General features: G+C 39.1%; 3 protein-coding genes across 9 annotated transcripts; 1 reads left to right on the top strand and 2 right to left on the bottom strand.

Annotated features, from left to right (window-relative positions):
* Nucleotides 1–9,267: 9,267 nt before the first annotated feature.
* Nucleotides 9,268–65,671, top strand: CLOCK (clock circadian regulator). Of its 5 annotated transcripts, none has more exons than XM_018069278.2 (23): nucleotides 9,268–9,760; nucleotides 13,176–13,259; nucleotides 30,009–30,119; nucleotides 32,430–32,520; nucleotides 34,189–34,248; nucleotides 34,659–34,807; nucleotides 39,029–39,120; nucleotides 40,454–40,543; nucleotides 42,514–42,634; nucleotides 43,762–43,875; nucleotides 46,417–46,535; nucleotides 49,509–49,591; nucleotides 49,825–49,931; nucleotides 50,524–50,671; nucleotides 50,888–50,963; nucleotides 51,878–52,019; nucleotides 52,401–52,501; nucleotides 53,395–53,484; nucleotides 54,235–54,393; nucleotides 55,745–55,951; nucleotides 57,261–57,466; nucleotides 57,759–58,029; nucleotides 60,131–65,671. In XM_018069278.2, exons 4-23 carry the CDS (start codon nucleotides 32,474–32,476, stop codon nucleotides 60,305–60,307), a joined length of 2,559 nt encoding a protein of 852 aa, XP_017924767.1. In that variant the 5' UTR covers nucleotides 9,268–9,760; nucleotides 13,176–13,259; nucleotides 30,009–30,119; nucleotides 32,430–32,473; the 3' UTR covers nucleotides 60,308–65,671. The 5 variants fall into 5 exon arrangements, with proteins under 5 accessions (XP_017924767.1, XP_017924782.1, XP_017924758.1 ...); XM_018069293.2 differs by having other exon boundaries at nucleotides 13,173–13,259; nucleotides 54,247–54,393; XM_018069269.2 differs by having other exon boundaries at nucleotides 13,173–13,259.
* A 4,431-nt stretch (nucleotides 65,672–70,102) lies between these two features.
* Nucleotides 70,103–80,391, bottom strand: TMEM165 (transmembrane protein 165). Its single transcript, XM_029962814.1, has 6 exons — nucleotides 80,227–80,391; nucleotides 78,570–78,795; nucleotides 76,014–76,189; nucleotides 75,220–75,402; nucleotides 72,321–72,426; nucleotides 70,103–71,045 (listed from the first exon to the last, which is right to left on the bottom strand). The coding sequence occupies exons 1-6, from the start codon at nucleotides 80,389–80,391 to the stop codon at nucleotides 70,969–70,971; spliced, it is 933 nt and encodes a 310-aa protein (XP_029818674.1). The 3' UTR covers nucleotides 70,103–70,968.
* A 1,332-nt stretch (nucleotides 80,392–81,723) lies between these two features.
* Nucleotides 81,724–88,785, bottom strand: SRD5A3 (steroid 5 alpha-reductase 3). Of its 3 annotated transcripts, none has more exons than XM_029962887.1 (5): nucleotides 88,598–88,785; nucleotides 85,569–85,720; nucleotides 84,966–85,163; nucleotides 83,609–83,731; nucleotides 81,724–83,090 (listed from the first exon to the last, which is right to left on the bottom strand). In XM_029962887.1, exons 1-5 carry the CDS (start codon nucleotides 88,783–88,785, stop codon nucleotides 82,831–82,833), a joined length of 921 nt encoding a protein of 306 aa, XP_029818747.1. In that variant the 3' UTR covers nucleotides 81,724–82,830. The 3 variants fall into 3 exon arrangements, with proteins under 3 accessions (XP_029818747.1, XP_029818753.1, XP_029818749.1); XM_029962889.1 differs by having other exon boundaries at nucleotides 82,817–83,090; nucleotides 84,966–85,160; XM_029962893.1 differs by lacking the exon at nucleotides 83,609–83,731.
* Nucleotides 88,786–129,285: the final 40,500 nt, after the last annotated feature.

The raw sequence follows: 129,285 nt of genomic DNA, 5'->3' as shown, positions 1-129,285 counted from the left end.
AAGAGATTTGTCGTGAGATTTCTTGTTTACATGTGTCTGTTAAGGGCTGACCTACCAAGAGGCACAGGGAAAGTCAGATAAGGTTTTAGCTAGGATATGAAGTGGCATGTAGCGATGGAGTGGCTGGGCATAGATCCAGACTCTCTGAATCCTTAAAGTAAGTCTTTTTTTTAAATGACATAGTTTGACAAGCAGAGCTTTTGGTGGCAGTGTGGACTTGACCAGGCCTGCCTCTTCCTTGCTCCCCACTCTCCTCTTTGCTGCCCCCCCTCAGCTGCACCAGCACAACGGTTCGTGGAATTGTGTCCTGTAACTGGCTTGGGGAAATGATCCAGGTTAAAATTAACTACCTGGGTTGTTTTTCTTTTTTCTTTTTAATGTGGTTATATTTAACTTATATAATTTCCTTGGGTAACAAGTGTGCCAGGAGGCAAGAGGATTGTTTAAGCAAATGCTCTAGTGAAAGAAGTACTTGAGAAATAGATCTCAACTGTGGAAGTCCTGGCAAAGTTCAGTGCGAGCAGTTGCAGTTGTTTCTCACTGTTCTATCTAACAGGAATAAAGTTGACTTTGTTTATAAATATCAGTGGGGTTTGGGCCTGTTATTTGAAATTGGACAGCATTTGATTGTTGTAATAGAGGGAATTCTACTTGAGAAGTAACTCTACTTTTCTATTTTTTAAATGAACTATTAATTTTCATATGTATCTAACATACTTCTTCAAACATGTTACAGACACTACTTTCAGATTATCAAACATTATAAGTTTGGGTTAGGTCTTTTTTGTTAGAATATGGGTACTTCTCTGAGAATTTTGTTGGTAATGCAGGAGTTACTGCTTCTTGAGAAACAATTCAAACAGAAGAAAAAAACCCCAAACTTCCGGGTTGATATTTAATAGTTTAAGGTGCCATTCAGCCATACCTTGTTTTTTATTTCTTCTGCTGCATGTTCTTACATGGAGAAGTTTTAACGCATGTAGGTAAAATAAAAGAATGCGAGGAAAGCAATGTTTTCTTTACTAGTGCTCTAAGGACCCCATAAACTGCTATAGCTAATTTTACTCTCTTTGTACTAAGCAGTTTAAAAACTGAGTGGTAATTACTTTGAATTTAATTTGTAGTGTTGGTTAATTATCTTATTAGTATAGAATTTCACAGAAGTCATGAATCTTCATGGCTGGATTGGTCTTGCTGAGCAAACTGCTGCTTTCAAAAGCTTTGAGCTTTTGCTTTTTTTTTCCCTATTGTAAATTTCTGCAAGAAGTTGAAGATATAAACCAGTAGCAGAGAGATTGCCCCCCACCATCTTCACATGTTCTTTATATGAAATGTTTTTATCAACTCGTAAAGTTGTGAAATTTTTATTAAAAATGATAAATTTGTGTTGAAAACAGTTGAGAATCAAAAATGCAATTTTCTTCTGTAGGTCAGTTCACCATTTTCAAAACAGCTCTTCATTTAGCTATGTACTGCTTCAGGAGATATGGATAATTTGCTGTCAGAGCCTCATGGCTTCAGCCTAATTTTGTAGATGAAGACTGTGGATAGTTCTCCTCTTAGAATAGAAAATTAGTACCCTAATACACTTTTTAATACAAAACACGAAATATATATCAGAAGAAGTGAAGTTACAGCTAAGGTGCCTTTCTTTTCATCACATTATAATGAGATAGTTTTTCTTGAGGCAAAGACTTTGGTAGATCTTTGATGTAAAAAAAAGCGCATTTTAGTGTGTTAGCCTTTTTAAAGCACAAGTTTCCATATGAATGCTGGAAACTGTAAAGGCCAAATAATAAATCAGATGTAGAAATGTTTCTGAGGATAGGTGGTATTAGTATAGTTGCATAGCAAAGACAGTAGTGGTTGTTCCTGCTGTTCTTACCTTCTGTTTATTTACTTTGCAAAGTATTTCTAACCTTTCTATGTCAATGAGCTGGTTTGCCCTGTAGAGAAGGCTATAAAGACGCCACTGAAGGGGTGGCACAAGAACAGGAGTCTCCAGGCTCTGGGAGAACAGTAGCTGTTTTGCGGTAGCTTTATCTCTGGAGGGGAAAAGAAGTATCTGTGAGACTACAGAGAAGTAGTGGCCAAAGCATTCCACTGTATCTCTCATCTTCAACCAATACTGCATTATTATTATTATTATTATTATGTTTGTTATTATTATTGTTAGTAGTGGTATTATTATTTTGGATTTAATGGTGTTTCAGAATAAAAAGAGGCGTAGGAAGCACACCTTCAGTTCCGTAGCAGAATCTGAAATGAAAGATTCCAGTGTCTCTATGTAACTCTGGCACAAGCAAATATGGCTATATCCCTTGGGAAGGTACCTCATTGCCTTCTGTGGGTGGTCCACCTGGGGAAAGCAACTTACTAGTGTAGATGGTTATTTTGTTAACTCAGTTAATGTGAGGCTGTAATAATTTGAAACTGTTTGTCAGACATTACCCTGTTTATTTGTTGTAGGAGTTACAGATATGAAATGCAAAATCACAGAAGAGGAAGAAGTCTCATGGTTAATGCAGCTGTGTGCTGCCCTGAAGGATTGAATTCTCAATCCCTACTCCTGCCACAAAATTCCTTTTGTAATGTAAAAACCACTTCAATTTTGGCATACCTCATGCCTGAGTGTTTAATTTTATAGTCTTAATATTCTCTTACCATACTTTTTGTGTATAATATAAATTCTTAATTATAGCTGCTTTTGGAATATATAATCATATACATAAAAAGTTTTGGTGCTCTGTGGTTGTCATATATCCAGTATTCTGTGGAAGCAACAAGGCTTCTCAGATTCTTTCAGGAGTTTAGCATTGTACACTTTGGACTCTATCCAACTGTTACATTTTGTCATTAAAATCAGTGAATTAGTTTTCTTATTCTGTACTGATGTTCTGAGAAGCATTGCTGAGTATATTATAAAATCATCATTAGTAGTATTAATATTTTATTAAATATAGATCCTTAAATAGTCATGCACATGAGATTCAAGACTGGTAAATATTATATTTAGCGTGTGATGCTTATGAAGCTCAGTAAATACTATGGGCATTTCTCATCTTCATGATAAAAATGTATTCAAACCATAAATGTGGCTACTTAAATGCTTTGTCCTTAAAGCTGTGTGTTTAATTATTTTAGAGTATGTGAGAAAACTTCAGTTTTGAAGCTAATGTAATTTTACCCATAATGACAGCCTGGTACCACAAGATAAATGGTGCTAGACAATAAGGCTTATGTTAAAACAGAGGAAAACACTTGGAGTAAGACAGATCTAATTAAAGTGGAATTTTAAAATAAATACATGGCCTTGTAAACTGTAAATGGAATTCACAGTTCTGTTAAAAAGGTTGTTAGCAGGTATCTCTGAGAAAGATTTTGATGTATATTGTTTTGGTATATGGCCAGATCCATAAAATAATACAGAGGAGTCAAAACTGTGATTTAGGTGGATTTTGGGTCTCTAACCTCAAATAAAATCGTAGCCATGTGTTGCCTAAATTTTACAGGTTTCTAGGTTTTCCCTAGTAAAGTTTTGCAAATGCATTGAAGTTTTGTTCTCACTCAGGTCTTCCAGAATCTTGTCACAACTGAGCATCTTGGCATCTAAATTTGTTTATTATTCATAAATTAGGCAATCTGTAAATTAGGCCTTCACTTGTTCAAAGGCATGTTCAAACTACACCTGAGGCACACCTATGGGATTGGACTCGGGCCAAAACCCTGTGGTGACTCTCCCTTTTGTTCAGAAGCACAAAGAGGTGAGGAAGAAGTGGTTTTGTTGATGTCTCCTAAAAACAAACAAATAAACCCCAAAAAAACCAACAAATCAAAGAAACTCCAACCCCTAAAAAACCACTTTTCGTTGCATACAAGATGGTTAAAGTCTAATTGGGCCAAAGAGAGATACTAGGCCAGTTACTTTCTTGGAGAAAAAGGAGGTGAGTACCTATGTTCTGGCCTGTGTTCTGAAAACTATTTTGTCTTTTCTTCCATTTAAAATTTTAAATGCCTTTGGGAACTGGAAAGTAGGGCTTAGGTCTCTCATTTGGGTGCCCTTCTCCCTAGAGAGGCATGTACACTGCTGGTTGTGCTCTGTCCAGCAAAGCATTACTTTTTGCTTTCATATTCTGAAGATTGCCACTGAAATGGTAAGTTAGGATTTGATCCATCTTCCCAGTCTCATGTAGAGCTTGCTGAGTGATTATGGTTTGAACCCTTTCTGACAGAGTAGAGATTGGCTTTCAGATTTCTGTGTTCCAGGTTACTGTGCTGTAACCCTGTGCTGCTGGGCAAAATGAGAGCACATCTTTTTGCCCCTGCTGACATGTTAAAAGAATATATTACTCCTGTTTTGATGGGAAGAGCTTAGCTATGTGTCTGTCAAGGACAGGGACCAGGATTGTGTGCACTACCTATGTCCTAGGTCTTCAGAAATAGGTGAACGTGAAAGCATAATACTGTGGCCACTGGTTACTTTTATAGTTTGCATCTCTATTATCTTTTTCAAAAGCCTTGCTGAGTGATACATTTCTCCCTGGCTTTAGTACCTTAGGATTGTGGGTACTGTTGTATGGAATCCCCTTGTGCCCTTTTTTAGTAAAGACTATAGTGTAGGGTTGTATTGCCTGTTACAGCCAGAGCAGGAAGCAGAACTTAATTACTAACTCATTGTGTGGTAGTGGTGTTGCTGTGGGATGCTTAGAAGAGAAGGGAACGGGCTGATCATCCAGCATAAGGTCAGAATTTTAAGTGCTTTATTGTAGGGAATAGTATTACTAACAACATCATCTGCAAGAGTTTTTAGCTTGCAGATCCAGAGATTTGTGAGTATATCTCAATTGCTTAAAGAAGAATTGATCCCAGCTCCCATAAACGTGTCATTATCTGCAGAACTGGTAGATATCCAGAAAGTTCCGGCACTTTCTTCATCTAGCAAGTATTTGGGAACATAGAGGAGACAGGCTGGCCTTAAGTACGAAGTGGCTCTTCTAGGAGTGAGAGAAGTTAATATGTGAATTTCCTAATGTACATTAGAAATCTTGAGGAAATATATATATTTACAATTTAAATTATGATTTTAAAAGAACGAGAGTATGAGATACTAAGGTGGATAATAAAAAATACTTCAAAATATATATTTCAAATTCTGAGTGCTGCTGTTATAAATAAAACAAGTCTCCATTTTTATGTTTGAATCAAGTTTTTAATGATATAGCAAATAATAGTCTCTGGCATTTAAAGATGTTTGAAGTGTTTGGTGACTATTTCATTGCATGTTTGATGCAATGTCAGAGACTGCCTTTTGAGTTGTGGCTGTTACTGACATGTACCCTGACAGAATAATATTCCATGATTTTGGGTGGTTGCTGATGAGAAGATGGTTTTGAATAGAGAGAGGGTAAACTCCTGCTGGTGTTGAAAGGTAGAGGGTTTGTAATTTTTCAAGTTACTCTTGCTAGAGAAATGCCAGAGGTTTGGATTTTCATCCGTTATCCAAAAGCCTCAAGATATATTAGGGGAAAAAAACTCTCTTGTTACACAGAGTAACTTTCCCAGTCCTGAGTTCCCTAAAGCTTTATTTGAAACCTGTGATATTATAAAAAGAGAAATCAGAAAATATTTTGCCAAAATCTTATTTCTCTTGGCTCAGTAAACAACCAGGAAATTTTCTCCATTAAAAGCTGTAGGGAGTTGCCTTTTTTTAAGCCCGATTTCCTAAGAAAACGTGATTTGTGCTTTTTTCCTTGTTTTCTCTTATTCTTTCCTTAGATGTTTGCCAGTAGCTTTTGAAATTGTTGACCAGTTGGAGCCATGTTTGTAGGAGGAATAGAAATTGCAAACTAATGTTCCTACAGGTTTTGGGCAAGCTGGATAGAGGGAAATGTGTCACTACCCTCTCCTGAGGGAGAGACAAAGCAATGCAATTTTGGTACTGGCCTGTTTTTTTTTTCAGCATGCACTGGGTCTGTGTTGGATAGGGGAACAGGAGATGGTTGTATATGCCAGTGGGGCTTGGGGATTCAGGCAGAACATTGGGCTATTTTGGAAAGGGATGGGGACTGACAATACTGTGATGTGTCAGAAGGGTGACGGGAGGGGAAACTGGCTTCTCATGTTGGGGGAGAGGAGAGTGGGGCCACCAGAACGGTGCTTTATTCCCCACTGAAAACCTTCCTTAATGATATGCTGGTAAAAGTTATTTTGGCTGTCAGCCAGGGAATTATTGACCTGATCAGAATTAGATGATACTGTTTCACTGACTGCAGGGCTACCTGACTCTTAGTTTGGTTTAATATGTAAAATAAATATTTCTGTAATTAGAAGAATAGCATTAAGCTGTGATTAAGTGAATATTTTTGGGAAAAAAATGGTTCTGATGTATATCTTTGAAAAGACCAGAACTTTAGATATTGCCTTTGGTAGTAAAAAAGGAAAGAAAGTGCAACTTGAGCCTAAAAAATAGGATTTTTCCATGTAAAGACCATAGTGAATAAGGTCTTTTAATAGTGGAGAGATGAAACTGGAAAGGGTTCTGTCTAAAGATTTTTGTTTATATCAGTTACTGAATGAAATATATTCATTATAGCAAAATAATAATATTTTTCTCTCAGCATTAGAACAAAAGACATTACCTCCCAAATTGGATTTCCAGTAAACTCACTTCTCTGTCTGTAACATGGAGTTACTAGTTTAAAAGCAGGAACTCAGCTTCTGTCTAGAATGACATTTCTCTGATTCTTTTCTGTGTGGCCTATATTTGCAATATCTATTTATCATGATAAACAGTAGATTGAAATCTACCTCATTATGTTCAACTTGAAGATTTTTATCAAGTCTCAGTGGAGAATTGTAGTATGTCCTGCTAATAGGTTTAGAGAAACTTCTCATGGTGAAAGTGAAGAAAACTTTGTTAGCTTGTGCTACTTTTGTTTATAGAAAATTCTTGCTCTGTAATATCATATATACTTTTCAGGCCTTCTGTAACCAACATAATCTTCACAAATGTCATGGTATTCACAAATAATTCATTAATTTTAAGTATTAAAATAGTTCATTTTTAAAATATCATAAAGGACTGCAAAATAGTTAGGTGATTCTGACTTGTGCTTATTTTAAAGTAGTTTTCATAGTAACAACAAATATTCGAAAGGAAACTGGGTTTTCCTCTGACTGTGAGTAGAAAAGCAAGTAGCAGAATGAATCACAGCTTCCAAGAACTGCTGGAATAGGAATGCAGATTCTCTCTCTCACACACACACACGCACTTTCCTCTCTGTCAGTTTTAATGTAGTAATGTGATTTAATAAAGTTTTTCTTACCATCCACAGCAGCAACACTCATTATATGTAATCAAGCTACTACTAGCAGTTGAGTGTTTGAGAATGAAGCTACAGTTTGTAACTAGTATGGTAATTCCAGTGATAACTCTCTTACATCTCAGCAATTTTACATGCAAGATATTTTTCCAGAGATGTTTTTGTTGTTAAAATGTTTTATTTCATTTTTATCATATAGGTTTTTTTCCATTTCAGAAGCTTTAGTTAGACATTTTCTGCTGTGCTAAAGCTTTGCATGATGTTTCATAGATAATAAGATCAGTTCCAACCTTGAAGAGCTTGTGATCTGAATTTCATTGACATAGAAAATGAGAAGAATGACCTCAGAAAGGGGGACAAGGATTCAAATTAATAATTGAGTCATAGTGAGTGAATAAACAAGTTGTCATTTCTAAGAACACAATAAGGTAGATCAGCAATGAGGAAGAGGAAAACATAGAAGAAAAAGACAGCATAAAGCAAGTCCAAATAGTATAAGGATTTGAAGGAAAAGAAGCAAAATGCTTTATTTTGTAGGACCTGGAAAGTGTAATGAAATCAGAAAGGTAGTCTGAATCATGAGGAAGGATAACTAGAAGGTTTTAGGAAATGGGGCAGGAAAAAGATATGTAGAAACTTACAAAGTATGTTGATGGATTTGGCTCTTATGATGAAAAAAACGAGAGAGGAAAAGGATTTGAGAATGTGCTGATTTAATCAGTTTGGCAGGGAAGTCAGACCACAAATTATAGTACTAAGATTTATTTTTTTAACCCTTTAAGAAATGTAGCTATCAATTGAACTTGGCTTTTAAAGTGAGTGGTAAGACAACAGGTAGCTGTGCTTGAAAAGTCGATCTCGAGATCTGTTGCTGCTTCTTTTTACACGCAGTTCTTCTGTAAACTGGAGGCCTTTGTATGAACTTCAGGACAACTGAGGTGAAACTATAGTTTTTAACATCAAAGGTAATTGAGGTGTTACTGCTTTCTCTAAGTCAAAAGGATCACAACCTTTTTTCATTAAAATAACTGAAATTGCTTTTCAAAAGTATTTTAGTTAAATTGTTACTACCTTTATATGGACAATTAAATTTATGGGTGATTTATATTGAGTTATGTTAAACTTTGTTACCGGCATAAGAAATGAAAAATAGTGTTTCATAAACTGGTGCAGATTTTTTTAAATGCACCTAAATGCTTTTCCTGCCCTATAGAATATAGTTTGACATTTCTTATCTGTATACTGGTATTGGATTCAAACCATTGATTTCTAACATTAGAATATTTCATTTTACTGCATAGAAAAATAGATATGCTGTTGATAATGATCTGCCTGTCATATCCCATTAGACTTGGCAGTAGATCTTCCTCAAACACTGGCATTCTTCTTCCCCACCTTGACAACTTCTTCTTTCTGTGTTATATGTATTGGGAGACACAGTGGTAAAGAACAGGGGTTTTGAAGTTACTTTGGTTTGGTTATTTTATGTCAAAGGAAACCTACCTGTCCTTGCATACAGTGGAAGGGAATAGATTTATGTATGCCTTAAAGGATATACTTTGCCACAGGGGAATGGTGAATAGAAAGTATCAATAGTGGTAACCAGCAGTAAGATATTTCCAAGGTGGTGCATGTGTGTTTAAAACACAGCACTGTATATAGGAATACAGAATTTGTGATCTGTAATAGATGGGGAGCTATTTCTTTGAATAAGTAGTGTTTGTGTGTAGAAATCTCTACTGTATAGTTAGCTTTTGCTCAGCACAACTTACTGAAATTAGTTTTTCATCAGTGAGGGGAGTTTGAGTCTTTCTTGTGCTGTTGTGTTCCATGCTCTTTGAGAGTTTCAAGCTGTGTTCTGAGGTGGTTCACGTGTCCTGTTTGAACCATAGTACACACAGTTAAAATTGTATTGATGCATTTTCTTTCCAGAAATTTGCATGGTATTTTACTGATGTTCTGCAAGGTCACAATATAACCCAAAGCAATTGCAGTGCACTAGTTGTAATATTAATGTTTTGTAGGCAGCATTAGAATTGTAAATTTCATGTTACCACTGGACTATTGCATTTGTCTTACAGATTTGGATTTCAGACAGTGCCAAAGCTACATAAAAGGTGATATGGAATGCTGAAGTTATCCTTCATGGGTATTTACTTCATTATGTTGACTGGAGGAATTGGAAAGTGAAATTGTGGACAGTTAAGGGATGCAAATAAAGCAACAAAAATGGCAGGAGAGAAAACAGAAAGAAATAATCAAGACCTCACCTCTGAAAGTTGTTTTGAATGGATTAATTTTTATAGAACTGTGGGGTTTTTCTTGTTGTTTTTCAGAAGACTGTGCCAAAGAAGGCTTTCACTCAGATGACATCACATTTGGACTACTAATGCTACCCACCCACTCTACAAGGCACAATGCATTTCTGGGTAATTTAAGTAAGTATGTAGATTTTATTGCTACTAGAACAGTAATGCTTTAAGCAGAAACGTCTCTTTTTAAACCTCAGGCAAGGTAGACATTCCACTTCAATTTCAGATTCAAATTAATGGGGCGTGTGGGCAAGAATAAACTTCAAATAAGCTTTTAATAAGCTTTTATCCTTTACACTGGAGCATGGAATGAAACAACTGAACTGTACCTGAGCTGCCTTGGAAAGTAGAAGAAAAAAAAACCAACCACCAAACCTCATAATGGCACTGTCCCCAGCAATGAAGTGAGCTAATATGGCCCTGTGATTTCTAGAAACTAAATTAATCTCCCTTCCAGGGATGTGTTGCAGTGAATGGGCGTGTGCACTGCCATGCTCACTGCTTTTCTGATTGGGTTTTGGTTTGTTTGGTTTTTTTTCAGATGGTCTTGTTAAATTTGAGATGGGCTTAATACCCCATTCGTGTGTATAGAAAGCAAAAGAATGCATCTTAATAGGTTCAGGTAGCAATATCTCAGTTCACATGTCATCTTATTTGTGAAAGGGGTTGTGTCTCCCCGCTTACTTGACTGGATGCTGTGTACTGCCCAACTGAGAATGGGCCAGGAGGTGCAGATTTTCATCTTTGCAAGATTTGTCAATGTGTTACTCACAGTAAGGTTACTTATTGCTTTGTGCATCACATGAAGAGAAACGCAGAACAGATGGGGCAGTTTGTTTGTGTTTCATCTTAGGAGCAACAAAGGGGTTTTGATTCAATGTATCATGAGGATCACGGGCGTAGCCCTCTGTAACCCTCACCTATGTATTTACATGCTTCTTCTAAGTAGGTATTGTTTTTTAGATGTTCTGTTGGTTTTTTTGACAGGGTCAAAAAAAACCCAAGAAACTGATCAATATATGCTGATCAGACATTATGCCAATCTTGCTGAAGCAGGAGTATTTTGTCTTGCTGGCAGAAAGCTTTTCTATATCCTTCATGGCTTATAATGTACTGGAGGTGTTTGGTCGTGCATGAAGTTTGGTCATGAATGGAATTACAGGTAGCAGTGCTTGCAGTTAATGATGCTTAACACTTTCTGTTCTAAGGCCCTGGTTTAAGTTGCTTATAATTTGGTAACACTTGAATCACTGAGCAGTATTCTTTGAGTTATATATCCGCTTCAGCTAAAATTTTAACTGATGTCAGTTTGTGTCCGAGAATGAGTTGGGGGAGAAGAAATACTGTTTTCTTGATTCAAAATGCAATGAAAACCTTGCCACTGGAAAAATAGAGCACCTGCATATGTTAAAGCAAGCAGTCAAGGTTTTAGGAGAAACCAAACCGTTATGCTGCAGTATCAGACTATTTTTTGTACCATCCCAAACTCTTGCATTAGTCTGCACGATAGATTTCTGAAAATGTTTTGTACCAGTTCAATGATTTGCCTAAATCCATTTCATCTGTTCAAATCAGATGAGGTAGATATGTTCCAAATCCTTTTAGTCATAACCAGACAGATCTACTGAGCATGTTCTAGCTGGACTGTGAGAAGTAAACAGGACTAATCTCCTCAACTCCATTGTAATGTCAGGTACAAACACTGAGTAAGAAGATTTTCTTCTGTACTCCTTGTGCTTTTCCTTAACCCCATCGCCCATCTACTGGTGATTTTGTCCTTTAAATGCTGTTTCAGCAGTATATTTACATAACTGTCATGCATTTTTTTCATTCAACTTTTCTATATTCTTTGATTTTTATTTTTTTTTAATTACTGCTCTTGTATTCAGAACAGATCGTAATAGAATTGATAGTTTTGAACAATGTGTGTGGTTAAAAGTTATTAAATACTTCTTTTTGAGTATCCTGAAAACTTCTGCATGATGTGCATATTTGGTTTTGCTTTTCAAGTAACATTTTTAGACTGTGAGGACCTGCTTGGTTTTATTAAGAATTTGTGTTTTCCAGGGCATATTTTAGCTTTATTTACTGCTTGTGTCTCCTTGGGCTGTTTACCTCCATCTTTACATTTTCAGTAGTCCTTTTAATTGTGTTTCTTCCTCAGAACATTTTTTTAACTTGTGCTGAAAATCCTCAGTTTAAAACTGTCCTTACATTACAGAACTTTTGTACTTACTTATATAAAGACATATTTTTATACATTTTTTCTTAGTGGTTTTTCATAGACACATGAAAAGCAAATAACTAAATAGAGAGAAAATACTTTAGACACTGATTTGTAGAAATAAGAAAGATTTGAAAGTTGTAGTCACTCGTGCACGTGTAAGTGCTTTCAAAAGTGCCTCTGTGCTTCTCTGGAAATTTGCCTATGTCACTACAGGGGAACGGTGAAATCAAACCACCTTCTTATTCAGATTTGTTCTTACACAGCTGCTGTAGAAGTGCAGTGAATAAGAGGTGGCAGCAGCGCAATCTGAGCCCATCCACAAAGAATGGAAGAAGTAGCATTGTAGGGCAATTGGTTATCTTGGTTGTAATCACTGGGGCTGCTCTACCTTTCACAGTAAGAAAAATTGCCACTCATAAAATCAAAATTTGTCTCCTAGGGTATGGGGAGCTAATGATCTGAAAATGGTCTCTTGGTTCCTAACTGAGATTTAAAGGAAAAAAGATTGTTTCTGAGCAAGCTAAGAGATTATCTGAGGTTTTACATTTCAATCAGGGGAGTTGACTTGAATTAATAAAATACAGTATTGAAGTTGCTGGCCAAAGCAAAAGTATGCCCTCGACCAGGCAGAGAGATGAGAGAGGTGCTGTGTGGTAGAAATCATCATCCTTTGTCTCAAGATTTGAATTATGAAACAGAGGAAAACTGTCTTACAAGAACAGGCTGGAGACTTCTAGTTCTACTTTCTTTTGCTGAAACTAGAATTTATAGTGTAGAAGATGATTTCAATGTTTCCACCCCTTCCTTTTGCTTATTGCAGGATGGTACTGAACTTCCTTTTTTAATCTTTTGTGGTTTTTGTATTGAAGTGATGCAGGAACATCTGTTGTTCATGAGTACAGGAACACGGAATCTGCGTTCGGTGTAGGAGTACATGGAATGATTTATTGCATCTTAAATTTTTATGTATTAATAGGAATTCAATACTACATTTTTAAAATTCTGTGATTACTTCATAGGGTTTAAAAAACCCAATGGAATAAGTCGTGTTTAATGATGAATATTTCTGATTTTAACTGATTTTTTTGTTATTAAAACCAGAATTACTTATAAGCTCTGGGTTTTGCTTTGGAGCCCAGGTCCACACAGAAGGAGGCTTCTGAAATGGACTGTCAGTATACTTAAAATTTTCAATTTATGTTTGTATGAACACATGTATAGTGTTGTTTTGTGGTGGTTTTTCTTAAAAGACAGTTTTTCTTTAGGAATTCCTTTAAAGAGGTCTGATTTTTTTTTTCCATCTAAATTTAGCAGATGTAAAGGGAAACCCATTCGTTCATTTGCAAAATCTTCTGGAAATTTATTTGGATGTTGTATACTGAATGTCACTGAAAGTAGGTGAGTCTCTGAATATTTTGGTTATTTTAAGCAACTGAGTTAATTGTATGTGACGAAATCCTGTTTGTCACTTGGATTGCTAAGAGCGACTTTGTCATTTAACCTAAATCTAGAAGATTAAATTATTAGATAAACAAATGACAAAGCTCAGGAAAAAGAGCAGCCAAACTCTTAAGCAATATATTCCTGGCTTTACTCCAAAGGTAAAATCCTGTGTATACACCAAATATATTTTATCTAGTGTTTCTGTTATGAAGTTCTTCCATTCCATAAGTTGCTTAATTAGCTTCCCTTAGTATTTCTGTGTTCCTGTGGCTGTTCTCTGAGATGAGGTTTAGAACCAGGCTAATTTCAGTCTTAAAATAGACTAATATTCCTGTGTCATTAATCTTATTTTTCTCAATTCACGTAGTTGCTTAGCACTGGATTTAGAGATCAGTTTGAATGATTGCAGTAAATACATGATCATCTTTATTCTTTTTAAATTTTGTTTGAGTTAGGGCATGTTAAATCACGGTGCTAGTGCTTACATGCCTGTCTCAGTCTACACTATCTAAATTTCCAGATAAAAAACCAATACAAACACCTCTGTCTGAAAGTTCAGATATGTGAAAATATTTTCTCTTACTGTGTTTAATAGCACATGAAATAGGAGGAAATAAATGAGAAAAGTCTGAAAAAAATATGGGAGAAACAAGAAGTAAAATATTTTAAATGAAAAATCCCAGGATGTAAAAGATGAAGTAAATAAACAAAGAAAATGAAATGAAGCCTAAGCAATAGGGATATCCAGATTAATGTCTTCTGCTGAATTCTGGATTAGGGGAAATGAATTATTCTTGTGGAAGCCAGTAGATTGTCTTTTATGATGATCCTTCATTGCCTTCAAGTATTCTGAGCTGACACCTGTGTTTGTTAGTGTGGCTTGAAAAGGTAGGATATAACTGTATGCATTGCCACTGTGATTTGGAACATTAAAACTGCTTTGGACAAAATCTACCTGTCTCCCCTTACCACTTAGTTGCTCAGGGTGTTGGAACTACACTCCGTTCTCAGAAAAATAGTCTGTAAGTTCTGCTGCAAGTGCAAAGTGCTCTTCTGTCTATACTGGGTAAAGTTTACATCAGTCATGAAATTCCTGGAAAAAGGTGAATGGTCCATGTGATGGTTATATTTCCTTCTGGAGACCACATGAAATCTAATCCAAATAAACCCTCTTGAACAGCTAGCATAGAGTGTCAGCACCAGCTGCTTTGATCTGCTGATCCATTTCTACTGTTTCAGATTACTTTGTAATGGACAGATAGCCAAAATTGTTCACTTTGGTTGTAGGTCAGTAGATGAGGGCAGTGAACACCTATGATATGTATTTATGCTACAAATCCAAGTATAAGTTTCGAAATTAATATTGACAGGATTTTGTTTTTGCAATTTTGTGAATACAAACTGTCAGTGAAACAAATAAATATTGCAAGTTGCAGTGAATCAAATGACTAAATCGTAACTGTCTTTTGAAATTCTGATCATTTACCTTTTCTTCCATGCTTATATTTTAATATTGTTAAAAACAGAAGTATTCTGATTTCTTTCCTAATTTTTATATAGAATTCTAAAATTTGTATGCTTCCCACTCCACATGTTTTGCTCAAGCTACTCATTTGCCTTGAAAAAAACAACACAGTGAGACCAGTGCTTTATTGCACTCATAAAGTAGGAGCAAGACAAAAAAGAAAAAGAGATGGTCTTCACAGATGTTTGCCATTATTACCATTTTTTGTGCCTTGAGCTCTCATAAGTCATGACTTTTTTTTTTTTTTGCTAGAATGTTTGAGATTGTAGATGGCAATTGGTAAGGTTTTGAAAATCTAAGTAATATTTAGTTGCCAGTGTTAATTCATTTTATCTTGAAGTTACAGTTGAAAGAGTTCTCTCCATCTACCCTGTGTAATTTTAAGTTCAGAGGTTCCCAGGAATTTTGCATGCTTAACATTAGTGTAATATCCCACATGTCTAAGCCAATTATTAGGACTAAACTAAGTTATATTTCTTGTTTATTACATCCTTGCAGATTTTAGGCCTTGTCTTTCAGCATTTTTTTCCTAGAAAATTTCCAAGATTCAAGTAAGATTTCTGTCAATAGGAACATTTAAACAAACAGCCTTTTAATATAATCATTAAAAAAAACCCCTACAACCTGATAAGGTTGTAGTAGCACAAGTATCAGCAGTATTTGGGAAAACTTTGTTTGAAAAAAATCACTGGCTTGAATACAAAAAATAAAGTTATTTGCAGTCTTATTTAATTTGTTCAATTGATTCCCTCATGTTGTAATTAGTATAAACATATTGTAAAAGTTAGCATATTTTATTCTCTTAGCTTAAGCATCTCTCCCTTCAATTTGTATACTCATTCCTGAAATAGTGATTATTACAGGCACAATTGCATTTGGCACTTGAGCCCAGGGAAGTGGTGGAGTCCCCATCCATGGAGGTCTTTAAAATTTGTGTAGATGTGACACTGAGGGAACATGCTTTAGTGGTGGACTTAGCACTGCTCGGTTAATGGTTGGACTCAATGATTTTAAAGGTGTTTTCAAACCTGAACAACTTAAATCTATTCTGGAAAAGCAATGCATTAAGTAAAAATCAAAGTTTAGTACTCAGCTGCTTCGTGTGGCAGCTTAGAGAGTAGAACTCATTGAGGCAGGTACAAGCCTCAGTTTAACATGAAGTAAAATATTGAGAGTCAAAACATGAGAGCTGTAAGCCAGTAAGTTACAAAGAGTCCTCATTATTTTAAGTAATCTTGTCTTATGAATATTGCACTGTTATGTTGAAGTGCTCTATCTGCAGATTTTTTAATGAGTTTCTCATAAATAAACTGTTTCAAGCATTAAGGGGCTTAAATACAATACAGCTCTTTTCATTAGCCTGTTAGCATGTGACCTCAACATGTATTTCATGTTAGTTTCAGGATTTCCTGTGAATATTGATAGCTTTTGATATCCTCTTTCTCAATACCAGTGTTAAATAACCCACTAACAAGATCCTAGGTCTTTGAAACCATACTCACAATGTGCTGAGCAGAAGAGAGTTAAATAAAATCTGATTGTAGTTTTGGTTTTTGGTAACTGATATATTAATTTTAAATTGAAATAGCTATAATGCCTTTATAAATATTTCTTAATGTTACTTTTTGGAACTTAAGTGCTGGATAATCTAAGTCAGGTTCTATTAATAAAGTGGGAAAACAGCCTGTAAGAGGTGGAGCTGCCTGCTGCAAAGGAGCCTTGGTCCCAGCAGTGAAAGTCTCTGACAGTGGCCCTGACTGCCGGAGTGGCTCCTGGATTGTCAGACAGGAAAGGTTCCTTAACCTTGAGAACTTGAGAGCGCAGAAAAAACTTTGAGGGGCAAAAGGAAGCATTCTGAGACATGCATTTTTGTAGATATGTGGTCTGATCATTCTGTGAAAGAGAACTTGAGAAATGGTAAAAGAGAAACAGAAGCAGCTGAGAAAGAGAGTTTAAAGTCATGCAGATGCAGTGAGTATGGTCCCAAGTAGCTGATATGATTTGTGTTGAATATTATAGATGGTAAAAAGGACTGATGGATGAATATTACAGGGGATAAAAAGGACTAACTCATGCAAATAACTTTGAGGACTCATCTGAAACTTTGTAAGGTTTACAGGGGGTATCAGGACAGAATCTGAATTTCCAAAAATGCAGAAAGGAACTAAATTTGTGACCTTTTTCCCCCCCATAACCTAATCTTGAAAATTCTTATCTTACATATTGTAGCAGCAAAGCTTAAAAAAAGTTTGGCATAGAATTTCCTCATTTATGTTTTGTCTTTCAGTTAACATCATGATCTTAAAATATTTTTGAAACAATGGGAGATAGTTGACAGAGTTTTTGCTAGGAGCATTGAATTAACCTTCAAGGCACTGGAAGCCTTCATTATAAAAAGTCCCAATATCTGAAGATTAATATTGTCATCATAATTAATCAACTTAAATTACAATTAAATTGACTGGACTCAACATATTGAAGATGATACTGTTTTATGGGAACAAAGAATTTGTTTTTTGTCTTTTGCTGCTTCTCTGGTGACCCTCAGAAGGTGATTTCAGTAGGTTTTCTGGACACATTTAGCACAAACTCAGAAAGTTTCTGCTCATGTTAGTAGCAAGCCACAAAGGGACAAGGAAAGTGAACTTTTTCTACCTTGGTTTTGTCCATTCTTTAGCCAAGACAACAGTTGAGACATTTCCTCTCTGTTCCAATTGCAAAATGTTGTTGTTTTTTTTTTTTTTTTCTTTTTAGCTTTTCCTGTTAAGGCACTTCTTGCCTTTGTAATATGAAGTATTTGTCCTGTACTTCAGGTTTTGCAGTCACTGTAATTCCTGTTGAACCTGGACTGTTATGTTGAAAGTTCTGACAAAAGAATAACTCTAGTGTTTTGTTAAATAAAATTAAGGAGTAGTGCAGTGTAGGGGTTTGGAATTCTGTAACTATGGTATTGTTTTTTCAATAAAAGGTAGTTGTATTGAGAGAAAAGCTGAAGGATCTGGCAGACACTAGAATTCTAGAAAATTAAGTCTTCTGTTAAATCTTGTTAATCTTACAAACATAACAGTAAGCATGCTAATACAAAACTTGTTTTGTCACTTTTTTGGATAGAGTCATAGAAAGGCTTGGGTTGGAAGAAACTTTAAATATCATCCAGTTCCAACCCCCCACCATGAGTAGGGAATGCCATTCACTAGATCAGGTTGCTCAGGGTCACATCCAACCTGGCCTTGAACACTTCCAGGAATGGGTCATCCACAACTTCCCTGGGAAACCTGTTCCAGTGCCTTACCACCCTGTGAGTAAAAGAATTTGTTCCTAACATCTAATCTAAATCTCTGCTCTTTCGGTTTTAAACCATTCCCCTTTGTCCTATAATTATCTGCCCATGTAAAAAAAAGTTATTCTCTCTCTTCTTTGTAAGCTCCCTTCAAGTACTGTAAGGCCTCAGTGAGATCTTGAAGCCTTCTCCAGGCTGAACAACCCCAGTTGTCTCAGCCTGTCTTTGCAGGAGAGGTGCTCCATCTGTCTGATATCTTCGTGGCCTCCTCTGGACCCACTCTAACAGGTCCACACCTTTCTTGTGCTGAGGACCCCAGACTTGGATGCAGCACTCTAGGTGGGGTTTCACCAGAGCAGAGTAGGGGGGAATCACCTCCCTCAACCTGCTGATCACTTCTCTTTTGGTGCAGCCCAGGATACAATTGGCTTACTGGGCTGCAGACACATACTGTAGGCTCATGTGCAACTTTTTACCCACCAGCACCCCGAGACTTTTTTGGCAGGACTGCTGTCGATCTGCTCATTCCGCAGCCTGTACTGATGCTGGTGTTTGCCTCGACCCAGGTGCAGCACCTTGCACTTGTCCTTGTTGAACTTCACGAGGTTCACATGGGTGCACTTCACAAGTTTGTCCAGGTCCCCCTGAATGGCATCCTTTCCTTCTGTTGTGTCACCTGCACTGCTTACTTCACATTGCCTGCAAACTTGCTGAGGGTGCACTGGATCTCACTTCTGTGTCATTGGTAAAGAGCACTGGTGCCAAGACAGAGCCATGAGGGACAGCACTCGTCACTGGCCTCCACCTGGACATAGAGCCATGGACCATAACTCTCCGGCTGCATCCATCCAGCCAGTTCCTTATCCATCTAATTAATAGTTCACCATTCAGACCTATGTCTCCAGTTTGGAGAAAAGGATGTTGTGTGGGACCATGTAAAAAGATAGTGACATTGATCGATCTTACCTTGTCAGCTGTTGCTGTCAGTCCATCATAGAAGGCCACCAGATTGGTCAGGCACGATATACCCTTAGTATGGCTGTGCTGGCTGTCTCTGATCACCTGCTTGTGTTGTATATGCCTTAAAATTACTTCCATGATCTTCCCCGGGCACAGAGGTGAGGCTCCGTGGCCTGTGGTTCCCTGGATCTTCCTTTCTTCTTTTTTTAAAAATAGGAGCTGTGTTTCTGTTTTCCCAGTCCACCAGGTTTTCACCTGACCACCGTGACTTTTCAGATATGATGGACAGGGCAACAACATCAGCCAGTCCCCTCAGGACCTTGGAATGTATCTCATCACATCCCACAGACTTGTGGCTATTCAGTTGCATCAAGTGATCCTGAACCTGCTCTTTTAGAATGGGAATACACTGAAATTACCATTCCCTAGTGTTTCCCTTGTTTTGTTTTGTTCTTTTTTCAGCTACCTCATTCTTTTTTTCTTTTGTTATTACTTTGTGGCTTCCAAAATGATGTGCAGGATTTCTGGCGAAAGTGATGAGTGGAGGTAGGGAGGAAGAGCTGCTTGTTTGGTAATTTTTTTACTTGGACTGCACTTCAGTGTTGCAGCTTAAAATTTTCCTACTCTCTCATTTTATGGAAATGTGAAGAAGTCTCACTTCTTTCTTTTTGAAGACACTTTCAGTGAAGTGCACTGCCTACTCCATTCTTCAGACACACAAACAGTCCACTCTTCATAAAAGCCTTACAGAATAATTTAGTTGTGCATGAGTCACCCATGCTGGGAAATTGAGGCATCAGAAGCACTTCCACAGCTGCACAAATCAAGAATTGTGCAATCAACTTGGAGAAAATAAAAAGATGACTAGCATTTAGTATTTTAAAAGTGTTTTATTTACATATATGCATTTCTACATGAGAGATAATTTTCAGATCAAATATTAAGTTTTTGAAACACCTGTCACTTGTTTTTGGGTGTTGCTGTTGGCAAGTATCCTAATTTTTTTAAAAATATGTCCATTTGGTACACCTGTACAATTCTAAATGTTACAAATAGCTGCTGCTGGTATAAATCATTCATCTAATTTTCTTATTTTCATATTATTAATTTAAGTGAATACCTAAATTACCTAGTATCTGTACTGAGTATCATCCTAAAACAGTCCCAGTTCCTGCTAATTAACAAGCTGTTTGGTAGATAAGTTGATAACTGAGCAACACATCAGTTACATATACTCCTACGCTCTACATTTTGCTTGAGATTCCCATTGACTCTTAAGACTGAGTTCTGGATTTGTTTTCATTTCCAGAGGCTGATCCATGAGTCTGGATTGGTGTCTAAAAATAAGCCCCATTATGTCCAGAATTTTAATTTGTCATGGATTGCCGCATGAGATGCAGCGGTGCATAGGAGAGTAAAGATGTTTCATTTAAGTATGAAGCAGACTTCTCAAGTAGTAGCTACAATGCTCATTTCTTTGAGCACAAATTTGAATCTCACTTTTCCTAATTTTCTTTGCTGGTGGTAATTTGACACATAGTATAGGTCAGCATGAAATGGCAGTGTTGCCAAAAGATATCTAACCTGGTGATTCACTGCTTCCCCTTCCCCTGTGCCAAAACAGCTTTTGAGCAGCCATATAGTGAAACAAATGTAGTTGATTTAGCTGAATGAAACAACATTTGAGTTAGTTTTGGACTGGATCAATTTTAGGCTGTGTTGGCTGGTCACAGATACTAATGCTAGAAGAAGAGGAGGAATTTAATATGGATGTGAAAATGAGCGGTCAGAGTAATGATCAAAGGCTAACATTACAAAAACTTTCAGCTTGACCAAGGAGTTTGTTAAAAGTGCTTACAAATATAAGTAACTTTTAGGACATGAAGTGCCTGGTATCTTGTAGCCATGTAGTTCCTGTGTGGTCTTTGTATGTACTGCTCTTGCTATCTTTCATGTGGTAATTCTTCATCTGCGGACTAATTCAGAGGAAGAACTTAGTCTATTTCTCCCATATTCTAGGTAAGTACCCTGACCATGAGTTAGGAATAAGTCTTTGTCTCCTATTATAAACCAAACAAACAACCCCCCCCCCCTCCTTGAGTTCATTTCATTGAGTTGTCTGTCACGGTGTGCCACTTTCCCTCTGACCCCTCTTGCATTTTCCCGTTGACCCCTCCACCATGACGGCATAACTGAGAAGTGGTAAGATGTTTCTGGATGTGCTAGATAATGGTATCTTAAAGGAATAAGTTGATGATATAAAATAATTGGTTGTTCCTTGAAAGGTAAGGTGAATTATAAATCAAGAAAAATTGATTTAAATCTCATAAACTATATCCTATATAGGCTGTAAAGGGCGAGGACAAAGTAAGGCAGCAAGTAGGATTACAACTATGGACTTCAGGAAAGCTAACTTTTGCCTCTTCAGGGATCTTCTTGAAAGAATCCTGTGAGAACAGGGGTCCAAGAGAGCTTGTTGATGTTTAAGCATGACTTCCTCAAGTCTCAAGAATGATGCATCCCAATGAGCAAGATATTGGGCAAAGGGAGCAAGAGACCTGCATGAATGAAAAAAGAACTCCTGTCATTATTCAAGTATAAGCTGGAAATACACAGGAGATGGAAGCAGGGTCAGACCACTTGGAGTTAATCTAGAGAGGCTGTCAAAGTAGAAATGAGACAAAGAAGGCCAAGGGTCAACTGGAATTAAATCTGATCAAGGATATCAAGGACAACAAGAAGGGCTTCTTTAAATACATCAGTAGCAAAAGAAGAACGTAGGATAATGAGTGTCCATTATTAAATGGAAAGGGGACCCTGGTAACAGAGGATGCAGAGAAGGTGGAGACTATGAATGCCTTCTTTGCATTAGTCTTTGCTGACAAGACCAGCCCGCTGAAATCTCTGATTCAGGAGACCAGGATATAGGAATGTTGGAAGGAAAACTTTCCCTTGGTCAAGGAGAATTGAGTTAGAGAACTCCTAGGTAAACCTGACATCCACAAGTCCAAGGGTCCTGATGGGATGCATCCACGAGTGCTGAGAGAGCTGGAGGACACCATAGCTGACGCTGTTTATGATCATCTTTGAGAGGTCAGAGTGATCAGGAGGGGTGCCTGAGGACTGGAAGAAAGCAAATGTCACCCTGGTCTTCAAAAAGGGCAAGAAGGAGGAGCTGGGGAACTACTGGCCAGTTGAACCTCACCACAATCCCTAGAAAGGTACTGGAGCATCTCATTCTGGAGGCCATCTCTATTCACATGGATGACAAGAAGGTGATGAGGAGCGTGGGTGCTAAAGGTAAATCATGCTTGACCAACCTGATTGCTTTTTAAGTTCAAACAGCTACCGATATGGATAAGGGGAGAGCAGTGGATATTGTCTCCCTTGACTTCAGCAAGGCTTTCGGCACTGTCTCTCAGGAAGTGTGGACTGGATGAGTGGACAGTGAGGTGGATTGAGAACTGGCCGAATGGCAGATCCCAGAGAGTCAGTGACACAGGGTCTAGCTGGAGACCTGTTCACAAGTGGTGTCCCCCAAGGTTCCATACTGGGCCCATCCATCAATGACTTGGATGAAGAGGCAGATGCCTTCTCAGCAAATTTGCTGATGACACAAAACTGGGAGGAGTGACCAATACCCCAAAGGGCTGTGCAGCCCTTCAGAAGGACCTCGACAAGTTGGAGAGATGGGCAGAAAACCGTCTGTCAGCAAAGGCAAATGCAGGGTCTTGCACTTAGGGAAGGATAACCCTATGCACCAGTACAGGCTGGGGGCTGACCTGCTGGAAAGCAGCTCTGTGGAGACGACCTGGGGGTCCTGGTGGACAACAACATGTTCATGAGCCAGCAGTGGCCCTGATGGCCAAGGCCAATGCTATCAAATGGGGTACATTACGAAGAGCATTGCCAGCAGGTTGAGGGAGGTGATCCTGCCCCTCTACTCAGCCCTGGTGAGGTCATATCTGGAGTGTTATGTCCAGTTCTGGGCTCCTCAGGACAATAGAGACATGGAGCTCCTGGAGCAGGTCCAGCAGAAGGCAACAAAGATGATTAGGGGGCTAGAGCATCCCTCATCTCTTCCTCTTACATGGAAAGGCTGACACAGCTGGGCCTATTCAGCCTAGAGAAAAGATGACTGAGAAGGACCTCAGTGTTTTTTTCTGGTCTAGGATAGAATTTTGGAAAGACTCATTTGTGTGAATTTCAAAACCTGCTTTTTACCTACCTTTCTCACTTCACAAGATACCTATGCATACTGAAGGTCTGGCAGTTGAAGTGCTCACCTAACATGTAGGTTCATGTTTTTCTGCAAGATTAATTGAGATAGGTAGCTGAGTGTTATTGCAGTAATAATAATTGTAAAGTCTCATTTTCTAAATTTAAATATGCATTTATATCAGCACCAAACAGAAATTTTACGTGGAATGGAAGAAGAATTTCCTTGGTGCTATCTTGCTTTGAATGTGTAATAATTATGTCTGTTGAATTTGATGAAGGATTTTCTCCAGGACAGTTTTCAAAAATTAGTTTACTTTCTGTATCTAGTCATTCTTTCCTCTTATCATTGGGGCAGAGGAAAAACAATGCTTAACTCTTTGATCTGTCTCATTTTTTCATGAATTTTTGTGTATATTTTCAGTGTAGTAATAAAGGGTTTAATAAATTTTTCCTCTCTGATTGGATTTATTAGTATTTTTGGTAATATTTATGCTCTGATGAAAATGTGACAAACTACTGTAGAAAAATTGTTGTTTAAACTACCATCTGTATCTGAGACAAAACACCTAAAATTGCTAATGCTTAATTTCATAAATATGCACATTTTAATTGGATGAATAATTTAAAAAGTGGTGTTAAGTCCAGGATAGATATCTTGGTACCCTATTTTGAAGGTTTTTCTTTAAATTTCAGTTAATATTGAGAAATCGTTAAGTGAAGATATTTTTTCTTATTGTCTGGTAACTTTATTCTGTAGAAAATAAGTGATTCGTGTGTAGTAGATAATTTTATGGGATAATTATAATATTCAGTGGGAATTTAAACTTTTGAGTCTGTGTGTATGTGGTATTTTTTCTCCTTTTGAATTTCAGAAAAAAACTTGTCAACTGTCTACCTTCTCAGTTCCATTTAAGAGGCTGGAATGAGGAAGCTGGGGTTTTATTTGTTCATTGTAAAATGTACCAAGTTTAGATGTCTCCTATGAGAGAGAATAGCAGACTCTGCAGATTCTACACTGTCTATTGCACTTCTTTCCTGAGCACAGTGAGCATTAATTTAGGATCTGCTCTTGAGCTGGCTGACTGCAGGTTGCGTCTTCCCAGAATGTCATTAAAGAAAATGGAGATTTACAGAGGTGAAGGTTTTCAGTTTTGAATTGTAACACTAAGAGGTTAGCGATTAGCTTTTCTTGACCTAAACACCTGTTGTGAAGTACTTGTTTTGCGTTGAGCACCATTTAAAGAGGCAGTAGGTGTATTTTTAAGCCAGACTTGATTGTGAGCTACATATTGTATTTTAGATGTGCAAACACAATGCTTATTCTTAAATCTAAACCATGGTTCCCTGTTACAGATCCAGCAGTGGCAGATGTAGTTAAGAGGTTCCTGCTCCTCTTTGTACAAGGGTACTGTTCCTTCCTTAGCTTTTCAAAGGTCCATGGAGTCACACTTTTTAAATACAATCTTTATTATTTTGTTCTTATTAAAACTGTGTGATATGTGGGCTCTTTTAAACATATCGTTTCAGAAATCTGCTTCAGTATGTGGCCAGAGCCGATGGGGTCTTGTTTACTGGGAGGGGTACACCTTCTTTGGCCTTCCTTTTCTGGTTAATACACCTGTAGATGTTCTTGTTATTCTTTGCTTCACTTGCCAAGTGCTCCAACTTTGCCGTGGCCTTCCTCACCCCATCCCTACATAATCAGACTGTGTCCCTATACTCTTCTCAGGATACATCTTTGTTTCCTCTGCTTGTGCATGTGTGTCTTGCCCTTTAGTTTGACCAGCAGTTCCTTACTCAGCCATGCTGGTCTCTTGCCTTCCTTGTCTGATTTCTTGTGCCTAGGGACCGCTATCTCTTGTGCTCTATGGAGACCCGTACAGATCTGCCAGCTCTGTTCCACTCCCTTGTTCGTGAAGGCAGTTTCCAAGGGGGTCATAGTGACTAGCTTCTTGAAGAGTTTGAAGTTTGCTTTCCTAAAGTTCAGAGGCCTAACTTTACTCCTTGCCTGACTTGTATGCCTCAGGACTGCAAACTCTACCAGTGTGTCATCACGGTAGCCCCGGTGAAGATTCTGAGGCTTCTTACAGCTTTCTTGCATGAATCTTCACTGCAGTCTGAACCGAGAGAGCTGCACTGTATCAGGGGAACTGTGGGCCCATCTCTGTGGTGAGCAAGGGGAAGGAGATGTGCACTCCAGAGAAGGGTGGAAGAGTGGCAACAGAACAATTGGTAAAGCAGAGATCAGCCCAAATGATCTGGAACAGAGGCGTGGTAGGCAGGGATGTTTTCTTTAACTGGGAGATAGATGAAAGTTGCAAGCTGTGTTCAGTCCCAAGTCACAGAGTAAAACTTTCTTCTGGTGGTAGGACAGTCTAATACATGAAGCATACAGGACAGGATTGCTTTTTCCTATAATCCTCATAATCCATGTTTCTATGAAGATATTATTTGCAGTGACTTTTGACCAGGCTTGTCTGAGCAGCTTGCTTAGGTCTGTTACCTTTGCAGGGAGTAGACAAGGATACATTTTTGTGACCATTTCTAAGAACATCTTTTTACCTCTGTGATTTCTACATTTTCTGCCACTCACAGTGATCTGTAGGCTTTTCTAGCTGCTATTTGGACTGTGTACAAATAGGTCTGTGGGCAAATAGTATGCACTCTTTCCAATGTCATTTACTCAAGTAAATCTGTGATATCTCTGACTACTACTGCAACAGCCTCTTAACAGGTTTTTCATTCTTGTCAGGAACAGACTTGAGACTGGATCAGTTATTCTCGTAATGGTAACCTACACCACCAGTCTTTTGTCTTACTGACCTTTCTTCATTGCATTGCACACAGGTGTGTCCTTGTCTACTCCCTACAGAGGTGATGAACCTAAGCAAGCTGTTATGCCAGAGCAAACTACTCATGGCCACTCACAAATTTTCCTATTAAAAACCATCTGGGATCCATCTGGGGTGGAAGCAGCTCTGTCCTCTGTTTTCCTGTGAAGCAGCAGCAGATGTACACCTGCTGTTATAGTGTGTTTATCTATAGAAAATGACCGTTTCTGGGATTTGTCACCTGCAGCACAAATACTGACCAAAAACTCATTTGTTGACGTGGTAGAGATTGCAATATATGACTATTCCCAGCTGCTAGAATAACCCGTTCAGCTGCAAAGTTTGAAGAAATTCCTGAATTCTTGAAATTCCTTTCAACCCTATCTTCTGATATTTTTCTTTCATTTACCTTTTTTTTTAGGTAAAAAAGGAGACATGTAAATTTTAAAAACATAATATTTTCACAGATAGCCTTTGATTAGCAAGAAAGGATTAATCAGTCATTACCCTAATTTGCTTTCTGTTGGTGTATATGCCATTGCAAGCAAAGGAGCAAGTATCTTGAAACCTGCTAGCTTGTTATATTAGACCAAACTATATATGATTAGAGAGCAGGTTATGGTTTACCTGTCTAAAGATCTCTTGCTCTCTACAAAAGTCTGTGGTTACTGAAAAGGAACTAAACCAGAGCAGATTCTTCCCCTTCTCCTCCCCTCTATCCCACCTCCAAGAAAGAAAAAACTGAAGGGAAAAATGTCTGGGCTGGAGATAAACCAGTGAAGGAAAGAGCAAAATGGAAAATATGAGGGACAGTGATGTACTATTCTGGGTATGAGATAACAGCTGCGTCTGTGCTTGCCCTAATTATGGTATAATGTCCTAGTAGAGTAAAACCCCAGAAGTTCATAATCCAAATTATCAGAAGCTCGTGGAAAGGAGTATTAAGAAGGTTTATAATTATCTTCAGAATCTCTATAATGAGCAGGACTTTTGGTGCTGTGTTTACATCGTGAGTCAGGCTTTGGCTCAGCTGTTTGATCAGTGTGATGTTTCTGCTTTTGGTCTTTCTTATCCTGGTATGTTACTACTGTTAGAGCTCTGCGGGGCATCAGGTGCTGTGGAAGCATAGACTGATATGCTGTGATTTTGATTCTTTAAACAAGATCTTCTCTAAAGCTAATCCTCAATGATTATAATAACTAATTTGTTCCCCTGACAAAATAGGATTATGGCACAGAGATCAGGTTATATTAAAGAAGTTGATCTATTTCTGTTTGAAGAAACTGTAGTGTTGGAAAACTGTTGTTTCATATATTTTTTCTGGGATATTCGCTGTGTGAAATTATTTGTCTTAATAATACAAGCTATCTTGCATTAATTCTGAGGGCTGTAATCTGCAAAGTCATGTAAGTATTACTTATATAAGTCTTGATATAAATCTTCGTGTAAATCAAGACTTTTGTGTACAAATATTTTTTACACTATAAGACAATACTGATTCTTCCTCAAAAATGTTTAGCAGTGTTACATTGAGGTGAAGTGCTGGTGACATAGGGGTTTCAGTTGCTGGCTGTATACAAAATTAAGTATAGGAAATGCATGGATCATTGTCCCATCCATTTTTCAGTCCAGTCCTAACAGGACATCTGTCATGAGCAAGACTGTACTGTAATTTCATGGTTTGTTCAATCTTTTAATTTCTTTCCAAGATTAAATTTCAGCAAGGCACATGTCAGTATTGACAATAAAATTAGACAGAAGATACTGGAATTTTTCTATTGGATGCTGCGAACTTTTCACTGTTACCTTAGGTTGGATTATGACTTTTTACCCTATAACTTACTCAGAACCTTTTTTCTTTGGCCAAGCAATGGCTTGGCACCCAGTAACTTATTGCCTCTCTGTGAGTGATAAGTCAGCATAGTGCAGAAGTTGCAGTATTGCTATTTTTTGTGATTTTGCTAGAGATTAAGCAATGTTCTGTAGTAATAGTTTGAATATCCATGGCAGCAGCTAAGATTTTTGACTGAGGACCTCAGTTTCCTTTAAGATAGTAAGTTTCTAGCCTTCTTGGTTTCAGAAAAGTTTGAAAACATGCACTGAATGTGTACAAAAGACACAGTATCAAGAGACAAATACACATAAATAATTTTTTTAAAAAAACCTTATGGGTTGTGGAGACAGAACTGTGACCTTTGAACACTTGTGACTGCCAATGCTGGCGTGTCTTAACCTTTCTGCTGGCTTTCACACACATGCCATTTCTACTGAGTTAGAGATCTGTCTGGTTTTGGCTACAGAAGCTTTTCCACTGTGATTAGCTTCTCTTTTGGTCTGGTTTAAGTTTGCTTATGTTCATTTATGACATAAACATATTCCTTTTCTCCTCATCTTAAAATCCCTTTTTGAAATATCTGTAAAAGCTTCCTTTTTTAGACATTATCAAATATGGATCTATGCTTAAGTTCTGTGGTATTTATATTAAATGTTTAATTTTGATTTTAAAAAAATACACCTCTACATACTGCAGAGACAAGATCTAAAATTTTCCATATTAAAACTCTATTAGGAGCTGGGTGAGAGTTGTCAGAGTTGTTCTACTCCAAGCAGTTTAAAAACACGGGTTTCATGTTGCAGACTCCCATGGGACTCTTTGTCATATTAATGTTTGCACTTGTCAAACGGAGCAAAACAGAATAGGAGAGGAGGCTGTAAGCACCTAAAAAAGTAGGTCAATGGGCCAGCAGGTTATTTGGCCAGACAAGAACGGGTGGCTTCATTGAATCATGCTGTAATTGTTTTTCTCCTGTTGGCAGATTGTTCTGCTGTGCTTTTGACTTCCTATGTTAATACTTCCATCTGTATTTTAACCTCTTAAGAGCCTCTGTTAGGTGCAGGAGAAGAAGAAATTTAACTTTTCAAATCAAATAAGTGGTAATTCTGTTTTCCATCAAAGTCATCAATGAATTTAAGAGTAGCATAACCTTGGTTTTTAGATCCTAGTTTCCTTTTTAGGAATTTAGCAGAATTTAGAATTAAATATACTTTAAAATAAAATTTTTCAGAAGTGGAAACAAGTACATTGTATAGTGAATTTGTTTTATTTTAAGACGACTAAGCAAGGCAGATAGAAACAGGATAAAGATGAGAGGAAAAAAACCCCTGATTTCATGTAGCTTAAAGATGTGAGAAGTAGCGTGATTCGAGGGAAGTAACTATAAATGAAATGTAGTGGTATAAAGAGACTGGAAGTAGGCGATGGTTTATGTTGGTGCTGAGTTTTTGTGTGGAAGAAGTGTATTTGTGAAGTAAGTTTGGGATACATTCTTGGAATTGATTTTGGAGTGGGTTTGGAAAACAAAAGAGTTAATGTCTGTGTTTGAGGGAGTAGCAATAATGCAGCTGAGCAACTTTGCTAGTTGTCAGCAGCATTCTACAGATTCTGGAGTCCTGAGAGTGACAATTTTGGAGACATGGAGAGGAGAAGATGTAGCTGAGAAAGCCAGAAGAGGCCCTAATAAGAGCTTCAGCAAAAAGGTGTTTAAATCATGGTATAAAGATATACTTTGAAGGTAGCAAGTGGAAGTGAAGATGTAGATGGTATGGGTGATACCAAGTTCAGAAGTGAAAAGGACATCAAGACTAAAATTAGGCATAAAGTGATGGCTTAAAGCTGAGATGAAACTGTGTCAGAATATCCTGCTTATCCGGGAGTACTTTAAAGCAAGGTCAATTCAGATGATGAAATACTTGAGATACTTTTAATAAACAGAATATCACATTTATAGATTGATCTTATTAAAACAATTACTTGTCTTTTTTAAAAATGAAAAAGTGATAATTTTAAAACATTGATTTTGAAGCTCTCCTTTGTTATTTTTCAACAGTTCAGAATTTAATTTCTGCAGAAGAGGATACATCGAACTCCACATTGTTCTTCATAGGAACCAGGTTTCATCCCTAAACCTCACACTTTAACAAGTCCCAAAGTGTAAAAGGTAAAATTGTGGGTTTATAATTGGTAAGGTTCCTGTGGCTTTCAGTTATCCACACTGAAGGACTGAGTAGCAATGTTTTGTTCTCCAGAACTCAACTTAATTTGAACTTTAGAAGTAGATACGGCCTTTTATCGACTGTTTACTTTCAGCTTGACTGGTTTTTTTTGAATTATCTCTGCATACTTATACATCAACACGTATAAGCACTGAGACTGTTCAGGCTCTTGCAAATTTCAGTGCAAAGACAGAAGGTCAGACCTTGAAAAATGAGAAACAAATGTGCTACAGGTGCATTTCCTGTAGTCTTTCAGTACTTTTAACTGTTTGTCTTGGATACCTGATCTAAGTTGCCCATTCTGACATAGGATCCATCTACTGTAACAAATGAATGATTTTGTCAAATTCTAGAAATTGAGTGCTCTGTTAAAGGGAAAACGCTGACTTTTAAATTCTAACTCTGCATAATGAAGATGTCATGTTATAGATGAAAGTTTTCTGTATTTAGCTGTACTGGTACTTTTCTTAGGCAGATTAAGGAAAGTATATAATTTGTCCTACAGAATTTTGTATTACTCTTGATTTCTATAATTTTAGGTACCAGTTTTGTATAAAAAGTAACACAGGGCTGAAAGTGTAATTAGTGCATAACTGTAATAGTGTTTACTATGTAAGCTAAAAGAAAACAAGTTCATAGTTTTTATCTTAATTTTAAACTTAATTTTCTGCCAGTCATGGTAGTTGGTTTTTACTGCTGAGCAACCTGTCATTGTATGCTTCTGATGAAAATTCAAACACTTCGTAATTTACTTTCCTAGTGCCATTTCTGTCTGGTTTTCAAATGATGCAACTCCATTACTTGGTCAACTAATTGGGGAATTAGATTTGTCTGTATGGCTGATGCAGTTGTTATTTTGAAGAATTGGAGTGAAGAAATGCTTTGCTGTCAGTGTGTCTTCACAGCACTGGATTTTGGAGAGTAAAGGCAAGACAAAGTTGGACCTACTAATTGTAGAAGTGGTGTATTTGGGCAAAAACGCCAGCACACCGTGCAATGTGCCTTGAAGGGGATTGTGCTGCAGCACAGCTCTCCCATTTACTTTCCTGGTGCACTCAGTTTTGAAACTTTGTGGGGAAAAATACTAGTCTTGTGAAACAAATCTGCACAGCATGTGGCTGTTGTAGACACGGAGACAGTTTGGTTGAATCATAAGCTTTCTTCCTCAGTTTCCCTATCATGCAGTTGCTGCCATATTTTTTGTGATATTAGCACTGCAAGTTCCACTGGGTTTGGTACTCTCAGAAACAAACATATCCTTTCTTCTCAGAAGCCATGAGTGACTTAAGGAACTAAAATCATCTCCTTTGAAATAAATACAGTGCCTTTTTACTAGTAAGTTTGTAGCCTACTAAAAATTCCTGAAAATCCACAAGTTCAGCTCATATAAAACTTGTTGCACACAGTTGTTCCCTAATCATTGCTAATGTTATAATCTTTCTGCTCTATTTGAGCAGCCTCTGACAACTGACTTTTCCATATGAAAGAAAAAGGTTTAATTCTATTGATTTGTCTTTGACTTTAACTTTTTCATAACCCACGCAATTTTGTAAATTTTGGGTACCTAAAAGTAGGAACTTGTTGAATTAAATACTTATTTTAATTTGGTATCCCTTCTCTTAATATTAATATTAATATTTCATTCACATTTTTTATTCAAAATCATATGTGCATCTGGAAAACCAAAAACTTCCTGCTTGAAACTCTGTAATGAATAAGATGCTTTAAGAAATGGTCTCACAGTATGGCGATCATATTCTAATCAATATCTTATTGTTATAATTTCACGTCTATTATAACAATGTATTCAAGAAAAAAATACAGTGAGAGATAAATTACAGCTCTAAAGTACTGTGTCCCAAATACTTTTCTGTTTGCACAGTTTCTAAATAGAATGTATTACTAAGTGTATTTCACATCAGTTCAGCCTTCAAAATTATGAGGGTCTTTTAGGTGAAGGTTAAAATAAAAATGTAAAGCTATATCTGAATTCAGAGTCATAAAAAGTTTTGCATTGGTTTAGTCCAAACATATTTATTGTGACACTTAATAATCTTCTCTTGAACACTGTCATGTAAGATGATGGTTATGATGGTAATGGAGACTGCATTAGAGAAGGTAGGAGGGCAGAGCAGAAGGCTGGAAGAAGGGAAGATTGAGAGCAGCTTATAGAGCAAATGAAGGCTTTGGTATACTGTAATGAAGAACATATTGGTTCCCCCAGTCACATATTGATATTTTTTCTTCTCTTATAGGCAGACGTACAAATGTCTACCACAAGACTAAAGTGTGATGTGTTATGTTTTTTACCATAAGCACCCATAAAATGAGCTCCATTGCAGACAGGTATGTTAATAGAGGCAGAGAGTTTTGGGAGAATTACTGTTCAATGCTTTCTTTAATAGTCTTTTTCTTCTGGTAAATATATTAAAATGCTAATTTATGAAAAAATGAAAGAGTGAGGTTTTGGCTATTTTTGACAAAGTTAGTTTGGTAGTTGTTAGAATTGGAAATAGTGCTTTCAATTGTTTGAGGTTAATCTTAAAATGCTTTACTTATTTTCAACCATGGAACAACATCTCTGCAAGTTGAGCTGATTTTTAATGTTTACTTGAATTTTTAATTTTTTTAGTACTTCAGAATTTGATTAAGGAGAGCAAATACATTTAAATGATTAGCGTTGCTGTAGATGATAGTAAAATGACCTGCTAACCTATTTCAAGGGAAAAGTAATAGATGAGGCATGTTTTCTACTTGACTCCTTGAGCTAGACTTTCTTAGCAGCTCAGGTGAACAACTGTCCTTAATATTCTCTTAATATTACCATTTTCGAGACTTCAGGAAATGAAACTTGCATCAAATTTATGGCAGGTTAAACATGATTAAAATGAAGAAAAATAAAAGCAAAGGGTAAAAGTTTTAAAATGCTTCTTTTAATGAAATTTTGTGCCATCTCACTGGAACTTCAGCATTTTGAAAACATGAATTGCTTTTAAAAGCTTGATGTTTATGCAGTAGCATACAAAATAACTAACTACTTCCTAACATCACTGCTTGTCATAATGTACAGTACAATTGGCTGATGATTTATCAATTGGAGAGATGAGGTAAGCTTTCTAGAAAGAAGTTTACTTGCCTTAAGGGAAGGAAACATTAGGATGAGAAATTTAAGGATGGACACACAGAGGTCAGTGTGGACAGCACTAAATAGACTGAAAGCAGGCAGAGGAAGTTAGAGAAATAAACTGTGGAAGTCCATTACACAGCAGTTTTGGAAAACAGAGAGCTTTCAAACTTTTGCTTGACTTTCAAAGCAAAAAGAAATGAAGCAAAGGTGTTGGATGAAGGCTACTGAGGCATCTTCAAGGAAAAACACCTTAGCTTGATATTTTAACACCTCTTTAGCAGTAGGTGGACAGTTATCAAGCTCAGGAAAAGTTATGTGATGCTTGGTTTGAGGAAGCAAATATAATTAATAACTATTCTTTAACATTGGTATCAATTGTATATTTATGGAATTACATATGTGGACGAAGTATAGTACATTCCTTAGCTCTCTTCCACAATAATACTTCAGAATTTAAGAAAAATATACCTTCTTGCTATAAATATTTTCAATAATTAGAATAGAAGTTGCCAATAAGTAAAAATAAATTATATATGTCCTCACCCATGTTTTCAAAAGAGTAAGGTAATGCAAATAACCAAGAAAATAAAAAAATAAAATTAAGCTGTGTTCAATTAAGTGTTTGCATGGGGCTGTAAGTTCTCATTAGAATTAGTCTGAAAATCTTTTGGGTTGTGTCAGAAATTCAAGGTCCTGCAAGCAGGACATAGCAGATTTAGCTTCAGGTTATTGATCGTTGTGAGACATCACAGTAAAACAGTGCCTTGGTTTCTTGAAGTAGTGGAGATAATGAATAATGTACTCTTCCCCTTCCCGCCTTCATTGTGATTGGACTTCAAAGGGGGAGAATTTTCACTCCAACATGCGTTTCTTTTTGTTTCTTTCAGAAATGATGGAAGCATTTTTGATGGGCTGGTGGAAGAAGATGACAAAGATAAAGCAAAAAGGTAAGTTTTTAAGTTATTTAAAGCTAAGAAATGTCCTATACTTGTACGTTTTAACCTACCAGCCTGATTTCTAAATAATAAAATTGTGATTATTTTATAAATAACCATATTACTCAGCAGCATTTCTTTTACTGTTATTTTTCAGATACATTGTGTATTTCTAACCGTGGTTCAATTATTTCTGTTTTGTGAAAGGGTGCTTTATTCTAAAAGCTTTGCTGCACCCCTCCATGAGCAGAAAGCCATTCTTCAACAATGGTGTCTGAGATACAGAGTAGGTGTTTTTGTGATAGTTCTCACAGCAGATATCCTTAAGTGGCTGTTTGCATCAGGAACCTGGCAATAGTATGCAGCTCTTATATAAGAAAGTTTCGTAGTTGTTATAAAACATTTTCTGTTTTGTTTTTCAGAGTGTCTAGAAACAAGTCTGAAAAGAAACGTCGAGATCAGTTTAATGTACTTATCAAAGAGCTGGGTTCCATGCTTCCAGGTAATGCTCGGAAAATGGATAAGTCCACTGTGCTGCAGAAGAGCATTGACTTTCTACGGAAGCACAAAGGTAATTATTTGTAACAGTAAAAAATATTTGTAAATTCTTAAATTTTTAAATGATTAGTACATAAAATATTAATAATTTTGCAGTTCCTTTAAGGAATTTGTCAAAAAAATGTGGAGAGTTCCTGAAGAAAGATATTCTTAAGATCACAATTTAGGTAGTAGAGATGTAACTGTGTTTTTGCTAATACTTTGCAAAAGCCACTACTGTTGTTTTTTCCCGATAATTGTCAAAGAAATCATTTCATAAAGAGAAGCATTTATTTTTGAAATTAAATTACCTCAGAGTTTTTTGTTGTGGACAGACACTGGTGCCAGTGTCAAAGTTTTGCTTCGCAGGAAAACTGATCATCCATTTCTCTGGAAGTACCTGTTGGAAATACTTATTTTGATATTTAGATAAGCCTGGTTTGAACGGTTGGTTTGTCTCTCTAAATTCTACATAAAGAAGATAAATCACTGAAAAAGCTAGTCTAAGAGAAATTAATGCTCCCCCTCTTCATGTCAGGTGCCTGCACAACTGGCTACTTAAACAAAGATGGTAAGGCAATAGGGCATTGTGGTCTCCAGCAAGTGTTCCTGAGTAGGTTGTTTGATGAGAGAAAGTGAAATGTGGTGGGTGTACAGACCAGAAGCGTTACCTTTTTTTCCTTTTATCTGGGAAAAAAACCCCAGAAAATCTATAAATACTTACAGCTTTTTATTTGAAACTGTAAATTTCAAGACATACCCATTGATGTATAAGCTAGTGAGTGTATGTGTGTTGTTCTTTAAAGGTCTTGTGAAATGTCAAAATGATCAATATTTTTGAACATCCTTGCTATGTTTTGTTGCTCTGGTTGTTTGCATCAGTTGATGGTCGGATATACTCAGATATATTGCACCGAAGTTTGTTGCAGGTCATTATTTTTGTCACAAAAAAAATTCTTCCACCAAGCATACACTTATTTATGGCTGTTAGATATTATGTGTATAAAAAAAGTCCTGTTCCTGCTCCTACACTTGTTCTTAATATGGCACCTCGTGGTTCACACTGCCAAAAACAAGATTAAAAATTGAAGAAAATGAACTCTTTTGCTAGTTAACCAATTTCCTTGGGTAATTTCTGAGCATGCATGCTAACTAGAAAGCAGTAGAAAGAAGTCAAAAGAAGTAACTATAACATTATAAAATAAGTAAAGCTATTAAGTGGATGAATAGTTATGCATTTATCTACAGTATATGTGTCAATTTAAGATATGAGAAATGTTTTTGCATGCTCTAGCATCTCTTCCATTAGTGTTATGGTTCCTCTAGCACCAGATGTGTACTGAATATTGCCATTAAAATTGTAAACATAACCATTTAAATAAAAAGGGAGGGGAGTATAAATTTTTGTGAGAACTATAGGTTTGGGGATTTTTTGCCAATTAAATATTGATTATATTGTTTTAATTTTCTGAGACAAATTTGTCTTGTAACAAAAAGAAAAGCAGCATGAAGGCTCCTTTTCTGTAAAAGTCAGTTCTTTAGGTTCTAAGGCCTTTGTGACAATTGGTTATTTCAAAATCACTTTGTTTTGTGTTGATGATTCCTGAGATTAAACTATAGAATTCAGACTGAACACATGTGTCAGGCAGCCAGGAGCACCAGTCATACTTTTTTCTTCAAAGTACTTTCTTAGATTGTTTTTTTCATTATTATTTTTTATTTTTTTGGATAAAGAGGCAAAAAGCAGCTCTGGAGATGGATGCCTGTTAAGGCATGGCACTTTTGTCCTTCACTTGGTGTGACAGAGTGCAACCCTGTGTGATAGCACATACCACATTAAGGTCACTAAGGCTCTGCCTGCCAGTGCTTACTGGCATTGCTCTGCACTGGTTTACATTAAAATGTTTTGGACAAAATGCTGGCAAAGTTCAGAATAATATTTTGCCTCCTGAGGTGCTTAGATATGTTACAATAAAGTAGAGTGACCTAGCAATAAATGAATTGTTCAGCACTGAGTAGCTGCTTTACTGTTGAAATCCTCCTGTGTTTAGCCACCAGGTTTTGATTAACTGCATTGCTTCTGGTTCTTTCTGGACCATTTCCACATCAGCCAAGCTTAGTACTCCGGCCATAGTTCCAGATGAACTATCTCAGCTGGTTATTGGCCAGTGTGGATTCTGTTTCTCACTGGGAAAATACAGCAGGCTAAGCACACTGAAATTATATTACTGGGAGCTTCTTCTTGGTGAATGCTGCCAATGATCTTTCTCTGAATTTGTAAACAAGAAATTTTTGAAAATTGGTAAATACCAAAGAATTTAACTGCTTTTAATTGCAAGTGGTAGACTGATATTCCTATAACCCATTGATAAATGGTACACATCTAGGCCCAGCTGGAAATCTGTTTTGAGAGTTTGCAGTGCTGATGCAAAGTTACTTCAGATACAGGACTTGGAAGACTGGAGTTCAATGTGCAAGTTTGGTTATGCTTCTATCTGATATCTAGCTCAGGAATGTGATCTTACTGCCATTTATCTTTGAGTGCAACGTTCTGCCAGAATTTTTAAGCATTTCCCTGAAGTTAACAAGTGAAACAAGTTCTTTCTGTGTTACTTTGGCTCTGTTTTCCAGTATCAGACTTGTTCTAATTATGGAAATGTAAAAGAACACCTGTACTTGTGATAGGATATTTCAGAATGATTTGTTAAAGGCACGAACTTCAACTTTTATTTAGCATAGATCTGTTCTACTGTAGAAGACCGAATGACTTTTTTCTTCTTTTTTCCATTTCTTTTGATTCTGAAATAGGATAGTTATAAGGGCCAGAATGAGCCAATGAATCAGACTTTTCCAGTTCTAAAGTGAAGATTATCTATGTCCTGTCGACTGAATGCATTAAGTTCCTTGAATTTTGCCTGTACTTTGGTGGCAGAGCTTTTCATTTCCATGTCCTTTGACTTGCCCCTAGGTATTATATGACAAATTAGATTTGGGATTATACTTAGGTTTTTTTTATTTTCCAGCCCACTTTTCCTGCTTTGTGATACCATTTCAAAACAGATAGCAAAAGCCTGATCAATTTATAACTTTTGTGAGATCTGATAATTGCCAAGTCTTATTTGTTGATACTTTTTTAACCTCTTCTTGCAACTTTCCTCTTTTAGCCAATTTCTTGTATGATGTTGCTGTTGTTTACTGTTCTTTTAGTTAAGTCTCAAGCTCTTTTGTAAAGTTTTCTCCCTTTGGTGTGGGAAACAAAATTATGAACTGTTCCAGCCCTTTGCATATTTATCTCAGTTCTAGGTTTTCTGGCTCTTTGAGCCATCTGAACTAACACTCTAGCTTATGGTCTTTGTACTTGTCCTTTAGAAACCAAAAGCCTTAAAGACATAGTTTGGTTCTTTCAATTTGTCTGAATACTTGATTGCTTGTTCAAGATTGTGCTTGCAACCAGCCCTTCTGTGATGCCTTAGTTACTCATCTAGACTGAAGCACTGTGTGATCTTACTGCTTCTGGTTTCAGTTATCAGTCTATAAGGAAGCATCAGTTTCAGAACCTGATGTCAGATTTTGCTTAGCAGCCGTTGTTTCTCTTGCCTGTGTATGGAAAGTTAATTATATATTTCTCAACTCCTACAGGAATCTCTGCTCAAAAGTCACCTATGTCAAAATCCATCTATGTCTGTGTAACAGACGGAATTCTAGAGTGGAGTCTGTCATACAGCTCTAAACAATCTTTGTTGAAAACCTACTCTTTCCTAAATGTAACCAGAAAAGAGTAGGAAGAAGAGAAAGGACAGTGACAGTTCTTAGTGCAAGGGTTAGAATGACAAGGATTGGCCAAGATATTTGAAGTTTAGCCATTTTAATGGCCTGAACTGTTCAGGAATTTTGGCTTTCTAAATCTTTGTAAACAACATTCTTAATAAAATGTTTTATTGTAGTCTCAGAGGAAAGAGTATTTTTCCATTATCAAAAACCCATTACTTACTGTAATTAACATTGGTATTACCTTGAAGTCTGGCAAGACTGTAGCAGAAACTGGTTGAAGGAAAGAGAAGACAAATGAAATTACGACATGCTGGAGAAGACATTTATTTTCTTCTTAAGGAAAAACATCTATATGTAAAGAATGAACAACAGAGGAAACTGGAGAACTTTTTACTATTTCTTAACTGTGTATATGTAGCTTAGTGGGAAAAAATGGCTTTTGGAAGTATGAATCCTTATACTATATATATATGTTTGATTTTAGAAATTACTGCACAATCAGATGCCAGTGAAATTCGACAGGACTGGAAGCCAACATTCCTTAGTAATGAAGAGTTCACACAGTTAATGTTAGAGGTATATTTTTTCTGTTTTTCTGGGAGTAGAATAGTTCCTCCCTAGGAGTCATTACATTATGGAATTTTTCAGTTTGTTGACATATCTTTTTATTTTCATATTTTAATTGTCACAATCTGTTTTCATGAATATAAACAGTCAAAATTCCTATGTATGCAGTGTTTCAAAAAATCACAGTGTTTCAGAAAGTCAAATCAGATTTTCTTTTAACTGCATGTTCAATTACATAAAAACAGAGCAAGTCCATAAATGAACATGTTTACTGTCTAAGTGGATATTTTAAGTTATCAACATAAGGAAGGTACTAGATAAATAAAGAACTCTGATGCATAAATTAAAATCCTAATTATGAAAAAGACTCAACACATCCATGTAACTTGTGAGCAATAAATATTTAATTTCTTTACTTGTTACGCTTTCCAAAACTGGTGTGAAAGCATTACTTTGCTGAAGAAGATTACATGAATAGTTGCAAAAATACTAGAAATAAACTTTCAGTATAAGCTGTCATTTCCTTGGAAATGAACCTAAGTCATTTATATTTTGTTAGTAAAGCAATTATTAATAATAGTTAAATAAAAAGTATTATAAATGAACAAACACTTCTTTATTATCATTCCATAGTTAAACCTTTTCTTTGATGCACAGATATAAAAAGTTAAAGGTTCTGATTTTCTGTACTTAAATTTAAAAAAAAAATCCTCTAAGAAGTTTTTTTGAAGATGTGAGCTTTAAAATTTCCTGTCTAGAAATACAGTTCTGTCAAGCTTTTTTTGGTAGTGTTCAACTAAAATGTGTTGTGTTCAGAGGAAAGAAGTTCGAGTTTAGTAGAAGATACGGTAGTCAGAACTGTATCTCACAGGTTTCAAGTCTCAGTAAAATCTTACTACAAGCTTCTTTCATTGAGGTTGAGAGATACTGAGACTTTTAAATACCGAAATTCATTAATTTTGCCAGCTTTTACTTGTTCTTCTCTTAGTTTATCCACATCTTGCTTTTGTCTCTAGCTCATTTTTATGAGTTTTCTGAGGTTTAAAATGATGATGGAATTAAAAATAACAAACAGGCAGAGTGGGAGTGGGGGAAAACGGTGGCTAGCTATAGATGTACTTGCTTCTGAAATTACAGAATATTTAACGACAGAACAGTATTGGAATTGTAATGCTCATAGTGTAAAAGCAAGACTAAAAATTTTTAGAGGGGAAAGATATTGCCATTTCTATAATAGACTAAACTAAAATTGATCTACATGATTTTGTGTGTTGAATATAGCTTAATGTATTTAGTATGTTCTATTTCTTTTTATTTAACTGCCCGTTATGTTTAATTTCAGGCTCTTGATGGTTTTTTTTTAGCAATTATGACAGATGGAAATATAATATATGTGTCTGAAAGTATAACTCCCTTACTTGAACATTTGCCAGTAAGTACAAATTGCTTTCAGTAACATATCAGTTTGTCTATGATTGGTGTTCTGCGGTGAGTACTAATTAATCATTGGCTGGTTTGGCATTATAGTATAGATGTATGCTTTGTTTTAATGTTTCTGCTTTTATTTCAGCACAACTCCTTCTTACTGGTCTGTCTCCTGTATTAAACATTTTCTTTGGAAATGCGGAATGCAGTCGGCTCTCTGTTAGGCAGGATTATGATGCCAGACTAGCATCAGTTTATGTTCAGTGTAACTGAAGTAACACAGTTGACTGCAGGAGATCCTTTAGAGTTCACACCTAACACAGCCTCTACATGAATCAGAAGAATATTACTAAAGATCTGTATGATTGAAATTTTTTAAAACTACTTTTTTACTTCTTTCTTGACAAAGCACTCTGATAAGAAATACATTGCTGCTGGTTCTGTTTTTTAAGTTAGGTATATACTTTGGGGTTTACCCCATTCACTCATTTTAGTCTCAGTAGCATTGCTCACTGGTAAATTTAACATTCTAGAAACTTACCTTTGAATAATGTTATTCTGAAGTGAGACAAATTAGTTCTTAAAAGTGCAAAGAATTGATGAGTGAAACTGAGTTATTTTCGAGATAAGAAATACAATATATTGTTAAAGGATAGTTGTCCTTCTGTGATAAGAGATTAAATAATTTCCTCTAAGGTAGGTATGATAACAGTCTGACAATGTTTAAAAATGTGCAGGTAATTGTGATATTTTTGGCTTTTCTGGTAGAATTTGCCAAGTTCTCAGAGGCACATTTGTTCTTTGCTTTTAGGTGTGATTTATATACTCTAAACATACATTTTATGATCCCTCTTTTTTGGATACTTACCAAATGCTCTTATGCATATAATCAGCTGTTCAGTTTTGCTGCATTCATCTCTGTTGTTCCCAGTTTTGAGTACATAGTTGTGGAACTGATTAGAAAATGTGGTAACTTGCAACTCATCCCTGCACAGGGGGAGGCAGTTGGAGGGTAAAAGTGAGAAAACTTGTGGATTGAGATAAAGACAGTTTTATGGGTAAAGCAAAAGCCATGAATGCAAGCAAAACAAAACAAGGAATTCATTCACCACTCCCCAGGGAGCAGGCAGATGTTCAGCCATCCCCAGAAGAGTAGGATCCATCATGCATAATGGTGACTTGGGACGACAAACACTGTCATTCTGAATGTTCTCCCCCTTCCTTCTTTTCCACCAGCTTTACATGCTGGGCATGATGCCATATGGTATGGAATATCCCTCTGCTTAGTTTGTGTCACCTGTCCTGGCTGTATCCCCTCCCAGCTCCTTGTGCTCCCCCAGCCTCCTTGTGGGTGGGGTGGGGTTAAGAGCAGAAAAGACCTCGGCTCTCTGTAAGTGCTGCTCAGAAATAACTAAAACACCCCTGAATTATCAGAACTGCTTCCAGCTCAGGTCCAAAACATAGCCCCATACCAGCTGCTATGCAGAAAATTAACTCTATTCCAGCCAAAACTAGCACAAATGTATTCATGAAATCAATTGCAATTGGATATAGTTATTGGTTACATAATAGTATGTGTAAAGTATGGAGGATATTCTTTTGTTCCAAGGTATCATTTCAGTATACTGGATGCCACCAATATGTTAGAGTGCCCTGGAACAACACCCTATAATTTCTACTTTAAATGCTCCTTTACTTGAACTTGTTGCATCCCAGGGAGGTTAATACAAGCTCCGTTGCTCTTTAACAAGTATGTATATCTGCTGTGTTCACGGTAGTTTTCAGCAAATGGTTTGCAGTGTCAAACTTAAGGCAAAACAGAGTGAGATTTTTCTTGCAAAATATTCATGTGTATTCCAGCAGGTGGCTTTGTTGAGTCAGTAATAAACTGTGGAATTGTTTTGCATTAAAATAGTAGGCTTTGTGACATTGTATGTCTTGCATTAGTTTAATGCTTATTAAATCTTTTTCTTTTAGTCTGATCTTGTGGATCAGAGTGTATTTAATTTTATCCCAGAGGGGGAACATTCAGAAATTTATAAAATATTGTCTTCTCATCTGCTGGAAAGTGATTCATTGACACCGGAATACTTAAAATGTAAGTAGTTATTTCAGGTTAACCCCTGTAGGCAGCTCAGCCACACACAGCCGTTTGCTCACTCCTCCCAGTGGGGTGTGCAAAGGGTAAAAGTGAGCAAACTTGTGGGTTGACATAAAGACAGATTAACAGGTTAAGGCAAAACTGTGTGCACAAGCAAAGCAAAATAAGGAATTGATTTGCTACTTCATGTCATTAGGCAGTTCAGCCATCTTCAGGAAAGCAGGGCTCCATCATGTGTAATGGGTAATTTGGAAGACAAATGCCATACGTACAAATGCCTCCATCTTCTTCCTTTCCCTGGCTCTTATTGCTGAGCATTGTGTCTTATAGTATGGGATATCCTTTAGGTCAGCTCTCCTGGATGTGTCCCTTCCCAGCTTCTTGTGCACCGCCGGCCTCCACACCTCACTAGCAGGGCGATGTGAGAAAGAGAAAGCCTTTGCACTAAGTGCTGCTCAGCAATAACTGAAACATCTCTATGTTATCAGTACTACTTTAGTCACAAATCCAAAACACAGAACCATGTAAACTGCTATGCAGAAAACCCTATCCCGATGAAACCAGCATAGTAGTTGCGTTAAAAATTATCTACTTTGTGTCATATGTTTTTCCAGTGTTAATTAAGCAGAAGCATATTCTTCAGAGCCCTGAAGAACAGAAGCACTATTTTGTGTCCTCTCCCTAAGACTAGAATTTTCAGCATTGCAGTTCACTCTGTGGCTTTCCCGTGTATTAGAAATGTTCATCTTGTTTATAGAGCTTCTATAAAGACAATTGTAGCAGTTGGCAAGAATAAAAACATAGCAGCCTAATGGGGTTTGGAAGCACATGCTTAAAGTGAACTAAAGTTTAGGGCATCTTCATCTTTAATATAGCTCTAGTTCTGAGAGGTTTTTTATGTCATTAACATTCAGGCCCTACATGTACAAATTCTAAAGAAGTTATCCTTTTATTTTGGTTAGTTAATGTCATGCTGGTTAAAGGCAGAGGCTGTAGCCAGTTGTAATCACAGCACTTACAGTATCGCAGTATGTATGCTGCTTAATTATTCCTGGTTTTCACTACATGTTGGCCATGTGCTTCATCAAACATGTAGCCTAATGATTTGTTTATTTTTTTCTCAGCAAAAAATCAACTAGAATTCTGTTGCCATATGCTGCGAGGAACAATAGATCCAAAAGAGCAACCTACATATGAATATGTAAAATTTATAGGAAATTTCAAATGTTTGAATCATGGTAAGTAATTTCAGCAATTAGAGTGGAATTCTTAGGCAGCTCCACAGCTAAACCACGTTAGGACCATTGTGCAGAACATAATGATGAACTAAAATCAGTCTTTCAAAAGAAGAGCTTGAAGCTGAGTTATATGACTTCTATATTGATTTAATGAAAAAGAAGAAAAACTGGTATTAGCATTTTTATCTATCGGGTATTACAGGTCTGTGAGTTTGGATGCAAAATGTAGTAATTCTGCTTAATGCTTTCAGTTAAAGAATACTAGTATCTCATAAAACTTTCTTTAAAAGAATGTCAGAGAAATTTAAGCAAATGCTTTAAAATAGAGTCTGAATTTAGTTAGGCGTAATCCCTATTCAAGCAGGTGGCAAACTTGGAGATCAGTGGTGTTGAGTACCTGCAGTTCTCATTACACAGACAACTGGGAAGCAAAATGTAGGTTTCCCCACCATTTCATTTCTGTGCTTTCACTCGGTAGAAGTTACCACTCAGATGAGTGGATGGGCCAGGACAGTTTTCTGCTCTGAGTTCCTACTCCCTTACGTTGAAATTATTTTTATTAGTTATATACTAATATGTTTCCTCTATACTGTATTTATAATCTGTTTGGCCAGGCTGTGCTGACTGTTTACTTGAGAGGCATGTTTATTGTCCCAGACAAATGGATTGGGCAGTGTAGTCAGTAGTAGATCTTGATAAAGATCACCACCAAAAACATTATTAAAACCAGTATTTTGTAAATAAATCTGTGGGGGTTTTATGTGATACTGGTGTTTTTCTCACAAAATGGGAAGAGATTGAGTCTTAGTGCCAAATGCAGTTATGTAATATTATAGGAAAGACATGAAACAGTCCTGAAAAAGCCAAATACAGTGCTAGTCTTGGAATGAAGAATTGGGAGAGTGCAGACCTATCAGTTGCAATTCAATATTGGGAAATATTCCAGAACAAATAATTAAACTATATATGCATTTCAGGAAGCTAGCAAAGAATGGCAGACATTTTCAGGGTGGATTTTTCAGGTAGAAATAGCATCAAATCAATTCAACTTCTTCTACCAAAGAGTAACACACTGTGTGAATAAGAGAATAAAACACAAGTAAGTGATTTTTAAATATGTTTATGTCAGTTATCGTATTCTCTTCTCACAAAGATGAAAGCAGATATTAATTGAAATTACTGGAGAGCAGCTGCAAAAACTGGTTGGAAAGGTTACCAATGTTCACTGTCAAAATGGAGTTTTAATGCACGACTTCTGGATTTGATCAGTATAGTGGAATGTAGCTTGCAGTCATGAAATGATTCAAGAACGGTAAAAACCAAGATAAAATTCAGCCCCAAATTTAGAAAATTTTGGGCTAAAAACTCAGAAAAATTGCCTAAGAACAAATGCAAGTTACTTCATTTAGGAATATCAATCTATATGAATGGGGATGGTTACAGTCAGCTAGATAGCAGTCCTTTAGGAAGAGGAGTTACTGTGGAATGTAAACTGAACATGACTAAATCACCACGACCAATCATCAAATTGTGAAATTGTAAAAGCCTTTCTAAAATATAGTTTAAACTACATGAAATAATCCCACTGCACTTCTTAGCACTCATATGTTCTCATCCAGTTTTTGACACTTTTTTGTCAGAATACAGCAGGCAAGGAGAGTTCAGAGTACAGCAATGAAAGCAAGCAGTTTAAAAATCTAACTTATGAGGCAAGATAAACTCTGAAAAATAAAGGACAAGGGCTAAGATAAAGAGGAAGGAAATTACCTCCTTTCTAATGGAAAGAGCAAGGATATGTAAGCTTACATTGCATGAAGAAAGTTCAGTAGGGGTTCTAATCTAGAGCTGAATTAAAACCAGTCAGGCTTTGAAAAGTCTGATAGTGTTTTGAAGTCACCATCATTAGAGCTTAGTGAACATGAACAAAATTAATAATTGCTGGAAATTAAAGATAAGGTTAACCCGTTTTGTGGTCTAGACCATCCTTTGCCTCCTTATGATTCCATCTCAATGATTCAGTAAGTGGAATTTGTGCTGAGCTCAGTGTCTTAAGATCCTTATTCTTTCACATACATTATTGTGCCTTCAGTTGTTCAGTATGTCTTCAGCATGTGTTGCTTAAATGTAATAAAAGTCTAGAAAATAAATATCTCAGAGTTCAAAAGGAAAAGTTAGCAAAACCTGATACAAAAGATAAATTTTAAAAACATTTTTGAAGAAAATGTAATCCAGTCATTTTTAGTAGTTACCAAGGATTAGAACTGTTATTAGTTTCTTAAAAATGCTGTCAGATAATACCATAATAACTGTAATTTTAGTTCTTCAGGAAAGTTACTTGATGGTTGTATTCCCACTACTACTCTATAACTACTATTCTGTGCATATAGGTATAGATATGTAGCATTTTTCTTTATACATGTTAAGTTACAAGCAAACCACATTAGGTAAATATTGGGCCATTTGTCTCGTGATATTACTGCCATTTTCCTCTGTGCTTATATTGTCTTCTTTGTTGCCCTCTTCTCCTCTGTCTTCCCTCAGTTTCCAACTCAGCGCACAATGGTTTTGAAGGAACTATTCAGAGATCACACCGGCCTTCATATGAAGAGAAAGTTTGCTTTGTAGCCACTGTTAGACTAGCTACACCTCAATTTATCAAGGTATGTACAAATGAAATCACCTTTATATAATTTTTTAATGGACTTCAGATGGAAAAACTTCAGAGAGAATGCACATGACATTTAAAATATTAATGAAAATCATAAGGAATTTTATTATATGAAACTGAGAGTGTCTGTTTCTTCAAACAGGCTGTTATGCAAAGTATCAAAAAAAGTTATGGTGAATGCTAATTCTAAGTAGTCATATAAAATAGTAATATGCAGGAAATAAATTTGGAAGAAGTCCACAGGAATTGTTTAAGATTAACTTAAAATGAAAGATTTCATCGAGATCCCACTTCCACTGGAGAAATTATTAATTTTAGTTGAAACTTGGACATGAATTTTGTGTTACTGATGGTCTTGCTGCAGTTTGACACAGAAGTAAATCTGGGAGGGCTTAATGAAAGCTTGCATTACTTGTCAGTAAAGAGTTGGGTATGAGGTAGTAGAAGTCCTTTGTTTTGTTTCAATTTATTCAGTAACTCAGTTGTTAGAACATTTTGTTTATCTGCTAATGTGCAATGTGAAGGTATCTTTCCAAGTTCAGAATTGGATGTGTATGAAATTTGTAGATCACTAAGTATTATCTCCTTCCTCAACAAAATCAGTAAAAATAAATACTCAGGGTACAGTACAGTATAGCCTATGATTGTGATTCAGATTACATGTTTTATGCAAATATATGATTCAAGCTACAGAATAGTCTGCTATCTAACATTTGTTCTTGGAATTCAGTAGTAAAGTAATGCCATGAAATGTATGTGACCCATTGCTGGGCCCAGCTGTTTTCTGTAATACAAGAACTCTGAACACTTAAAGATTCTGCCTCTGAGTTTAGAGCACTGATGTCTTAAGCTGAAGACTGTTTGTGGTAGCTTCTGAAGACATACTTTGCACTTCATAAGTATAGTAGGAGCCTATGGAGAAATCATATAAACTTCTTCAGGTCTGTCAGGCTGAATAGGAATTGTGTATCTCCAGATACTATGCCAGAGAAAGTTTGTTTTTTATTTTTCCTGAAGCTGTGGAAATCTTTCATCTAAGACTTTCCTTTCCATGCAGGTCTAAGTAGTGTTCTTCTGTTATGCCTACAGTTGGTAGAGATGTTAAATGTGGGATTTTTGCTTCACGAAATACTCAGGGAAAAAAGACCAACCAACATTTGCAAATACTTTTATCTTTTAAAGTCTGATGGTTTATAGTAAAACTTCTCTGTTTCCTACTTCTGAAAGTTGAGGAACATCCATTTATGATCTTCAGGTCTCTCAGTCTCCTGTGGGCTGAAACCTTACAGATTATATACTCTGGTCAAAGTTTCATTCCTGTGCCTGAACCTCTGAGCCCTTAGTGCCCAAGGAAGTTTTCAACGCTGTTCACCTGGGAAATCTTCTTGTGAAGAAGACTAATGTTAGAGTGAAGCCTTAATCTGACAATACCTGTTTATACTCTTCTGATACCTTCTGTTATTATTGAGACTAGTGTTGACTAGACTCTAGCAAATAAGTGTAAGGAACTTTAACATCCCCATAACTTCATGCATGATGCAGCCAGTAATGAGATGTGTATTTTAGTGGTTGATTGCCTTATTTAAGGTAGAACCTTCCTGGTCATCTGTCAGTTATTATCTTTATTTTGGATGGTATATGGTTCTGGATTATTTTTTTTCCCTAGAATATAATTTCTCAAGGATATACAGTGCTTTTTTCACCTTTAAAGTTCACATTTTTAGGTTATGCATATGACCCCATCACTTTTGTAACAAATTATGCCACAGATTTTGCTCCCCAGTGAAGGCATTTGGTTCTATACATTTTTTAAAACATTGAGGCAGGATCAGTAATCCTGCCTATCAATAAGGCAGGATTAATCCAGGCAAAAGGATTCTTTCTACTAGAATACTTTTTGTTACAAATGAAAGTCCTTTCTTCACTAGATGCCTTGTTGACAAGGCAGTGTGCTCATCTGCTCACACCTGTCATGAATATTATGTCAGTTCAGCAGCAGCTTCCATATTGCACTTTTTGGAAGAGTCTTGTAGTATCTGATCATCAGTAGATTCTAATGTGTTCCTGGCACTGGGAATACCATTTCAAGCTCCTAAAAATGACAAACGTGTGCATGTATCCAAAAAAAAAAAGATTTACTGATCTTTAATTTTATTGTAACTTCTTTGCGGGGTGTATTTGTAGGTATGCATGTATTCCATCATCCATCTTCCTTTCCGGAAGGTATTACCAGAGGAGTTTGCAAAAGAATTGACTGGCTTGGGATATGTGGTCTTGTTAGTGTCTCTGCATGAGGCACAGTACTTGGTGGGGCATCTTTACCTCCTGGAAGAGGACAGTAGAAATAGAGTGACATGCGTTTGTACATTTAAGTGGAATACATTTAGAACAACGTGCAGAGTACCTTGAGGTTTTGTTGTAATAGTGGCAATACAATCATTCTCTTACTTGTTATGAGTTCTAAACATAAGAATAGCGTGTTATTTATAGTATGTGTCTGTGCCCTCAAAGAGATTTAGAGTACTCTGTATTCACTAAAAAGGGAAGAATCCTGTTCCTAAACTCAGAATAATGTGACCATTTTACTAATGTTTTTATCTATTTTAAACATAGACTGTAATCAGAGTGTCTGATGGGAGTGTTTCATCTCTTCTTTAGCCTGTTACAATTTGAAACTGTAACTGCAGGAACTGTTGATTTCTGCTTGTACTACTATGTAGATACTGAGCTTGAGTTTAATCTCATGCCATGGTTAGTCCATTTAAATCAACCAAGTGTCAGCCTGGCACAACTGAGATTAGATTCTGTCTCAGTACTGTGCATCTAAACAAGCAAAAACAATGAAGCTGTTTAAAATAATATAACTAATGTTATCTACTAACTTTAGGTACGTCTGAATTTTCAAAGAGCTTATGAAATAGAATAGAGCAGTTTTGAGAGAGATTTTTATTTTTTTACTTTTTAGGAAATGTGCACTGTTGAAGAACCCAACGAAGAGTTCACATCTAGACATAGCTTAGAATGGAAGTTCCTATTCTTGGATCACAGGTGCAATTCCTTCTATGTTTAGCAGCAATAGTAGCTGAATCACAGTGGTGGCTGTAATATTTAGAGTTCACTAATCAGCATTAACTACTCATAGCTTGTGTTGGGTTTAATTTTTAATTTTTTTCAGAGCACATACTATAAACAAGAAAGCTTATATAATTAAATAATTTTGGTTTGGGTTGGGTTTTTTGTGTGTGCATGAAAATAAAATGACTATTTTTTTTATTAATTAGGGCACCTCCCATAATAGGTTATCTTCCATTTGAAGTTTTGGGAACATCAGGCTATGATTATTATCATGTGGATGATCTAGATAATCTGGCAAAATGTCACGAGCATTGTAAGTACAACTAAATCACTAAAATGAGCAAGTTTGTTAAATTGTACAACTGTTCTGGTGAAAATCTGTGATATATTTGAGTGGTCTTTTCTCCCATTCAGTTGATGTTTTTGTACAGCTGATCTTTATCGATATTTTGTCTTTTGATATAGAACTATAAAACTTTATCTTGTCACTCCAGGGTTTCATTGTGGTAAATTGGAGTGCACAGCTCTATGACTAACACTTCTTCAGTTCTACCAATAGTATTTAAAAGGCTCTATAATGTTTAATAAGTGCAAACGTGTAATAGCATAAGCTTTTTGTTCAGCTGTGTTTTATTTCATAAAGCTGTATTTAAATTCTTTGCACATAAATTTTTCACAAATGTAAAAAGCCCCACAAAAATGGAAGTGTGAATTCTGCAGTTATTTGAAAAATGCAGCTTACATTTTTTTTTGGTAGAAAATTTTAAATCAGTTCTTAGTCATTGTGATTATACTGAATTTAGACGTGGTTTTGGGCCAGATGAACCTGGGAAGTAATGTTTTTTTATGTAGCTGGAATATTTACAGCCTGGAAAGACAGTGACCTTTGTTCTTCATTTTTATAGTAATGCAATATGGGAAAGGGAAGTCATGTTACTACAGATTCCTTACAAAGGGACAACAGTGGATTTGGCTGCAAACACATTACTATATCACGTATCACCAGTGGAATTCCAGGCCAGAGTTTATTGTCTGTACGCACACTGTTGTAAGGTAGGTTATTTTTTAAAAAATCTATTTTAGAGAAATTGTACTGGCATGCGAGCTGTATTGCTGGTATTTTTGGAGGTAGAGAAATCATAGCAGTTTAAAGAACCATTGGAAAATTTCCTGAGATATAAGCAAGGTAGATTTGTGGAGTTTGTTTTTTGAGGTATATTTTTTAAACCATCCAACAACATAGTAGTCATACTTGGTTTGTTCTTCTAGTTACGCAGAAGTTAGAGCAGAAAGACGACGAGAACTTGGTATTGAAGAGTCTCTTCCAGAGATAACAGCAGATAAAGTGAGTATTTTATATAATTTTATTTTACTTAATTCATACAAAAAATAGTAACTAAACAAATATACAGCAGCAAAAAGTGTTTTATCCCATTTGTCCCCAAATATAGTAATTATTCGATCTCTAAATAATATGACTATTTAAAATGATTAAAGAATTCTAGAAAGAGTGTTTGTTTACTCTGTCTGTAACACTTACCTTCCTCTTTTCAGGAGTTAATGTGCATGTAGTTATAACATGGCAGCACCCATAGGTTCTTATTAAAATCTGATTTCTGTAGAGTTAGATTAATAAGTAAATGTTCTTCCTTACTGGAAGTACCCATAATCTGAAAAACTGAGGTCAACATACAAAGATGGCTTAAAGGAATTCACAAGAGGAAAGCAGGAACTGTTCCATTGTGTAACTCTGTCCCAATTCTTAGAAGTATACAAAATTCATTTTGAATTAATGTCCTGGAAGCTCAGTGAACCTTAGATAAGCCATCTTGTGCAGATGCTCTGTCATGTTTTACTCTGACAGTTCAGAAATGTTTTCCCTTGGCAGTTTATTAAGTTTCATATGTTGGTGCTCCTTCCAGTGGAACAAACTCATCCTTTCTCAAAAGAATAAGCAGTTCACTCATAACACTGTTGCTCAGAGTGAACTGAGTTGCTAGAGAAGGAGGACAGCTCAGTAGTTAGTTTGTGGCCTATGTCTGCATGCATTTAGGTTTCTAGGCTTATATGGCTTTGGTTTCTAAGGATAAAAGCTACAAATGGAAAGTAAGCTTACAGCCATCAAACAGGCCACTACTTCTGCATGGTCACCTGTGTAAGGGGGTTGACTCAAACAGCATGGTCTTAGATATTTTCCAGCAAAACACGTATTGTGTGCCAAATCAGATAAATAATTGTTGTTTGTGTGTGTCTCTTCAGAGTCAGGACTCTGGGTCTGACAATCACATAAACACAGTGAGTCTCAAAGAAGCACTGGAAAGGTTTGACACCAGCCCCACACCTTCTGCTTCCTCCAGGAGTTCAAGAAAATCTTCACATACTGCAGTATCGGATCATTCATGTAAGCACCAACTGTTGAAAATAGAATTGCATTCCTAGCGAAGGCTTTCTCTACTCAATGTAGTTAAATAAATAACTAGCAGTTAATAATCATTTTATGAGAAGTGTGCAAGTGAAAATGTCCTTTTTGATGGTTCAGAGATCTGCAGACTACTCTGAAAAAGACTTCTACATCTAGAAGTACCATATCAGACACTAGAACACCCTATTCCAGTCCTTCAGATCGCACTACTGTTGGATAGTCAGGGTAAAAAAAAAAAGGCCAAGCCTTAAGGTTGTTTTTTTTTTAATTATTCATGAAATATGTAATTTGATTATTGCATTACAGAATTGAGATTACTATAAACATGTCTCTTTCTATTCTAACTCTCGACATTGTCAGCAACACCAACTAAAATGACAGTGGACACTAGCACTCCTCCAAGGCAAAGCTTATCTGGTCATGAAAAGACTGCACAAAGAAGATCATCTCTGAGCAGTCAGGTAACTTCAGAGGAAAATTTTGTACTTAAACAGTAGAGTTCACCTTTAAAAGCTATAACCTTTATTTTATTTCTTCTGAAAGCATGTATTTTAAACTGTAAGAGTTTCGCTTGGAATATGTGACTCTCTGGATTGCATTATCAATATGCAACTTTGGTATACTAGATTTAAGGGAGTACAATAATTAAGCATAAACGTATGTAGTTTTTGGCATTTGTGTTTGCAAGATTGTGTATGAATCTTTGCTTTCACTCACACATAACCACTTTCTATAATTCTGTGTTTTTAATATACATACACACACACACATATATATATATATATATAAAATTTCCAACATAGTGCTGTGTGTGTCCCTATAGAGAATTCATACAAATTTATGACTCTTAAGAATATTAGTACTTTCATATACTTTCTGAAATCTTAGTAGTGTGAAAAAATGTCATACTTAATGTACTTGGTGCTTGTTTTCACGTTGAACTAATACATTCACTTCAAAAATAGAATGCTTATTAAAACATGTATTTGTTAATGTAAGAATAAGTCAAAGATGTCAACTTCCAAACATGTTGAAGAAGTTTCTCCCTTACCGCAATTAAGACTTTGAAAACATTTGTAATTGTAATTTTTGTTTTATGCCTATGGCTTTTATATGCTTCTAGCAGTGGAAACATTATATATATATGTATATATATAAAATTTAGATAATCAATTGCTCTTGTTTTCTTAATTCTCGAATAATTAAGGTTAGATATTCAGGAAAAAATTTACTAGTTTTTATGAGATGTTCATATGGTGCTGTTTTGGATTTGACACTTCATATAAAGAAATACTTTGCATCAAGTATGAAGTTCATTCTCTTATGATTATGGAATAATTTTTTTTAATCCTAGTCTTTAAGCTCACAGTCTCTTGGACAACCAGTAGCACAGCCAGTGATATCTCAGCCTGCAACTTTACAGCTCCAGTCTGGCATGACCCAGGTATGGATTAACTTAGTTTATTGTTTATTATTTTTTAAATAGTCTTGTTTTCCTAAAGAACAGTATTCTCCTGGAGAAACTGGCTGCCTGTGGCTTGAATGCATGCACTGTTCAGTGGGTAAAAAATGGGCTGGGTGGCCAGGCCCAGAGTGCTGACAAATGGAGTTAAATCCAGCTGGCAGCCAGTCACCAGTGCTCAGTACTGAGGCCTGTCCTGTTTAACATCTTTACTGATGATCTGGATGAGGGGATCGAGGGCACTGTGAGTGAGTTTGCAGATGACACCAAGTTGTGCAGGAGTGCAGGAAGGCTACAGAGGGCCTGAGGGCAGGAATGCTCTGCAGAGGGATCTGGACAGGCTGGATCAATAGGCCAGTTGTACGAGGTTCAACAAGGCCAAGTTCTGGGCCCTGCACTTGGATCACAGCAACTCCATGCAGCGCTACAGGCTTCCAGAAGAGTGGCTGGAAAGCTGCCCAGCAGAAAAGGACCTGGAGGTGCTGGCTGACAGCAGCTGAACATGAGCCAGCAGTGTGCCCAGGTGGACAAGAAGGCCAATGATATCCTGGCTTGTATTAGAAATAGTGTGGCCAGCAGGACCAGGGCAGTGATCATCCCCCTGTACTAAGCACTGGTGAGGCCGCACCCCGAATGCTGTGTTCAGTTCTGGGCCCCTCACTGAAAGAAAGACATTGAGGTGCTAGAGCATGTCATTTTTGCTCAGCTTTTAATTTATTCATTGCACTACAGCCTGTGTTTCAGTTTTCAGCACAATTAGGAGCTATGCAACATCTAAAGGACCAGCTAGAGCAAAGAACACGCATGATAGAGGCAAATATTCATCGGCAGCAGGAAGAGTTGCGTAAGATTCAAGAGCAGCTTCAAATAGTTCATGGTCAAGGACTCCAGGTGAGTTAGTCTAATGCTTACATGTTTCATCTGTAGAGAATTTAGGCATCTGAAATGAGACTTGGGCACTTAATTCCAGAATGTGATCCTCCATATCTCCTGTCAGCTGCCATCAGGCCTAATATGCCTAAAATCCATGGTATCTGAAGCTACTGTTCCAGAGGTAGCAGACATTTTACTTCTGAATATATCTGGAAGTGCCCCAGTATATCTGTTCACTGTTGAGCATCTCAAGCCTAGCTTATGCCTTAACCTAAAGGTAAAAGGGTGCAGTAGTTGTTAATTCTTGCAGAGTTTTGAAGCCATTAAAATATTAATAAAAAATCTGCAAGATAAGCATCTCTTTCCTCTTTTAGCTTGAGGGTGTCAAATTCATGCCTTTTGTCTCTTAAATTGTCCTAACTATCAGGCTGAATGGTTCTACTTTGCATGGTAAACTTAAAGTAGTTACTGAGCCAGAAAAACAAGAAGTCTAGAGGATTCATTACTTAGTCTAGCAGCTGACTACCTGATTTCTGATTTATTTATTTTTTTTAATCAGTATGTATTTTTCTAATTTTGTCATTCTCTTTTCAGCAGCTATGTTTGGAAGAAAAGAATGACCCAATTGGGTTTTTCTAGTTGAAAGAAAACCCAAACCAAAAAATGATCACCCCAAACTAAGACACATTTTAAGGAAATAATCTAAATATTTTCAGTGTGGATTATGACTTAAGAGTAGAAAAAAATACTTCCTGGAAGTACTGAATATGTTGCTTAAATTCTGTTGGAAGAGTAGGAGTTTCTGGCATGTGTCATTTTCAGTGTTCTCTGATGTCTAGCATAAGTGTGCCAGCAGCGAACTGCCTTACTGATGTCTCAGAAGGAGAGATTCACAGCTCTCTTCCTGTGCAGTGTGGAGGGACCTTGCTCAGGAATGTGGAAACTAGAGAAAATACTTAAGTCTTGTGCATTGTCTTGTTGTAGTTGTGGGCCTAACCTTTTATAAAGAAACAAATATTTTTGTGCTGAATTCCGTTTATTACAACTATGTTGGAAAGTTCAGTATAATCATTATGATTCCCTGATTGTCCAGAAGACTGTGTGCTTGGTGCTATGCCTGGATCTATTGATTTGGAGATTTTCTTTATTTGAATTAGTGTCATAGCTGAAGGTCCTACAAATAGAAATGTAATCTCAAGGATGTTTTGTCTTTAGATAGTTGTAGAATACATTACCAGGTAGTTTCTAAATAGTACTTTTTCTTGAAGAACAAATATTGAACCTTAATGCTAGAAGTCAGGATTCTGAGTCTTATCATTTAGAGCAGAGTCTCTGAATACTGACCCTATAACTTGTGGAATTTTTTAAGATGTTCTTGCAGCAGTCAGCTTCTGGACTCAACTTTGGTTCTGTGCAGCTTCCTTCTGGAAATTCTTCAACTGTTCAGCAGCTTACGCCAATAAACATGCAAGGTCAAGTTGTTCAGACTAATCAGACTCAAAGTGGGATGAACACAGGCCATATAAGTACTCCACACATGATACAGCAGCAGCCTTTGCAGAGTACTGCAACACAGGTAAAATTCCCATTATTGATTTTGCTGGATAGAGTATATGCTCAAACCCACAGCTGAAACACAACCCTGACATTCCCCTCTCAAATTTCTTTTGAACAATGTCCATTGAGTCATTGATTTCTTCATGTTCTAAGCTTTGCAATTGAAATGTATTTATGTTCTTGATAATGCAATTTCAGATCTTGTTTTTATTTCAAGACTTAGGCATGTAAATAATTGATAACAAGTAGCTTTTTGGAAAGACCAGTATCAAGGAAACTTTTAGCTTGCCTTTTTTTGAATGTCTATGAATTTTTTTGTGACAGAACACATAACATGAGATTTGTGAATTTAAAACCCAGTGTTGTGACAGAAAATAACTAGAAAAGCATAGGAACGGGACTAGTGGATGTTGGTGCTTCTGGAGTTGCATGTTCTGCTTTTCAGCACTTTCCATCAGATGTGATAGGTGTATGACATCTATAATATAATAGCCTTTTTCTTCTGTGAGTTCATTCAGTTTTTTTCAATTCCATGTAAACTTTTGAAATTGCAGTATCTTGTAGTGAGTTCTACAGCTTTACTTTTTATGAAATGTGATAATGTTTGCTTTTTTAAACATGTCACCCATTTCATATCCTGGGAAACATATTGAGCAGCTCATCACTTTTCATCTCAGTCATACGTGATTTTCCTCTGTCAGAGGTATCCCCATAGAAGCCTGTTCCTCATCTTGAACACTTGTAATGGGTTTGACCATTATGTGTATGGAGGCTCCTTATACATTTGATCTCAGTGGTTGCCTTCCTCTGGACCCTTATCCACATTCCATACTTCTTTCTTTTTGAGATTTGTAAGGAGGCAGACTAGCGGTGGGCAGTATTACAATCTCAACAGTAAGCTAGTTCCAAACATTTGAAGTAAGAAATCGATTGACATGATGTGCACATTTTAGTCTTAAGTTGGGCACAGAGATGATAAAGGAGTGAAAAGATCATCTTGATAGTCCTATGCAGGGCCAGGAGTTGGACTTGGTGATCCTTGTGGGTCCCTTCCAACTCAGCATGTTCTGTGAATAAAAAGTATGCAAGTACCCGAAAAATCTAGGAAAAAACCCAAACCTGAACAGGAGAACAGGTTAATGTAAAAGACTCAGATGATCCAGTCCCACTTCCAAATCCTCAGTCAGAGGATACCTGTGTACTTTAAATTAAGAATTAATTTGAATAGAAAAAAACACTGGCAGTTGTGAAGTATGGCCAATGACAATGAAGAGGACAGCTGTAGTACTTGGCTATTTTCAACTTACTATCCCAAAATTTCTTTCCAGCATAGTCAACAAAACGTACTTAGTGGACACAATCAACAGTCTTCTGTTGCCAGTCAGTCACAGAACACAGTCTCAGCACCTTTGTATAACACTATGGTGATTTCTCAGCCAACAACGGGAAATGTGGTCCAGGTTCCTTCTAGCTTACCACAGAACAACCAGAACGCTGCTGCAGTAGCCACTTTTACACAGGACAGACAAATCAGGTAAATCTTCAAGACCAGTATTCAAGATGACTTGTCATCATGGTATGCTTATGTAACTGTATCATATACAAAAGGAACTAAAGTAGCATTAAAAAATAAAGTGATTTGTATTTTAACTATATAGATACAACTCTGAAACTAAACTTTGCCCAAAATAATGTTTGCAGCTTATCAAAATCCATGTTGTTACAGCAAAGTGTGACTTTGAGAAATCTGCCTTTCTCAAGTGTATGTGATGCTTCATATATTTTTTTCCCCTAAAAGGACTCCAAATGTCTTTTTCTATTAACAGATTTTCTCAAGGTCAGCAACTTGTAACAAAACTTGTCACAGCCCCAGTGGCATGTGGAGCAGTAATGGTACCAAGTACTATGTTTATGGGACAGGTGGTGACAGCTTATCCCACTTTTGCTGCCCAACAGCAGCAGACACAGACTTTGTCAATAACACAACAACAGCAGCAGCAGCAGCAGCAAAGTCAGCAAGACCATCAGCAGCAGCTCACCACAGTTCAACCACCAGCTCAGTCACAGCTGACCCAGCACCCCCAGCAGTTCCTACAGGTAATGAATGCAGAGTTCCCTACAAATTTTTCCAAATCGTGACACTTTCAGCATTGCTAGGTTATCCTAGAGGCACTTTACCCGAAAACTGAGCACTTAAAATAAGTTTATTCTGTAGCTGTTCTCAAAGATCTTGTTACTTAAAGAAGAAGTGGTCTTTCCTGCAGTTTCACTCCATATGTTGTCCTGTGTTATATCTTTTCCCCTTTGAGTTGCTGCTCTTAATTGAGCATGGCATGAAAAAAACAGGTGTTTCCCTTTAAAACAACTTACATTTTCTTTGCATTCACGTATTGATGCAATAAGGTATGAGGGATGATGGTCTGGAAAGCAGCACACAGCCCAAAGCAAGACATGTCCCAGTAACATGAGGCATGAACATCTGTTGAGGCTACAGGGGAGGCTGAGCAGTATGGAACCTTCTAAGCAAGAGAGTAGAGAACTGTGTTTTAGTGGAGAAAGAAGATTGGATCAAAAGAGAAGGAAGGCAAACCCCAAAGTCTAGAAATAGGAAATATTGAAAAGAAACAGAAGGTAGAAGGAATTGATGGGGAAGTCTGCTGCCATTTGTTGATTCCAGTTGATTGCTGGCAAATAGCTCACCCAGTAGCTGGTGTTGGTGGGGGAGATGTAGTGGTGACTAAAGCACTAGAGGAGAAGTGCGTCCAAGAAGACGTGGGTTCAAAAATCTTAATTTTTCTTCTGATGTTGCCTTCTCCAAAGAAAGGTAAAGTCTATGTAAATGTAGCTTGTACACCTTAACATTCTTTTAACTGCTCTGGAAAGGTCAAATTATTTGTGTTTTTTTGTTTTGTTTTTTTTTTTTACTCTTAAAGAGTATATGTAATTAAAAAATCTTACTTTTGCAAGTATTCCTTACTATGTGTGGTCTCCCATTTGCAGTAAATTTGGGATCCTGTGCATAGGTGGAATAGATACAGATGCAGTAAGTAATTGGAGGCTTAACCTACATTTATATGCACAAGGAATGAATACATTCTGATTAGGACTGAGTACAATTTCCTTTCACTAGGTCACTGACAGAAAATATTGACTTGTTGAAAGAAGTTTTTCATGGGAACATACCAATTTCAGTCATGCATCAGGCAAATGCTTTTCAGCTGCAAGCTGACTCTCAACAAGAGATCTGAAGCATACGTAGTGATTTCAGCTTCAGCACTCACTCATTTATGTAGAGGGAGACTCAAACTGAATCAAACCAGAGTGCAGATTGGAATGCGTTCTCTGACAAATCAGATAAATATTTTAGCAACAGTGCTGTTTAGCAGGTTGGTTGCTGTATCTCTGTTTCGAAATTCAAAAGTTTGCACAACTTTAACTTAATCCTGGTGAAACAGATTTGTGAAAAAAGATCTCCAAAAGTCTGTTCCTACCCTAGAAATTCTTTCTAGGCAAAAGTTTAGTATTTTTAATAAAAACTATTAAAGTGCTAGAATTTGAAGTGCAGCAAATGCTTCTGCTCGCTGTGGCTTCTTACAGTCTGATTCTGTAGGTGGAGCAGTTGTAGTTTAGCTTCTGCTGCAGAATGTTTCAGGATTGAGATGTCATAGTGCATTTGTACCCCTCCTTCATTGCTTTTCTTCAGTAAATCATTTTTTTGTTCTAAGAAGAGTAATAGTAAAACTAAGTACCATTTTCAGTAGTAATAAATCTCCTTCAAAGGGGATGTTTGGGTCTGCAAATGTGGCATTTTTTTTTGACTGTGTATTTTGTCTGTGGGGAATAAATGTGATCTATGCTAAGTCATGCACCATTTTTTCATTTGACTGCAATGAGATATCTATTCAAATAGATTCCTTAAGCCCTGCTATGCTCTTGTGGTTTGAAATGGAGACATTGCCACACATTCCTACCCATCATCACAGGAAATTACAATGACAGCTTACAGCTACTTTATAAATTTAATCAGAGCATCTGACCAATTTATCAGTATGAACTAATCTTTGCATTGTTTGCTTACCTTAACTAACCAAATCTGAAGTTTATTTTGATCGAACACTTACAAAAAGTTAAAAAGCAGTTAGGCCTGTATTTTTCTGTGTGGCAGGAAAAATAATCTTTTTCTATTTCCATGTTTTAGACATCCAGGTTACTTCATGGAAATCAGTCAGCTCAGCTTATCCTCTCTGCTGCTTTCCCACTACAACAAAGCACTTTCACTCAGTCCCACCACCAGCAGCATCAGTCTCAACAGCAGCAACTGTCACGACACAGAACTGACAAGATGAGTGACCCTTCTAAAGTTCAGCCACAGTAGTGTGGAGCTCTGCCTCTTTTTGAAGCAAACTGCCAGGAGGGGCTGCTCCCCAAACAGTTGCACTGAAGCTACAGACGTAGCAGTTCGAAGGCTTTCTGTCACCTAATTGAGATCTACTTCTGACTTCAGGAATCTGTTAAGCCACAAGATAATGATGGGGACATGGCCAACTTTGAGAGTTGCCCCAGTTTCTGTGTTCTAAAGGATTTGCTGCCATGTTTTAATTTGTCCAGGTGAAATCTCCAAATGTGACTGAAATGAGAGTGATGCTGAAAATATCGGTATTTTTATCAATCCTATACATTTTTAAAGTATTAAAATGGACATGGAGCAATTGTTTGAATTAGCAGAAAAAAATGCCAGGAATATAGTCCAAAAACCATCTAATTTTTTTTCAGATGATTATGGGACAGTAAATATTTTGAAAATGTTGTGTGAAATCCAGTTCTCTGTTGTACAGATGCTGTAAAATATTGTGTATATGTCTGCATAAAAGGAGAAAGAGCAAAATATTTTATATGATGCATGAAAATGTAATCTGTTATTTGTAGGTTTGAATATGTTTCCCTAAATTCTCACACCATACTCAGACTAATGTTTTCCTCTGTTCTACCCTTTTGTTTACAACATGATGCATCATTATTTTCACCCTTAATGTGGGCACAAGTCTCTTGTTTGTGCTTTGTCTGTGATGTCAGGGTTTGTTCGGTGAGGTATAGTGTGTTGGTTAGTTGACTTCTTGAAGTTAAATTATTGATGAAGCTGTTTGAACTGGTGATCATGCATCAGGGTTCAGGACATTCAGATTCATGAATATCATCCATAATTTCATAATGAATTCATAGTTTTATTTGAAAAATAGGAATTTGCACTGCTTTCTTGCAGATGGTTTGGAATTTTATTCCCCAAAGCTATCTTTTGATATAGTTCATAGTTGGAAATATTTATGTAAAAGGTTTAAAAAAAATGACAGTAATTTTCAAGAATGTTTCAGTTATAGGAGTAATTTGCACAAAAATATATTTACATTTAATAACCTTTTGGGCACTTTTTAACCACTTTCTCTGTGGTGAGAATTGTAACTTGTTAAAACATGTTGGAATCTTTTTATTCTCCTTCAAAAATTAGTCAGAACTAATTCAGGGTCATTTTAACAACAACAAAACCCATAGTGCCTTGATTTTAATTCAGGTGATAATGTTGAACATCTTGAATTACAATGTCTTGAATCTGTAACCATTTTCAATTTTGAAGTCTTAGCACATTGTCAACCAAACTTGTGTATCTACTTCATAGATATTTCTGTATTGTGTTTATTTTAACAATGGAGTGAGTTGAGACCATGAATATTTTTGACTGGTACTCCCCCTCAGATAGTAGCCAGAAATAGAGGAGTCCCAAAAATCTCAGACCTTTAAGGTAATACTCTTAAAAATAATTTAAAAAAACCCCAAACAAACTAAAAGTACAGGACTCCTTTTGCAGGAGGAGGAATAATAAGCTGATTTTTTTTTTTTTAGTAATTTTTGAAGCATTCAAAGTATGCTTTGGGGGAGATTGTGATTGCATTTAACACTAGCAGGCTATTGATTTGAGATACCACTGAACTAAGACTTCAGAAGGCAACTTCACTTTATAAAGAAAATAAAAAGTTCCAACAGATACGATGTGCTATTTAACTAAATGTTGGTAGGTTTTTATGGTACTAGTTTGTGGAAACCAGAACTTCAGAGGAAAAGGAATAAATGCTGATAAGATCTGATAATTAAAAACAAACAAAAAAACCCAACAGTAAAAGCAGTTAAAATTAGTACTAGCGAGAGAAAGCTGGATTAATCTTGAATACTGAAGAGGAGTTGAATGAATGTAACCAAATGGTGATGGTCCATTTTGTACTGTGGAACAGTTTGATTGTATTACTGGATGAACCAAACCCGCAGGAGGTTATACGAGTTTAGCCAAGCCTTTGATGCATTTGGTTACATTTTGGGGCTAGCCTCTGCCTCTGCACGTGTCCCAGCATTAGATCTTTGTTATTCCCCAGTCATAAAGCAAATATTTGGCACCAAAAAGCCAAGCAGTGAACAAGAGAGTGTGAGAAACACAGTACCAAAGAGAATCAGATTGCTCTCTGCTCCAAGAAGCCTACTGCAACCTGGAGCAAGGAACAGATGCCAATACCAAACCGCAAGAAACACTTCCCCTACTTTAAAGGGATTTCTGGCATTCTCCAGACTGGGATAATTGTCAGAGACCTGTTTCTGTAAAGTTCTAGGTAAAGAAATCCTGCCTTGCTCTGCTATCCCTACCACTCCATCCCACCTGTTTCTATATGAAGCTGCGTTGACTAGAGGTCTGTGCTATCAGTTCTTTGCCTAATGAAAAATAGGTTAGATACAAATTTTTTAAACCAATTACAATGAAAATATAGCACTAAAAAAGAAAAGTGGGAGAGCTTTAATAGTACTGTTAGAACTACTGAATAATGGTAAAATAGGTGTATTAAACTATTATACTGAGAATTACAGAAATTAGAGATACCAGCCAGACAGTTAATGATGCAGCTTTTTATATAAAGCTTTGTTTAAACTTCTCTTCCCGTTTTCCCCTTCCCAAATACTCTGGTGTGCTGCTATAGGTCTGTTGGTAAAAAGGCTAAACTAGAAGAGAGAGAAATTAGATGATATGATAGTGTGGCTGCTGAAAGAGAACTATAAAAATGTATGCTTTGACCAAGAAACTTTTTGTAACCTCAGAGAGAGGTCATTCAATTACAGAACTACCAGCTAGTAGAGAAAGGATAGAAGATGGGGAAATTCAAAGAAACTGGAAAAACATGGCACACATTTGGAAAATTCCTGACACTAATCAGGCAAGCATTTTACGAAAGCAAGCATGTAGAATTTGGTCCAGATTGTGTGCAAGTATGCAGATGTGTTGTTTCACAGGTAGTGACTAAAAAGTGTATATTTATTTAATGGGTCTGCAGCTTTCCCTGTTGCTGAATCAGTTGCTGAATTGTCCTTGAATTTTAGTAAGAAGAGGACCAGCCTATTACCTCTTTCTTAATCAGCCTTTTGCTTCTGCCCAGCTCATTTACTACAGTCATAGATTTATTTTCAACATCCTGATAAGTAGCATGATAATGATGCTGTGATACTGCAGCAGGTTCTGGAGCGGAAATGTTACAGAACAACTCTGACAGAAGGGAAGGAGTCTGTTAAGGGCAGGATTGTATTTATGAAGAAATGGGCTGGTGATACATAATGGAGTGAAAAAGATGGCGTAGTTGCACAGAGTTTAGGAGACAGACATGGTTTACCTGCAATGGGTGAGGATTTGAAGAAAAGCATCTAGGATAACTTCAGAGAAAAAAGACTATAGCTATTTTTATATTATATTTAATATATATTATATTTGTATATAAATATGAAAGGATTCTAGTAGGAGCTCTCCATATGCCTTCCACTTCATCTAGAAGGTTTACCTTCTGCACTACAGTTCCAGTGTATCACCACCTTCTGTGGGCATCTTGCCTACTGCCAAACACCAAAATTAGTAACCCATTATCCTTACAAGAAATAGGTTTCATTTCAGCTTTATGTAAAAATGAATAAAGATATATCAGGCAGTTTTTCACAGGAAAAAGAAATTCTCTTAAGACTCAAATATTGCACTTTCTCTTTTTTTTTTTTTGAGTAATAACAAGCACTTTACTGAAAAGACTATTTGAAAAACAGTTTATTTCTTTAGTCAGTGAAACTGTTAAAAATGGGGGGGCATTGAGGAATAATGCATAGAACTGTCAAGAGAGACATTTCTGGAAAATGTTTCTTTAATAGGGTGATCCTTTGAGGCTTAAAGTGCAGGATTTACAAAGGCTTCTAAAGCCAGTTGCCTTTATGTTTTATATGGCCAGGGGAAGGGATTAGAGATGATAGCTTCCTTGAAAGGAGGCTTTTTAAATTGCACAGTTGCCTATGAGAGAGAATCATCTGGAGGCTCATTTGCCTGCTCAATAATTCTAAGTGTCCCTTAGGATTATAATTTGTGAAAATGTTCTGAAGGTTTAAAGTTGTGGCCTTTTTCAGATGTTAAAGTCTATTCAAGAACCATTCATATTTTCAGAGATTTAACCCAGGTATTGTTATGAGTGTTTTAAATGTCACGGCATCGGGAGATGTCAAACATGTCAGATTCATAAGCTTCTCTATTTGAAAAAATTATTAAAATTAGATATACAGTCAGAGGGCTGGAAAATGGTTATTTTGATTAAAAGGGAAAAGAGACTAGTTTTAATAATTAACCTTTTATTTTTTTACTTATCCCTGGTGGAAAAAGTTAAAGAGAATTAAATTAATTTGGATTAAAAAAAGGACATTTGAACAAATCATAGTAGATGAGACAGCTGTGAGAGAACATTTGAAATTGTCCATGAGACTGGATAGTTGCTTTTTCACTATGATGATTTTTAACACTACATTCCTTGTCTTTTTTTTTTTTCCTTTTTCTAAGCAGGTGATTTTAAGCTCTGCTACACTTCATGCTATGCCATCCGCATGAATTTTGCCAGCATGATATGCTATATTCAAAGAAAGTATACCTAAATAAAAAGGAAGGGGGAGAAACAAAACACTGTGTCTGAAAAAAATACTGTATGGCCTAATACAGAGACCCCAGCTATGACTGAGAGATGCTGCATTAATAGACAATCAATCATGGGTAATTATTTATGAAACACTTTTGGGAATGGTCTTAAAGGTGTAACTGCTTTGAAAGCAGTTGGTGAGTTGTCTTTTTCTAACGAGAAAGGTAAAAAATATTTATTTTCAAATATATCAGATTGAATTTTGAGTTTTTAAGCAGTGTTGATTTCACAGTGTCTTGGGTTTCAGTTTTGTTTTGTATTTTTTTAACTGGCATTAGATTTGTATACGTAAAAGAAACAGAAAAACCCTAGTGCCGTTCATATTGACGTCAGGAAATGTAGATACAGTTCCCTGGTGTTCATGTGACCATTACTAACTGTCAATTTTTTAACTGAATAAATGTAACTCATTTGAAATTTTGCTTTCTGTAGCTTCTAAGGTTCTAGAAGTTTTTTTTTCCTGAGTTGCTTGATGTCAGTTTTATCCAAGTTTCACAGTGGAGCGCTCTTATACCCTTCCCACGACTGTACCAAAGGCACTCTCTCTCCCCCACTCACAGAACTGACTTGTGAGAAGTTGCTTAATGTCACTTTTATCTTCTCTCCCCTACCCAGACAAATGACTTGTGAGATTTCAGTAAAAACGCATACTGTATTTTTTCCTTGTCTTCTCTCTGTATCTCTTTATAAACTGATGCCCCACTCTAAAGGCTAGAGACCTCTGATTTGTATGTTTACATTACTGCCTTGGAATTTACTCACACAGCACTTGTTTGAACATGCACAACTTAAAACTACTTTTGTACCTTCATGTGTACAGTCCCTGTTGTTGCTGAAGGATGGAGCAGCACTGCACAGTGTCTGGATGGGCATAGCCCTTCCCTCACTTCATGTCATGGAAAACACCCTTCTCTTTAAATTTCGTTTACCAGAAGAAGAAATACCCAGGGAGGGCAGTGAAAGTGTTAAAGAATAGTATTTTTAAAGGAGTAGAGATGGGCTGAAACATTGGCTGTGCCACCAAACAAGGAAGCAGAGACTTGCATTTAGGTGCGAGCAGAGCTTGTTGAGAGCATGAAGCTCTTGCCTGGAAATGCTGTGTGGTAACATGTAACCTCTCAGGGTGGTCTAACCTTCTTTCACTGATCAAAGTGTAAACATTAATAATCTCAAATCAATTAAATGTTCAAGGAAAGGTGGGAGGGAAGGAAATCTGTAATTGAAGCTGAATGCCTGGAGAAAACTATAAATAACAATTAGCCATTTTTACAGTCTGCAGTTCCTTTTTTTCTGTAATATCACACTGGATGCCCAGATGAAGATGCTGATCTTTTGCCTTCAGGAATTAAATACTTGCATAAGTTGTATATTACTTCTATATGCCACAAAGCCCCTGTGCCCCAGGAGAGAAACAAAATCAACAGTAGAAGTGCTGTAGCTGTAGTTAAGAACTGACTGTCAGCACCCACCAGCAGTAACACCAAGAGCGTGGTAGCAAGCAAGATTATCAGTTTTCTTAAAACTGAACTTTGGAAATATCAATATATTTTTCCATAAACTTAGCATGAAGAAGAGTGGTAATTACAACTCCTGCCACACCTGATGCAATGCCATTCAATGGCATTTTGCTGTTGTGCAAACTTGAAAACAAAGCTCATGTTTATATGAGAATGAAGCTGTTAAGTACTTGTAAAGATTAGCAATCCAAAGGTTAGTTGCACTTCTGAGTCTCAGGCATTAGTGATAGAAATTCCAGAAGATTTCAGCTATTCAAGGGTAGCAATATCAACACAGTCTTACTAGCTGTTCTTTCTAGCACACGGTCTCTGTCACTGTCAGACCCTCTGGCAACTATATTTTCACTGGGGAAGTAAATTTAAGTAATCCCAAAGAAATGCACAGCTATAGTACATGCCACATGCCTGTGGGAAATGTTACAGCTTAAATGTAACCTGTAACAGAAGGTTATGTTAGCAGAAGCCTGTAGCCATAACCTGCCAAGGGTGCTAACTTAGGGCCATATGAGGTAACCTCTGGAAAAATGCCACATCAGTACAGCAAGTGCCATTACACCTTTATTTCCATGTCTCTGGAAATTAAGGATAACTCAGGTTTTATTAGGATGAAACAATCTGATCCTCTTAATTCAAGATTTTTTTTAAACATACGGTATCTGGGACAAACACATAGAGAGACTAAACTACCAACCTTTTTCTAGAAATACACTGTAAAACTGCTCACTGAATCTCATGGCAGCGTTCCGGGCACTGTGCAGCCAGCCTGAGCTGGAGAAGCAGCTGAGGTGAGGGAGAGGCTGGAGGGCAGCAGGCTGCCTCTTATCTCTTGGGAAGTACAGCCCCTCCCTCACTTCAGGTTTCCTGACTTAGTGTCTTACTCATAGATCTCAAAACAGCAAGCATCAGCTCAGCAGACACACACGTGGTGGCAGTGCCCTGGGAAGAGCAGGCTTGCTTGTGATCTGGTTCTGTACTTTGGTTCAACAAGTTTCCTTTGAAAAACTTTGTCCTGGCAGGATCGAAGATTAGAAGTTTACCTTCATCTTTCCTAATTGCACTTTGCCATATACAGAGTATAGGCACCTTTGAAAACGGCAAGAACAAGCTTTTCTCATTTTAAACATCTCAGTTGATGTGAGGTGTTTTCCACCCCCATAGACCTGACCATTTTGTTTCTGTTGCCTGGAAATGAGGAGCTGGAGGCAGTGTGCACTTGCATCTCAACATACAGAGATGTAAATTCCTGCTTTAGATGCTGCCTCTGAGGTTCCATTGGCAGCAACTGAAAGTGGCTGCATCTCACCCCAGCAGGGAGAGCTGCAGGATGGATGGGAAACACATGTTGCAGATGCAACGGTTTGCAGAGCCTTCCTTCAACACTTGAGCTCTCACTCACCATATTTCACATTCTCCAGCCACAAAAAAACAAGAAATTGCATAGGACTGTGGCAACAAAACTTCAGCTGGTTACCTTAAGTGTTTCTTTCATATTCAGAAATGCAAGGCAACCCTTACCTCCCTTTAAAAGCAAAAGAGCACTATTATTTAGACTTTTTCTCTATTTTCTTCCCCCTAAACCCAGGCATTTGCTGTCATATGCCAACCAGCTCCTTCTCCAAAAGTACCACCATCTAGGAAGTGCTTATCCGTAATCATAGAATCATTACAGTTGGAAAAGACCTCTAAGATCATTGAGTCCAAACATTTAACCCAGCACTCTCCTGTTCACCACTAAACCATATGCTCCATTGCCACATCCACACGTGGGGTTTTTTTCCCCCACTTCAGGGATGGTGATTCCCCTGCTTTGCTGGGCAGCCTGTTCCAATGCCTAACACCCTTTTAGTGAGAAAAAGCCACGTGGGACATGTTACCTCACCAGAACAGCATCAATCCTGCTGTCTTGAACCTTGAGATCTTACAGTTCCCACTCCTGTGAACAGCTCTTCAGCTGACTAGGAGCCTTTTATGTATATACATATATGTGTATATATATATATATATAAAAATATAAATATATATGCACATACGCACTTTGTAAGATATTGCCTGTTTCTCGAGTATCCAGGTATTTTGAGATAGAACATCACCACACCTCCCCGATGGCAATATACTAGAAAGACCAGAAGTATGATGAAAGTTGCTAAAATCCCAGCCCCCAACCCAGCCAACAGGCAAGACATGGCCAGGCTGCAAGTGCTTTGAGACATAGTGGAGGGACAAGGCCACTGTCCAGTCTGTGCTGGAAACTGCACAGCAGACACAGCACAACTGAGAACATGTCAGCAGATCACCTGCAACAGGCTTCCATTGCACCCCAACTAAATTCTTTAAATTGTGGAAAATTCCATCATGCACTTGACCACATTAAATCACTGTAACTAGTAGCAACTACTAAAGCAACTTTCAAAGCTTTTACTAAGATTTCATGAGCTAATTTTATGCTAGATTTCCAATAACTCAATGTTTGTGCTTTAAAAAAAAAAAAAACCCCAAACCAGAATGTAAGACCACTATTCAAGCTAACTCCTACCTGCCTAGCTGGCCTTAGAGAGCAGCCAAATACATTGCTATGACTGGGCAAAAGTAGTACTTGTCATCTCAGTAAGTTTTTAAAATAAAAATGTGGAAGTTGCACAGGTTTGTTCTGCAATTTCACACTTGCCTCTGTAACCAACCTGTTAAAGAGCTTGATTTTTCTGATGATCCTGTTTTTATATCAAGATAGCATTAAAAGAAGTGCATATAAAGTTTGGGGAGCTTCTACAATTAGAGTATGGCAAACTGGTTTGGCTTTTTGGATTTTGAGCAAGAATTTTCAGCAGGATGACTGGTGGCACCACAGTTACTGTACCTGGGACACACCTGTATGAATGTCCCATAAACAGCTAAAAGTTTAGGCTCTTCCATTTCTGCCCCATTTTTACATGACCTCAGTTAGAAATGCACTCCACATAGGAGTTGAAATTCATCATGGACAGAGTGTCTCTTCTCAGGCTGTGGGAAAGAAGAGGCTACAGGTTTTGGCTGACTGGTTCAAAAATAAAAAAAAAAAAAAAAAAAAAAAAAAAAAAAAACAACCCAAAAAATCCCACCACCAAACCAATGCAGTTCCTTCAGACTAAGACATGAACATTTAGACCCAGAGCCTGGAATGGCAGCCTGTTTTCACCCCACTGTACATACCTGGTGTTGCACTTCTACAGTCTTAGAGAAAAGTGGCATTAAGGGGTTTTCTGGGTAGAGAAACTGAAGAGAAGGATTAGGGGCTGGTCTGTTTGTCATCTACAAATAGCGTGGTTAAATCTGTAATGCTTCAGCTTCAATAAAAGGCAGATTCATAACATTAGAAACCATGTCTTCTATTTTACAAGACTGCTACAGGGTAGATCTTAGTGGGTTATATAAGGCATTAGGCTCAGAATCCAACTCATCACTGAAGAGCAGAGATAAGCATGTATTTCTGCAACCCATGCATTTTCAGCACTCAACATTTTCCAAGTCTTTATAACACAGGCATTTGTCAGTATCCAAAATAAATTTAATAAACTTTCCTCACCTTAAGCATATCATCACCAGGTAAACCTTTGTGGTGGGAATTACAAGAGCCATCAAAAACAATACTGAAAATAACACAAATGGAGACACTATGTTTTATTAATACTCTTCCAGATTACATGTCTATTCCTAAAAAGAAAAAAAACAGGAACACATCTAAACCTAAGAATTCCATTACTATTCAATCCTGGGAATGGAACATTGTTAAGTTGGACCGCTTTTATTACTTTATTATTTTCCATATACATTAATATTTCAAAATTAAAAAGTCAAATCATACTAGCTCCAGCCAGATTGCATATTGAACACAGTAGGTTGTTAATCACCACACATCAATTTCCTGATAAAAATCCCTGATTAAGAAGTTTTCTCTCTAAATTAAGTTTATAAAATTCTGTGTTGGTTGGCTCAGCCATTGAATGGTATAGGAACTGCTCCCAAGTTTCTTGTTGCTTAGATTATCCAGCCTCAGGCACACCGTGGAACCAGTATCTTTGGAGGTGGAAGCCTGCAGTTTTCTCCTCAACACCTTCCAAGCAACATGGAATAAGGACAGTCTGCTTCGAGAGGCCTTAAGAATCAACTCTTGAAGAAACAGGAAAGGTGGTTGTGTGTAACAGAGGAAGAAAAGAGGAATTCTCAATATTTAGGAGAGTAGATCGCCAAACTCAGCTGAGCCAGGTCCAGCAAGCGAGAAAACCACTCAAATCCCATCACGGGAGCAGGCACCACAGCATAAACAAACCAGACAATAAGCAGATCTCCACTGCAGAAGCTGTCTGTAAATGCGTCAGTCCCATGAATCATCCGCTATAAAAAAATTCAGTGTCTCATCTTCAGCTCTTGTTTAACTAGACTTCTTTACATTATATACAAAAATGCACAAGGATAACTGCTTGATGCTTCCAATCCTTGTTCTTTTACAACAATGAAAAAATTTAAAAACCAGAGTCTGGACTTATAAATAGTGCAGAAAATGCAAATGCTAAGAAGACAATGCCTCCTATGATTGTCACTGAAAAGAAAACAGAAGCCAAGAAGAAATTAGATACCAAAAAGTAATTAACTTCTATGACATATTACAGATTTTTTTAAAAATAAATAAGGTTAATAAAATTAATAAGGTTATTTTTCCAAATAACCTTATTTTAAAATTTATGCTGCAAACAGTAGATGTTGTTTCTAGCTCAGTGTCAGGATGCCCATGTGCCAACCCACTGTCTAACTGCATCTCCAAGAATATATTCTGTCCCTTAAAAGGACAGAATTATTACTTGAGTTAGGATAAAACTGAGGTTAACACAAACTGTTGAGTATTTGGCTGTATGGCAGAAAGTAGGATACAATATTCCTATGCTGGAGCAAGCCATCACTTCAGAAACATAATTAGCATTTTTTTGCACAGTTTAGGTAACTACACTGAAAGAAAGAGTACCAAGACCATTAACTGCTTCCAATGGCCACGATCTGCTAGAGGCTGGGACAGTATTCTAGGAAAGCACCACTGTGCATGTTCTCCTACTCTTCTCTAAACAAACTAACAGGCTAAAAAGATACTTGTTTTAACCTAAGGCTATTCCTGCAGCTAAAGACCCACATTGTGCTTGGAGCATATTAAACCATTGTTAGATTAGCATTTTGTCACCAATTTCCTTGGCAAACAAACACAACAGAATGCACATTTCACTTTTAGCAGTGAAGTTGGCTTTTTACCACCGGTGCAACTACAGAACAATTATTCTGAATGAACATTTATATGAAGCAGCTTCACAGAATTATTCCTGGGAGCAAGAAATCTCACCACATCACAGGACTGACAGGGGAAGCAAACTGCAACCTAAGCTAAGGAAAAACAAACAACCCAATGTAACCGTACTGGTCCTGCCTGTTGCAGTTAGCAGGTACAATTAAAAAACATTTATGTCACACACAGAATAGCTTTTAAGGTTTGTATATGGCTAGTATAACTTGTAAGTATGCAGTTCTCTTCCTCATCTGAAGGTCTGGACTCAGAATTGCAACAGAATTTCTATTATCCACTGTCAAAAAATAAATACCAACTATTTAAAATAATGTATTTCCTTCCTCTGGTCTCCTACAAGCTAGCTAATAGTGAAGCAAAACAAGGTGGGATGGAAGGCAGACCCAAAAAGCCAACCCAAAACCCACACCAGTTTTTATGGATTTTCCAAGAGTTTTGAGAAACTCTGTTCCCAAACATGTAGTTATTTACACCACAAACATTACCAGCATTAACACATTTCTTCAGTTGGAGTGAGTTTTCACTTACCAGTCCTAACAGAAATTTTTTGTGCTATCATTCTCCCTCCAATAACTGCTAAACCAGTGCATAGACAATGTCCCACTGTTCCTCCTACTGCCACACCATAGGGGTCCTGAGGGGAAAAAAAACATCAAGGGGTAAATCAGCACTGTTGAAAACCCGCTGGTCCTATGACAACCTCCTGCCATGGAGGAGCAATGCTTGGATTCCCTGGTTGCACACTGCCAAGCAAGGAGGATATTCTCCGGTGATTCCTCTGCTCTGCTATCCAGCACTGCCTTAAAGACCAGTAACTGTACATCAGCTAGCGAGGCAGACTTAAATCTAAACCTGACTAAGATAGGGGCATATAGAATATTTCAACAAAGCAGCATCTTCAAGTCATTAAATACAGATCCAGTAATCACTCAGCTGTAGTTAAACAATCAAGCAACCTCTAGAGTGAAGGTGGTAGCTGTTGAGAAACACAATATGCATCAGCTTGAAGAACACCAACCTAATTATAAAGAAAGAGAAAAATAAATCCTTGAACTGCAAATGAAGGCTTTCAGCAGCTAAAACATCACAGGTCCTTTGCCAAGCTTCATACACTTGTGCTCCACACTCTGCCCCCTTCCATCCTCCAAAGTGCAAAGCATGAAATATTTTAAGTCCAGGGGATAAAAGCTGTCTTCAAAGTTTAATGTCCACAACAGCTTTTCGCCTCCCTGCACAACAAGCAGCTACTCAATATGTGAACACCTGCACTACATAAAGAGGTTTCTCAGATCGCCTTAGAAATCACACAGTTAAGGACAGTATATGCATTGAACACCTCAGAAATAGAAAACAATCTTCTAATGACCATGAAGGCAAGAAAGGAGCATAACTTTCTGCTACACAATAATGAATGAGGGAAAGTGGAGCTGAGTTCTCTGCTCATCTCTAAGTGACACTTCTAGCTCCAAGAGGAAAAAAAAGCTACTGCCATAACCTGAGGAATGCATGGAATCTCAAACAGACAAACGGCAAAACTGTCTAAGAAATTATATGGTTTGAAGAAAAGACAACACTGACTGCACAAAAGAACCAAAACCACAAGCCAGTGAGAAGAGGTGGCAAGCAGCAAGCAGACAGGTAAGAAACGAAAAAGAAGTACAGGTCAGAAGGAGAACTGTGCCAGCAGAACACACTTGCCTCTGGGTCAGGACCCAAAATTCCTGGAAATCCCTGTTTCCCTGCAGTCAGCAATTATCTATATAGCTTTCACTGGCAGAAGGTGGATTTCACCTGCCATTCCATTCCCTACAAGGTAACAAGTCACAATGGCTTCCCTCAGCATAGTGTCTCCAGGAGCAGGACTCAGACGCAGCAGCTGAAGCAAACCCATTCTAGTAGGACAGAGTTTTCTTTTCAGTTTCCTTAAACAAATGAACAATTCTTATACAGTAAGCTATTAAGGTGCAAAATCTAGTTCTCAGAGACTGTTGTCAGGACTAGGTTCATGAAGGCAGACTGAAGTCATTCCCTTCGTGTATGCACTAAACCAAATTATCACTTTTTTTCCCCTTCCAAATGAACCCTGTTTGTTTGATGTGGCAGGATGGACACTACTCAATGAACACTTACACGGTATTTTGTTTTCTTTTCACTGCAGAACGTATGGGCACAGCTGACTTATCACACTGCTCAAATCTCTATATTAAGATAATTTATTTCCTCATAAGCATTTCTGTAATGCTCCTGCTATATATCTTAGTACTTCACAGACAAGGACTTATCTGAATATATTATGAAACAAATGGGTATAAAACATTCCCACAGATAAAATGGAAAAGATCCAGATCATAATCATTCACTGATTTTGAAAGCCAATATCAAGATATTGTCAATTCATTTTTTGCAGTATTTGATTTGGTAGCACTCCTGTGAACACGTCATATTCTACAGGTACAACAGTCTGCAATGCTCAGCACTTCATAAACCAGATCAAAGAGTCTGACAGACACTTCCTAAGGGGACACTTCCTAATTGGACACTGAGAAAATGCAAACCAGAAGTCTACGACCCCTTGTGGAAAGATGGGCTTAAGCGACTTGCCCGGCAAACTGGGCAGAGGTGTAGTGGTTCTCTTTTTCCAAGATGGCATATAACTGCCTGACATCCTCACCTGCTGTTAGCTCTAAACACCTTCCCTTCACTGTACCAGAGACAAGAAGTTCCTACAGCTTACAGTCTCCTTCATTACACAGCCCTGATTTATCCCTAGGGAGTGTCTGAAAGTGCACGTGAAAGAAGCGTGAGTCCTAGGGAAAAAATGTAAATTATCTCAATGTATGAAAGGGCACAGACAAGCTACTTATGTTTATTAAAAGGCTGACTGTAAGCTTTCATTCCTCTGAATATAATACAGTTATATACACTCTGATCATCATGATGAGTAAAATTTAATTTACAGTATTACGCACAGCAACTTAAGAGTTTATGTTCCTTCTATACACTGTACCATATTAATTCAGATTTTTAACAAGACGTATCTTTCTAGCAGCTTTAAGTTTGATGGAATGAAAGTATCTTTTTTTTTTTAAGTTACTGAGTGAAAACCATAGGACCACAGAGCAAAGAAACATCTGTTCTGTAACATCTCTTAACACTGTAACAAAAACCAATTGATTTCAGCTGCATGATATAAAGCAACTATTTTCCGAGATGTGTGCGCAGTCCCAATCACGTAACAATAGTTTTAATACTACACAGAGCTTCAGTGCATTTATTTTCAGGTCTTGGCACAGCTGTAACACCAAGTAAAGCACAGCAAGGCAGCAGGTGCAAATCTGGCACCTCCTGCAAGAGTATTTTGTCTTTCCCACCTCTGTATGGGTAACCCAAAGAGGGCAAAAACCAGCAGACGTTCTGCAACACTCACCTCTCTGGCAGCCAAGACTATTGTTGTTAATTGGGAACGATCACCCCATTCTGCTAAAAATGTTAAAGTAAAAGCTTGAACAAAGATTGGAGAAATAAAATGTAGCCACTTCTTCTGAGGTATAGTGGTGCCTGGCCCTGATTCCACATCTCCTGGCCCATTTAATAGTTTAGTTCTCTGAAGCTGCAGGAGACACAAGGAAAAAAAAAACCAAAAAGAAATAACCATAAGACTAGAAACATCATCTAAACAACCCAAATGAAACACTTAACAGTAAAGCTAGACCTTTAGTTTCTAGAATGTTATTAGCCACTGACTGCTGCATTATCAATGTATTAGTTATATAAAGTCACCATTAAAAAAAAAGCTATTTATATGCACAGACGTGTGTGTAAATACACACACATATATATAGTTGTAATCAGCTCTGACCTCCTGGTTATTGTGCATCTTGGACTACTTGCAAATAAAGAGCCTGACCACAAAAAGAAATAAAAGTAGAGCCAAGAGTAAGCTGTTGATGTCCCCTCCACTAGTAATGCATTAAAAACACCCAAAACCCACCCACTCTATGTATATAAAGTTCCTTCTCTCCTAAGAAGCCAGGCTTGCCACAGAACTGGAATCACCTGCTGAAAGAGCCTCCAGTGGCCACTTCTGCCCGACTTACCACACATTTTCTGTGTCAGACTATCAAGACACACCTGAACACTCCAAACATGATAGTGCTGTTCTGCAGCTTCACAGCTGTAACTATTCCACCAGCTGTAATTTACAGAAAGTTTCTGACTTACTTCTTCATCTTTTTTTTTAATTTCTGCTTGAACTTCCTCCAGCTCTTCTTGACCCTCATCTGGACTCATTTTCAAGCCTTCCCGAAGCATTCGGATGCCAAAGATTGCAAACAGTGCCGTTGACACATAGTATGTGTACACACGAGGAATAACTGTGGTGGCATAGCCAAACAAAACTGAAAAGAAAACAAATACATCGTTTAAAAAAATAAACATGTGGATCATAACTGTTTTTCCCACATCTAAAAAATGTTTGCTGGCAAAGTCTGCAATCCAAATATCCACTGATAAATAAATATTGTGTCTTTTGTTAGTTTTGTATAATTTTCTAAATGTTTTTGCAAGATAACAACACTCCAGAAACTTTAACTGTTACTGGTCATGCCAGAGACCGAAGTCCACTAACACACAGACAATGCACACTAGCCAAAGTTGAGGTATTGCTATTCCCAAGAGCCAGTCCAAAAAACATTATCTTTCCCATCAAGGTCTATGGAAGTCCTCCCTTTCTCCAAGCATGCCATGAAACTACCATCTGTAACCACATAAGTTTAGTCACAGTGTATACCAGTTAATTCCATTTATGTGTTGAGTAGCATCTCTTTCCAATCTTTTATCAAATAAAGTTAGAATTACCATTTTCTACAAGTTAAATGTACCAGGCAAATCTACAAATCACCCAGCTGGATAAATCCAGGCCTCTCTTCGTTTGCCAAGTGCAAATACCTGCACATTACTATTCCCGTTTCCCACACTCCCCACAGACCTGCAATGTGACCAACTTTGTTCTTTCTTTATTTCAATGACATTGATCCTACCTGCAGACCAAAAAGTGACCTCCATGGCACATCTCTTATGGGTATTGAAGGTGATCAACTTAAGACAAAACTAAGTTCTTAAACAAGAAGACACATGTATCCAGGATGAAGTATTTGCTTTTTCACAACGTAACATCATTTAGCATGTTTTTGACAAAAAAAGGACTGCATAACTGAGAAGAAATCAAAACTCAACTTATAACATTCACGGTTGCTTGGACCATGCAGTCACAACTGTTTCTGTTGCTTTAATCCACATGCAATTAGCTAAAAGGAAACTTACTACCATGTATGCTTTCTTGCACACACTTTCTTAGTTGAAAAACATACCCAGAAATTACTACATGATCTGGAAACTAATCTGCACTGCCACTACCAAAAGTAAGAATATAAAACAAAATTAATCAGGCTTCTTACTTGGACGCACAGCACATACATACACGAGTAGCAGTATTAGTTGCACAGCTAAATAAACCAGAAGGAGTTAAACCAAACTTTTTTTAAATATTGAAAAAGTACTAGCATAAAGCAATACAAGAAACTATACAAAAACTGTCTTTTTTTAGCATTACTTACATATATAAGCACAAGCATAATGAAATAACCAGAACAATAAGCCAGCTTATTTTGTCAAGCACACTTTGAAAAAATATCCCAAGTAGTGATTACTTTGAGCTAGTGAGTTTAAGCAAGCATATCTTCATGAAATCAAGGTGTGCAAACTCCCCAGGAGTTTCCAAACTCAGTTTGTACAAAACAAGGGCACTGGAGAGAGGGGAGAAGGAAGGGGGTGGGGGAAGGAGAAGTCAGGCTCCTTTCTGAAAAGAAAGAAATAGTTGGGAACCTTTAAACTGGGGAATGGAACAAGAAAATAAAGCTTTTATGAAAAAAGCATAAAGACAGATTTGAAGAAAAATTTAGTGTAGAAAAAGAGATAGCCATAATGGGTAGGAGAAATTACATACAGTGTAAATGGAAACTGCTCTAAGACTGCAATAATTGCAGCAGTGTACAAAGCAATAGCTACGCACACAAAAATCATTCACAGAAACAGTTGCCAAGCAGCCTGAAGCCAGTGAATTGGCTGTTTCCAGTGTGTATAAACCAACCAACAGCATTTCAAATGTTTCTGAAATGGGCATGGTTAAAATGAGCACACAGACAAACTTTATGCTGCATCTGACATACCTGAAGGCTGCTCCATTTTACAATCACAGCTACGTAAGTGCCCACAGCTACAGGTTCCTCAAGTGTCACCTGATATCTCACTTCCCGCCCCCCCCATCTTCCACTTATGCAGCTTCCAGCACAAACCCAGACAGCTACACACATAGGAATACAAGTCAGACAAGGCAAATCTGTCATCATATAAAGAATCTTTTGCCTTAGGACGAAAAACAGAAGTCACCCCCACATTCCCTTTAGGCACACAAATTTAACAGGAGCTAAAAATAAAAAGGAAACTAGTGGCCCAAAAATCAAAGGAAGTGCTTAGGCTCTCGATCCCATTCCTCTTCCTTAAACTCATATTGAGGCCCAGGGAGTGCAGAGACCTCATTAGAGCCAAGAGCCTAAATAGTCCATCTGAGCCACGATCCCCAGGAAAAGCTTGACACTCTCTTCAATATAAAAAAGTGAATACACGTACTACCTGCATTCCAATTTCAGTTACGATATTTTAGTAAATATGTACCCAGCACATTTTAAGAGATAAAACAAAAGAGAAAAGAGTGCTAACCTGATAAGCATGTCATCAGTCCCAAGGCAAGCATAGCACCAGCCAGTACTGTCAGACGGTTGTACCGCATTGCCATGATGGCTGCAATGAAGAAGGTCTTGTCCCCCAGTTCTGACACAATGATGACAGATATAGCAGCCACAAATGCATGAATAAAGCCCAGATTAGTCTTGTCAGCTGACTCTTCACTGACAATGTGAACTGGAGCAACTGGTGAGGACCCTTTCTGCAAGGAGAAGGAGGAGGAGAAAAAAAAAACAAACTCAAACACTAGTTAATTAGGCTTGAATAGTTAGTACACAGAAGTACTGTGCCCTGTATTTCTCCTGTCATACCATACTGTGTAGAGTGACATTTTAAGTATATACACCTCTCATGCTCATTAATGATTGTTAACTAGTTCCTGGTTGCCACCTACCTCAAATTGCCAGTTAGGTACTTAGTAAGAGGATCAGATCACATTCTGATTATTAAAACATTACTTCACCATTCACACTGTTACCAGAACATGAGAACCACCATTATAAGAAAACATGGGGAAAGCTGCTTTAGCTCAGAGATGATTTTTAAGGTCCCTTCCAATCAACCTGCCCTGAGCAAGAATACCTTTCACTAGATCAGGTTGCTCAGAGGACCATCCAACCTGGCCTTAAGCACTTCCAGGGATGGGGCAGCCACAATTTCTCTGGGCAACTTTTTCCAGTGCCTCACCACCCACCCGTACATGGAAGAATTTCTTCCTAATATCTAATTAGGTTTCCCCTCTTTCAGTTTATACTCAAGCCAAATTTTGTGCAAGTTTTCATCAACTTTTTCTGCACTTGCTCTATGTTTGTTGAAAACTAACTTGAAGACTTTCCAGTGGTGAAACCGGACCAACACACTCTGGTTGTTCCCACTCACTCACCGAAGTGTTTACTTGTACACAAAGTAAGATATCTATGATCACAAGCGAGGCCTAAGATCTGTAAGTTGATGTTCACATCCCTGCCCAGGAATGGCTGAAAAAGCGTGTTCCAGCACATCTACCAGCAGAGACAGACTGCAACGTGTTTTGACATGGCGGCTTCCCAGCATTCCACTTTCAGCAGTGCTCCAAGTTTTTCGATGTTGATATTTAGAAGCTCCCATACTCTGTGTGACACACTGACTTCCCAGAGCTCCTTCACCCTTTGCAGGGCTGTAACTTTTTAGTTCGGGTATGTGCCCCCTGCCGTGCTCGACGTGCTACACCAAACCGTATGTCAGTTTTTTCCATCCCCGTGGGATCAGCCGGCACCAGAATCCCCTCACCGAGAACACTGTTAAACAAGTTTTAACGCAAAGGAACTGATACTAAACGTTGAGGGGGAAAAACTGGCAGATTTGGAGTAGCAACAGAACCTGCTTTCAGCTGCTTCTGGAGGGGAAAGAGAGCACTGACGCCTTTTCCATGTCGGACCTAGATGTCCCTCTTTTAGCAGAAAAGGGGAAGAACGCGGTGGCCCTGCAGCCCTCCCTTTTCCTGCCGAAAGCGGGGGATTTCGGAGCCCGACGGCCCCCGGGACGGCAACTCGGCGCGCGGGCCCCGCCAACGCGCCTGCGGCGGGGGGCGCGGGCCCGCCGCCCCGGCGGGCTCAGCCCGGGGGGCACAGCGCGGCCCCGGTCCCCGCCTCACCTCAGCCCGCGGTTCCGCTCCTTCGCCGCCGGCAGTGGCGCGGCGGCGGCTCCTTCCTGCCAGGCTCTTCCTCGGGAGTGGCGCCGAGCGGCGCCGGGGCCGCCAGCAGCAGCGCGGCCGCCAGGCAGCAATTGCGGCGGCCCGCGGGCGGCGCGGGGACCCCATGTCGGCCGAGCGCGGAAGCGGGGGGGGCGCGGCGATGCCCCGGTAAAGGCCCGCGTCACCGCCCGCGCCGCGCGCCCCGCGGCCGCCCCCCCGCTTCCCCCGCCGACGGACGTCCGCCCCCCGCCCCGCCGCCGACAACGGCGGGGGGACCCACGGACACGCCGCCCTGTCCCGGGGGCACCGGGCGGCTCCGCAGCGGCTCGGGTCAGACCCGGGCGTGGGTTTCCACCCCTCCTCCGGCTCCCGGCGTCCGCGACGGAACGGCAAGGGCGGCTGCGCACGCTCCCCGGGGAGCGGGCGAGTCCGAGCGCGTTCCTCAGTCGTTCGGAGCTGCCTGCGGGCAGGGAAAGGGCGCTGCGGGACGGGAGGCAAAGAAGCGGCTGCGTAAGGTGGCTAAAAACTCGCCTAGAAACGGCCCGGGCGAGTCCCGGCTTCGTAAACGGCCAAGTGCACAGCAGCGCTTTGGGCATGTGTGACCCCAGCACCGCCACAAGCCCGGGGCACGGAATCACAGCACCGGTCAGGTTGGAAGGGACCACAGAGGGTCATCTGGTCCAGCCTCCCTGCTCAAGCACATTTGCACAGGATTGTGTCCAGACGGTTCTGGAGTATCTCCAGTGCAGGACACTCCACAACCTCTCTGGGCAATCTGTTCCAGTGCTCAGTCACCTGCACAGTAAAGTTCTTTCTCATATTCAGGTGGAACCTCCCGTGCACCAGTTTCTGCTCTTTGCCTCTTGTCCTATTTTTAGGCACTACTGTGAAGAGCCTGGCTTCATCCACTTGGCATCCCCTTTTTAGATACTTACATATGTATGGATGAGGTTCCCTCTCAGACATCTCAAGGCTGAACAGGCCCAGGTCCCTCAGTCTTTCCTCATAAGAGATATTCCAGCCCTTAATCATGTTTGATGCCCTCCACTGGACCTACTCCGCGAGCTCCATGTCTATCTTGTGCTGAGGAGCCCAGAACTTGACACAGTACTCCAGATAATGCTCTCCCCCGGGACCCCAGGAGGGCCATGCATCCCAATGCTCCCTCCCCTGGGCAAGGACAGGAATGTGCTTCCTGAGAAGCAGTTTAGTGAACAGGATAAGAACACTAGTTTAACAGGACTTGCTTGGAGACAGGCCAAAGGAGCCTCTTGAGAACCACTTAAAAAAATAATATGGAAAGATGTGGTCCCAAGACAGGCCTGTTGATGCTCCATGGTGGTGTTGATGGAGAGGGAAAGGCATGCAACAGCCAAGAGAGGCACATTTTGTGCAAAGTGATTGCTTGTGTTTTGCAAATATATTAGATCAATTTTGAAAAATCATACAAAATGGAAATAGAAAGTATAATAACCTTTTAATTAGGCAATTCATAAGATATACTACAGTATAAAAATTCTTCTTATATACAAAATAATGTATGCATGTAAGTAGACAACATGCTGAAACGCTAGCATTCATATGCTACATCACACAAAACTGATCATTCAGTATCATGAGAAGGACCAAAATATTCAATAGTTAAGTGCAAAAAAAAGCCCTGTGCTGAGTGACATCATCTCCCCAGTAAAGAATTTCTTTGCAATGCTTGTCAGGTACTGGTTTCTGTGTGCTCTCTGCCTCAGCAGTTCATTATATCTGTTTAAAATTTGTCATGGCCATCCTGCACAACTGCCCCTTCTAACACATGAGAGATTCCAATAACCCACTATAAGGACAACAGAACCATAACCAGGAACAATAATTTTCTGCAAATTCTCTTCTACTGTTTCTCTAGACAGAGAACCTTCCACAATTTTCCCAGTTTAGGGATAAAGGGAAATTTTTTTTTTCCCAGTTTAGAGATGAGTGAAAATACTTTGGTGCAGAAGAGGTAATGCAGAGAATGGGTCTGTTTATTTCCACTGCTGAGCATGAGTCATTCCTCCACCACAGATTTCTCCACAGTTTTTGTGCTTATAGTCATAAAGCAGTGACTGGTTTTAATTGTCAACAGGGAAGCACAGAAAGATACGAAATTTGCCTCCCTCTGAAGTGATTCAAAGAAAAGAGACTAGGAAAGAAATACGCTTAATTTGTCAAGACATGAAATACAGTAGTTCAAATGATTCTTTGCACCCCCTTTTCATTAATTTTCACAAATATTTGGACTTGCCACACAACAGCAAGTGTTTTATGCACAAGACATAAAAGAGCCAATTAGCATCTCTTCACTTTGAATTTAAGCCTTCAGTAAACCTTTTTTAGCTCGTGTGATACACAGAGACATTTCCCCAAACAAACTGGTGACATGAATGGATTGCCATTAAAATTATGAGCTTTTAAGATAGAATCAGAGAAAGTGTGTGGTTTTATCTGGGCTTTAATATACCATAAATCTCTTATTCCCTTATAGAAAACATTTCCCACTTTAATATAGCCTAAAGATACTTTAGAAAAAATATTCTAGAAAACATGTGGTATAAATGCTTTTCGATGCTTTGGGTAGGAACGGAAGTTTTTCTCATAGAACTCGTGACTCAAAACAGCAGCCAGTGCCTGGTTAAAAAGAACACACATCACTACACACCACCACGTCACATTTTGAAATCCAAGCATGATGGCCATAGAAACATATATAAGCAGCTCTGCAAAATAATGAGGGCAAGACACGCTCTCAAACCAGTCTCCGAAAGGTACATCGTAGCCCAGCCTTACAACCTTTCCTGCAAGGAAACAGAAAGAAATTAATTGAGAACATGCATTTAACAAACTTTTCTTCTCACAATTACAGAACAATATGCTTACAAAAGTTATCATCATCATCATCATTCACCTCCATCTGATCTGGCAGCTTTGCACTTAATGAAATAAGATGCCACCTCTGGCTATGCAAATAAAGAGTAAGGAAACCTATTTTTAGCCCACATGGAAACAGAAGTGAGGTCCCCAAGGAATGGCACAAGTTGTAATCATCAGGATGTGTCTGTCCTTAGAATGCTAGAAGCTAGAGCTTCAAGTTCTACAGAACTATATAGACACACCACACCCCTTCCCCCTAGTTCAGCCATCCGATCTCTTTTCCAAACAGCCTCATTTCACCTATCAAAAGTCTTATAGAGAACAGCACACTAAAGGAACTGAAAGACATTCATTTTTAAGGTATTAAGAAGCTACAGAAGCCTATTGAAACAACCAGGAAAAATTTTCCAAGTACACAATTGACAGGAATGAAACATCTTACCTGATTTGTTTTTTCTAAGTTTAGCTAGAATTACAAGACATCTGTGTTGGTGAAGAGAGGCCCAAATGTACATCGTAATTCCTACAATGTGATACCAGCAGATCTGCACAGAAAGCTCTTTTCCTGAATTAAACATGGTTTATTAATATACAGCCAGGAAGTAACTTCCCAAATATTATTTGAAAATACTATATACATTTTTTAAATGTTACTGTCTTACAAAATTCTACTAGTTAGTCTCTAATCCCTTGAAAGTTGCTTTTAAATCCTGCATCATTTAAGTGCCCAGCTGGCAGTTCATTTCCCTTAACTGCTCTATACTAAAATACATAGTTATTAATCCAGTAGCTTGAAGTACAGCATGATGTAGAATGATACATAACTGATAGCCTAAGACCTCAATATTCAACACTATTTGTAACTATTATCATCCTAATTAAACATATTGTCATGGCTCAGGTCAACATGTAAGTACAGAGTTTTTTGTCTTGTTAACAGTGAGATACATATATACACACACCTACACACACATACACAGAGTGTGAAACATTTAGGTCTTCAAAAAAGTGATAACTGTATGAAGGATGATTTCCAAAGTACAAGCCAATGCACCGCCTCTAAGAATCTACGGGATGTGAAAAGTAGAACAGAGGTTCAGAAAAAAAAAGGTTTTATCTAGACATAGGAAATCTGAAGGTTCTTTAAAAAAAATCCCTGGATTATACTAGAACTGATGTGGTTGGAAATGGTTAAAAACTTCACTAAACTTACATACTTGGTAATGACTGCCTTACAAAAATTAGTCATGGGAGGAGTGCTACAACCAACTCATGGTTCATCTATGCAGCGCAGTGGAATGTGTTGGCAGAAACAAGCCATAAAATACAAATTTCTGCTGTATTAATGGAAACAGTACGAGAGAGAGAAGAGACTGAATCAAGGCAGAGCAATGGCAAGTTCTTAATGGAAAACAAAGGAGGTGGCCAAGAAGCCTTGCAGACTCACAGCAAAGCTTACAACAAAAGAACCAAACTTGCATAGTGTCATTTGAGAACTGGTACCAATTACTGTCCTGCATAAAGCATATGTATCTCAATGCAAAACTGATTGATAATGATCCTTAAAAGTATCTCTGTGAGATGTTTTTCAGGAAATAACTGTGATGGTTAACATGAAAGTGTGTGTTTGTGTATAACACTGGCTGATCATATGATATACTGAAATGTAATTACTTTGAACTATGCCAGTAAGTATTTTTATGTCTCGTCAGTTAACACACTTCTCAAACAAGCAACCCTCTATAGGAAACAAATGGGAGCAAAACTGCATCTTTGGTAATAACTCAGCAGGCACTTACCAGTCCTGACATTAGCAGGCACTTGACATAGCACAGTTGAGCCAACGGCAATGTAGAAACCAAGTCCATAGTAATACTGCACAATATGAATGAAACCATTGGAAAACACACTGGTCCAGAGGCATTCTGCAAGCCTTCGACAGCTGTGCAGCCAAAGGAGCAGGAGAACCAGGAGAGCAGAGGAGTACTCACTGTCTGCTTGCAGATAAAAAATAGCAACTTTGAGACAGATAGGAACAATTTAATCTGTACAGTGCTTCAAAAAGGCTATTGCTTCTCCTCCCCACAGCAAAATTTTAGTCTCATTTTAAATTAACTGGCGAAAATATTTGTACAGGTGAGGCACTGCTGACCACAGCAAGATTTCTTCCAGAAGGTACTAATGGCACCTTCTGTTAAAAGGACTGCTGACAGCCATCATATCCATAAATTAGAATGATTTCTATATTGAATAATTACAAAGGACAAAGGCACTTGGTATTCCAGGAAAGTACTTGGTGCCTAGTTTAAAAGCAACTGATGAAGTAGCACTTGGATGCACAGCTTTGGTAACAGAGTTTTCTAATATTTATATGGATGCATCATAATAGCTGGAACACTTACCCATGTCCTCGCTCTGAGAATCTCTGCCAAGAGCACGGTGCATGTCCTGAATCCATGATGGGAGTGACTCTCCAAGGAACTCAGCTCGGAAGAGCCAGTACAGCAGACTGCCATTCCAGACCACAGAAACCACATAAAAGTGAGTAAACCAGCTGTGGGAACAAAAAAGGTCTTCATTAATGTATTAATGTTCTCATTGTTCCTTAGTTGGAAATGTAGCTGCAGGACGTGCTTGCCTGATGGTGAGTACATTCCCTTTTGGTGCCCACGTGAATAGTAGAGAACTCAGGAACCAGTGGTACCAAGCAGTAATAACCCTAACACGTTTTCCCCCAGTGAAACGCTGCCTGGAATAACCTCTAACTTAGCTTACATTACTAACCATGACTGTGCTAAAGAGGAGAAAGTGCAAACCACACATTGCAAAGGTATTCCTCAAGACACAACTAATCATGATGTACACAATGTTTTCTTTATAATTTACACCACTTAAAGCACATCCAAATTAAGTTTCTGGGCGTTTCCAAGCTGCTGCACGTCACACCACTCCCACTTTTCTCAATTCCAGTAGGTGCACTACACAACATGTTAAAGTTCATAAATTACAAACGCAGATGGTAAAAGGCATCCAGAAGTAATTACTCTGCTCTAAGTATCTTTCCCCTCTGCAAATTCAAGGTCTGCAACAATCATATAGAAAAAAAGCTGTGACCATCAACACCACTGAATGATTACAGAGCAAGACCACATGGGTTTTTTTGAAGAATAAAACAAAGAATCTCCCAACCCTGTAATGCACTTATAAAAGCACACTATGCATTACTGAAATGCACACATGACAGTCAAGGCAGGTAACTGAATTGAGTTAAAGAGCCTGTAATATCCAGCTCAAACTAGGTGATCCAGTATTTCCTTTTGCTTTTAAAATTAAAAGTCCTTCTGGCTATGAATAAAAAGCAGGACCTGTGGAAACACCTGCAAAGAGCTAAAATACGTCCCATGGGAAGATGCTGAAGGCCTTGACTTGACAATGCAACTGTAGGTACAAAACTAGGATATAACTGTATAGTCAAGAGAAGACTGTATTTCTGTTAAACATGGAAACTTTTCTCTCGGAGGAGTGTAGGGGTACAACATCCTTGCTTAGAGAAACCAATTAAAGTGACCCCCTTCCAGAGCAGCTCAGGTATCTCTCAACAGCACCACAGAGATCACAGAAGTAGTGAGCATCCCTGCATGCTCCAGAGTGCCTTGCCCATTAGCAGCTGGTAACTCCTACACATGATCACTTCTCCTCAGTTCCTTCTACAAAGCAGAAACAGCAACATTCGCTCTGCTGATCTGCAAGAGCAGAAGTAAAATTCAATCCCTCTCCCTCATTTTCTGTTTATAAGACAAAGAGAATTTGTATATTGATAAAAACTCATTGCCACCTCCAAGTTTCAAGCTCTTTCCCTGCTGTCCTGTTACTTAGTAGAATCATATCTTGTCACTCGCCAGGGAACTTTCTCCACAGACATTGATTTTTGCTACCAGCACACAAACAAGTCCTGGCAGCTCAGCAGACACATGCCCTGTGAGCTTTCAGCAATCCCAATTACACTGGGGATATATCTGACTTACAGAGTGAACCAGCACTACAGTAAGTACATGTGCCATACCTTAAGGAGAGGAATTTTCACTATTTGCCAAATATAACAATGAATCAAGACAGAACAGCAACATTAAAAACAAGCCCAGGCTAGTGAAAATATAAGGGTTGTTTGGAAACAAGACACAAATGAATAGAACAGAAAATGCCTCAACGCGTTCAGGATCTTCTCTATTCCTTCAGCTAGAAGTGTTATGGATTCACTAATCAAGTAACAGAATTGCTTTGTAGGTGTTGAGAGCTCAAGATCAATTCTCTGAAAAAGTATGTTCTTCGGTCACCCTCCTCCCTAAGAAGGAGTGTTGGGAAACTTCTGTTGGAGAAAGACCAACTCAAACAAAAACTCACCTAAAGAATGTGGCACTTTGCAGTACACTTCAATTAAGACAAAGCCTTTATAAGCCCTTATTTTTGCTGAGGGTACTGCAGAGTTTAAACATGTCCCTGGATATTTTCTGCATCAAGAAGCCTGATAACCCAGATATTACATTACAACCTTTCCATGAATAATATGCTGTGTCACAAACCTTTTTTTTCAACATTTGGTTTGAAAGCTACGTATGTAAAATGTCTCAGACATTATAAGATTGCTACATTACTGGTGATCAGATCTTTTAAGCAGCCTCCCAGTCCTGTCCTGCTGGCCTTGCAAGATCCTGTCTTGCCTATGTTCAAGTCAAAGACTAGTTCTTAGTTCTAGTAATGAATCTCACCTGATCAAAAACTAAAAAATTCCATAATATATAATAGCAGAAACATTTTAAAACCTTTAAATGTGATGTTTTCTCCCTCCTTCATAATTATTTATTAAACATCTAAACATATACATATATTTCATTGTATCAAACACCTATTAAGATGTGTTCGGATAACACGGTGGATCTTTTGCCTCATCAGAGACTGTTCATGCAGGGTCTAGATCGCTACTGTTCCCAAGGTGTTATTAGTATGCTAACTCACATTTTAAAAAGAAACCTTTAAGGGAGAAGGCAATGTCTGACAATCAGTGTGAGACAGTAAACCTGCAGCATATTTGCACAGAGTTACACTCAGGATTCCACGTCCCCAGGTGCCTGACCTGAGTCTTGCAGGACGGTTTGTTTTACGGATCTCTCATGGGGCTGGGAATCAAGGGATTAGGCTTTTGTTCCCATTTAGAACACAGATTCTGTATGACCGCTCGCAGTCTCCACGCTCCTCGGTTCCACATCTGTAAAATCAGAGTAACACTTCTGCAACAAAGCTGAGCTCAACTCTATAAATATCCGCAGTGCTCTCTGCGTGTGCTGTTCACTGTCTCGACCTTCGGCTGCGCTAACCGGGACACACTCACGGTAATCGCCGCGCCGCTGCAACAGCGGCAGGAGCCGCCCCTCACCTCTTGGGCACGAGGTAATTAAGACTCCAGCCGGGGGGCCTTGTCTTCCCGTAGCGAATGAGCTCGTGGAAGAGGTCGGAGACCCCGCCGCGACCATCGGACCGCCACGCCGGGGCCCGCAGGAGCAGCAGCGCGGCCAGGAAGGCGACGGCCGGCAGGGACCAGGCGGCGGCCAGCACCGGCAGCATCCCCGGCCGCCCTTCGCTCCGGCCCCGCTCCGCCCCGGCCCGCCCACCGCCGCGGAGCCTCTTCCGCTTCCCGCTTTCGGGAAAGGTGGGGCTTTGTCGCCCGGCCCGGGTAGTGCTGGGCGCTGTGGCAGCTGGAGTGGCTGCGGGGTGTCCCTGCAGCTGGCCCACAGAGCTGCGCTGGGGCATGTTGTCTATCTACTTCAGCAAAGCCTTTGACGCCGTCTCTTGGAAAAGCTGGCAGCCCACTTGGACAGGCGCGCTCTTCGCTGCGTCAAAAACTATCTGGACTGCCAGGCCCAGAGAATGGTGCTGCATCCTGTTGGCAGCCGGTCACCAGTGGTGTTCCCCAGGGCTCAGTGTTGGGCACAGTCCTGTTTGATATCTTTATTGATTATCTTGATGAGGGGATCGAGTCTACTCTTAGTAAACTGGAGGACAACACCACATTGTGCAGGAGCATTGGTCTGCTGGAGGGCAGGAATGCTTTCCAGAGGGATCTGGACAGGTTGAATCGATGGCCCAAGGCCACTTGTATGAAGTTTAGCAAGGCCAAGTGGCAAGTCTTGCAGTTCGGTCACAACAACCCCCTGTGGCGCTAACAGGCTTCCAGAAGAGTGGCTGGAGAGGACCTGGGGGTGCTGGTCCACAGCTGCTGAACATGAGCCGGCAGTGTGCCCAGGTGGCCAAGAAGGCCAATGGTATCCTGGCCTGTATCAAGACTAGTGTGGCCAGCAGGACCAGGGAAGTGATGGTGCCCCTGTACTCAGCACTGGTGAACCTGCATCTCCAGTACTGTGTACAGTTCTGGGCTCCTTATTTTAAAAAGGACACTGAGGTGCTGGAGCATGTCCAGAGAATGGCAATGGAGCTGGTGAAGGGTCTGGAGCACAAATCCTGTGAGGAGTGGCTGAGAGAGCTGGAGGTGTTTAGCCTGGAGAAGAAGAGTCTCGAGGGTGACCTTATCACTCTCTACAACTACCTGAAAGGTAGGAGTTGGTCTCTTCTCCCAGGCAACAGGTGACAGGACAAGAAGACATAGTTTTAAGCTGGGCCATGGAAGGTTTAGGTTGGGCATTAGGAAGAATTTCTTCACAGAAAGGGTAATTATAGACTGGAATAGGCTGCCCAGGGAGGTGGTGGAGTCACCATCCCTGGAGGTGTTTAAGGAAAGACTGGACATGGCATTTAGTGCCATGATCTTCGTGACATGGTGGTGTATTCAGTCATAGGTTGGACTCAATGTTCTCAGAGGTCTTTTCTAACCTAATTGATTCTGTGGCTCCAGGTGTGTGGGTGCAGGTGGGTGTGCTCATCTCAATTGCATGCTTAGTCAGCCACTGCCTTGACGTTACATGTGTGTGAGGTCCTGTGTTCAGAATTTTATTCTAATAAATGTTCAGTTTCGTCATGACCAGAAGGAAAGCCTTTCTTTGGCTTTCTTTTGTCCAGAGACACCAGGAAGCCAAACCAGCTTGGCACCAAAGGGAGGCGGTTCCCTCTGACCCGCAGTGAAGCATGTCCTGCTCACAGCCCTCTTGCACGTCAAACTTCCTGTTGCAAGAGAAACTCAAGTGTTACTTGGTGGGCACCAGTTAATGATCTTGTTAATTAGGGGCTAATTCATTGGCTAATTAATTATGAGATGGGGAACTCCCCTTCATGCCATGACTCCATGTACCTCCCACTCTCCCCAGCACTCCCAATGCCCAACTGAAAGGCCCATCACTGGGGGCTTGTTCTTACCCGGAGCTGCTCAGTCTTAGTAATTAATTAATGATCTGATTATTTAGGGGATGAGGCAGCTCCTCCAACCCTGACCATGGCCCCAGACTCCATCCTCTTCCCATCCTCCCCACTGTTCCCAACACCCAGCTGGGGTTCGTTGACCTCCCAAGACCCATCGTTGGAGTCCTGGAGACTATGGGGTCCCCAACCTCCCTCCCAGTCCCCACCCCCCTGCTCATCCCAGCAGCTGGACCACCCTTCAGCATCTTCTGACCTTGCCACTCTGCTCCCCATTGGATGAAGGTCTATGTCCATCTGGGTACCACCCTCTAATCCCACGTTGGAGGATTTCTGGGAGAAAACCAGCGGAAACATGAGTTTTCCCACACTGTTGCATCACTCCCTGCCCACCTGGGAGCTGCCATGAGCAATTCTGTGATATTCTATGTCCCCATCTCTGTTCAGTTGTTGTTTTATCTGACCAAATATCACAGAGTCAATTATCTGCCTCACTGCCTCCAAGGAGATACTGAAAGGTATTTCAAACTTTTCATTATATGTATGAGAAAATTAATGGTGTTTATTCTGGGCATATTTAAGTTAGTACTTATTAATGCTCTTGAGTAAAATAAGATTTTTAAGTCAAGATTCTCAGAAAAAAATATTTGGATTGTATTTCCAAGTCTTTAAATATAGAACAACCCAATTTTATTAGTATTTAGCACTACTTCAAACCATCATGAAATCAGTAGATTAAGAGAATAAGGCATTGGGCACCACCTTGCAGCTGACTGAGATTAAGGCCTGAATGGTGTTCCTTTGACTTCAGGAAGAACTGTTGATACCGGTTGCTTCCACAATGCTGGTGTGGCTGCCTCTATGGTGGTACCTCCCAAGATATTGATGACTTTTTTCCCACTTGAGATAAAGTTACATCATAAGCGCTTTAATGGTATCCCTAGTAGCTACCAAACCCATATAGTATCTTTTTCCTTTTTTCTTTTTTTTTTTTTTTTTTTTTTTTTTTTTTTTTGTGGTGTAAATCGGGCTTGATTTAAAGCAAATTTTATCTTTTACCAATGTACTTTCCTAAGTAGAGGTATAAATGTTCCCTAAATTATTTTTACATATGTGACAGCATTAATCCATTCACTGATAAGTGAATCCTGCAAAGCAGCACATGCTCAGCTGAAGTACTCATGACATCAATAACATTCCTTTGAGGAAAAAAAATCATTGGAGTTCACATTTTCTGCTAAAACATGTGTTGGTAGCTCTCTGGTTATATCTGCATACATAATAATTATAATAAATATGTTATAGTAGGTATGTTAAAGTCAATATAATTTATGTCAGCGTTTGGCGCTCAGTCTAATGCTCTTCTCAATTCAGTATAACAATCCTCAATCTGGTTCAGGGATTTCATGGCCATGTGGTTTGGGTAATTAGCAGAAGATTAAGGTATCAAGCAGGTGGGTGGACTTTTGTGGGGAGTGGGAGGGAGGGGCTGGCCATATGTGGGTCATCCCACAGCTGATGAGTCAGGGGAATGGAGAGCATGTCCAGGCTGTGCTGGAGAGAGGGAGGGGTGTTGCCATCACTGCTCCCCAGCCCCACACCTGGGGAGCTCAGTTAGCAGCTGCTCTGCCATGCTTATCTCTGCATCCCACGTGGCCACGTTTCAGAAGTGCTGCTGAGGTGGCTGGTTTGGGCAGAGGAGGCCCTGTGTAAGCAGGGGCCAACCACATCAGCTCTGCAAGCAGTGATGGAGCAGGACAGCCTGTGGGTCACAGTAGTGATGTGCTTCTGCAAGTCCTGACTTGAGGCACCCTGTCCTCTTGTGCTGCACATTCCCCACAGCTGGAGGTTGTCTGCTCTTGCAGCGTGTCTCTCTGAAACATGGCTTATGTACTGCTTTCTTTTCAGCCTGATCTCCTCTCTGAAACACAAAGGAGATGCATTGCAGCCTTGACTCTGCAGTCTGGTCCTTTTATGTCTTCCACAAGACAGATAAGGCAAGGGGGAGTAATAGTCTGACCCATAAAGAGGGTCCTTCCTTTGTCTGAACAGCAAACTTAAAATTTAAAATAGATTTGCTCAGCAATTTTGGTGATCAGTGCAGATGCCATTTTTGTGAAATCATGATCTGAAGACTCCATACTGCTGTATGGCATGGCCCTGCAGCATTCTGACTGTGTCCTTGGCTTCCACTGTACTCAAGCTATATTTTTCCGTAGTGTTTGGGCTTTGGGGATATTTGTAAACTGAAGGATAAGGAATGTGGCTGTTACAGTGCCCTTGAGACAGTGGAGGCCAGAGGGCCTACAGGTGTACTACTGGGGGATAGATCTGGTGAATAACAGCAGTACTCCAGCAGGAAAGTCCTACATACCCAAAGACATGCAGTGCATCTTGCTGTGTTCCTGTTAAGAGTGAGAGGTACACAACTTTCTGGTACTTCAGTAATCTTCTAAATTTAACTAACCAGAGCCTTGGAGGTACAGCTCAGAGGAAGTCAGTGAACCAGATATTTAATATCAAATACTTCTTCAGGATTTAAACTTTATTTAAGAAATAGAGACTAGGAATCCTCTATAAGTGGGTCTTTAGTGTACAAGGCACTAATTATACATGGTACCCTGTTGCCAGCCTTGATGTATTGACTGTAATGTTACTAGCAGCAAAACCAGGTAAAGAGGGATTTAGTAGGCATGGGCCAAGACTTGTTCTGCACTCCATCAGGACATATAGGTGGGAAGGGAGACAAATCAGTGTCTGAGAAAAACTACAGCTGTTACTGATAGAACAGATCTCTTTTAATATCTTATTCACTGGCTCCAGCACTGCTGCAACATGGAGTTTCCTGTGGGGTAAGTAAGAGCCACAGCATGAATGCCATGCCTGCAGACCAAGCTTGGCAGCAACCATGTGCAGCAGCTTAAGGAAAGCATTGAGGTCCACAATGTTTTGGTCAACACTTGCTCAGAAATTACTTCAACGTACTATAAACAAGTTGCAGAGTCCATCTATCAGCAACACTCCCCCAAGCTCCATAGTGTCCCTGCAAGTTATTGTAATAGCTGAAATCATGGTGAACCGTAGGTTGTAGGTGGCAGATTTAATGATGAGAAGATTTAATGACATGTTTATGCTTGAATCACTTGTGGATGCTGGTTCTTTTGCTGCTATAGTGCAGAGCAGATTTAAGTTACATGGGAAGACACTAGATTCCAGGTGGTTAATTTGGAAAAGCTTATGGTCAGCAGCAGGCTGTGGAGTTGCATCCCCTAGACTTCCTTGACTGTGCGCTCAGTGCTTCCTGGACACCTAAGGCACCCCCCATCCAGCTGCCTCCAGCCATGGCTGCTGCTACATAAGCACAGGAAAGCAGGATCCGACCTCCAGATGTGGTCAGTTTGTTGACTGTTTCCTCAGAGTTCAGATAATTGCAGGAAGAAGGGGAGGAGTACAGCTGTGGGGCTGGGAAATGATTTGAAGGGGAGAGGAATCGGCAGTTGGTTGTCTTAAGTATAACTTCTGCATTTATGATTGCAAGTTATGCTGAGGAGAAGATGTAAGTTGTACGCTGCTACTGCTCCTAGTTGTGTATGTAGTTTGCACGTCAGTAAGAGCCCTTCTTTCTAGGGTTTTCTTCCCCAGTGCTGTACCTCTGTGGCACATTGTGTGACCCCACGCGCAGCAATGGTTTTCCCACGTTTTAGGCGAATAGTTCCCTCTAGGTGGCACCAGCACTCTTCGGTTTCCCCGAAGCCCGCCCACTCAGCGCTGGGCTCCGGCTCCTGCTGCCCGGGATGGCCCCGAGCATCCTTCGAGTATCCTCCCAGCAGCAGTCTCTGCGGGGCTCCCACCTCGCAGTCCCTCTTGGTGTTAGCTGTTTGTAACAGCTGATTTTTGGGTTAGTAGGCTTTGTACTTCGCCATTTGTAGATGTTTGCTGTTGCATGTTGGCTTTTTGAGGCAAATATTTGTTCTCAGCTTTGTGACACTCCATCTTTATAGGCGGAGTTCAATTTACCTAATTTCAGATGGGTAAAGTTAGGTATCTAGATAAAGCTCGTGGAGTGGGTTCCTGATGTAACTGGTGGAGATAGGAACCTCCAGAATGCCAATTCTTTTCTCCCTAAGTAGGGTTGTCTCATTTGTTGAGCTGAATTGTTGTCCCTGGTGAAGATCCACGTGAGGGAAAGAGAATCTTAAAGGATCCAGAATAAAAATGGGTATCAATTATTTATGCTCTTGGATCTAGAGTTGGTTTGATGAATGTCATTCAATGAGTCTTTCACTAAGATAAAAAAAGGTATTTTTTCACAAAAGCCTGGGCCATGCAAGACAGTTATCTGTAAATGTAACTGGTTCATGTTTCCTGCCTGTTAAAGGAGACCTACCCAGACAGTTTATAGGCTTCTGCGATACATTGCTTATAGCAAAACTTGTTAGTTTTTAGTATGTGGAGAATGGAGAGAAAGCCTGGAAAGATGCTGTGCAAGAGGAGAGGAGGAAGGTCAAGGCTTGACTGAACCATAAAGGAAAAGCTGGAGAGATCAGACAAGAGCCCAGTTTTGTCTCACAAACCTGGACTTGTGTAGGCCACTGTGGACCATAATGTTTGATAGAGCTTCATGAAATGCCTGTAGGGGGTGGGAGATCTTCTCTAAAGATCTGCTTTGGAGATTTTCTACTCAGACCATTGTGTTATTCAAAGGAATTTGTCTGCATGAGGGACAAATATCAGCATCATTTACTGGCCAGCCCACAGCAGATTTCACTGCAACTCCAGACTTAAAAAATTTACCCACTTATTTTATGTAGTGATTTTGTTGAGGTTTTTTTATTTATAAGGGAGAATACAGAAATTATTCAGTTGCTCAGATACTTTTTACTGGTTGCTTTGTTCGGACCTTTTTTCCCAATAAATATTTTAATTTGCTAATGAAGCCCAAAAAACTTTGTGAGCAAAATAGTTACAGGTGAGTTTCTTGATAATCTCTGTGAGACAGGATTCGATGTGAATTTAGCACAAGGGCAACCATGAAAGTACAAATAGAGGTCACACTCTTTCAGATGTTTATGAACATGCTTAAAGCCAGTATGGGTGAGGATTTTGAAATCTAGATAGTTGGTTATGGGATGTAATAATCTGTGGTAAGTTGTTTGGTACTAGTGGGTCTAGAAACTTTAATTGTCAGAACAGTCTTTGATTTAACTAATCAACACAATGGGCTACAGTCATACATTTCTGTGATTTGTGGGAAAGTAAACCAAAAAAGCCATCAGATTGCCACATTTTGAATGCTAGCCTGCGCTCTACTGGTTTTAATCACTGGAAGATAACCAAGACATGGGGGCCAAGAAAACATAAATCATAGAGCACAAAAAAAGAGGGCTTACAGATGTGAGAAACCTACACTGAAATGTACTTCCCACCATTCAAGGATCACTACGTGCTCTTGGCTTTCAAATTATAAAATGTGTTTCCACTAGCTGACAGAAAGCAGGAATTAGTCTCTGATAAGACAAAAGCTCCTGTGCAGGATTGGTGCCATGCTCCTGGGATAAATGCTGTTATATTTGCATAGATCTTAATGCATAATTCATGCACATGAATCTGTAGACTTCGAGGTGTGACTTTTACATCTCTTAGAGCCATGATACTAAGATATATGATGGGTAAGGTTGGAAGGGACCAGTGGGTCGTCTGGTCCAACCTCCTTTCTCAAGCAGGGTTGTCCTGGATCATGTTGCACAGAATTGTGCCCAGATGGTTCTGGAATATCTTCAGTGAGGGAGACTCCACAACCTCTCTGGGCAATCTGTCCAGTGCACGGTCACCCACACCATAAAGTTCTTTTTGGAATTTAGGCAGAACTTCCCGTGCATCAATATCTGCCCTTTGCCTCTTGTCCTATTTTTAGGCACTACTGAGAAGAGCTTGGCTTCATCCTCTTGACACTTTCCCTTCAGATACTTATAGACATTGATGAGGTCCCCTCTCAATCTTCTATTCTAGAGGCATAGCTCCCTCAGCCTTTTAATTTGCTCTTTATAATGTAGAACTTGTTTTCTATCTCTGAGATTTCATCTGCCACAGATGAAAAAATAGAAAAAAAAATCCTCATGTTTTGGTGTTCCTAGGCAGAAGAAGGTTCAAGAGGTGACTATGGTTCTGGTCACATCTCAAATATGACCCCATTTGGAAAGAAGAGATTCCCCTTTTTGTACTGTAATGTTGTGAACATAAAGAATTGGGAGTCTATCTGAGTTTGTTTTAGATACCCAGTCTATACATGAAATAATATACCAGGACATTTGTCATGGGCTATGAGAATGATACTACTGATTAGCAGAAGCACCTTCTCAACTAGGCATCATCCATAGCTGGGTACCTCTCCCTTTGTATGGGAGGCTAAAAAAAGTACCTGTGTCTCAAAGATAGTGCCTGCTTCAAATAACAAACGCTAGGTTTGAAATTGCCAGGCTATTACCCTGTTCCGGAATGCAGATGTGTATTTTTTCCATATGTTATCAGTGTTCTGCCACAACATGAAGACATAGGCTAAATTAATGTATCTACTCATCCTTACCAGTGATCTTCCCTTGGGAAAGATGCAACAACTCAGTAAACCCTTACTGTCTATGACCTGTGACTAGAAAGATATTCAGCTTTTCAACTACTAAGTACAGTTAACAGCTGTAAAAACAGCTGTAGAAAATAATTTGTATTGCTAAACTTAAACATGTCACAGGGGAAGTGAAAGCTGTTTATGAGTATTCAATTTTTTTCATTTATCCTTATTGTATAAACATAATTTGGGCAAATTAACCCTTCCTGATTAACTCAGTGTAATATTGGAAAGACAATTTAACATCTTTGCTTTCTTATTAATACAACATTGCTACAAAGGGCAAAAACGGTGTAAGGTCTGTGCTAATAGGATATGGTTCATACTTTAAACTGCTAAGTTATCTAAACAGGACTTGATCCTAAATACATCTGAGCTCAAGCTTTCAGTCTAATGTAAATGAGACAAACAAGTCTTTGGAGTATTTCCAAGTGCAAGAGAAGGTGATTTTTTTCAAAGGAAATTAATTTTATTTGTAGCTTTTGGTTACAAATCCCAATCTAGTTCTGAATGAAACCCAGAGTGGGAAGGGAATTAGCTCCACTTAAGCTCACACATCTTCTTTTATTCTGTCAAACACTTTTCTGTGTGCTTCTTCCCTTGCTGACATGCACTTAATTTTTTGTACTCCTTTTTGCCTGATTAATTTGTATCTTGTTTTGCTTTTCTAATTAATTTTTTGTAGTAAGATTTTTAAAGGATTTTTTTTCCCCAGGTGTGCTTCCTAACTGAAAATCTCTAGTAAACATTCATCAAGAAAGTGTTATATCAGTAATTTTCTCAATAAATATTTATTTGAGATGTAACATTACAAACGCCAGTAGAATTGTGATAAATATTATCTTCAGCCGAGAGAGAAACAGTGCCTCAGGAGGATTGCATGTTACAAACATGTACAGATGCAGCTAACCAGTGATAAATATCTGGTGATTTTTAGGTAGGAGAGCTGAGCTTTCCTTGCTCAGCAGGTCTGTCAGACACATGGTGGCACAGGATTAGCTCCTGAATGGGGGGCACAGAATTAAGAGGCAAATCTTTTAAAATGGCAGCAGCCAAACCAGGGGAGCTGGGGGGTTGATACTGGTTTTAAAGCACTTTTGAAAACAATCTGTATCTTCTCCAGGTGGAAATAGTCTTCTGGGTTTGCTAGACATGTGAGAAGCCAGAGAGGCTGCTTGTGATACAGATAGATGAGCATGCTGCTGTCCACTTCATTCATGTCTGTGTGTATGGCTGGGCAAAATAATTAAAAAAAAAGAAGCCTGGAAGTGGTAAAAGCAAATAAAAGATCATCCACAATTTAATTGCTTGTAGTGCCTTACCTACAGATTTGCACTGACATATGCTGCTCCTTTGCTCTCTGAACTAAGGGCTAGAAAAATAAACAGCTATGAGCAGATAGATATGATTGAGGCATGTGGGGTCCCTGGCGATAAATAATCTCAGCCCTTGTGTTCAGATACTGCAAGCAGCTTTGGCTGATGTCACGACTTACTTGCCAGATTCATTGTGTGCCATTCAGCAATGGAGACAGCAATTCATAAACATTCTTATTGTCCGGACTCAAAACAAAGCTAAGGTCACGTGGGGCTGGCACTGTGCTCTCCAGACTGCTGTTTTCTTGGCTGTTTTAACGAAATCTTACCCTGACAGGCTTCAAAATCCTTGGAATGAGAGCAACAAGATGACTGTCAGAGCAATAGGCATGTATTACTTGCATGTGCTGCTGTTCTTTGTGCCAGGGACATAGAGCAATGTGCTGGCTCTGCTACACCCATAGCTCTGCTACCCCCCTAGCTCTGCTGTGCTTTACATGCAGAATACTATTCCTACTGAAATCACTTTCAGTCTTGAAGCAGTTTGAGGAATAAAAGGGAAGGAGGAGAAAACTGCAGCAATTTGGACCAGTGTGTAAACAATTTAGGTTTTTCTTTCCAGCCGTGCAGCCCATAGATGCAAGAAGAAATACAACCAAGGTAGGATCACTAAACCTTCTAGGCTGGCTTGTCTGAGAGAATGCTCAGGATAGACAAAGCACAGGGCAAGAAGTGATAAAGACCTCTCCTGCACTGCCAGTCATTTGCACCATGTCAGAGGGGTGTAAGTGGCCCTGTCTCCTGCTGTCATTGACAGGAATGTAGGAATGGAAGCAATGGCCATTCTGCACAATGGGTCTGTGCTTGGTGGGCTGGCCTGGCAAGGTGTACAAATGTTACTGGCCAAGAGGACAGACTGTGGCACGTCACAGCTCTAACTGGGCAAGAGGGACTCTTCCATGTCCACTAAATTCAGTTACCTTGCAGCTGACTTAGGTCTTATTTCAGAAGTCCCTCCCTATTCAGCAAGGGATTAAACCCAAACTTCAGTGGCTTTGATGAACAGGGACAGAGTTAAGCTCAGGAGCTTTCTTGTATTTATTAGTATGATAGTCAGAGATCTGACTGTCATGAGCAGTGTAGGTAAGAACTGTGAACACACACTGAATGGCCAGCCTGCTGCCCATCACTCCTGCATTTTGTCAGGACTGTCAGTGCAGTAGACTTGTAGAGTCCCTTTGCTTGCCCTCAGCCCCTGCCTAACCTGGTATCTGAGGGACAACAGCATTTGCTTCCTCCCCACCTCTGCAAAATCAATTTTAGCAGTATCTCATCTGCCTCCCAGTTCTTAGTGATCAGAGGGTCTGTTGGAAACTTCTGGATTCAGCATTTACTACCAAGGTCACCCCTTTAGTTATATTCAACTCCTGACCTGCTCATGAGCTCTGCTGAAAATTCATCCTGGCTGAGGAAACATGTATCTAACATCTAGTTTTTCATTTCACCCCAATCCAGACAGTTTTAGCCTGCTGAATTGCCTGGTTCAACTCCTAATGGAATCAACAGCTTCCATCTTGTTTGGGGACTTCAGGAAAAGCATAGATGAATTGCCAGTGACCTGTGCCGGAGTGATGTGCTAGGGAGGCAGTGACAGTGGATGTTTTTCTGTGGTCAGCTCTTGCTTTTATCTGCACACAGCATTTGTTTTCAGTTACATCTAAAGAAACATGGAAATTGGTCTGATGAATTTGAAGATACTACTTAGGAGGAAATGAAAAAAACTCTATGCAGCTCTCTGTTGCTTCCTCAATTCTTTCTGTGACTTTATGATACAGGATTTTTGAGATGCCAGAGAAGGAAAAACAAAGGGGTTTCTGTGTAGCACTAAGTTTTCCACCCTGGGGTTTTGGATTCCTGTTAGTGGTGCTGACATGGAGCTATCCCACTGCTGCCCAGCAGCAGCCTGGAGCCCTTGCCCTTGGAGGTGGCTGGCTCTTACCTTGCAGGAGCTCCAGTCTCATCTGTACCAAAAGTCTCGTATGCTCCCAGAAAAACACAGGAGGATTCTTTCTTCATTTCTTATTGGAAATAGAGAACAGGCATGTATCTGAGGATGCTTTGGAAATCAAATGTGGTTGGTGGGTCCTGCAGCCAGCCTGGCCTGCATGGGAGGACAGTGGGGCTAATCTGAACGTGCCACTGCTGCTGATCTGATAATTCTGCTATTATAGTTTTGGTTTGGTTTGGTTTTTTTTAATGAACTGTATTTTGTGTCCTCCCTGTGCAAAAATCTCCCTCTCTCTTTCTCCTTCTTTTCTCCCTGTCTCTTTTTGTTTTGTTTTGTTTTGTTTTTCTTTTTTTTGGTCAAACTATGCAGGAAATGTTTTGAAAGGGAGAGTCAAGAGACTTAAGTCTGGAATTTTTATGTACACCAGAAACTTAAATGTGTGGTTCAAGCTGATAAACTTACCACACCTCTTTCTGTTTTCTTTATAGACTTATTACAAATATCTGGCTTGGAACCTAGATTTATGGTGTGAACAGAAGAAATATAGGCCATAGAGACATGAAAAGATAAATCTCAGGAGGAGACATAAGAGGGCTTGTTCAACTTTTAAACTGTTTCTTAATGAAACAGAATAACAAAAAAGATCAGAACACTCATTTTTTAAAATGTTCGTGTTTAAAGAAGCTGTTGAACATTAGCGAGGCCGCATATAAAATATCACTGCTATTGTTTTATGCCTGAGTTGAAATTGCCTATAGAGTCTAGCCCTGAGTTTCTCATAGCATCACAGTTTGCATTGCTCTCAAATTGAGGTTTGTACAGAAAAAGGACCAGCAAGCACAGAGAACTCATGCTGTATTTTGAAACCAGAGCTGGCCAAAATTCTTTAATGGTGTATTAAGGAACATTTTATTGGATTCATTTCAGATTGAATGTTTTCTGAAAATATGTATATACCATGATATTTAATTGAGAAAAGAATAAATAGATAATTTCTGTTTCTATTTTTCTTGATATGGTATTGTAAATAATTCTAATAAAAATGAGTCTTTGTGACTTCAGTTTTGACAGTGCCATAAACTCTGAAGCCTCTGAAACTCTCACAGCCAAAGAACTTGCACTTTATTTCTAATCTAAATTTGTGTAGCTTCAACTTCTCACGCTATGGGTTTATTATACCTTGGTCTCCTGTAGATTAAAACATCCAGCATGTAGACTCAATACAAGTGCATGCACCTATGATCAAATCATCAGTGTTCTGATTTGTTAATTTAGAAGAGAACCACCACTGGTGTCTGTTCATGAAAGAAAAGACATATGTCCTTTATTGCTGTTCTTTGAACCCCTTTCAGTTGAGCAGAGTCACTCTTTGATTATAAGCCCCAGAGTTAATCCCACTGTTCTGGCAGTAATTTCATCCATGCCACATAAAGAAGTAACCTAACCTTCCAACTCAGTTTATATTATATGACCAAGAACTGCACAAGCCATCCTACTGTAATAGCAGTTCACATTTAAGTGATCATCTACCATCATTAATACTTGAATACAGTTTAGTTTGATTAAGACAGTGTATTCATTTGGTCCACCTAACTGTCTATTTTGAAACCTCAAAGATTTTGCATGGCAACATCATATGGCACTGAAAATGTATGAGGATAATTTTGTGAAGTCAGTGGGTTTCTACTGTGTTCACAAATAACTGTATTGTGTCGTAGATCCTCTTTTGGGGTTTCATTAAGGGCAATTTTGCCTAGAGTGAAGATCTTTGTCTTTGGAAGAGGGAATTTTAGGAAGTAAAGATTTGTATAAGGCATAGACTCAAGCTAACATTTTTGAAAAAATGTGTGCTCAAAGTCTATGTATTTCAGTCATCTAATTGCCTAGATAAACAAATATTTACTTTCTGCTGGGAAACTAGAAGATCTTGGATGAGGAACTTAATTGTAGGTTTAGTCTGTCCTCATATCACTGGTGAGAGTTACTGACCTTTAATGGTTACGGGGTGTCCCATGTGAAAGGAATTATTGAGTCTCATAACCACAAGTAGCCACACCATGGTACTGCCACCATGGCTGTTCTTAGCAGGCACCTTTTCCAAAAACTAGGTCGGTGTTAAAAGGCCAAAATGAGCATAGAGACAGATCTACCCATTCATGCCCATCAAGGTGCCTCTCAGAAAAATAAATGAGGCACCTCAATAGGAACAGGTGGGGAATTTATGCTGCTCCTACCTCAGCTGTCATTTCCCTGTGGCTAAATAAGATATTTGCTCCCAACTCTTTCAGGAACACTAAATTAACTTTAAAAAAAATCTGGTCTGTATCCAAATGTAAACAGATTATCTCTGGGCCCTAACAAATGAGATTGCAGTGAAGAGTTATGTAATTCTTAAGTTTGACCTTCAATCAATGCAAACCTTCAAGAGCAACCTCATCTTTATGGGGATCTACTCCAAGCTTTAAAGCATCTATGGCTCTGTGGTTTTGTCATGAGCACATAGTAAATGTGTCTAAACACAGCTACTGTGAATGTCTGGAAGTTACAAGCTAAGGCAGAAGTAGCTAACTGAATACAGCACCAGCAGGCATAATAAATGTGCCTTGATTTTAATGTTATGTGGAAAATTTAATATTCAAGTGACTACGTTCCTATTAATTGCATTGCTTCTTCTAAAAATGCAAAAGATAAACAATTACTAAAATTTGTATGTTAATTCGACTCAAATGAAATGATTAAAATTAGAGTGAAAAATGAAAACAAAGCATTACTAAATCCTTTTACTTACTTTTTTTGGTAAACAAGATCTTTCTGCTCAGCTGAAAAGAAACACTGACAATTATAATGTATTATGAGCCAAGTGAGTATTTTCTATTGCAACAATTATTTTCACATAGCATGTTAATGTTGACAGAAAAAGACCAAAGGCACCCTTGTGACTTTACCAGCATGTCATAACAAAATGAAGGCTTAACCTGTTTCTGAAGGATTGACTTTCAAGCAGGAAACTGGGCTATTTTGGAAACTTAGCTAATGACACTGTTATTTTTTCTCCTGAGTGATAAGGTTGATGGATACATACCATTTGTATTTGGCTTAATCCTTTTTCTCCCATGCTCAGGACTATCGCTTACACCACAGTGTTGATCAATCAATGTATATTAGTACCTAGCTCTGCTGACAAATACTCTTGCTCTGTCATTTGCAGCTGTATATTTATTTTGACAGAATTGTCTGACACAGTGGTCTTTTTTCCAGTGGAGAACTGTAAAGACTGAAATTTTTAGAGGGACCTAGTAGAATTCGGTGTCCACCCTTTAGTGAAATCCTAGGGGCACCAAGTGCCTGCCTGCCTCAGTAGTTCTGGTCAACACAGCCAAAGGATCATAGGATCTTCCTTATGCTCCAGAATAATGTCATAGTACAGCTGTGACATTATTAAATTTCTATAGATTAAATTTCTATAAAATATGTAGATGTAAAAAGCAATAAATATACAGACTTATGAGATTTAGAAAGTGGGTTAGTAACAGTAGCTACCACAGGTGTTCAAACAGTCAATTTTTTCTCACTAAGGTGAATGTTTTCAAGCTAGCTCACCAAAATAAATTCTTTCAGCAAGTACACAGCAAAGGATATATTTGGATTACAGAGCTCTGCACTATCAGCGCTTGGCTTCCTTATAGAATTTAAAATACATTTTAACTCATGGTGAAGCATTTCCAGTTGAAGAGAAAAGATGCTCAATAAAAACATGATTTTACCATCACCCGACACTTCTGCAAGGTCACAAGGGCAGATAAACAACTTCCTGCAGCTGTGGCTACATCTGGCACACGACTGAGGCAGAGAGCGTGCTTCACAAAGATAAACATATCAGGTTGTATCTCCATAGTCTCCTACACTTCTGGATAAAGCTTGGGGAACTGAACTTGGCCCTGCAGTGCCAGCAGTAATTAATATCTGAAAATGCTTTGCCACTAAGGAAGCGAAACAATGAGTTTAACCCCCCCCCAATAATGTTGATGACTGTGTGTAGCCTGGGGCCACTGTGCTGCCCCTGAAGCCTCCAGTAGCTTTTGCTCACCTGGAGACAGTCTCACCTAGCTGCCATCAGTCTGTGGGTAAGATGCTTCAGGGGCAGACAGCTGAAGGAGAAGAAAGGTGGATCTGCTCGAGATCTGAGGGCAGTGTGTGCTGAGAGCCAGGTAGCAGATCTGCTCTGAAAATTGAGCAGTTCTTAGACTGGGGAATGGATTCCTCATGGCCTGGGGTTAGGGGCTGCTTCTGTGTTCCTAAGACGTATTTTATTAGAAGACAGTGTCTCTTCAAATTGCTCAAGTTCAGTAGACTTGGTTGATGGGTGTTTCTGGCACACTGTCACATAGGTTGTTTGTTGGCTTTTTCCTCAAAGGCCGTAACAATGCTTTCAGGCATGGGGTGGAATAGTTTTTGTTTGTTATGTGAGCAAACTGAAATCAATAAATGATTTTCGACTGATCCCAGGTTGAAATTTTTTGGCATATTCAATGACACATGCCAGGTTACCTTTAACCTGAATGGCAGTAGCAAGGGAAAAAATTAATTAAATATTGCATTGTTTTTTATTTGGATAATAGAATAATGTTTCACAGCTGGAGACCCCTTAGGCAAATTGTATGTGGGTATCTCTGCAGGATCCAGTCCTGAAAAGGTGCCTTCCTCTCTCCCTGGACTGTCCTACGAACCTAATTTCCCACAGAGGGCAATCCAGACCCTCCTCTGAGTTTGGAGAGGAGTAGACCATTGATGGTCTGCTGAGGCTGGGTACCTTGTGAAATAGGGAAGGGCAGCTGAAAGGGAAGGGCAGGCAGTGCCCAGCATTTGTATTATCTTACATACTATATTATATTAAATTTTGTTTATTAGTAATTGGAGGTTACATTAATATGGTCGGAGCACCTGCCCATGACTGGGAGCTGCAACCTTCTGGGTTTGAGGGAGCACCTAAGAAGTGCCCACAAGCTCTGTACAAGTCCTTGGAGAGCCTGCACCCCAGGTAATACCTGGACAAGTCTATCTATGACACACCACAGAGGTAGCCCTTGGTGGATGTGACACATTGGAGGTGCCAGGCAGACACAAAGCTCTTGAGGCAGCCTTTGGCCACCCTCTGAGCCAAGGACCACTTGGGCAGCAGCTGGTGATGGAAGAATCACATTTATACCTGTTGTACCAGCCAGATCCCTATCACGAGGAGCTTTGCCCTCAGGAGGAAAAGCAAAATTCCTCCTGTGCCTTTAGCATGGCAGTTTGCACTGAGGAATAGCTGTTTGGTTGTGTAGCTGCCTTCTTCCTTATGTGTTGGGAGACACTGCTTCCTTGCTTGCTTATGTGTTAGGAGATTGCTGGCTCTGTTGCCTGTAGTTGTTTACGATACATTCCATGAGAACTCTAAAGCTGCTAGGACCTTGGCCCCAAGTTTATCCTGTTTGGAAACAGCATAGTTTTTTTTGTTTGAATTTAACTCAGCAAATAAAGAAACAAAATGAATGAGTTATAAAACATCTATTTTCTTTGCAAAAGCCCCAATTCTTTAACAAGCCATGTCAGGTAAATATTTGTCCACGCTTCGACACATCACAGGGTGAACTATAGGAGCTGACAAGGTACAAGCCATTTGATGTTATGTTTTTACCCTGTTTCCTGGCAAACACCTCTCAGAGATGACAGGGGAGTATCATTTTTACATGACGGTGTTTCTACCAAACTGCTGATAGAGCCCTTCACAAGATCACAGAAGGGTCCATATCATCTGATTAGCATTTAGAGAAGCTGGTAGTCTGGGAGGGGACGCAGGAGACCAGAGGCTGCACCCTCAAGGGCTGAGAGAGGAAAGACTCAATCAGTGGTTGATAAGGCTTAGGAATGATAAATCGCAAACAAAACTCCAGGCTTAGGAATTCACAGCACAATCTGTCATGAATTTCCTTCCCTTCCCTCCCTCCCCAATATCTGATGAGAATTTGCCTTTTAAAATGGTCTCTGGAGTACAAGAAATCAAGTCAGCGAGAATTGTTAAGATGTTCCTGGCTTTTGTTAGTTTTCTTAGTGCTTTATTTTATTTTATTATTTTATTTTATTTTGATATATATATGTATCTTGGTATGTATGTGTGTCTCTGGGTATATTTATGCAAAGTTTTAATGTTAAAATGCAATGTGGAAAACACTTGGTACCACATTATAAACACTTTAAAAGAGAGAGATTTGAAACCTGTTTAGGAGTCCCAGTTGCCCACAGAAGCAAACTGTAAAACCCTTGAAAAAATCACTTTAGAACTACCTTCCAACAAAAAGACCTTCTCTACAGGAGGTACTTCTGCTGGGAAGAGTGCTCTCTGCGTCAGGTTTTCCACCAGTTCTGAGAGGCTGTCACACCTTAGCCTGCTAGCTGCACACATATACATATGTAGGCATGGTGTGTAGGCCAGTGCATAGGCTGCAGATGCATCCTCCCACGCTATGGCTGTGGAGGAGAAGGAGCACTGTGGTGTCAGCATCAGGGGACAACACATTTAACTGAATGCACATCTCGGCACTCTGCTGTTGTGAGTGCCAGTGTTGCTATAGGTCTGTTCAGGATACTTCTGCTTTAGCCCTTCTTCCCCTTGTTAACCACTTAATTGGTGAAAAGGGAAGATGCAAAGATCTTTGTCTGCCTAAGAATAGTATAAATAGAACTTAACAGAGTATTCATCCTGATTATAGCACATGTACATTCTCTCACTCTTAGGGTACAGTGAGTAGGGCTTGTTTTGTCTCTGTCCCTGGGTGCAAGAGCACTCCTGTGGACTGTGAATCCCCTCCCCAGTACCTTTTCCATGCTGCACCTCACATGAAGGTTGGAGGCAGATGAGTGCTATTAGCTGTCTTTCATATAAACCAGTTCTCTCCATGTCTTCAGAGAGATGCTGGAAGAGCAAAGCACATGCAAACGATGTGCCTCCCAGCTGCACATCTACTACCCCTTGCTTCTCAGAAACATGCACACATGGGCTCAGAAGTGGGGTCAAATAATCCACAACTAGCCAGCTAAGAAGTTAAAAACATGGAAGAAAAGTATTGTTAGAATGGACTGTGGGGGGAAAAATATGGATTTGAGGGGGAATGGCTGCAAAAAAAACCCAGGACCACAAAAGGGAAAAAAAGGCAGGAAAGAAGAAGTCTCTTTGAGAAAAATCCATTGTGCTTATCATTTAGAAATTACACATTCGCTGCTGCTTAGTTTGAAGATGGATGGTAGGAACTGCACTTAGCCTCTCACAGAACTGTGCTTTAAAAATACATTAAAATGTTGCCTAGTGGGCTTGTGATGAAATCTGTGGTTTTTAACCCAAACCTGTGATCCTGGGAAATTTTGGGGCAGTGTTGCACTGGTTTGCTGTGGTAGCTGATAGGCTGAACTGAAAAAAAGCATAATTGTCCTTCCAAACTGATGTGAGAGAGAAAACTGTTTCCAGAGGGTAACACTGAGGATCTATTTTTATTTTTTACCTTGTTAAAAATCATTGTATGACTGCCATTGTATGAGTGCTTTTTACATCTGTAACAATTTCTGCTCCATAAGAGCAGTAGGATACCTCCAAGGGATGCCCAAGTATGCAGAGATGCTGATGCTAGCCTGATTCTGGTGCTAACAGTGTGCACTGCTTACTCTTGTTAGACAATAACATATACCCTGGGGTGTCTTCTGGCTTTTGATTAAGCTCCCTGGGATTCCAGCTTTGTAGATTGGCCATTGTAAATGCAGAGGCAGAAGAAAGATGCGATGGCCTCTGCTCCAAGGGTGGTACAACCACCTCTCACGGCAGGAAGTGTTCAGATGCCCTTAATGACAATGGGCAAACAGACAGTGTTTTTGTTTATTTTCTCATAAAGTGCTGATGAACAAATGAGGCAGAGGCATTAAGAAACTCATGCTGTGAGGAGAGATTTGAGTTTATCAGCTCCTTCTTGGCAAGACAGATTTTACATGGTGAGAGTATAAAGTAATCCCTCCTTGAGGCATGAGAGTCTAGAGTTTTATATCATAAATAAAATGGGAGAGTGCTTCCCTGAGAGATTTGCTCTTTTCTGGAGTCAAGTTTGAATAACATCGTTTATTTTCTCTGACTTTCTTTGGTGTAACATGATCATGAAATGCATCACAACTAGCTAGTCTATAGCTGACAAGCAGTAGAGGATGAGAGGAAGCCTCTATGGATAAAGCACAGCCTGGAAATATTGAAGAAGACCTTCTCCAACTAACAGGCTAAACTCTGCTATTAAGCTTTGTTCGTGTGACAGTCTAAGCCTTCTGATGAAAGGTGCTGTTCAAAACTCAGGCTGGTATCTACTCTCACTGAAAGTCTCACAACTGGCTCAAAATACAGAATCATGCCCAGCAAAAAGAGGCAATAGTGACCCTGAGCAATCACATAAATCACATGCAGACCTCCAACCTGCCAAGTGGTGAGGGCTAAAGAAACTGAACCTCACAGATAGCACACACAGGTCTTATTTTTCCTGGTACTTTTATCTAGGACATCTTTATATATTTCAACAGAAAACTCATAGTCCATGGCAGATTTGGAAAACATTCTGTAAGTTTTTTTGTAAAGCAAAGTAGGATCTTCCCTCCAAAGCATCTAGAGACTAGTGGCAATGTCCACATGATCTCTTGTAAGAAGGTGATGCCATATGGCAGGAAGCCATTTATCTGGCTTCATTGCTGTAGGGAGTGAAAATTGACAGGACAATGCTATCTGCAGGGCTCACCCGAGCTAGGTCAAATCCTGCTTACCTTACTTATGTAAATAGTTCTCTGCATCTCAATAGCTCTGTGTTGTTACAAACTGTCCTGATTTGCACTTTGCAAACTGAGAGCAGAAATTGCTTCCAAACCTGCCAAATGGAGCATTTCCCTCAAACAGAAAAAAGCTTTGTCCTGCCCAACCAAGTTATCCACAGGACTGCAGAAACCCAGTAGTGTCTCATGGAGAGTTTTCTTTTGAAGTTTGGTTGTGTAAGACAGAAGTAAAACCTTCCCTCCCAGACATAATCCTGTAGTGTAAAATCAGCTTTATATTTATTTACTTTGACATTCAAACCCCTCTTTTTAATGCGTATGTATAAGCTCTTAGGGATTTAGGTCTTGATCGCTTGGTGATTTGCCCAGTATTTCTCATAGCCCCCTATACAAAAGAACTACTTTTTTGAGAAACTCTGCAGTTTTGGATTTGCTATTCTTTTACAATGCTTGGAGAGAGAAGGCTGGAGTAGGTGACAGGCATTTAAACAAAATGTTCAAGGGCAGTTTTACGGACTCTGTGGACTCCACAAACTGGAACTCAAACCTCGTGAATTTCTGTCAAGTCTTCCTCTCAGATCCATCTGAAATGGTTTAGATCTCGTGCAGGTCAAGTCTGAGCTTCAGCAAGAGTTGTCCTGCGTTACCCCTAGGGAGATGCTGCCATGCTGCACCTGCCTTTGCAAATAGAAGATCTACATGGTGAAGAAGCACTGAAAACAATAAAGGAGGCTACAACAGTTAGGAAATTATCCTTAAGCACAGGCTCTGCATGTGCAATAACCCTCTCTGCTGCAGTCTTTCTGTGCAGCTGCGGTCCAGCTCCCGGAACTGCAGTCCATAAATGACAGGAGGCTCTATGACTTAATGGGATCACCAGCCCTAGTGCTGCACCCCAGCTTTCACCACTGCACTTCCACCAGTCCCCACAGCTGGAAACTGCCTCCTACAGCTGGAAGTGTTTGGAAGGGTCCAAGTCCTGGCAGCGCCATGATGCCTGCGTCTCACCCAGGAGTGGCCTGCAATCACTTTCTTCCATTGCCTGACACTGCTGGAGCCCAATTCCTTAATTTCCCCTTGTACCAGACAACACTGACTGGGGAGAGTGGGAGGATTTGTACACAGTCTAGGATTCAGGAACAGAGATGTGAGCTAGAAGCTGATTTTGAAATGTTTTGCTTAGTTGTTTAAGTATGCAAGCATTTCTTCTGGAGATGTAAAATATTATCATAAGATGGAGAAATTCGTATGCACTCATCTGGAATTAAATGCAATCTTGATTTGTTAATTTTGGCATTTGTAAACCTGTGTGAAGCTGGAAGAAGAGGGATTCCTGCAGATCTGTGTGTTGGTTTGGCAGGAGACTAAAGGAATCAAAATAGCATAAAACCTGGGATAGGATTTGGTCTGCCTAAACCCCACACTGATCCTACTTTCTTGGACTGGCTAATCTCTCTACTGAAGTCGGAAATTATAAGCATAGTGCTAGCAACCCACACCCACACTTACAGGCAGTAATCAGATTGCTAGAGAATCCCCCAAAAATGTGTGCCCCAGTCTGAAGGAGCCCCTCTACATGGCTTTGAGGGAAGGTTAGGAACAGGTTAGAGCAACTACACCCTTCCATCTCCTATCTACCTATATGAGGAAAGGTAGCATGAGTTTGTTCAACATCTGTATTTTGATTCACCTACATGGACAGGGCTCAGGATTTATTTTTTTGGAGGTCAATTTGTTATTGACATATGTTTCCATGTATCCATAAATCCACACTTGCATAGAGAAGGAGTATCACTATCATTCTTTAGCACCAGTTTCCATGTCAGTTTAATCTTCTGTATTCATAATGGTAAAGTCTAACATTTTTCAGGTCTTAAAAATTAGGCTCCAGATTAAAACATATTCCTTCCCTTTGGCTTTGCTTACATAATATAATGTTCTTGAAGTGGACACTAAGGGCTTGGCTGTGTTTCCTATATTTAAGGAATGTGTATCTGGAATGCTCAGGTATAAGATGCCATTTGAAATGCCCTGGTGTACCCAGGTCATCTCCATGGGTGCACAGCTATGACAGACGGTCTTCAAAAGACTTACCCCTTCCTGGAAGAAACTAGGAATGGGATACAAACCCAGGACATCTCCAAAGGTACTAAATGCAATATATATGCACAACTGAGTCAAGTCTGCACCATATTAATCTGTGTCCCCTCTGCTATGGTTTTAATTGGTTGTTCTAAAGACTTGGAAAGCTTCAGCTCCTGGGTCCTTCAGCTCTCTAACTGCTTGTTTTTAAAAAAGCAATCTAAAATAGAGATACAGAATAGTAATAGTTGAGGGAACCCACTTCTACTGCTAATATTTTGGCTTGATTAAGTTACTCTGTGGAAAGGTCTATCGTGGCTTGTTTTTCTAGAAAAAATGCTCTGAATAATGATAGAATAATGTATTCAAAGGGATGAAATTTCTAAATTATAATTTATGTCATTTTCATTACACTTTGTAACTCTTGGAAAAAAAATTCATTGTTTGGTGTTATCAGGAATTTCAGTGGGAACTCCCTGGAGAGAGGTGCAGTTGGCTCACTAAAAGGCTTTTCATTTAAAACATTACTGTAGATGGGCCTGTACATGAGATAAGAAGGAGAGGGCAGTTAAGAGGAAACAATAAAATATGCCAAAATGTTCTGAAATGATGGTGCTGAGTTGATATTATTTTTTTAATTTCCCTTTTTTTTTCCTTCTGCATTGTCATATGAAGAACATGACTTCATATTTTCATCAATTGGACAATACAAATTCAAAGCTCTGGAAGGAAGGGGGAAACCTTCTTCTAAACTCTTTAAAACCTGTGATCTGTCAGTAAAAGCAAATATGTTTATAGTAGAGTAATTGAAATTTTATTTACTGCAGTGGCATGCACTTTGGTTGCTCACAGGTAATTTCTTCTTTGGAGTCCATACCCTGCAGAGCAACAAGAGTTTTCAAATTGGCAGGGAAAAACAGCATATACAATTAGCAATACCTCTTCCAACTCAGCTGCTGGTCTGTGTTGTGGTTTTGATCAGTCCCTCTTTTCTATCACTTTTTTTAGGTGGCCATTTAAACATATGCAGTTCATTCCCATTGTCCCAAACAAAACAGAACAAAAAAAATCTCAGCATTTACCGCTTCGTTTTCAGCTCTCAGGCAGGCCTTTTAACTGTCCAGCTCAAGACCAGTCCTTACAGGTAACTCATATTTTAGGAGCTGATATCTAATTTTAACCCACCCAATTTCTTCAATATTTTATGCATTTACCCTGCAGGAAGGAGAGTGGATTTTATGCTCCCCCATCTTCACTTTGTTTCACCCAAGTCTCAGCGTATCTGTGTGTTATGGAACTACAGGGATAAAAAAAGCTTGTGTTATAAATTCCCAGTTTAATGCATTCTTTAATGTATTCATATTTCACATTGAAATTTTCAGTTCTTGCTTTCTGTTCAAGAGATTCCACTCGTCCCTACTGCTGCCTGAACGGCTGAAGCTTAAATGCAGTGATATTAAGGTCAATGTCACTTATGCTGATAACTCAGAGACAAAAATCCTGTGGATTTTTCAAATTATGACAGGCTTTGCATAGTTTTGCAGAAAAAAAATGCAAGAAAACTACGAGTTTTTGTATTTCTGTGGTGAGAGAAGCATTTCAGGATTCTCCACCATACTTGCTCCAAGACTTTTACAAGTTAGAGCTATGAAGTTTTATTTGCTTGGTAGTATTAGCTATTATTAAAGTTGCATATTATTAACCTGTTGCCGATGCCAGCCCTTTGAACTGATATTCTCATGCTGATGGTCTGCTTCAGGGTACCTTTAAAAAATGGCATGGCTATAAACAGCTTAGTTGGTTTTAACAACAACAGCAACAACAACAACAACAATCATCATCATCCAATCTTAAAATGGTGGGGTTTGTTTGGAAAGCTATCACTTCTAAGTTAAAGAATTAAATTTAAGATGGGCATTGGTCCTGAAAAAAATCTAGGTTTGTTTTTTTGGTGTTGGTTTGTTTTTTTTTTTAATTATAAAACTTTTGAAAAGTAGCCATGGTCTGAAATTTGATCTAGGATTTATTGCCGAGATCTCAGAAGAGTCTGTGCTCACTGAATTTCCTCTGCTTCAGCTCTTGCCATACACACCTCCATGAAGCGCCCGTGTTACTTGACAACAGCAAGCCATGGCAGATTGCACCTGGTATATTGACTGTCAGTCCCCGAATTTGAGGGAGCAAGACAACAGTTAGAAGAAGTGGAAAACTGCTGTTCCTCATTAAGGCCAAGATTATCACTCCTTGCCTATGGACTCCATCTTGCAGAATGAGAAAAGGCATTTAACACTGACTTGATGTCTCAATTTTCACACAGATTGAGTAGTCCTTAGGGCTGTCACCAGATCAGAGAGCAGGAATTAACATTTATTCATCCCAATATCCTCTGATAGAAAAGAGAGTTTCATTCCTCAACTTTGCATTAAGATGAGTGTTCATTGTACAGGCCATGCCGTTTCTGATAAAGCAAGTCTTCCCTCCCCAGAGGTTTCTGGGACTTCACTTTTTCGTATTGGTGACACTGCTTCCTTCTTAAACTCAAGAAGATAACCGTAAATGGAAAGGTCAATGATTGTTGGAACATAAAAATTGAAAAAGCATGCTTTTTTTCCTGAAATTGCCACTTTTGATCTATTTCTCAGGGTTTCCTTTTCCCAGCTGTATTAAGTCTCCTTCTGGATGAGAGACAGCTTCCTTGGTGTTGCTCCCAGGAAAAGTCCAAGTATTTTTTTTGCAATTTCTTTGAGTTAAAATCAGTGAGAGAGAGAAAAAATGCCAAATGGGAGAAGGAAAACTGGCATTCAACCAGCATACAAGCCGCAGTCTAACAATGGTCGAATAGTAGGGGTAGTAGGAAAAACAGGAAGGGAAACAAATTCACTTTCATTAGGATAACTGCAGGATTTCACCTGTAATACTATCTTCTTTCCTTGTGTTTGTGTAACTAACAGGCTCCATGTGAGCAAACAGCCCAGCTGATACCACTTGTCGGGTGTTTGCAAAAAGGCTCATTCTCCCTAAGCACGCATCTTACATGCTAATTGATTCCACCTTCCGAGAATGTCAGGATTTCACGACGCAGCAAGTCTTTGGCGCGTGTCTACAGCATGCTGTGGGGACCCACAAATAGCAGGGAGGAATTTTTAGAGTGCATCTAATGGCCTTTGCTTGCCTTTAAGCTGATAAGTGTAAAAATCACTCTCCAAACAACTTGTGACACTTAACGGTTTTCACACGGTACTTTTGTAACATAATCATCCCCACATCACCTCCCTGCAGACACAACCTGTATGTCTGGGCTACAAGGCAGAGTCTCTGCTCGATGGACCTCTGTGGCTCTGTGTTAGCTGAAGGGGTTTGTGACTGCTAGAGGGTAATGCTCTGTCTGACCATATCTGTGTGCTTACATTCCAGAAAATATTTTCTAAAAATATTAAATGATGAGAGCTAGAACAGTGAATGTGATGTAGGACTACAGGGATGAGCAAATCTGCTGTTTAGGATAAAGATGCATTTCAAATGCCTTGATTTCATGGGGCTTTACTTATATTTTTTACCAGGATTGAGAGAGATCCCTCATGTCCTCTTTCTGATTGAACTTAAATGCCAGTACCCCAGCTCGCCTTTACTAGAATCTGCTGTGTGACCTGATAGCAGTAATGCTAAGACAAACTGTCTCTGTCTCCATCTGGCAGCAAATACCACACTGAATATGGAGCATGGAGATGGCTGTTCAATGGCTAGGACACCTCCCTGTGGTGAGAGGGCTGGGGATCCAAGCAACACAAGTTACATGGGTCCAAAGGAAAAGCTACTTTAGGGGTCAGCAGAATTGACTTGGGGATCTGTCCAGTTGCCTCTTTAAAATGAGAAAGAGAAAAGTAGATGGAGCACAAGGTCTGGACAAGGGTAGCAGGATGACAGGAAAACAAAGCAAATGCATTGCCATTTACTTAAAGTTTCATTCGCTAGTTTAATTCTAGCCCCACTGTGGCTTTTCCATAAGACGTGACACCACTTACAGCAAGGTGGGGTAGTACTGGCCACAGTTGCCGTGACTTTTCTTGGGGGGAAGCCTCAGCAGTTCTAATTCAGGCAAAGGGACATGCCAGCATGGGGGCATGTCCTGAGGAGAAGGGGGAGGCCTGCAGTGCCTGGGGAATCAGGGAGGTGAGGTGTGAGTAGAGATGAGCAAGGAGCAAGCCCCCTGCCATGCCGAGGGCTGGGTGCTACTGGACTCCTTCCTTCCTCTCCCTCTAAAGGCAGGTGTCTCCTGAAAAAGAGACACCTTGTTTTTTTCCCTTCTCTTGTCACACCTTTCTGCAGTAATATCTAAGGGTTTAATGGAAGAAAAAACTAACTGTACCATCTCTGTTCTGAAACAAACCCCCTGTCTCCAGTCTTGGGTTACTCTAAAGTGGCATTGTGTGCCGCTTCCTGATTTTTTTATTTTGCACTACTTGTTCTCCCCGGACTATCACTTGGTTATACCATAACCTAATATGATTTTTTGGTCCTCTTTAAGTGATGTCTGCATTCTAAATTATAATCTGTTCCATCATATTTTGGTTGCCAGTACTTCTGTCTTAAGTGCCAGCTTGCAGATTTCTTGCAGAATTCATCTAATACTAAATACTGCTTCCCTGCCTATTAACCCAGAAAACGAGGCCAAGTCTGAGCTGTACATGATACTGCTATTGGCAATGCACTGCTCAAGGTGGTGAACTCAGTAGAGGAATTCTCTTTCTGCTATTTGTTTGTACAGTACCTAGCTGAAGGAGGATTTAATCCCTGCTTGGACCCTTTATGCACTGTCACATTAGAAGCAGTAGTTCAATTGCTTACTCAGCCTTAACTTGTTCTTATCTGTGCAAATTGTCAGACATTGTTCGGTGTTATTAACTACACCTATTAAGTCTGTATTTAATTAGCGTGTGTACTTTCTGACATAATTGTGGCAATGCCAAGGTCAACTACTTCTCCATCCAGCGGTGTAAACCATGCTGAGAACAAAGCATGGAGCTGGATGTTCACTGCTGACAGCTGCAGGCAGCATACGATCTCCTCTGGTTGCCAGTGTCCCCTACACTGCGTACATCTGTGTGCCAGTCAGGTGTTTGCTTCTGAAATCTTGAACTTTAGAAACAAAGTAAAACTGGCTTTGTGTGAACAGTGCTACTAGTCTGTCAGCAGTCTTCAACCTGTCTCTGCTACGTAAGGATTTTTCTTTCCTCAGCGATTAATAATTAATAATCAATTGGTTTTCATGGTACTTTTCCTAAAGCATTATTTTTATATTTGTGAATTGGTAGACTAGGGATCTGCTCTGCTCACTGAAGAGCTTATTTTCTTTCCAGCTAATAATGACTATTTATTTTGTCATAACAATGTAGATAAGATTCTGTGATCCTGTTCAGCTGTACCATGCTGCAGATCTTGGAAAGGAAAGACCTAAATCTTTTCTAGAAATTTCCAAAAATTGTAAGCAGCTTAAAGGTCAAGCTTGTGTTTTGGTATATGAAAAGCAGAGTGCTAGACTCATGCAAGTAAAAATAACTTCTAAATGGTGATATAGCACTAGTTAAATTACAAGATTGTGTGAAAGATGATATTTAACCTCTCGGTGAGGTCACTTTGAAGTGGATGTGACCTCATCTTTTAAATCATCTCCACAAGGTTGCTTGAGTTTCTAAATGGGACTATGTATGATCTATCTAAATATCGATGTGTGATTATGTTTTTACCTCCAAGTTTCACATGTTCATACCTTTGATGCTGTTTGAGAATCTTACTCTATGTTTGATTGATTTTGAAGGGTCTTGGAAGTCTGAAATAAGTATATCTAAAGATTACATTTATTCTGCTGTGTCTTACTGTTTCTTGCACAAGCAAAGGAAGTTTTTATTATTCAACACAGCACTGAGAAATGTTGTACAACAAATACAAATAAAATCCATCTAAAAAACTATAACCACAAACATTAGAATAAAAATCAGAAATTAAAACCAAACTAATTTCAGTTTAGCAAAAATTTAACTGGTTTTGGTTTTTTCTGGAATATCACATCCTAAAGCTCACATCTGTTAAAAAGGAGAGGAAGATATTAATGTGCTATTGACCATTATAATATTATTACTAAAGTATTAAAGTTACTAAAATATTACTACTGGAAACTGTAAATTTCATTCTCTAAAAGTATTTGACTGGATCAAAAGAAAGACCAGTAAATAAGAACAGAAACATGAGTATGTGCTGAACTAAGTTTTTTTAAAATTATAAAAGTTATGGCTCTGTGGTGCTGACAATGCTAAATTTCCCATTTGAGGCCTTTGGAATTGATACATTCTTTAGGAATGTAAAAAAACCTGTTAGTTTTCACACAGCACCAAATAGTTTATTTACATTTAAATCAGTCCTTCTCTGCTATACTTATTTCAAGCAATTTTTGAGTTTTTTTGCTGTGTGACTAACTAGGCACTGGAATAAGTTGGCCAGAAAGGCCATGTAATTTCTGTCCTCAAAAGTATTAAAAACTGGACTAGACAAGGCCCTGTGCAACACGATCTAATTTTTATGTTAGATATAACTTAGCTGACCCTGTTTTGAGCAGAGGACTAGATGATCTCCAGAGATCCCTTCTAACTTAAATTATTCAGTGGTTTTGTGCTTCTGTGGGCAAATTTTAACACTTATGACAAAGTATTGAAAGTGCTGTCAAACAAGGTATATTTGTGTTCAGAGGACAGAAGGGACTTCTTGCTAAGTTTTGTGATCATTGGAGCTAATTATTCTTTTCTTGTCTTCCTTCTGCTTTTGGAATTACTTTCAAGGTGGGATATGTTTTGTAGTTGTCTGCAGCATGATGGACACTCAAGGGATCTGGAAATACACTCAACTGTACACAAAAGGAAAATAATCTAAATATAGACTCTTCCATAGTTAAGCTCTTCCTGCTGGACTTAAATTATTCTTGCTTTAAAAAGACAAGGATCCTGTTCACTTCCCATCATCAGATCCAAACATAAGTGCAGTTTACATAAAATGCAAAAGAGAAAACATCCCAATGGAGATTGGAGCTTTTTCTTGAGAAAACATTGCCAGTTTCTAATCCAAGTCAAGGATCACACAGGATGAAACTGTATTGTTAAGCAGCCAACACCACTTAAGAGCAACCTCGCTGGTTGCCAATGTAAGCACCTGGGTAGAAAAAAATAGGCATTTCTGAATGTGGATTTAACATCAAACTGTATGTTGGGGTGTATGTTTTCCAACGCTGATCACAGAATCACAGAATGTGCTGAGTTGGAAGAGACTCACAGGATCATCAAGTCCATCTCTTAGCCCTGCACAAGAGTCACACCAGGAGACTGAGAGTACCATGCAAACACTTCTTGAACTCTGTCAGGCTTGGTGCTGTGACCACTTCCCTGGGGAGCCTGTTCCAGTGCCCAACCACCCTCTGGGTGAAGAACCTTTTTCTAATATCCAACCTAAACCTCCCCTGACACAACTTCAGGCTGTTCCCTGTCACTGGTCATCCAGAGAAGAGATCAGTGCCTGCCTCTCCTCTTCCCCTCATGAGGAAGTTGTAACTGCAATGAGGTCTCCCCTCAGTCTCTTCTTCTCCAGACTGAACAGACCAAGTGCCCTCAGCCACTCCTCATACAGCTTCCCCTCAAGACCCTTCACCACCTTCATTGCCCTCCTTTGGATGCTCTCTAAGAGCTTAATATCTTTCTTATATTGTGTGGTGATCAAAACTACACACCGGGAGAAACAAGAAAGATCTCTCCTTGCTTTTGCCTTTTTTTTTTTTTTTTTTAATTTATCATATAGCACTATCTGAAACTTAATGTTTCTAATCTCTGTGCTGAGCTGCAGAGCCTGGTACAGCCTCAGCTGCTGCAGCGGGCTGAGTGGCCCTCATGGGATACCCCCACATCACAGGGCTCTGACACCTAGTGGCCACAAAAGAAAAAATACGGTATTCTTTTGAGTTCTACAGCAGATATTGAACTTGTCAGTTATGCATGTAAATTGTTTCCCTAAGAAAAATGGCATAAAATCTTCATTTTGGAGTGTAGCTGGCCAAACTTCAGGCACATGAATATTTCCCAGAGTGAAGTTTATTCCCTGTTGTGCTGTGGCACTTGAGTTTTGGGTCCAGCTGCTGTCTGGGGTTGAAGAAAGTACAAAGCCATGTAAGAAAAGCCTGTTTCCTTTGCACTTACCCAGCAGAGATGCAGACTTTTATCTTGGAAAGCCCAACATTTAGATCATAGCTTTCTGCAGAATTACCTGGTAAAAAATGAGGCATTATACTCAGATGCAAGTTAACATCTTAAACTCCCAACCCTGGAAACCGATGCTCACCATCCACTACAGCTTATCACAGGGAGCACTGACCTTTTTCACGTGCCAAAAATAAACTGACATATTCTATGGACTCTGTGCTTTGCCGGATCCATGGCAAATGAATCTAACTGAGGAAAGCTTCCTGCTACTTCTGTCTTCTCACATTCAATGACATCCTGTGGCTTAAATGCCTGCCTTGTGTAACTGAGGTACAGTTAACACATACAGAGACTTTGTGAATTGAAAGAACCCTTTCTAGCTATGCTGCCACCCCACCTCATTTTAGGAGGAGCTAGGTAAGAAAAGTCTCATCATGAGTTGTCTTTTTGCAGTCCCAGATACTTCGCAAGTGAAGGCACTTTTTTAATTATAACTTCATATGAATCAGTCTCTTCTACTCACTACGTTGGAAAAGGATCTGATTCTGTATTATAAGGCTGAAAAAACTATGCATTTAGCATACACGTGTGTTTCTATGAAGAAGGCAGGTAATAAAGAATTAATCCCAAACCCCATAAATCCCCAATCCTTTACTGGCCATGTGCAGAATGAGGAGGTAGTAAGGAACTTTATTACTGATCAGGAACCAATTAAACAGGGGCTTGCTAAAAACAGTTTCTTAGGAACATATTCTGGTAGCTCCAGACCAGCTTTCATCCAGATGCTTTCTTCTACTCCTTTACCTTACCAAGTGCTGTGTTGATGAGTGATATGGGTTTTTCTCATTTTCTGAAAGTCACTATTGCTGTTAGCAGTCAAACCATCAATAATTTCTTCAATCTAGGGGGAAAAAAGGAACAACAGATGCAGTTTAACCTGAGTTCATGTATTGAGTTGGTAAATGAAATTATGTTTTAAAACTGATGTCTATTTTTTTCTTTTTCGTCTTCTGTTTTGTATGTGAGAGAGGATAAAAAAGTAATGTTTGCCCTTTTCCATTCATTGGGATTCGTAAGTCTTTTGTTGAGCTGGATTTTGTCTTTACCTTGTGATCCCCATACATGTTCCATTCCCTATAGTTCCTCTTTTCCCTTCTGCCCTGATAAAATTTGGCTTTTATCCTCTTCTGAGCTGGCACCTTTTAAGTATTCATTGGAGTGCTTCTTGTACTGCCACCCACTTTTCCCCTGCCAAGTGTAGCATCCAGCTCTCATGTCAGCTGCATTGAAGGGGTCTTTGTGATTTCTCTCATCAGCATCTGTACTTGTTTAGCAGTTATTTTCTTGAAAAATCTCATATCAAAGTAAGAAATGTTAAAATGATTGAATAGCTCATAGTTCTTCTGCTGCCATTCAGGTTCACGGATCTGAAGGTCCTTTTTCACAGAGCTGCATGTGCATCACAGCTCCTGTTTTGCATCCAGGGAATGTGAGGCCGTGACTTGTGTGTCCAAGTATGTGTGGAGGTGAGATCCCTGTCCTGCAGTCCTATGCCCTGACTACTCCTGGTGCCCCAGACTGCCCCAAGCTAGCTTACCCTGCTTCTGGGGAAATGGAAAGAAAAAAAGAAGTTGAACAAAGTGTTCTCCTTGTACCTGTTCTCTCTAGTTCAAGATGAGTGAGGGTCAACCACAGACAGGTTATTTCAATGCCAGCAGCATACTGTCTCCTCTGCAGGAACTGCTGATGCACATGCTGTCCCTTTGCAGTAAACAGGAATAACTTGCTCTGTTTAGGAGTCAACACAGGGAGAGAACACGATCCTGTGGTGAGGTAGGTCAAGACCCTGTCTTGGTAGCCTTTTAGATTTAAATTTGCTTTATCTGTGTCACACCTTGCTTGAGAGTGCACACATACCCTCAGTATGGTTCTGGCAATAGTCTGGATGTCTAGAAAGTGTTCTGGATGAGGAAAATCTGCTGGTGAAAATGATACGCTAAAAAAAATACTGGACTTGTTCTTTACAAAAAATACTCACAGCAATTAGTAAAGACTGGTGCCAAAAGACTGAACATGAAGGGAATGCCCAGTCCAGCTACCTGCCAGAGCTGCAATAGCTGCAACAGTTCTGTGAAAACTGCTGGAATAGTTTATGTAGGACAGCTTCTCTTCCTCACAATGGCTGATTGTATGGTCTATAATTCCTTTCTGGATGTGTGAAAGGTTTGCATGCCTAACTAGCTCAAGGTCAGTGTATGTTAAAGCTCATTGAGAGAGCGAGGGAGCAGGTTCGTGCAATTCTATCTTTCCCATTATCTTGCTGCTCCTTTTTCATTTATCTTTGCTTTGTGAGGTAGCACCTCTCAGCACCTCCCAGGGAGCTGAGAGCTCAGGGAGCTGATCCAGGGTCTGCACCCAAGCTGTCTCCTCTATAATCCTGGTAGCCCACTGGATTTAGTTGGATGAGAGCAACGTTAACTCACCTTCAGCTGGGAAACCAACGCAGTTGATTTTTGTGACAGTCTCAGCAAAGGTGATGTAGAAACATTTGAAGTAAATCAGATTTGCACAATGCACAGAGTTAATACATACAGTATCATCACCATGATTTTCCAAGGTTGTCCCATTTACTTGGAATAAACATTTACATCTGAGCAAAAAAAGTCTATAATGATGCTAATAATAAATAAATAAAAGGAGACAGGGTTCTGGGGTCTTTAGCTTCTATTACAAGGGCTCATTTGAAGTGTATTTCCAAATCAAGATCAATGAATCTAGCAAAATCACATCCAGAATCTAAAAGCTGATTATCTCTCTGGTTTAAGTAAAGAAAAACTCCTTCTGCTAAACCTGTACAGCAGCTGCATCCACAAAACCAGAAATGATTTGTGCTGTGCTTCAGCTCATACAAAAAGACATTTGCTGCAAGCTGCTCCCAGTTAGTCTTCAAGTCACTTCTTTCCTTTGTTGAGACATCTTCAGGAAGATTTTTTGGGTAATAATGCCACTTTTTTGTTCCTCTTTAATTGTGTCAGTCCTTTTGTTACAGTGCTCATGGACTGCTTACAGTCCATACTCTGACAGCAAATATTATTCTCAAGTATTTCAAAGATTTGCAGTCATTAAAGCCAAAAGATCCTGATAAATTTTAAGCTTTCTCCTGCTTCACACTGTTCAACCATGCACCTAGCTATAGTGACAGGGTTAGAAAACCCTAAAAAATGTAATTCTAACACCTTATGTCTTTACTGAGCACTCCCTCACCCACTTAGGCCTGGCATTTGTTCAGACAGAGGTATTATCTTACTCAGCAGCTAGGCATATATTTTACCACCCAAACCCACAGGTGATGTTTTTATTTGGAAGGAATTAAAGTTGTATATTACCTTTCCAAGTCTCCATTAGCATGTCTAATGATAAAGCATTAGCAATTTGGAGGTGTGAGAAATTTCCTGTCATATCACTGCTCTGTCATACAAATTAGACACTTATAGTGAGCAGTTGGTTCTTCTACTTGCCACAAATATATTTATCTGGTTGTATCTATACAATTAGCCATTTTTAACTGGCAGCTCTAATTGAATAACAACAAGATTATTAAAGGAAATCCTTTACAAATTCAAGGCAATTCATGGCATAATTACTCTCCAAGAGCATAAAATACTAAAAGCTATTTGTTTTTTTAGTGTAGCAGAAGCTCTTTACAAGTGTGTTGACTCTGTGTCTTTTCAAGTCTGAAATCCATGGCTCTACACAATTCCAGCCAAACAAACTTGTCTGGCATTTCTACCAAACTGCTTTTTCTAGAACAAACTAGTTCAATCCCTCCTGATTTAACATTATTCTGTATGCAAAGTCATCAGTGACTCCTGGGGCCCATGTAGGCTATTTTGTGCTCACGTGCTTGTTTGTGTGTGCATGTCATATACTATCCATGGATTATCACTTGAATATGTATTGACATACAGTGTAGGCAATAAAAACTAAGGCTGGAGCTTAAATCTTGTCCCTGAATTTCTCTTTCCTCTCCTGTGCTCTGGTCCCTGTAGGCAGTTTACTGCAGGAAGCTATACACTAATCAGCCTGTAAAAGGCTGCTCTGGGGGAGATGGCAATCCCAGCCACAGGCTGGGGCAGATAATAGACTTGCCTCATTTGACAAAAAGATAAGAGAGTGCATTTTGTTCCTCATTATTTCACTGGTTTGGGGAGGTGAGTTCTTTCCCTCTCTTGTTTAAACCACATAAACAATGCCAAGTGTCATGACAGGAGTGGGAGACTGTCGATGTAGCCCTATAATTAGAAAATTTCCATGCATGAGGCAAAAGGGTGTTTTCAGGTCACTTCCTGATCCACTCATCCATAGATCAAAAACCTGAGTTAAGATACAGATAAGAAAATGCCCAGGAAGTGAAACATGCTCCATATGGCTAATTCAGACAACCTTATTTTTTGCTGCAGTCAGAGCCTGCCTCGTGGCACTTCTGCCTAGGCACCTCATTGTATCATCAGTATTATAAAGGGTAGCAAGACGAAAGGCTGCTGTCCTGTTGAGGCCAAGCATTTTGTCTTCCTTCCTTTGGTCTTTCTTAACCAGAGTGTAACTCTATGGATGCAGTATAACACTATGGGGACAACAGACACAACAGACTTGTACTCATACTGCAAAGTCTAGAATGTGTCTCTCCTCTCTCCTCCTTTCCTTTTCTTGTCTCTAAAGATTATTCTGCCCAAATTAATAGCAGAAAGAAAAATCTGCCAATCAATCCAATGAAATATTACTCCAGTTTAACTTTTCTACTGAACTGCTTTCTTGCTGGCATAATCCCACCAGAGAAACACCTTGCTTTTTGTGAGTGCCTCAGCTGTACTTTCCAGTTTATCTCCATACACTACAAACACAGAACATCAAACTCAAATAGCAGTCAGGAATATCAATCTTTGAGTATTTTCTTTTTTCATTAATACTCTTCAGTATTAATGTCAAGTTAATGCCAGACTTTTTTAAAAGTTTGGCTGCTTGGGGCTGCTTAGGGCAGACTGGTTCACAGCAGCTGTTTATAGGTATCCAGGCAGGATAGGGCAGGAGAGTTTTACTGGCATCAGCATCCGATCTGATCTGACTGATGATCCTGACATCTTAATTCTCATGAAAAGCACCACGGGCTTTTCAGCAAAAATGTGAGGCCAAGACCTTGGTCCTGCAACTCCGCCGAGCGTGTGTACAAACTTCTCACTAGCGAGAGAGTTAAGATCGTCTGTCAACAGCTCTGTCCCATAATGTGCTGAGAAGTCTGGCGCTGCTCCAGGGCTAATTTTAAGCATATGAGTAGCTTCTTTCAAGTTGGTGAGAGCAGCAGAGTGAGCTGCTGGCTCCCTGAGAAGGATGCTTAGGGACTGGTGCAGCTGGACCCTGAGGAGGCAGGGACAGTACCACCACAAAGTATGAGCTCACAGGTTTGCAACCCAGGCTCAGCCACCCCCTTCCCTACACACACTCTCCCAAGGCCTGTTAGCTAGTGCCAGGGTTGCTGCACTGCTCACATTGCATAGGATTTCCTGTACTGTGTGGTCAGATCCCATGCACTGTGTGACAAGCACACGGGATATGCCTTTTCCTGTATTTTTGCAATAACTAACCACTGTTTCAGATGCTTGGGAGTGCAGGATGGCAGCTGTCAGGAAAAATGGCTGTTGCACACCTACAGATAAATCACACTCCATGTACAGACTTACTGTGCCCATGCTGTGCTATTCATCTGGACAGCACTGTACACATGCAAGTGTGTCTGAGAGGAAAATACAGTCAGAACCAAGACCTGAGTCTTTAAAAGCGTTAATATAATGAACATCACTTTTGTGGGGAACTCCTAACCTTTATCAATGAAAACATGCAAGGCAACATCAAAACATTTTACAATATTATTGCTTTCATTTTTTTTTCTTGGTATGGCTGACACGAGTCTGTAATTTTATTTAGATATCAGGTAGATCACATTTTTAGCAGCCAAAGAGTTTAACAGTTTTCAGCTGCTGTTGTTGCACTTATCTATTGAAATGTTCCTGGAGATGTGCAATTATTAGGAGACTAATTTAGTTTCAGTTTCCAGAATTTCCTAATGAAGATTATATCTTCAAAGTCAACACAGTATGCCCATCTTTTATCCAAATCACTCATTATCTCAGCAGAGGGCATGTCTATTACAGAGCAGCACTTACACGAAAAACTCTTGTTATCTGAGCACATAACTAGTAAAATTCCATATCTCCAATGTCAGCCAAATAAAGAAGGCTACTGCATATTTAGGACACAGCCTGCAGAAAAATTCTTAGCAAAATACCCATATGGGTCTCTGCTTTATTAAAAATGTCTCATTCTTACCCAGCTTTTTCAGATTCCCATCTAACCTAGTGATTTTTTTTTTGAGTTATAGAGTGATATCTATGCTTTGTTTCTCTTCTTCCTAACTAATTTCCAGAAGATGTAACTTCTTTCCCTTCCTAGCTGAACAGCAATATTAACATTAGAAACCAGTCAAATGTACCAGATGGGTATTGGCAAATGACTGAATGATTTGCATCCCTTATTTTGTTGAACCAGACAACTATTGTGCATATCAACTTGATTAATTAAAATGATCCATTTTTGCTCATGTTCTTTTCCTGTGAACTAACCTGATAGATATGTTGGCAGCTTTGAAAATACACCTTGAGAAGGACCTTGGTTTCCTCTTCCAAATACCAATGCAGGGCTGAGCATCTTTCAATCCTGAAGGGTCCTCCAGCCAGTTGCATGAGTTTGCTGGTTTCTATCGTTTTAGCATTTTAATTCTTGCAGGCTGCACCATAATCTTACCTAAAGAAGTTTGCTTAGATTCTTCTTGCTGCTTCAGAGGCTATGAATTAAAAAATCAAACCAATCCATTCAGATGGTAGTCAGAAAATGTGGACAGTTATGAATCAGAATCAAATGCTTTCTTCAGAGGTGTTTTCTTTAACTTACACAAGTCGAAATTCAGGAACTTCTGCTATCAACGAGGAAGCCCAGGAACAATGGCTCTTTCCTGTAAGTATCAGTAAAGTGATGACTAAACAGGCACTCCATAGCCAGCAAGTAAGCAAGGCTACCTCCAGTGGACATGCACTGGAGATAAGGATGGCTGCTGAGAAAGATGGTGAAATTAGACCCTATTTATTAACATTTCTTGCCATATTCCAAGAAGGGAAAAGTGACTAATAAGCCAAAACCAGACAGTAACTGCTGGTAAAGTACTTCAAGATTATTTGGTAATAAAATATACCTCCGTATGGTCCAAGCCTCTCATGCAGCTGTATCACACCTGTATTTCAAAATTATGATCAGGAAAAGCAATTGTTGCCTTCTGCAGGGTATAGTGGTCTGCTGGAGACACTGCTTTTCTGGTTCACCCAGACCCTTCCTTGGCCATCAGTTCACCTCCTCATATCATCCTGTCAGCCATACTATCATCCCAGGCTTCAGGGACCCAATAATGGTCACCTTAACAGAGGTGACCTGCACCAATAATGTAAAAGCATCAGTTGCTTTCACTAGTAAAATGAATACAAGTTTCTCAGGGACTATAGCTAGAGAGTGTTATCCTGCTAAATTCTTAATGGGCCCATGCTGACTCTTGAAGGCCATTCCAGGCAGGAGCAGATATGGGCTGTTACCATGGGACAGAGACAGCACCATCCTGTCTGTAGTGCATAAAGCAAGTCTGAAGGCCACAGGAGCTTCTCGGCAGGGATCCAGCTAGCACAAGAAGGAAAGGACCTATGGGCTGTGTGTGGATGTTGTTTCTCAGGGACAACAGCAGGTGAATTAGGGCAAACCTCTGTTTGTACATTGCTGTGGAGGATATTAGTAGAATATGTGTTAGAATTAGAGCCTAATTAGAATAAATATAGTTAGATCAGTCAAGATTGATTGAACAAAATACTCTTTTGGTACCACAAAGAATGGAGTAGTAAAATAAGAAAACCCAAATTTATTTCACCCCTCTGAGTCTTGCCTTCTCATCGTGACTTGTCTCAGTTTCTGATGATTTTAGTGATGATTAAATCTTTCCTCACATTTGGAGGATCTTCTTCTGGCCCAGCCAATGCTTTTGTTTATAATCCTGTGTGCACACGTGCATGCCTAGTTTGGGCATTGCTCTGATGTTCCCAACATGACAGCAAGCAACTTTTGTTTAGAAATAAAGTTATATGAAATCATTTGAAAGACTTGTTGAATTTGTCCCATTATTTCCCACAGAAATGACTGGTAAACAGATTTATTTGTCCTAAATTTTTAGCTGTGCAATTTCTGCAGCTAACTTTTGGCTGCAGACCATTTGCAAATAGTTTGTAATTAATATTGGACATTTCAGATTATTTGCTTTAGGCTACATAAAAAATTTCTTCTCTCTTAGCTTAATGAATATAACTCCTAGAATCAGGTTTATTGTAGAAATTCTTATGTATAAAAGGCATATTTTCTGTCTGCAGAATCTTATTTGTATGAAAGGCATATTTTCTTTCTGCAGATTCTTCATAGTGAATGCCAAGGGCTAGCACACTGTCTCTGCTCCAGAATAAAACACTTATACTTGTGCTTAACTTTAAGGACAAGATTAGTCAAGTCAAAATTAATTTGAGCATGCGTAAGAGATAAAGCAGTAAAGTTGGTTTAAGATCATATGATCAAGAAAAAATGAGTGTCCCTTCTTTGTCCTGAAAATGATGACCCCATGCTCATGGCACCTCTACCCCTGCTTGGCCACCCCCTGCCCCACTTTTCTGCTCTGCATCAAAACCCTAGTGGCTCTGAAGGGTCTGTATTCCCTGATCCCTGAGGTCTCTTTACCTTCTCCATCACTCGTAAAACACTGCACCCCAACTCCACCACCAGTCAGTGTGGGACAAGCATCCTCCTGGTTGGGTTCAAGCGGGGGAGTTCTGAGATGTTTGAGGCACAACTTCATTCTTATATCAAGTTAAAGGAAAGGGTACACCATCGTGATAAAAGCCCCCTATTTGTAAAACTTTTTCCAAAGATTTTTCTTCTCTTGGTTTGGGATCACACCACACAGCAATTATTTTTTCATAGATTGAAATATAAATTCATTTCCTGGAGCTGGTAGAAAAAATTACCAGAGCAACAACCTGTTCTGGAGGGGGCTGTCATTTGTCTTAAGGACAGCGGCATTATGAAAGCCTAAAGTCCAAGGCACTCAAAGAGCCAGGGTTATCAATGCCAAATATTTACAAAACCTCAATGAGAGCTTCTGCAACTTTCTAGAATGAGCAAGCCATACCTTTCAAATATACGTCTTACTTTACAAAAGTCCTGTAGCAGAAAGAAGCCTGTGTAGACCAGGCAGAGCTTTCCAGGGGTTTGCTTGGCATCACAAACACTGCCTTTGCTTCTCCTCTCTGAATTATAGCATAGCTAGGGCCAAAGGTAACTCTTTTCAACACTGTCACCTCATGACAGGTTTCTCATTAATGTTTGGGAATTGTTGGGAGAATTTCATAAAAAAAAGGCCATCCTATAAACAGCTTCTACTTTCACTTCTCAGCTCTTCTAATTGAGCTGCCCACTGGGTAAATTCTTCTCTCATACCTTGAAGGCCAAATCGGTTGGTATAAATGGAGATGGCTT

Source organism: Manacus vitellinus, unplaced genomic scaffold (genome assembly GCF_001715985.3).
Source record: "Manacus vitellinus isolate BGI_N305 unplaced genomic scaffold, ASM171598v3 scaffold_0_pilon, whole genome shotgun sequence".
In the NCBI taxonomy this organism is placed as follows: Eukaryota; Metazoa; Chordata; class Aves; order Passeriformes; family Pipridae; genus Manacus; species Manacus vitellinus.
Note: the sequence above shows the minus strand (reverse complement) of the source record. Positions and strands in the feature narration are given on the sequence as shown.

What these genes read in the sequence shown, in the direction of transcription:
- CLOCK (XM_008927451.3), top strand. Translation starts at nt 32,474, where the DNA reads ATGTTTTTTACCATAAGCACCCATAAAATGAGCTCCATTGCAGACAG. An exon ending in TGCAGTATCGGATCATTCAT is followed by an intron (nt 52,020 to 52,400) that starts GTAAGCACCAAC and finishes CGACATTGTCAG; the next exon opens with CAACACCAACTAAAATGACA. An exon ending in ACACAGGACAGACAAATCAG is followed by an intron (nt 57,467 to 57,758) that starts GTAAATCTTCAA and finishes TTCTATTAACAG; the next exon opens with ATTTTCTCAAGGTCAGCAAC.
- TMEM165 (XM_029962814.1), bottom strand. Translation starts at nt 80,391, where the DNA reads ATGGGGTCCCCGCGCCGCCCGCGGGCCGCCGCAATTGCTGCCTGGCGG. An exon ending in GAGCGGAACCGCGGGCTGAG is followed by an intron (nt 78,796 to 80,226) that starts GTGAGGCGGGGA and finishes TTCTCCTTGCAG; the next exon opens with AAAGGGTCCTCACCAGTTGC. An exon ending in ACTGATGACATGCTTATCAG is followed by an intron (nt 76,190 to 78,569) that starts GTTAGCACTCTT and finishes TTTTCTTTTCAG; the next exon opens with TTTTGTTTGGCTATGCCACC.
- SRD5A3 (XM_029962887.1), bottom strand. Translation starts at nt 88,785, where the DNA reads ATGCTGCCGGTGCTGGCCGCCGCCTGGTCCCTGCCGGCCGTCGCCTTC. An exon ending in AATTACCTCGTGCCCAAGAG is followed by an intron (nt 85,721 to 88,597) that starts GTGAGGGGCGGC and finishes TTGTTCCCACAG; the next exon opens with CTGGTTTACTCACTTTTATG. An exon ending in ACTTAGAAAAAACAAATCAG is followed by an intron (nt 83,091 to 83,608) that starts GTAAGATGTTTC and finishes GTTTCCTTGCAG; the next exon opens with GAAAGGTTGTAAGGCTGGGC.